Genomic DNA, 144,179 nt, shown 5'->3' with positions numbered 1-144,179 from the left:
TCTAATTCCAGCAGGGCTTCATGCCTGAAGAGAAGTCCAAGCATTGCAGTTGGCAGTGCTATAGAAAACAACCAGAGGGGAGGGGAGTCTGGGCAGCAATGCTCCCCCCACCTGTTGGTGCAAGCCAACAGGTTCCCCATGCCATGCCCCACAGATTTGCCACAACTTGTGGCAACTCCCCCCAGCAATGTGATGAAGTCCCTAGGTCAGATATTGTCAGTTCTTCTTGCTTTCTGGAGCCAGGTCAGTGGCAGTTGTGATGCAGGGAGGGTTTTTCATTTGCTTCCATTCACAGGCATTATGGAACTGTATCTCCTCCTTCTCCCTGTGAGGCCAGAGCAATTGCAGCTAGGATGGAGCGGAGCAGAGGATCTATGGTATTATCTGCTGTGGGGGGCTAAAGCATGATGAAGTTGAAAGCTCTATGCTTGGCTGTGCCTGTCTCTTCTTCTCCCATCTGGCGGTGGCAGTTGGGTAGTTCCCAAACTACAGTATTCTTAACTTTATCTTTCCTTTATTTTATACAATAATGTTGAAACAATGGCTAATTGAAAAACATTTCACAATGAGATTACTCTTCCTACCAGGAGCAACTCCTGAATATTGGATGACAAATCCCATAATCCTTTAACATTAATTGGACCTCTTGGAGTTAAAGAAAGTTGTAACTGGAAATCCTGCAGTGCATCAGTTTGACTGATGGAAAAAAGTACAAAATCTAAGAAAGTACACCAGCAAAAGATTACTTCATAAGAGTTTGGTCTTTTGTGGTTAATGATGCAGCCTCAAAACTTAACAAAGGAGGAACTGAAAAGATTGTCTGCTAAGTACTTCATACTGCTTTACAGCCTAAGCTGTAAAATGGAAATAAAAACAGAGCATTTTTATCAGATTTTTAAAATGTCATTAATGAACCAGTCTTTTGCAGAATGGTTGCAAAGAACTATTGGAAAATTAAAGAATAAATTATCTTTGTTCTTTGTCTTATCTTGAAGAGAAACTGGTCATTTCCTCTGGATTTTTTCAAAATAAAAGCCACTACAATCCAGTTCTATTCCCCACCTTGCAAAGTATCCTAGGAGTGATGAAGGTTTGAAAAAAACAGTCAAACAGGCAGGATAAACTTTCAGTTGGTGGACGGAATTACAGAAGATAAAATTATCACAAGGAGTGAACATACTCCATGTGATCAGTGGGACATTTCTCATTTTATTAAACTTTCAATTTCAATATATTTTAATTAATTATTTTACTATAATATTACTGTCCAATCTTTTAAATCTAAAAATTTCCCACATAAGTTTTGCTATAGGCTCTAAAATTAAAATGAATAAAGCAGACCCTTGTCAAGGGACTACATCACATTGAGAAATGTCCCCGTCATGGAATGCTTCAGCCTCTTTTCAAGCATGGAGAGGCACAGAGCTTATCACATAATGTTAAACTACTTCTGGGGTTGAAAAGAGGCAGAAATGTTCTGAAAGTAGGGAATTCTGAACATGGGCCAGCAATCCTACCTCCTATTGTGTTTTACTTCCATGTTTCCAGCTGAAAAGTGGTAAGGATGGGAATCTACCTACTTTTCAGCTTTTATTATATGGAGTTTTGGAGCAGGGGAATTTTATTCCATGGAAAGAAGATATTTTAAACTGGTGCACTGTCTCCTTTAATGTAAAGGGCTTCAGGCAGGACAAGGAATCTCTTGACTTTTGGATACTGTAGTTTTCCCTGATTAAAAAAAAAGTAATGCAGACCGTGTGATGAATATAAGATGAATATATTGCCAGCTCTTAGATTTCTACATGTGAGTGTGATGGGAATGCAGAACTCAAAATGGGATGGCTGATAATCTAGAGGGGCAATTCTCTATGCTAAAAGGATGATCACATGCACTTTCCCATCTCAATGTGATGAAGTCAAAGGTCATAATGAAATTAGAAGTAAACATGTTTTTGTTGAATTATTTATTTATTTATTTATTTATTTATTTATTTATTGTTCTTATACCCCGCTACCATCTCCCGCAGGACTTGGTGCGGCTTACAAGAGGCCAAACCCGACAACATCATAAAAACAACAACAGCAATGATAAATAACTCAAAAAGCAAAACAATACAATAATGACACAACACATTTTAAAAACCTAAGGCAGGGCCAAATATAAAAGTTTTAAAAGTTAAAAGCTGGGAAGTTTAAAGGGGGTGGAGGAACGTTTTGGGAAGGGTGGACGTGCAGACAGTGCTAAATCTCTCATAAAGTGCATTGAGCACATTTTGCCAGGATTCCTCATTCCGGGAAGGCACACTGGAACATCCACGTTTTCAAACTCCTTCTAAAGACTGCCAATGTTGGGGTCTGTCTGATGTCCCTGGGGACGGAGTTCCAGAGTTCAAGTGATGCGAAATACATTGCTTTACATCCTGATACTCTCAGACTTCACACGTCTCCTGTATTGCAAAATAAATAAGTAAATAAATAAACGGGTGCCATAATTTGGTTTCAAGATATTTTGAAATTTCCTCTTAGGTCAAGGCTACAACTACACTGCCCCTGAAGCAACTGCAGTGGCAGCTATATGCACTGAGCTGAACCTCTGCAGCACCACATTGGTGTTCAAACAATCCAGCTGGGCCAAAAGTGTATTGGTCCTGCTGATATGTGATTTCAGCTGTGCTATGACAGTGGGTCAGGGACACTGACATGTTAAGCTTTCCAGAATGCTAAATAAGGCAATATCAGAGGCTTTATTATCAATGGCCAGAGAGGATGTCAGCGGAGACAAAGAACTGACATACCACGATTGTGAAGACATATTTATTAGATTTTAACAGCTATTTAATAATTCCAGTGCCAGTTCCTAATTGGTTCAAAAAGTGTCTGGCTAGGATCAGCTCCCTGCTTGGTTCAGGGCTCCATCCAATGTGATTTTTAGTTGGTCTCAATTGTGGTGGGAAACTTTAGTTAACTGTCTCAGCTCCTCTTGACACAATGGTTTCAGTCAAGAGAGACAAAAAGGGAGCTTAGAGTGTTTGTCTTATCACTGTAAGCCTAGAGGGAAGTCCAGTTTGGTGATAAGGAAGTGTTCCCAGGAATAAATCAGATCATATCTGGGAGAAATAGGAAAAGACGTCTAGGGTCTTGCACAAACCCATTGTGTGATCCTTGAGTCTTCCCAGGAGATTATGAGGATAATAATTATGTCTGCAGTCTCAGGTTTGGTGGGGAACATTCCAAGGGAAATTCATGGAGGTTACTACAGGGCAAACAGAAAGGTTACACAGCTCACTATGGAACTATGGTTTATAATTCATAATTTTGAGAAGTCCAGTTTTCAACAACACTGCTGAAAGCTCAATCTTCGATACGACATTCTTTCAGATATTTTTAAAAAATGCTATCATGTCACATCTTAACCTTCCCCTCTCCAGGCAAGCATAACCAGCTCCCTATTCCACTCCTTATTCAATACATTTCAATACATTTTAATATTTTGGGTGCTCTTCTCTGGACACATTCCAACTTGTCAATCTCATTCTTAAAATTGTTGTGCCTAGAACTGGACACAGTATTCCAGATGAGGTCTAACCAAAGAAGAATAGAATGGCACGATGGCTTCCCTTGATCTAGTCACTACACTCATTCTGTGCTTTAGCCTTTCTACATTTTAGCTTTTAAATCTGCCTAAATAAATAGATTTTTGTCTGCATGCAGAAAGAGAGCAGAGAGGGGCCAACCAAATCTTTCATGGATTGGCATTTCACAGCCAAGGATCAGTCATAAAGAAGATTCTCTCCTTTGTCCTCACCAAACACTCTTGCGATGGTGGTCAGACCAAGAGAAAACCCTCCACTGAGCAGCTTAAACCCCAGGCATGCTCGTAGATGGACTTTCCAAAATTTAGAGTCCAGCCAAGTGAGACTTTAAGGTTGCAGCCAGCACTTTGAATTCTGTCAAGAAATGCTAGTGAAGATGTTTCAACAGAGAAGCTGTGTACCCTGTTACCTGTCATGGTAAGGCTCCTTTCTTGGTACTGCAAACCCATGAACCCCCCACCTCCAGACGTTGGCCTTGCTAAGTTGGGAATTTGGGGTATTGTAGTCCCCAGAGGTGTTTTTTCAAAGATCAGAATGCCTCATTATAGGAAGAGTAAAATATTCAGTCTGCTACCCTCTTCAAACAAAGGGTGAGTAGGTGCATTTCATAACCCTTGTCCATTAACTATTGCTTTGCTTAAATATTCTTTTTGATTAGTGACATTCCTTCTGATTTATGTATCACTTCTCTCAAGGACAGATTAATAAAGTTGTAGCAAATGTGTGCAGCATTTCCCGATATACCCAACCCATGTCTAATTACACTGTTCCATGAATAGAACATCCAGTCAAAGATTAGGGCTGAGAAGAAACCAGCTGTTCCCATTTGCCAGTTGGGCCATTCACCTATTAGTAAATATGACTTTTTAGGATTGGCAGGAAGTCTGGAGTGAATTAACTCAGCTGTTTTTATGGGTTAGCCAAACTTCTCATGGTTTGTTCTTAAATCAAAAGAGTTTAATTTAATTAGAAATCATTGAGTTCAGATCAAAGATTAAATTTTACTGACATAGATACATTTCAATCACTCTGATGAGCAATCATGGAGTTGCATGTGAGCCATTGAAAGCAATTGCAGCCATGATATGATCAGTGTAACAATTTAATAAAATGTCTCCATATATTATTTATCTCAATTCTTAGCCCAGGACTCATCTCTCACAGAAAAACACACAGGTAACAGGCATTTATTGAATAACATTTATTCAATGCATTGTTGCTTTTCTTTTTTCTTTATTTCTAATTTATTTTTAATTTAATATATACATACATACATTATATTCATTATTAACAGCTGTGGAAAACTAGAAGACACCCTTCCCCTCTATTTCATGAACCTCATAGGCATATTTGGTGGGGAATGTGGGATCCCAAACTCTGGTACTCTCTTCCAAGAATGTATCATTCTCTGCTGTCCTTCCAGCAGGTAGTGAAGGCTTTTGATTGACTTTGCCAAAGCCTCCAGAAACTAGAAAAAGGCTTCTAATAGTGTGTTGTGCTTTTCTTTTATGGATAATTTAAAATTTATCTAAATTCTATGCATAATTTAATTGTATTTTAACATTTTTTTTACTGATGTGAGTTTATATGTGCATCTATTTTATTTTCTATGAACTGTCCTGAATCTCAGAGCTGAGGAACAGACGCCTTGAACAAGCCAAATAAAACATCAGAAGAAAATGGAAGTTTTATCTTCTTTGTAGATTCATATCAAAAGCAATAGTAGATCTGTCTTTGAAAGACATCACATGAAATAAAAGTTACTCATGCAATTCATCAACTCCACTTTGCCATCTCCTTGATTATTGGGTATCAGTTCTAATCCAATTCAGCTCTGTATCAGTTGTTAGGAAAGTTGTTTTTTGTTGTTGTTTTTTTGCTTAAGTCAGGAGAAGGATAGAGACTTTGTCAGAGGAAAATATTTAGAGTTGCAAAGCACCCCATTGAGATTGCAGCTGGAATATGTTGATCTAAAGAGTCTCCTTTCCATTACCCCCAGTTAATGGGGAAAATGTCCTTCTATCCAGCTTTGCTTAATTCACATGTGCAAATTCACATGTGTAAATGAGACATGGTATCTATTTTGACCTAAAAGTAATTGTAATATAGTTCAATAGCAACATGACAAGGAGCTAATTTCTAGAAAACAACCAGGCTGGTGCAGCGTTGGTCTAAGATTCCAGGAGACCAGGGTTCAAATCCTTGCTAATCTCTATTGGGGGATTATTTATGTTCCTGTCATTCTCCTACCACAGCACTGGCTCACAATATAAGTTAAAACAAAAATACAGTTAAAACAATGGATAATATGAAAGCCAAAAACAACAATATAACCAATTTTAAGAGGCGGTTATTTCTGGTTTTCCACTGCCTGATGAACACAGGCACTTTCCACAAGCCAGTGTCACTTACACAGCAAAGTGATGTGACAACTAACACAGCAAGACCGTGCCCCATCAAGATTTTGACATCTCCAAAAATTTAAAACAGTAACTGCCATCTACCGAATCCAATGCAGAGTTGTTTTACATGCAGAATGATATTATGGCTGGCTATTCATTGAAAACCAGATCTAACACACTGGAGGACCTAGGAAAGACCCAGAGAGAACACTTCTGTAGTATTTCTAAGGGCCCTTTCACATAGCCATATAATCCAGAATATCAATGCAGAAAATCCCACAATATCTGCTTTGAACTGGGTTATCTGAGTCCACACTGCCATATATTCCAGTTCAAAGCAGATCATGTGGGATTTTATTTAGTTGTGTGGAAGGGGACCCAGTCATCCAGCACTTCTCAATGGTCAATGTTCAGCAGAAGCATACCACTAATTTGCACAAGAGGACAAGAAGATGCCTAGAGATTAAAAACAATTTCAGATGTGGGTAAGTGAAAGCATGGATAACAGTCCCACAGATATGGGCATTATATCATAATAGAATAGACTAAATATAAATACAGTACACATTTATAAAACATTTATTGATATGGTATAACCACATATGTAAAGATTAGCGTGCTTTAAACCCATATTTCATTGCTTCATTGTATTCTGCTTGTGAGTCACAAGGGCATGAGCTTCTAAGCAAACAGAGATGATGATTGCACTAGTCATGCTGCTGGTAAGAAGCTGCTCTATGAGATCTTAAATCTTATTTATCTTCTCTTAGTCATGGGGTACTGGGAAAGGAGAGGGAATCTACTCCCTTCTTGAACTTTTTAGTGTTATCTCAAAACTATTGGAAAACCAACCATGCCAAGGTATATAATTGCCATCTGGGAGGCATTTTCTTTCTCTTCATCTCAGAAAGAGGAAAGACATGCAATTCACCATGCCCAAGAGTTTGAAGGCTCAGCTGGGTTGAAGAGAGCAACACAATGTCTAGTAGTGCAGACTTGGAGAAAATACTGTTTGTGTACAAGTTGTAATTATTGGTGACTAATAGATGAAAATGGATACAGGAATAAAAATATCAACAAAGGGGGTATTCTCACCTCTTAATTACAACTTGTAATTACAACTTTATTGGTGACTAATAGATGAAAATGGATACAGGAATAAAAATATCAACAAAGGAGGTATTCTCACCTCTTAAAGCTGTAATTTGTACTGCTGATGACATTATTAAAGTGTATCCTTGAACCTAAACTGAACAGGATCTGAGCAGGTCAGATTCTCCAGATCAATATACAAGCAGACCCCAAGTTATGAACAAAATACGTTCCGTAGGTTTGTCCTTAAGTTGAATTTGTATGTTGGAACAGGTACATTTTTAAGTGTAACTCCAACCCCCCCCCCCCACACACACACACACACAAGCTTTGGATATTATAGGAGATGGTTAACATCCCTGTGGTGTTTATTTCGCTGTCTGTGATCCTGTTCAGAAGATTTCACCTCACTTTCTGTTCCTGTGAGAAGTGGTTTTGGGGGGGGGGGGATGGCTTGTTGTGGAAACAAAGATTGGTGATAAAGCTTCAGGGGAAGACACTTTATTTCCATGATATCTTTTTGAAGAGAGAATTTCCCTTCCTGGGGATAGGTTTCTCTTATTTTCTGTTGTCTCACTCCCATTCTTAACTATGAGTTGTTGTTAAGTCAGATGATTGTAACTTGGGGACAGCCTGTATTGGTAAAGTATTGAGACATTCAGAGGACCCCAGAGATTATCAGCACTGCCTTCATTTCAATCCTAGCTACAGAGACATAGCCAAATGATTCCCCAATCCTATTTGCTCCCCACAAAGCATGAATTGACTGGGCTTCACAGGCTGTTTAGCTGACTATTATGCTATTATGGAAAATAACATCTTGTGGTAATTTCTATTTCTGTACAAAAGTCCAGTTTAACTCCAGATAACTCTGTCTCACTATGGAATCCGCAGTTTTTCTTTTCACAACATTAGCATTCCTATTAGAATTGGGGAGGGAGGAGAGATGTATGTTAAAACAACATGCATCACATGACATAAGGAATTGCTTTATATGACTCCATTCGGTCATTATCAAAATCCTTGCCAATGCTCAACATGGAAGTGGGAGAGGGACTGAAGGGTTGAAAGAGAGATGATGGTGCCTCTAATACAGACAGATACACCATGCATGATAAATGGGAAGCATGGCTAGGAAATGCCCCCCCCCCCCCGATGAAAGAGAATTCAACACACTATTCTTAAGAAACACACATACCTGGCAATAATAACAATCACACTTTGAGGCTCTTTAATGTAGCAGTTAGTTGCAAAATCATACATCCACAGTCAGAGAAAATATTTTCTTCCTTGTGATAACAGGAATGATATAGCTGTCTAATGAGCTAAGAATTGCTTATACTATGCTTTCAAGTACAACAAAGAGAAACTGAGATTTGACAAGACTTTTCCCCCAGTGTTTTTCTAGCACTGGCTGACCCACTTTATTTTGAAAAGAGTGGGCAGTCTTCAAGAACTAGCACCTAGCCAAAGAATTTGGAAAGAGCTGTTGAAATGTTTAATTTGGCACAGCTTGTTAAATAATAATTACCAACAAACTAAAATAGCTGAAAAAATAAGAAAGCCAAACATTACATAGAAGGAAAACATTACTGTTTACTGAACCATTCACAGTGGTATTTGTCAGAGTTATGGATGAGAAATCTGGATGATACGCAATGAAATTAATATTTGATTGCCAAGGAAAGCTTTGAATGCTTTATCTTTCTGTGCTGTGAGCACTTAATCTTAAAGGAGTCAAAAGAACACACATAAATCCAATAGCTAGAGGTCCCGAATAAGTTACTGAATGGTAAGTCACTACTTAAGTAAATCCTACTGATTTAATAAGTCTAGTCTAATTGAATTGCTTCTAAGCTATGTAACTAAGGTAATTCCATAACTGATTAACTGATCTAGAATCACGACCAAGATTTTTTGAAAAAGTAATAATAATAATAATAATAATAATAATAATAATAACTTTATTTATAGACCATCCTTTCTCCCTAAAGGGACTCAGGGCAGTTTACACACACAAAAAGGCAAGCATTCAATACCTCAGGTGAGTACAAACATCAAAATAATACACAGTAAAGCAACAGTAATTCATTTGTGGATAAAATTTGACTATTAAATAAATGAGAAACACAAACACATTCACATCAAGAATTACTATGAATTTGTGATCCAGTAAGCAATATTGGCCACATCATGAGAAGACAGGAAAGCCCAAGCCTCCTGCAATGTTGTAACATCTTAATTATTGCTTCAATGCGATCTCAAAGCCATCTATATATGGGCCTTCCAGGAGATATTTTCCGTAAAAATAAATGCCCAAGTATTTAAATTGATGGCATTGTTCAATCTGATGACCACTGAAAATGTCCTTTCCCAAACACTATCACTTTTATTTTCATGTACAGTAGAGTCTCACTTATCCAACCTTCTCTCATCCAACTTTTTCTGTTGATTTGTTGTAAAACATGATTCCAGGCCAAATTCACTGCCCAGACTCTTTAAGGTGCTGTTGTCTGAAAATGGAATGGCTACTTTTCTTTAATTACTGGAGAATTTTAAAATATTCCCTAAGTCATGTTCTGAACAGCTGTCAAGCAGCATAGTTTGGAGGCCAAGATAGCAAAGGTTATATTCAAAAGAGAAGCTTTGTGAACACATTTTGAAACATGGTGCACAACTGGGCAGACAGAGCATGAACAGCTCTAATTTCTCAAAATTGTATAGACTCTTTAAATTTGGCCATCAAAGGGCTATTTACCTGGAGGGCTCACATTTCTGGGAGTCTTTTACAGCCCTTCGTCTTCAAAAATATGCCTACAGCTACGATCGATGGCAGATATGTTCATGTTCCTCTGGTCCTCTGTGTATTTTGTGGAGCTCTAGAAATGGAAGAGTTGGCACATTATTTGATCACCTGATCACTATATTCTGAACCAAAAATCAAATTCCTGGCATCTACTCTGTTTTATATACATTCCAATAATGTTTCAGAAAACATATTTGATACTGATTCGATGAGAACTTGCAACTTTTTTCACTTCACCTTGACAACAATGCGAATTTGGGCAAGATTTATTGCTGATATTGTAGTTGATTTAACTGAGGATATTCTTATCTAATCTAATTTTATCTAATCTAATTCTAGTGTTCTCACTTATACTTAATATGTTTTAATTGTATTGTAATTGTATTCATTTTAATATGCAAGATCTATAGGCTATTTTTATGCAGTACGTTTACATTGTTGCACTTTTGTACTGTATTTATTTATTTTGTATGTGAATGATCTATGTTATAAGCATTAAGAAACTGTGAGTACACTTAGCATAGTTGTTTTTTCAGTTGAAGTGTACCAAACAAAATTGCCTATAGCGTACTCAGAAAGTATACCTTTGGTGGACTGTAACTGTCTGTATCAATACAATACTCTCCCTCGCCCCTGTGCTGGCCTTCGGATTTTCATCTCACTGTGGGGCTGGTGTATGAATTAGGAGAGATGACAAGCATAAGAAAATGATTTATTTTCTTTCTCTAATAAGAGTTATGGCCCAGGTTGCTACTCCTGTTACCAACTGTGCCAATAAGCCACCTTTTCGATCACAGACATCCAGTTATTTCATTATCTTCAACATCTAGCCCCTACAGAACAAAGCTGGATTCTAGAATAAGATTAGGTTTTCAGCAAAGACACAGATATTTGAGGTTATCAAATATTTGAAACCAAAACTCCCAACTTTTAGTATATTAAAAAGTCTTCATAACAGGCTAGCTCCTTGTCTTCCTTGCTGTCATATTTTAAAGACGGTGTTTTGACAATAGGGATGTAGATCAGGAATTTTGAAAACACTCTTTAAAAGGAATGGGTAGAGGGCATATTTCAACTTGATGTAGAACTAGCCTGAAATCAGTTTCGTTCATGATATATAAATGCAACAACAGAGCCACTGAGGGAATGGTGGGAAGGGCCACCTTTCTGTAGGCCCCTGGGGGGAAGAATATACAAGCACATTCTACCTGTTTTCTTACAACAAAATTGCAGAAAGCTGTGGACTCTGGAAAGAGCAGTGATACCAATGCTGGAACAGAGACTAGCCAGAAAGTAAGGGTCCAATATGCACAGCTGGAAGGAAAGGAACAACATTAAAGAGGGAGAGGAAATCAATGGCAGATGTTCAGAGTATAGCCATCCAAGTGTGCAGATAGGAAAGTGCTACTTCCTAAAAGTTACTAAATGTATTTTATAGGCCTGAATCCTAAAGTGTAACCCCATTGAATTAAAAATATTGACCCATGTGTTCACTCACCATACAACAAATGAGTCAATAAATGTATTCAAGTTTGGATTCGCCAATAAGATTCAGGCCAGGTTGTTTGCTGTGTCCGAGGATGTGCAACCCTGCTTTGAAAAAACAGTATTAAAACATTTTAATACATAATATGAAAGGATAGACAGGCCAAGAGAAAGCAAAATAAGAGTACCTGGGGTTACTAGACTGCTTTCTGTCTCAGATAACTACCATCTCCTGTCATCAGAAAAAACAAAGCCAAATGACTAACCTGAGGCTATTGTACTTTAGGTATATTATGAGACAGCCAGATCACCAGAAAAGATGATGATGCCCAGGGAAATGGAAGGCAGTAGGCAAAGGAGAGGTCATGTTACAGGTGGAGAAACTCAACCAAGGAAGCCATGGCTCTGAGTCTGCAAGACCTGAGCAAGAATGTTCATGACAGCTCTTGCTACCAATCTCACTTTATCTGAAGAAATAGGAGACTTTTTGTCATAAGAAAACTGGCAAAGAATTTCCAAAGTATAAAGTGATATAGGTAATCATTAGCTAATGTTATGTCAGAGCCCCCGGTGGCACAGTGGGTTAAACCTCTATGCTGGCAGGACTGAAGACCGACAGGTCACAGGTTCGAATCCAGGGAGAGGTGGATGACCTCCCTCTATCAGCTCCAGCTCCTCATGCGGGGACATGAGAGAAGCCTCCCACAAGGATGATAAAAACATCAAATCATCCAGGCGTCCCCTGGGCAACGTCCTTGCAGACGGCCAATTCTCTCACACCAGGAGTCACTCCTGACACGACAAAAAAAATGTCAAAGTCAGACAGGATTATTTTCAACTTTTACAACAGTATAATTGTAGTGCCACAAAATACGATGTACTGTAGTATAGTATACAGCACATAGTACAGTTGCAGTGCCACAAAAAATTGTATGCTTGGGAATAAGATACTGCTTGAAGTCATACCCTACTGAATTCAAAATCAGCTTTAAGTACACGCAGGTTTGACACATTTTGAGGATTTTCATAAAGAGTGTAGGAACACAATTTAACCATTACTGATTTTTTAAAAGTTGTTTTGAGTTCTAGAAGCTGTTAAAAATAGAGGGGCTTAGTATTCCCTGGGATTTGATGTTATGGTCCTAATGGATACCAAAACCTATGAATGTTCAAGTTTCATCATATACAATAGCATAGAAGAATTATATAAAATAGCAAAATTAAGATTTGCTCTTTGGAGCTTTGGGGTGGAGTCATATTTTCAAGATATGAATAGTTGATAAAGAATCAATGTAAGTGCAAGGTAGACTGCCCATTCAGGAAGAATTGTGGGAGAATGGCCTTGAATTAGCATTGCTTGACCTCATGGATTTTATCAGGTTTCTGGTTGGTTGGGATCACCCATGCGATCAGTCAAAGAAGTCCTCGTCCCCATCTGGCCAGCCTTCCTCTATCTTCCATGATGTCAGCACATAACAAAATCTGTCGGGCTGCTTACTGTCATCACACTCACCGTCATTGCACCCAGCTTTCCAGACTTATAGTTGATCAGATTACAGAGCATGGGTACTTGTTAATCTTAAAAGCACAGAAGCTGTCAAGAGGAACATCATATCCTTTCCTCCTTAGCTGTCAGAACAAGGTGAACCTAAACCCAGTCCCAGTAATGCTATTAATGTTGCACCCTTAAAGCTACACACACACACACACACACAATCAATTTGGGATGTGAGCAAATCTTTTTGTTTTTGGTTTGGAACCTTAAGTGTATAACATATAGTTCAGGCCTGATTCCACTAACATAATTTGTGCCGTATGGTAAATACACCTGTTGATAAACTATAGTGTCATTAGGAAAATAGTGAGATCCCAGTGCAGAGAAAGGTTATGAAAACTAGGACAGATCCAGCCAAGCAAAATCAGAGTTTGGTCAAGATGGGTTAATGTTATTACTTAGGAAGTCATTTCGGAACCATTGGCAATAATCTTTGAGAGTTCTTGGAGAACGGGAGAAGTTCCAGCAGATTGGAGGAGGGCCAATGTGGTCCCAATCTTCAAGAAGGGAAAAAAGGATGACCCAAACAACTACCGTCCGGTCAGCCTCACGTCGATACCAGGCAAGATTCTGGAAAAGATTGTTAAGGAAGCGGTCTGCAAACACTTAGAAACAAATGCAGTCATCGCTAATAGTCAACATGGATTTATCAAAAACAAGTCATGCCAGACTAATCTGATCTCTTTTTTCGATAGAGTTACAAGCTGGATAGATGCAGGGAATGCCATGGATGTGGCATACCTGGATTTCAGTAAGGCCTTCGACAAGGTCCCCCATGACTTTCTGGCAAACAAACTAGTCCAATGTGGGCTAGGCAAAACTACGGTGAGGTGGATCTGTAATTGGTTAAATGGACGAACCCAGAGGGTGCTCACCAATGCTTCCTCTTCATCTTGGAAAGAAGTGACGAGCGGAGTGCCGCAGGGTTCCGTCCTGGGCCCGGTCCTGTTCAACATCTTTATTAATTACTTAGATGAAGGGTTAGAAGGCAGGATCATCAAGTTTGCAGACGACACCAAATTGGGAGGGATAGCCAATACTCCAGAGGACAGGAGCAGGACTCAAAACGATCTTGACAGATTAGAGAGATGGGCTAAAACTAACAAAATGAAGTTCAACAGTGACAAATGCAAGATACTCCACTTTGGCAAACAAAATGCAAAGATACAAAATGGGGGACGCGTGGCCCGAGAGCAGTTTGTGTGAAAAAGATCTTGGAGTCCTCGTGGACAACAAGTTAAACATGAGCCAACAATGTGATGTGGCGGCAAAAAAAGCCAATGGGATTTTGGCCTGCATCAATAGGAGCATAGTGTCTAGATCTAGGGAGGTAATGCTACCCCTCTATTCCGCTTTGGTTAGACCACACCTGGAATATTGTGTCCAATTCTGGGCACCACAATTCAAGAGAGATATTGACAAGCTGGAATGTGTCCAGAGAAGGGCGACTAAAATGATCAAGGGTCTGGAGAACAAGCCCTATGAGGAGCGGCTTAAGGAGCTGGGCATGCTTAGCCTGAAGAAGAGAAGGCTGAGAGGGGATATGATAGCTGTAAAGACGTATCAATGCCACCAATAAAAAGTAAAGTCGTTAATCCCACCAAATGGGATTACCAAAAATGTAAGAAAGTTCCTAGATTGCTATTAAATTAAACTGCCACCAATATGTTTAGAGACGCTGGTCTTAAAGTCTCTGTTTATCCCTATTTGCGTTGTGAGGTAACTTTAGTAGAGTGGAATGCACCGAACGTAAAATCAATGGAGGAGGCAGGTTTAAAATACAAAGAGAACAAGTTTATTGTTAAACAAAGCGTAATTGTTGCAATATTGAGATGTTGAGCTTGGCATATGCTTGATGGTTACAATATGGCTTGGTTGAGATACATTCAGGCTTTAGATGTTACAATCTTATAAACTCCTTCTACAGTGAAGTGCTTTATTATTTCAGTGTTCCTTGTTGTGAATATTCTCACTGTTTGTCCTATACCGGATCAAACCACTGATCTCCAGTCTTCCACTACTGGCGATCCTAAAACCCCCTCTGTTAGATTCTTTTTAACTCAAGCAATCTAACGAGGTTTCACCTTCAGCTCCCTTGCTGAAGAAATATTCACAAATACTAAGAACTAACTGAATTTACACTGCTTCACACCACAGAGCCCTAACTGACTCTGCCCTCTTCTCAGGGTCTCTTCCTCCTGACTAAACTACTTTTCCAGAGTCCTATCTGACTCTGCTCCTCCTCTCAGGGTCTCATCCTCCTGACTAAACTACTTTTCCAGAGTCCTTTCTGACTCTGCTCCTCCTCTCAGGGTCTCATCCTCCTGACTGAAAATTAACTGTCACTTTCAAACCTTTTTCTCCTTAAGCTCCGCCCACCTCCTCTTCTGCCTTGTCACCATGGCAACCTATCTCTCACAGCTAGGCCATGGCAACCAATGTAAAACATAAATACAGTTTAAACACAGTATAATAAACACTTTATAATAAACACATCTCTACAATAGCCATGTATCAATATGTGAGAGGAAGCCACAGGGAGGAGGGAGCAAGCTTCTTTTCTGCTTCCTTGGAGACTAGGATGCGGAACAATGGCTTCAAACTACAAGAGAGGAGATTCCATCTGAACACGAGGAAGAATTTCCTGACTGTGAGAGCTGTTCAGCAGTTGAACTCTCTGCCCCGGAGTGTGGTGGAGGTTCCTTCTTTGGAAGCTTTTAAGCAGAGGCTGGATGGCCATCTGTCAGGGGTGATTTAAATGCAATATTCCTGCTTCTTGGCAGAATGAGGTTGCACTGGATGGCCCATGAGGTCTCTTCCAACTCTTTGATTCTATGATTCTATGATTAGGAACAGACAATTTAGAGAGACTGCAGCTCTTTGCTTTTGCCTGAGCCAAGAAGGAAGGTGACGCTCCTTCCCTCCTCCTTCAATCCCTTGCTCAGGTAATTGACCTTGAAACCACTTTTGCACTTTGAACTTCGTAGGTTCTGGCAATGGATGTAAGCTGGGAACAAAGGGAGGAAGTGGGAAGAAGAGGGACATTAGAAACTGGCTGAAAAAGTGACATGCCAGAGGATAAATTGGGACTGTCTCTCACAAGTCAAGACAGTGCGATGAGCAAACACTAATACAGAATTCTTTAAAAGCCTTTCAGGATGAGGACCAAGCTGAAATATTCAGACTCGATTATTTTGAACAGAAAAAAACTTTTTGTATGGCTTTCATGTCCATGCTATAGTCTGGAGCTTATTTTAGGGTTCAGCCTGTCAGATAATTCCATTAAAAGTTCACTCTGAGGCCTAAAGCAGACTTCCTATAGCACTGACATAAAAAGTAACTGGAAGCTACTGGATTTTCACATTAAACCATGTGAAAAGGTTAAGGCAGCATACTCCACTTACAGATTTCACACTTTCTAGGCTGCATTGTAAGTGAGAACACTTAATGTATCATACAGCATAATGTAACAACATGAATAAGAACATGAATATTTAGGCTGTAGTTTAGAAGAAGGAAGGGAGGGAGGCTGCCTACAATTACCAAAAAATAAACAGAAAAGGCACAAGAAATATCTTAATTAATGAACATTTAACAGGCACCAAATAGTGTTTATTATATATTTTCAAGGGCAATTTGCTAAATAATGAACCAACATGTTCCATAACTGTCAGTGGTCAGGCTGTGATGGCCAATCTTTGGTCAGAAAACTAGTTGCAATGGGCCTACAATATGCAGAAAAAAGAGGTATATGTACCAGACACAAGAGTCAGTTCAGATTCAACTCTGACAGTTCAGACAACCATTAGATTTAGAAAGCTATGGAGATCATCTCAAGACTGAATCCAAAGTCAAATTCAGAAGCTCAGTCAGATATCTGTTTCCCAATGTGCAGATGAACAGAACATCTTAAAGGGATGAAATATGTCCACTTTTAGGGGGGGGGGGGGATGAAATAGAATTTTGGGCACTAACTTCCTTTAAGTTGAAAATATGGTTGCTCACTTACCAAACCAAGTAATGTTTGATTCTTGCAGCTATTTGTCTTAGCTGTGGTTTCTCTTCTAGCTTCCGTTTTCTAACTGGAAAAAGATCAGTGATGATCTCTAGTTTCCTGCCACTTTAAGCTTGTGATACAGGTGTAGCATTTTGTTTCTTAAGAGTTCAGCTCAGTTTAAGAAACACCCACGGAAAGCATGCAAGCAACAACAGCTTCAGAACAGTTGCACACCCACTCTCCTTCTCATATCTCAGCAACTGGGCCAAACCACCTTGGTTAGATCAAGAAAAGAAACTGATGCTTGACAGCTGACATTTACCTTACCTTCTAATTCAGGGTCATGCATGCTATTTCATTACAAAACAAGGACACTGGACTATAAGGCTGAGTTCCTTGGAGGTTCACTGAACTTGAGGTGTGCTTTTCTGTCACAAACCATACACATTTTACGCAACACATATCCACATATAGGCATATGTGCCACTTTCCTGGATTCCATGAGGCTGGGTATGAATGAATAATACAAACAAAATGACAGAACTTCAGGCAATTTGTAGAGTTATACTCTGTCGGCGGTTGAAATCCATGGACAGAGTGAGCTCCTGTTGTTAGCCCCAGCTTCTGCAGTTTGAAAACGGGAAGGTAACAGCACTCCATGCAGTCATGCCAGCCACATGGCCTTGATTTTGTCTGCCTTTGCTTCTTAAGTCAAGAGTTGATTTTTGTGTATGTGCTTTAATTGCATGCTGTTTTTAGTTTTAAATTGGTTTTACTCTGATTTTAAAGAATATTTTAATCTCTTGGGCTAAGAGGAAATAAACAACTACTTTGGATAAATAAAATATATATGTGCAACAAATCTGCCATTAGATAATCATCTCAAAATCCAATATACAGGCCAACAGCTGTGAAGCCTCAGCTATTCCTGCTGTGTTAGAAGTTCTAATTGCATCTTCAGAGAAATTGAAACTCAAATTGTAGTTTATAAATGTTTATTGGAAAAGACTAAATTTGATGTAAATTAAGTTAGTAGTGAGTGGAAGAGAGAGTTAGGTCATCCTGTAGAAAATAACCAATGGAAAATTGCCGTAGCATCAATATTTAAAATCTCTTCAGATTTTAAAGTAGTCGCAGTTCAGCAAAAATGGAAGTTTCTGGCACATTGGATACGACATCTCTTTTTAGGGGGGGAAATAGTACTTTAGCTAAATGTTGTAATTAATACAGATAATGCTCCTTTGAGATGTATGATATGGTGTGACTAGTGCTTGTTCCTTTCTGGCTAGGCATATGATGGCATCTAAGAGTACCTTGGACTGCAAGATCAAACCAGTCCATACCCCAGGAAATAAAGCCCGACTGCTCACTGGAGGGAAGGATATTAGAGGCAAAGATGAAGTACTTTGGCCACATCATGAGAAGACAGGAAAGATTGGAGAGGACAATGATGCTGGGAAAATTGAAGGAAAAAGGAAGAGGGACAAACCAAGGGCAAGATTGATGGATGATATCCTTGAAGTGACTGGCTTGACTTAGAAGGAGCGGGGGGTGGCCACGGCTGATAGGGAGCTCTGGTGTGGGCTGGTCCATGAGGTCACAATGAGTTGGAAGTGACTGAATGAATAAACAACAACATATGATAGCATATACATTTTATATTAGAAAAATATAAAAATAAGTACGCACATGTCTACATATGGAATTGATATGGTGGAGTGGCCTGAGTAAGTATTGTCAAGCTCTCCAGGAGACAAGAGTTCAAATCCCCATTCAGCCAGAGAAATCCACTTAATGACTTTAGGCAAGTCACTGTCTCCAGTGAGAAAAATAAACTGCATTCATGTTACTAGGAATATAAGGTATGTTCAGCATGGCTGCAGCTTGGATACTCTTATTGTTCTCAATAAGGTTACATGCTCCAAGGTTACAAAGAAATATTTAGCATCCATCTTAGAGTGCACATACACTGTAGAATTGGTGCAGTTTGGCACCAATTTAAATCAGGACTGAGTGCTATGGAATCACAGGAATTTTAATTTTACAAGGTCTTTAGCCTTCTCTGCCAAAGAGTACCAGTGCTGCCCCAAACTACAGATCCCATGATTCCATAGTAGTAACCCATAGCAGTTAAATGGTGCCAAACTGCATTAATTCTACATGAAACATATATTCTTGTGTAAATACCAAATTAATGTTTTAGGATATACAGCCAGATAATTTAAATATGTGACTTAGGCTATAACTACAGTGTTCTCATGCTACTCCACAGTTCGCTTTCCTTGGACTTGCTGTTTCACATTTTTTAAATAAAAATAGGAATTTAAAATATACAAGTAGCGAGGGAATACTGTACTGTATACCCGTTACCTGTGAGGACCCCCATGTGTGGTTAAAATCATCCCCTCCGATGCCATGTTTCCCAGCACAGCCACAGGAAGGTGAAGAAGCCACATGCGAGTGGGGAAGGAGGAGGAGAGGGGGAGCCAGGCATGAGAGGAGGAGCCAGTGGGAAGTGTGGTGTGCAAGGGGAGGGGGATGGAGGGAGGAAGGGAGGGAGGGGGAAAGAGAAGGTGAAGGGATTGAGTGAGTGAGAGAGGGGGAGGGGGAGAGAGGAGTGGGTGGAGCCACTCCTACGAGGGGACAGTCCTATGCCTCATGTGCGCTGAGGCAATACTGTACATATATAGCGTCCCTACTTTGTGGATTTTCACTTATCACAGGTGGTCCTGGAACGTAACACCCGCAATAAGTGAGGGAACACTGTATACCCTATGTGTCTCTTATTTTTCTTCCTATCTTTTTTTGCATGTTTTTAATCCAATACTTTACATTTGTTTTTGTTTTTTTGTTTTTTAATCAGAATATTTATTCAATCATCATCAGCATTTTCCTTTCCTAGCTTTTACCATTGGTGCATATAACATTATTTGTTTACATTTATTTCTCTCTCTTTGTTTATCCTGTTGTTTCGTTTTGATAATAAATTCTAAAATAATAATAAGGTATCAGTTCTACACTACTGGTAAATTGCTTTCTTTTTCTGAGTCTATGTGCATTCAACTCCCACCTATGATCTTGCCTCCATAAACAAACATTGTATTGCTTTTTATATACTAGACTTCTTTTTTCTTCTTTTTCTGTTTCTCCTCCAAGGGACTCAGTGCATATTTTAGCCAACCAACTGCTGTGTCTCAGACAGAGAAGCAGTACATTGCCTAAGGCTAACCAGTAAGCTTCACAGCCAAACCAGGATTCGATTCTGGGCTTTCAATATCTAGCTAGACTGTTGAGAGGAGATGATGATGATTATAATGATTCAGTCTCAAGGTTTTTTGCTATTCCTAAGTTTCCTCTCCTCTTTTATTCTCTTCCAGAAGCCAATGAAAATGATTAAACCAATATTATTTACTCCAAGAAAAACATTTAAGAAGTGCAATTTATAATTACTAAGGGCCAAACTAAACCAGGAAGGAGGGTTGCAACAAAAATACAATCTCTTATTGTGTTGTCTGTCTTTCATATTGTTATTGTATGGCTTCAAGGTCTTTGTGACTCATGGAAACCCAAGTTGGCCCAATTGCTGTCCTAAATCTCAGGTCCTCTGCGTGTATTACAGCTCCCAATTGGTTCAATGAAACACACAGGAGTTGAAAACAGGAACAGCATGGAGGGCAGGGGGTAGCAAGTTCCAAATCCAACATGTTTTCCAAGTAGAAACATGAATATTACATAGAGAATTTAGACATGTTTGAGAACATGAGAAAAAGAGATGATTGGTGCAGTTCCAGGATCCACAATCTCTTTGGTTCAAAAGTACATTCATTTACGGTTTCTAATTGGTGCAAATCAGGATCTGCAATCCCATTGGTTCAAAAGTACATTTATTTATAGTTTGTTATTGGTGCATAGTATGGAATAAACTGTCATTAGTTGCAGTTGAAGCTGTCCACTGTCTGCTAGTGTCCAACTCTGGGAGAGTAGAGGATTGGGGGAGAATGTGGGGCTGGTTTATAGAGAACAAAGTTGATGCACTTTCCCCTGGGGACATGGATCTCATAGGATTCCCAGATTGGGAAAAAAATGAATGAATTCCTATGCACATTGCACATATCTTATTTGTAGTGCAAAAGCCACTTAAAAACAATACAATAATTAAAATGAAGAACAATTTTAACAAATATAAATTTATTAGTATTTCAATGGGAAGTGTGGTCCTGCTTTTGGCTGATGAGATAGGATTGTTGTTGTTGTTGTTGTTGTTGTGTGCTTTTGAGTTGTTACAGACTTTGGTTGACCCTGAGCGAGGGCCAGGTAAATGACCTTTGAGGGCCGCATCCTGTCCCCGGGCCTTCGTTTGGTTCAGTTCAGTTTCTACCTATCTTCACAATCACATCTTCCCCTATGAACCTGCATGGGCTTTAAGATCAGCTGGGAAGGCCTTTCTGGTGATCATACCTCCATCACAAGCACGGTTGGTGGGAATGAGGGAGAGGGCCTTCTCAGTGGTGCTCCCCGGCTTTGGAACTCTCTCTCCAGGAGATTAGATTAGTGACAACCATGTCCACCTTCCATAAAGACCTGAAAACTTGTATGTTTCAATGTGCCTTTGATTTGGGAGGAGTCAGTCTTTTTTTGGAAACCACCCTGAGTCCTTTCAGGGAGAGAACGCATGTTATAAATAAAGTTTTATTATTATTTATTATTCTATTTGATTAATCAGTTCATCTATTGACTACTTCTCCCAACCCTAACTAATTGTCTGTCTCACTAGCACTTTATTACAGCCCAGCCCTTACAGCTGTATTGCACTAGCCCCACCCTCCTAGATCTGAACACGACCACTGTTCTCACCTACTGATTGGTGGTTATTGATGTTTTTATGATGTCTGTTGCATGGTTTATAAGAATAAAATTATTATTGATGGGTTTATGAGTTAGTCAAACTTAGGTCTTTTGTGAGACAAGAGAGCTGGCTATAATAATACTTTATTTATAGGCTGCCCTATCTCCCCGAGGGGACTAATTGCCATTCTCTTGTTTATTGTGAATGTGTGAGGCATGGGGAGGTATGATGCTTGTGTGTACTTACTGGATAAATGGGTAAGGCTCAGAAAAAAAAGACTTGGTGGTGTCCTTTGTGGAAATCCAGTAGGACAAGATCCCTAGGTCATCTATCCAGGCCCTGATGGTGATCCTGATTTGGGGGTGGGGGGGGGGGTGTTCAACAATACTATAATGATTGGTAAAGAATGAAGCCCAGTTTGCCATGATTGTGCCACAAGGGAATACTGCAAACATTGGTCCCAGTAAACACCTTTGGTGACTTCGGGAGTGCCCCAGCCCTACTGTCATGTGATTCTACATTTCTCTTCAACTTCCCTTTTTGTTTCATTTGACAGGAGTTTATGTCTGGCAGGTCTCCACACACACACACACCCATTCTGTGTTGCAAAAGAAGCATGTACAGGTTGAACATTGTAATCCAAAATGCTTGGGACCAGAAATGTTCTTATATATATGAACACTTCATATATTTGAAACATGGCTATACGTGAGATATCTTGGTGATGGGATCCAAGGACCTTATTTCATTAGGCTATACTCCAATTCTAAAATTCTTTGAACATGATTACAAATGGGTCCTGTCACAAGATGTTTTCCCATTCCATCAGTAATAGAATTTGTCTGCAAAAGTCACAGAAACAGAGTAATTGCACACAGGGTCCTAATAATGTTGCTGAGGCACTGTTTTATATGTTGCTGAGGCACTGTTTTGATATGTGATCAGAACATCAGTATGTATTCTTTCAGCTAAAATCTTATGAGAATGGAAGTTTGAGACTTACGTCAAGACACAATATTGTGGGGGGGGGGGAGAGAGAAAAGTGTCGTAAGGAGGCATTTGAATGGATTGGGAGGAGTCAGTCTTCTGTGATGAGTCAACATGCAGTATTTTCAAATCATGAGAAACATAATAACTGGGTGTGACTGGGGTATACATCTCGTCTCAACAGAATATGTATCCAGTCCTAAAAAAATATGGGATGCATGCTAATATAAACAGATCATAACCCGATCTGATAAGATCTCAAGTCTAAACATGGCATTCACCTCAGAAATAATGAGACATGAATGTGAGGGAAATTGGCACTGAAAGAAGAGATAGCACACTGTGGCCATTGCCTTTCCAATTTCTGGGCTTTGTTCTCTCTTCATTGAAAATTTCTTTCAGTTCCAAATTTTTATTATCATAGAGAGTGAGACACTAAAAGTGGTTTGTACCTAGAAGTTCTACATTTACTGTGTTTGCATTGTTGGTACTATCTACCCCTTTTCTTCAGCTACATAAACTATTTCTAAATGGTCAAATGATACTTTAAGGACTCGAGAAAAATTTCATAGGTGGGATTATTACATGGGGAAGGAAATGCTCACTATAACTACAATTCTGGCTGTGTTTGAGAAACATGTCAAGATGTAGAAACATCTTAAAGGGTCAGATCAGGTCATGATAAAGGGAGAAGAAGAGAGATTGTAAAGTAGGGCTATGTGATTATTTATCTTGAACCCAAGGAAGTCATTTGGAATTTCAGTGTTCACCTGAAGACAGGAACCTGTGGTTCAAGAAGGACATCAGCAAACAAAAGTGTCCAGAGAAGTATGATTAAAAGTTTGGAAGCCAAGGCTTATGAGGTGGTTATGTATAACTTGGAAAACAAAGGTGATATGATAGCTCTTTTCCCCAGACTGACCCAAACTCCTTGTTTTGAGTTGCTGACTCTGTAATCAATGGCATGAATTTTTATTTGTATACATAAATACTTTTGAAAACACAAGTGCACAGAAAACAAATTACAAAATCGGTTTATACAATTATCTTAATCTGAAGACTAAGTCTCAGTTAGATCAGATTTGTAAAAAAATGCTTAATATATGGTATTATTTACAAATTATATAAATAAATCCTTGATTACCCAAAAATGTTAATCATTCTAAACAATAAGAAAAGTTACCTTGCTGGGTGCATTAGAAATGTTGATTTATTGGTAACATCCCAGTTTGCAGTATAAAATATTTGTTCTAATACCTTAAAAAAGGAGGCCATAGAAAGAAATATGAAAAGTGTGGGGAAAAAGTAAAAAAACAAACAAATATATTTATATAGATAATATAAATACTTGATATTTGAAGTTTCAAAATTTCTTCTGCAATGGTTTCCAGAAGACTTTAGAAATGTACTCTATAGTATTTCTTCTAGTGAAAAAAATCATTTTAAAAAAGAACAGTATTACTGAAACAAATCCCATTGCATTGCTCATATAGCTCAGAGGAGACCATTGTTTTCTTGGAAAAAAACCTTAGAAGATAAGACAGAAAATAGCATGTCAGTGGCCAGCCACAAGCCTTGTACAACATTTAACTTAAAGGCAGCACTTCCGTAATTCACAGACTATACACATCCTTTACTTAAACAGCCATTGAGATGAACAAAAATACAGGGGACAAGGGAGCAGGAAATGGATTGTTTTCCAATTACCTATGCGCAAATTAATGCTTTCTCCTTTTCTTTTCCTTTCTTTTCTTTTTCCTTTACCATCAATATTAACAAAATCACCATTAACAACCATACCTACATATTCCATCTAACAAAGTATATACTGAACAATCAGTACTGCATGTGATGAATGTACAATTAAATGGGAGATAGTAAAAAAAAATCACTGAAACCCCCATACAGACATACAGAAATATAAAGCCATGTAGATTTTCAAAGTGCCATGAATAAAATGTTCAGGTAACTTCTTTTTTTCTCACAGATACAGTTTGAACTACATAAAAAGACGTTAGGAGTTACTGGAGTCTTCACTTGGATTCTGAGTCTCCCCTCTAGCTGCTTTGGTGAGAATATCCATCCATTTTGTTTGCAACTCTTCATCATCGGCACTGAAATACAAGGTCTGTTGAGACTGACAGAGTTTGAAAACATACTTGGATTCGAACTTCTCTCCAGAATGTGGGAAATCCACTTCATATCCTGGTAAAGGTATGCTGCGTGGGACACGTCCATCCTAAACAAACACAGAAAGAGGTGAAAGGCAGTCATGAGAACTCAACAAAAACATCTTAAAGTAAATGCACATCAACATGAAATTACAGAATAATAATTCATGTGGGAGACTGTCCCGAGTTTTTTTGTACTGAGTTCTACTAGTACTGGGTTTCTTAGTACTGTGTTGAGGGAAAAAACAGATTAAAAAAGATTTAGATGAATAAGTTGACACACATAGAGCAAGCTTGTTTTCTGCCACTCCAGAGACTAGAACAAAATTAATGGATTCAAGAAAAGAGAATCCAGCTAAAATTTGGAAGACCACCTTTAGAGCCGCCGCAAACTAGGCTCCTGCAGGAGCAAACTGTGCCAGCATGTCCCTGACGTCATGAGGCTGCGCCTCTCGCCCCGCCCCTTTCTCCGCCTCTTTCTCTGTGCCAGAGTGGTTTTTCCTTTGCTAGGGCAGCATTGCCAGCGTACTCTCTGTTGGCAGAATTCAACTGAGAGAATATGCTGGCAATGCTGCCCTAGCAAAGGAAAAACCACTCTGGCACGGAGAAAGAGGCTGAGAAAGGGGCGGGGCAAGAGGCGGAGTCTCATGACGTCAGGGACGTGCTGGCAAGGTTTGCTCCCGCAGGAGCCTAGTTTGCGACGGGTCTTACTGAGAGAGCTGACTGCTTCAGAGGGTAGTAGAGTCTGCTTCTTTGGAGGTCTTTAAACAGAGATTGGATGGGCATCTTTCAGGAGTGCTTTTGTTCCTGCATAGCAGGAGCTTGGACTGGATGACCCGTGGAATCTCTTGTAACTCTTTATGATTTGATAGACACATAGCTGATAGATAGAGAGATAGATAGATAGACAGACAGACACATGTATGTGTACATATCATTGATGCATTTAACTCATAATTATTCTGTTCCCATGGCTTAGGCCAGGATGCTTCTGCATCAAAGGAGTTCTGGTGCATAGAACTGTCTTAAGCAGCAACTCTGGTGAATCTTACCTTACACTAGGGAACACAAAGCCTGACAACCTCGGTCCATATGGAGCCCTCATCTTCTGCCCTATACACTCCCAAAGTTAGTGGCATTCTACCTATTTCCTCTGTAGCCTCAGTTCAAAGAAACAGTTTTAAGAAATAGAACACAAAGAGAAACAATCATCAGGGTGCCTGACTTATTTAGTATGTCCAATGTGTTTCAAGAAAGAACAAAAAAATTATACCTGGGTATTCCCCAATGCCTGACCAGGTCACCATTTCCATCTCAGCATATGTGATTGATCTAGGTTCATGTCTAACATTATAGGCTCCTAACACACACCACCCACCAAATGAACCTATCTTTCTGTGATGGTTGGATTGTATGCTCCTGAGAATGGAGACTGTAGTCAAGAAATCCAAAAATTACTAGGACTTGGAAGGACAGCTAAGAAGGAACTAGACATGACCCTGAAGTGTAAAGATACATCCTCGAGTACTAAAGTTGGGATTTTCCATGTCACTGTAATTACATTTTCCATGTATAGCTGTGAAAGCTGGGCTGTAAAGAAAGATGATTAGAAGATAGGCTTTTTAAAAAATATAGTGGTGGAGAAGAGTTTTATAGATACTGCGTTTTGCTAGAAATACCAAAATGGGTCTTAGAGCAAATCAAGTCTGCACTCTTCTTAGAAGCCAAGATGAGTAAATTGAGGTTTGGATATATCATGAAAAGATGTGACTCAGAAGAAAAGATAATCATGTTTGATAAAGTAGAAGGCAGTAATAAAAGAGGAAGACTGCATTACAGATAGATAGACTCAATGAAAAAAGCCACAGCGCAGAGTCTGCAAGACCTGAGCAGAGCTGCTGATAATCAGGGGGACCTGGAAGTCACTTATTCTTGAAGCCATCATAAATTGAATTCACGCAGCTATTGACTGCTGGATTAACAAATTATTTCCATAGCTTTGGCATTGAACAGGACAGCTCACTGTGTTGGGTATTATTTTCTGTAAGTGGATGTCATTTGGTTTTATTCTATGCTAGCAAAGCATACAAATTTGGAAATTTTTTTCCCTTTTGGGTTTGGATCTTTTCTTTAAGGATTAGGAAGACAGGGAGATCTACAATTACTGCTACATAGATGATACTCAGTAGAGACTATGATTTGGCCCAAAACAAATAAGAACTATGAGGCCCGGACTTCCTGCCTTCAGTGTTAATAGCTCCTACTAATCCCATATACATACTCTGCTAGCATTTGGCACAAGGCTAGGTCTCCAAGAAAGTGGGGGTATTTGAATAGCCAAAAGCATTAACAATGCTGGCCTGCTGTGACACTTTAAAGGTTGACATATTTATTGTACTATGGCAATTAGTGGGCTATACCCATGAAAGCTTATGTTATTATACATCTGTTAGCATTTAATGGGCACATGACTCTTTCTTGGTGTTTCGTTAAGTGTACTGCAAAAACATTCACTTTTATAATTGTACATTTATTTATAAGTGAAGTACTCTGCAGTTTCCCCATAAAACCATGTGGGATTTCATAAATCAATGGGGGGGAAAAACTATCACTCATTTGGCACCACGGGAGAGGCATACACAGAATTGAAGTAAGGCGTTACAAATCTTTTGTGACTCCTTTCTTGTAATACTAACTATAACTTCTCATAATTCTGCCTCCCTACTGTTATCCTGTAGTATTTGGAACTACAGAAAAGGAGTACAAAATAATTTTTCCATATATAAGGATTTTCATTACAAATTGTATAGGAAAGCAATTTTCTGCACATCCTGTCTGTCAACACACTGCTACTCTTTAACATTCCAGTTAGGTAGCAAGGAAAGACCTAATGACCTTCTTTAAGAATGAAAGACTTTCTTCTTAAAGAAACTAGTATATGGTGGGAACGCATGCTACTGAACACAGCAAGGTCACTCTGTTGTCAAAAGCAAGGCAAATCCTTTAAGCCCAGTGTTTCCCCATCTTCTGATATCAGACTTATCCCTGCAATTAAATGTGGAAGTAAACTGTGCTTTCACAAAAGATTTAAGAGTTACTATCCTTGGCAGAGTCCATCTCACTTCTTGGGTTTCTGTTTGAGTCACTGATATGGAAATGTCACCTGATTAGAAGGAAGGCTGTTCAGAGCATACAAGGCATACTGGACAGTAAATTCTCGGACATTTCCGACAACAGAAAATTCATAAGGAAACATGAATACAAGAGGGTGATTGAAGGATGAAAACTTAATATCAATGCATCATACAGAGATGTCACAGGCATTCTTTCAACTCAGGCCGGTGTGTCTTTAGGTCCATAAACCTGCCATGGAAGAGAAGCAATTCTCTCACCTTACACTTGCAACCCAAGCTAGTTTTGCGGATTATAATTTGTGCCTATTTCTTAGTATGGCATGTTTATGTTATACATCTAAGTACTCACTTATTTACATTACTGCTGTATAACATGAAAATATTTTTACCTGACTGCCTCCTTGTAGATATAATATGAGAGGTTCAGCCTTCGGAATGGTGACCCACACTTTACACCAGGTTTTTGCTTTCTCTTGGAAGAGGAGGTAGCCGCTGAAAATACTGTTTTCTGCTCCCAAAATGGTTTGTTTCTATTAAAAATAAAAAGCCAGTGTCAACTCACACTCTTCGGCTGAAGCCATTTACAGTTGATTATACACCTTCACAGCTTATGTTCAAATATTTGCTCATGCATAGTGAGTGTGCACAGATGTACAATTACCAAGGCATCAATCTTTAAATATACAGGGGTTTAGTCATCACTGGAGATAACCAGGACTAAAAGAAGCAGATGTAGGTGCTGAACTCCTGTTCTCAAAGAGTGTTAAGCTAAAGATTCCACTTCCACAGCAGAAGTTGAGAATAGCAATTAAGATGACACACTTACTTTCATGCTTAAAGTAGGTTGGCGGAGATTGAAAATTAATGAGGAAGCTGGCTCAGCACAAGTGAGAGGAGCCAAATACAGTGCAGCTGCAAGGATAAATGGAAACTCCAGGTGTTGGCAGTTGGGTGTATGTGCATGCATGCAGCTGGGAGAAATACGATCTCCCAGACCCATCTCCAATCAGAATAGCCCATTGCATATGTGTTTGGAAGAAAATCCCATTGTTTTCTATGGGACCACCAAGCAAGGGCACATACTGGACAGCAGTAAAGTACAATGCCACAGAAATCATGTCTGAAATGTTGACATTTTCATCAATGAATTCTTAATAAATATGTGAAGGCATACAAAAGCTAACATCCTCCAGTTCAGTTGCTATAAATTTTTCGGGCTGTATGGCCATGTTTCAGAAGCATTGTCTCCTGACATTTTGCCTGAATCTATGGCAGGCATCCTCAGAGGTTGTGAGATCTGAGGACGCCTGCCATAGATGCAGATGAAACATCAGGAGAGAATGCTTCAGGAACATGGCAATACAGCCCAAAAAAATTACAGCAACCCAGTGATTCCAGCCATGAAAGCTTTCGACAATACATTCTCCAGTTCTCTTTGGGGGCATCCACATTGCACAATCATAAGAGATTGATGATACTTTAAATGCCATGCTCCTGGTCCCAAATCCTGAGATTTGTTATCCGGTGAGGTACTGAGAAATCTCAACTGCATTCACTTGAACTTGGAGCAACCTGGAATAAAATTCTAGGATTTCAGATGATGTAGCCATGAAAATTAAAGTGGAATCATTGTGCTATAATTATGTAGTGTGGATAAAATCTTTAACTTCATATGGTTTTGATATGATTTTTGTAAGAAAATCTCATGACTGAGATTATTTATTTTATTTATTTACTTTGCTTCTATACCGCAGTTCTCAGCCCGAAGGCGACTCACCACGGTTCACAACACACAAAAATAGCAAAAATTCAATGCATCAATATAAAAACAGTTAACGACCTAATCTAATACACAGTTAATACACAACTACTATAATAACCATTCACTAGCGTCTCATCACTAAAAACACGATCCAGATTCGTCATCCATTGTTCCATTCCTATGTCATCACCGATCATTGTACTAATTATTCGAACGCCTGCGCAAATAACCAGGTCTTTACTTTTTTGCGGAATACCATTAGAGATGGTGCCAATCTAATGTCTGAAGGAAGGGCATTCTACAGCCGGGGAGCCACCACCGAGAAGGCCCTATTTCTCGTCCCCGCCAGCCGAGCTTGTGAGGCTGGCGGGATCGAGAGCAGGGCCTCCCCGGAAGATCTCAAAGTTCTGGTGGGTTCATAGGCTGAGATGCGGTCGGATAGGTAGCTTGGGCCGGAACTGTTTAGAGCTTTAAAGGTCAACGCCAGCACTTTGAATTGAGCCCGGTAGCAAGTCGGTAGCCAGTGGAGTTGGCACAACAGGAGGGTTGTATGCTCCCTGCGTTCCGCTCCTGTTAGAATCATGGCTGCCGAGCGTTGGACTAGTTGAAGCTTCCGAGCCGTCTTCAAAGGCAACCCCACGTAGAGAGTGTTGCAGTAATCTAGGCGGGATGTAACCAGAGCGTGGACTACCGTGGCCAAGTCAGACTTCCCAAGATACAGGCGCAGCTGGCACACAAGTTTTAACTGTGCAAATGCTCCCCTGGTCACCGCCGAAACCTGGGGTTCCAGGACCAGCGATGAATCCAGGATCACACCCAAGCTGCGAACCTGTGTCTTCAGGGGGTGTGCGACACCATCCAACACAGGCTGTAACCCTATACCTTGTTCGGCCTTGCGACTGACTAGGAGTACCTCTGTCTTGTCTGGATTCAATTTCAATTTGTTCGCCCTCATCCAGACCGTTACAGCGGCCAGGCACCAGTTCAGGACCTCGACAGCCCCCTTAGTAGCAGGTGGAAAGGAGTGGCAGAGTTGGACATCATCTGCGTACAGATGGCACCGTACCCCGAAAATCCGGATGATCTCTCCCAGCGGCTTCATGTAGATGCCATTAGTTCCAGGAGGTATTTTGCCTGAACAGTTCAAATCAGTTCAGGTTGCAACATCAAATAAGAACAGTTGGTGCTTAAACTTACAACACCAAGATGAACTGCATGATTTATTTTTCAAGTGTGTAGGCTGCAATTTATTCTATCTGTGACTGCGCTTGAACACACCATGTCTGAAAATATACCCTTACAAGTAAGAGATATACAACTGAACCGAAACAGAAGTATCAGTGTTCTGAGTAAAGAGTAAAGATTTCAATTCTTTTTTTCCAGGAAGTAGAAATGTTCTTCTTCAATACATAATAAAAAAGAAAGGTGAGGCAAGTGCAAATTAGATATGCCATTCTTTAAGAACCATGTTACAAAAATGAGGAAGAACATTTATGAATGACAACACCACACCTATTAGAGTATGTTTTTGTATAACAAATTCCAGAAGTCTTCTTTCTGTATCTAATAAATAATAGGGGCTGGGGGAAGGGTGGTTGCCAAACCAAAAAAGCCACTAAGTTAATGAATTATGAATTGGGAGAAAACACTTGAACCTCTAATCCTAGAAGCATTTGCCAGCATAACATACAAAGATGCCAATCAATTGTCTCCTGAGGGGAAAAACAGACCGGATCAGCTATATGCATTTTTGGCATTTCCTTTGTGAATTTCAAAGACTTAACGCAGAGATAAGCATCTAACCCTATTAAAGAGAAATATTCCTCTTTCTTGATGCCAAGGGGGCTTACTTCACACAGCAGGTCACACTTCAGCAGCTTTTAAGCATTTGCATGGCTTTTAGTATTACACAAAACCTGGATTTGGGGACAAATGTTTTCCCAGTACTGCATTATAGTTCTGCTACAGTAGCTTTCTAGAAGGGTAAGAAAACTTATTAATGCCGTTTGGTGGATCATGCAGTCCCTGTAACTTTTGTTCTTGAAATCACCAGGCCTTATGTTAATGGGTGCCTCACTTTGCTAAGACATCCAAGAGAAACGATGGAAAGTCTGGTGCTGTGAAAGCTATTGAAAATCCTAACAGCAGAATTTGAGACAGGGCTAAACAAACAGCAGTCAAGATAAGAATTGGTTAGAGAAGCAGTTTGGGACATGACTAGATGTAAAATTTGGCCACAGATTTAATTTTGGAGAAAAGAATATATGAAAATAAATTACATGAATTGTGTGTCAGCCTGATCAAATTCTGAAATCAGACTGATGAATCTTTTCCTTGCATCCTGTTGCTACAGATTCAAAGTTCCCTCTGATATTCCTCTAGTGTATTCCTCTTTGTTGTTCCCACAGTGCTAACAGGGAGGCTAAGATCGTCCGGGGAGGCCCTGCTATCGGTCCCACCATCCTCACAAGAGTGACCAGTGGGGATGAGGGACAGGCCTTCTCAGTGGTGGCTCCTCAGTTGTGGAACTCCCTCCACAATTACATCAAGTCAACCCCCTTCCCTCCTGTCCTTTCAGAAAAAAATACTTAAAACATGGTTATGGGACCAAGCATTCGAACATTAGATGCAGCAACTAGAATGAGAGTGATTTTATGTGACCGCAATGGACTGACTTTGGACTATGATTCTGAACAGGTGGAACTTTTAAATACATGTTTTAATAATTGATTTTTACTGTTGTTTTAACTGTAACTGTTTATTTATAATTGGTGTGTTGGCATTGAATGGTTGCCTGTTATGAAGCCGCCCTGGATCCTCCTTTGGGGGTGAGAAGGAAAGGGTACAAATGTGTGAAATAAATAAATAAACAATGGAGAAATAAAGGCAGTGGAAGTTTCTGCTCCTAGAACAGCATGGCCTCAGAGAGTTAGCCTCTTTCTATGGCCATAGACCTCCCTCTCAGTTTCCACAGGACCGCAGGATAAATTTTGAAATACTGTAGGGCAAGAGTTTTAACAAGGAAAATCATGTTTCTGCTGCAGCAGCTAGCCATTTCAGAATTGATTAACAAGATAAGTGTACCTCAGTGGCAATCTTTTTCTTTTGTTCTCCAGCACTTTCATTGCCTGAGATGCACGGCGTCACTGATGGCAGTTGAAAGCAATCTTTGCACACTCGGTTCTGGCGGCTGTTATCAGCAAGTGTTTTAAATTCAGAGCATTTTGCACAGATAACCTGGATTAAAACAAAAACAAAACCAGAGTACTTCATTCTTAAGTCATTACCAAAAACAAAATCCCCTTACAACTAGAATCACTTTGGTTTCCAGAAAATAATGATAGTGAGTGATAATGTTGAAAGGTTTCTAGGCCCAATGTCTAAGACATTATTGCTTCCCTGTACTTTCCCCACTGGCTCAGCATTGGGAAATTGATTTTGCTTCTCTATGCTATTTTATAAGACTATGCCTATAGAAAAATATGTGAGAGGGAGTGTAAAATCACAACTCTGTCGATTTGCACTTCTGTTCACTCTTCTAAAATGCTTTTCAGTTACAATGGATTAAATATTTATTAGATTTCCTGGAAGTTCATCCCAAAACAAATTGAAAAGAGCTCTGTTTATGAAAAGTTACTGACTTTCCTAACTATGATGTCTTCTTTGTAGCATTTTGAATCTTCTCCTCCTCACACTCTCACAATACACACAAAACACTTAACCAGCACATGTATAATTTAGTCATGCTGAACTTGATCCAATAAGTTCATCAACCTTTAGTTGCTGGATATATCAAAGAATAAATTGCTCGTGGCAATTTATTTTTTTCATGGCAAGAAACATTCAGAGAAGGCATATATTAAAAAGGATCTGCACCTATAAATTGATAGCTGAATAGCAAACTATTTTTTCTTTCTTTCTGACCTCACCCAGAAGGTGAAGGGCAGCGGCAGAAGAGGAAGCATCTCAGGGAGAGACTTCAGCTGTGGGTTTCTAAAGGTGTCTTTTAAAAAAATGTTTTCTGATTTTGCTATTTTGGGTTGAGTAACAGCATCCTGTGCTGAACACAGCTGTAAATGTGCATAAGCACCAAATAATCCTCTAAACACTTAATTGGATCACATATTGAAAAGTCATTAATTGATTAAACTGATTGAGTTTAAACAACAGTGGCTTTTCCAGTCCTGGATACAACCTTGACTCTAAGTCCAAATGTACTATTTGTGTTCAAGCTAAAAGATGGCTATAGCACACAAGATAAAATAATGTCAGTCCAAGGGAGAGTCTTCAATCGTAAAGTTAACAATAAAGGAAGTGGGACATAACTTGTGAAAGTTCACTATATCCCAATTGACCCTTGTAAGAAGAGGGGAAAAGAACTTTTCCAAAGCTTCTGATAAAAGAAAAGCTTTTTCTTTTATCAGAAGAATATCCAGAAGGCTTTTAAGCTAGTGCTATGAAAGAAATGAAAGGAAGACTTGGACATGACATCTAAACATAAAAATCTAACACATCAGCAAAATTTCACTTTCTTTTAAAAAAATGTTATGTAGCACTGGCTACCAAGCATAAAAAAGCTTACAGCCTTTGAACACTTCCTCGAGAATCGACTAAGAGAAACTGGTGGAGCTGCATTGCTCTATGCTGCTCCTAGTGCTGTTGCTGGTTGTTACAATTACTTATGAGACAGACCAATTAATCTGTATTTGAAGATCGGATTGAGGAAGGTCCTTAGTGCACTAAGTGCATGCCTTGCTTACAAAAAGTCCAAGATTCAATCTTTCTTGTGAGTTGTAAGCAAGCCATTCAAACAAATTTAGAGAATTCCTAACGAAAGACTTGCCTGTAGACTAAACATTCCTGAGTAAATGGAAGAAACGAGGCAGAAATAGCAGATATATACCCAGATTGGTAAAATTGACTACATTTAGCATGCTGGCTCGTTGTATTTATTGCTTGAAGCATATGCGACCATCCCTTTACTTCCTTGAAGGTCAAGGTGCATATTATCCAAGACCAGCCTTTTTTAAAGGTGTATGGAGTAGAAAACATCACTAGCCACTGTGTTGTCGAAGGCTTTCATGGCCAGAACCACTGGGTTGCTATGAGTTTTCTGGGCTGTATGGCCATGTTCTAGAAGCATTCTCTTCTGATGTTTCACCCACATCTATGGCAGGCATCCTCAGAGGTTGTGAGGTCTGTTGGAAACTAGGCAAGTGGGATTAATATATCTGTGGAACATCCAGGGGGGAAGAAAACACTGTCTGTTTGAGGCAAGTGTGAATGTTGGAATTGGTGATCTTGATTAGCATTGACCGCATAGGGAAGCTGATGAAGAAACACAACGTACAAATTATCTACAGACCAACTAAGGAAATCCAAGAAATGCTATGTTTAGCAAAGGACAAGAGGGATCCTCTCACTTCTGTAGGAGTCTACCGTATACCATGCAGCTGTGGACAAGTCTACATAGGGACCACCAAATTCAGCATTGCCCAAACACAAATCAAGGAATATGAAAGGCGCCAAAGACTAACTGGAGAAGTCAGCCATAGCAGAGAACTTGATGAATCAACCTGGATACAACATATTATTTGAGAACACAGAAATGCTGGACCATTCTAACAACCACCATGTCAGACTACACAGAGAAGTCATTGAAATCCACAAGCATGTGGACAATTTCAACAGAAAGGAGGAAACAATGAAAATGAACAATATCTGGCTAACGATATTTAAAAACTCAAAAATCAGGACAAAAAATAAAGAACTACACTTAGAAAACAGGGGAAGTCCAGACAAGAAAAAATCAGGGCCAGCTAATACCTTCCAACAATTCCCCCAGGCAGCAAGCAGCTCAGCTTTGAAGCTGCAAGGCTATTCAATGCTAATCAAACTCATCAATTGCAGCATTCACATCTGCCTCAAACAGACAAGAGTTATTTCTCCCACCCTGGATATTCCACAGATAAATAAACCCCACTTGCCCAGTTTCCAGCAGGTCCCTCAACCTCTGAGGATGCCTGCCATAGATGTGAGTGAAATGTCAGGAGAGAATGCTTCTGGAATATGGCCATACAGCCTGGAAAAGTCACAGCAACCCATCACTAACCACTCTCACTGAGAATAAAAATACATTGAAGTCTAACAATTTGCTGTCTTTTCAGTGTGTTCACATATTTGTGAATACGTTACATGGCACCAACCTGCAATTATTCAGAATAACATCAAGGACGATTAACACATACAAGCTTTGTTTGGCAATGGATGGTGATCCTGGGGAAATGCAGCTCATATGTCTTGGAAAAGCCATCTAACAACTCAAACAGCAGAATGCTGAATTGACAATGTTTCATTGAGCAATTAACTAAATGGTAGATGCAATAATGACAAACTTGTAATATGGAAACAAGAGAATGGTCATAAAAGTGGCTACAATCCAAAATGAGTGATACTAATGGGATTAGGAGAAATGTTTTCTTCAGGATAATGATCTGTTCTGCTGTAGATCATCGAACAGAATGAAATACTTCCTTCTGCTCAAAATCACTTGAGTATTGATGTCTTTCATTAAATAGATCATGAAGAAGTAAGATGAAAAATCATCTTTGTGAAAATTGAAGGATGCATTTTTCATATTTGACTGAAGTGCTTATCTGGATAGGGTTAAAAAAAAAAGGAGGGAAGTCAATCATCCTTACAGAAAATCCTACAGTGGAACTGATTGAAATTGACAAGGATTACAAACTATGGCTACATGGAGTCTGAGGATACTATGGGCCAGGCCCGTAGCCAGGATTTCAATTCGGGGGGGGGGGGGGGGTGTGACTTTTTTCAGGGGGGGTTTCAGGGGGGCTGAGTTTCGGGGGGGGCTGAGTCTGAGTGAAAGAGGGTCTACCCTAGCAAACCTTTTGTATCATTACCCCAATACCTCCATGCATATAGGATATATTGAGTATGGTGATCAGATCATGATATGAATAAACATAACAGTTTAAATAAGGCACCAGTAAGGCCTTTTCACGAACCACAATGAGAACTTCGGGGGGGGGGGGGGGCTGAAGCCCCTCAAGCCCCCCCCCCCCCCCCCCCGGCTACATGCCTGCTATGGGCAAAAGTGGAAAATGATGTGTCAGGTCTCCTTTTTTTCAGCTCATCAATAAGTCTGCCTAAGTATGCTATGTTTTATTGTAATTGTGTATTTGGTTTAATTGACTGTTTTGCTTTTTGTCTTGTGGACATTTTGTCTCATATGTAAGCTGCCCTGAGTCCTTTTGGGGAGATGGTGGAGGAGTATAAGAATAAAGGTGTTGTTGTTGTGTCTTAGCCATCCTTTGTAACCTGATAAGTGGGCACAAGATGGAAAGGTCTGTGATACATTCTAACTGAAGTTACAATGTTATTGTGTTTTTCCTGCATGGCACGGGGTTGGACTAGATGGACCATGTGGTCTCTTCCAACTCTATTATTTTATTGTTCTTTTGGGCTACAAGAAAATTTGCATTCTTTGTAAAGACCTGTTTTGTCAAACTGTTCATAAGACTGCTATACTACTTCTCAACAATGATGAAGACACAGAAAAAAAGGAAAGGGGCATGAAACCAGACAATTGTTGTGAAATGTTTCCTGGATTCACGTTCTGGTAATTGCTTGCACACATGCAAGCTTTTTTTTTTTTTTTTGTGGCTCTTACTGCACCACCCTTTTTAACTCAATCATTTGAAGTTGTTTTCTTTGAATTGTTCTTTATTTGTATTGTTGAAGGCTTTCATGGCTGGAATCATGGGGTTGCTGTAAGGTTTTTGGACTGTATGGCCATGTTCAAGAAGCATTACCTCCTGACATTTTGCCTACATCTATAGCTGGCATCTTCAGAGGTTGTGGGGTCTGACCCCACAACCTGTTGGAATGCCTGCCATAGATGAAGTGAAATGAGAACGCTTCTGGAACATGGCCCTACAGCCTGAAAAACTTACCGCAACCCTGTTCTTTATTTACTAAAATCATAAAAATATCCTAGCCTGCAAAAGTGTCTGTAAATTTCTGCTTCTTGGCAGGGGGTTGGACTGGATGGGCCATAAGGTCTCTCCCCACTCTATGATTCTATGAAATCCAGCTAGAGTAATCCATCAACCATTCAACTGATACTGAATTATTTAATGCTGTTAGAATAATACATACAAAATTATTCCACTCATGTTAGATATGGCAGGTTTACTGAGGGAGTATAGCAAAATCAAGTACATTTTAGAAATATGACTGTTATCTAATGTGAATATCCTGTCCCACTGGTTCTTTTAATTTTGTTTGGCAAGGAAAGTAATACAGATGTGCCTTGAGTATCTGTCAGGATTGGGATACAGGATCCCCTGTGATACCTGTGGATACCAACATCTATGGATGCTCAAGTCCTATTATATGCAGTGGTATTCCTTATACAAAAGGCAAATTAAGCCTTGCCTTTTGAAACCTTGAATGGTTGGATACAGAATCTACTGATATGTAAACATATTTCACTTCCCTAATTACAATAATCTAAATATGCTGTTATCTTAATCTCCACAAACTGCTTTTTTTCTTTTTACATCTGAAGTACTAGTTTATATCATATGGGATATGCAATCCAGTTCTTTAAAGAGTCTCAACCATGTATATGCATTTAAAAGTAAAGAAAATATTCCTTTTTCATAGTTGTGAGATATTTTTCCAGATTCATCTAGATTATTTTCCCTTTTTATCTCAATTTTTGCACCAGTAAGGAACAAGACATAACGGGCAAAAGTAAATATATTTGTAGGTATCTTTCTTCTCCTCCTCTTCCTCCTACCTCTCTTCTCTTCCTCTTCTTCCTTCCTTTTTATAAAAGACCTGTCAGAAATTTTAATTAAGGGTGGTAAAATAAATCAAAATTAAATTAAAAGGCAAAATCCCTTCCTTGGCAGAATATTATTTTAGAGCCTTGCTTCTTAATCTGTGGGGCCTGACCCTTTAGTTCAATTTTGGTTTCAACAGTAAAATGGCAACAGTAAAAGGTTTCTGTAACAACATTCATTTACACAAATCTGTTAGCAACAACATGCAGTCTCTGCAGAAAATGCTTCAACTGTACTCTACAAAAAGGAAAGTCAGCCTGTTTAGCAAGTCTTGGGGATGCTGATTTATTACCAGTAAATGTTTGATTTTCATATCTATTTCATACCTGAGGTCACATAAAAATTATCAGGTGGAAAGGGGTCATAGATGGGAAAAGTTTAAAAAGCCCTGTTTTAGAGAAAACAAAGCTTGCTTCGTACGACCAACAATTTATCACAAATTATTTGCTTTTCCTGATACTTACCATTCCACATTGCTTGCAATGGTGCCGTCTTTTTGTAATAGAATTAAAACTTTCCCCACAACTTTTGCAAGCATGCTTTTCCTTGTCTCTCTTCAATTTAGAAGATTTTCTACAGGAGTCAGGCTGGAATGACAAATAAAATGACAATGAAATTAAACAAGGTTACTGTAAGGAAGACTTAAAAAGGAAGGCTTGTATATCTGAGGCAGAGATTTAACTGATGCAAATAGTAAAGCTGCATTAGGAGTGACAGATATATCTTGACCCAAGCGCTGCCTGTAATCTGTGGCTGATAAAACTTTCATAGTCAAATGATCCCTGACATTCAGAAGGGATGCTAGACCAGCTATTAAAACAACCTACAACACTAGTTGGATTTGCAAAAACACTACTATAGATTTTCTTAAGTGTCTGTTTTACATGGTGAAGGTCTCCCTACCCTTCCTGATACGTGAGCTGCCTTCTTCCTCAGAATACACTTCCTGCTGTGTTAGCAAGATGTGGAAAACCTTGCAAATCCTTCAGCATCTCTAACTGGAGTTAGCTTTCTCTGGAGGAAGCACTTGAGACAAACGTACTCAAGTGTACGTCAAGTGTATGGTGTAAGGCTCTCCAGGGAGGCACAGAAAGTTGTGGTGGAGACCACAAACACCTTCCTGGCCTTTCGGTATCCTTACTGCATTTATCTTAGTGAGCTATTCTTTAGCAGACTCAAATTCTTCATGAGTGCCTTCAAGCTCCCTGTCAACATATGGTGACACCAGGCATGTAGCCGGGGGGGGGGGGGGGGCTTGAGGGGCTTCAGCGCCCCCCCCCTGAAATTCTCATGGTGGTTTGGAAAAAGGCCTTACTGGTGCATTATTTAAACTGTTATGTTTATTCATATCATGATCTGATCACCACACTCAATATATCCCATATGCATGGGGCTATTGGGGTAATGATACAAAAGGTTTGCTAGGGTAGACCCTCTTTCACTCAGACTCAGTCCCCCCCCCCCAAACAAACTCAGCCCCCCCCCCCCCGAATCGAAATCCTGGCTACAGGCCTGGGTGACACCATACATTTCACTTTTTTTTTTTCTGGAACACTGAGATTATTTTGTTACTGCCTTCCTCTGAAATATACTTACAGAATTTGGTACTCCTTGGTGGTCTCTCATTAAGTACTAACCAGGGTTAACACTGCTAAGCGTATAGGATCAATCAGGAACTGGAGCCTTTAAGGCATTTAGGTCCTGCACTTAAACTATAGCATGTCCTATTAACAGAGTTTGCTTCAGGAACAGTTAAGTTTCAATGGGGACCACAAATAATTTCCTAGCCTTTCAGCATCTTTATCGCAATAATCTTAGTGAGGTTTAGTGGAATATAAATTACAGAGACCTGAAAAGCAAGATATTTGCCTTTTTCGAGTCCAGATATGCCTTATAGATTTGAAAAGGCTTCTCTTCTCTCAATATAGATCATGAACCTAGAGACTGTTTTACTATGGCTCCTGGGTTATAATGAAGCATGCAGTTATTATAGCAAATAATCATTACAGATACCTGCTAATGACATTCATTCAGACTGTGTTGAAGCTGTAAAAACTATTTGCATTCCAATCAAGCATTTTTGGAGCATACAGAGTAACATCTTACCACCAATGTGTATCCTTGCTCTCTCTGCATTAAAGATTGAAGGTTATGAAACATGATTCTGTTAATTTCTCATTTTCCCATCTTAAGTTCCTACTACACGGTTTCTATTATAATCAATAACCCTTTAACAGTATGCACAATCATCTGCATATATTTTGTATAAATATACCAAGATATGTGCATTTTTATACAGGCTGAGCATCCCTCATTCAGAAATCTGAAATCCAAGGCCTTAAGTAAAATTACTGTCAACACAGACTACATCCAACCCTATATAACTAATGCAGTCTGACACCACTTACGCTGCCATGGCTCAAAGCTATGGAATCCTGGGATTTGTAGTTTGGCGAGACACCAGCTCTCTTTGGAAAGAAGGCTAAGACCTTGCAAATCTATAACTTCAGGATTCTATATACAGTTAAAGTGGTGTCAAAATGAAATAATTCTACAGTACAGATGCATCCATAGCTTTTTACGTTCCATTAATGGCAAAAGGCAGAGGCAAAATCTAGCATACACAAACATATTTAAAGGTACATTTTCCCCCTTTAAAAAAGTTTTTCAAAATTGGGGAACTGAGTTTAAGAATAGATCATTTATAACACAAACTCTATAAAGCTGTATTTTTTTAAAAAAAATTAGAAGGGAGAGACTTCTATAAGAACTGACATTAAAAAAACATATACTTGATAATTTTCACAGCAAGAGCTGTTGAGCTACAATGATCAATGGAAGTTTCCTGTGAGATTTATGTATCTTCTCCTCTTGTTCAGCAGGGCAGGTGACTGAGTCCTAAAAAATGATTGAACATCCAGACAGGCTGCCAGGCAACAACTTATTGAAGTGCTGTGATAGTTTGTGGAATTGTTGTAGCAACTCTGGGCCAGGAAGCAAGGTGCTTACGGTTCCTATGAGTAGCCACCAATGACACGGCTAGCTGAAGCACATTTCAAGTGGGTCACTAACAATGGAATCATGTCATTTTCCAGCATTAGGTTTGCACAACACAGAATTATGTAATCATATTCTAAAATGAACTGGAGGTCTGATGGGTGAAGAGTTTTAGCAACACAATCTCTTGCCTCCATAACCATTAGGAAATTAGCCTGGAAGCTATAAATGGCAGGTAATATGGCACATTACTTAATTCCAGTAGGGGTCTTTGGAGCATCCTTTGCATGCATATTTGAACAGAGTGCTTGTATTGCTGCTATTTTCAAGGTGAGTTAAAATGTAAATAAAAGCATATTACCACCACTGCAGGAAAGCAACAATAATGCAAGATATGGTCTGTGTACACCATGAACATTTCACTTTTAATGCTAAAATCAAGAGGAAGGACACTCCAGAAGTATCAATGGACAGGATTTCCATGGAAGGAGTGATATTAAGGTAAAGGTAAAGGTTTCCACTTGACATTAAGTCTAGTCATGTCCTGCTCTGGGAGGTTGTGCTCATCTCCCTTTCTGAGCCAAAGAGCCAACATTGTCCATAAATGCCTCCAAGGTCATGACTGTTACCTTCCCACCGAAGCAGTACCTATTGATCTACTCACATTTTCATGTTTTTGAACTGCTAGGTTGGCAAAAGCTGGGCTAACAGCAGAAGGTAACCCAGCTCCCTGAATTTGAACCACCAACCTTTTGGTCAGCAAGTTTAGCAGCTCAGCAGTTTAATCCACTGCGCCACCAGAGGCTCCTAGAGTGATATTAGTGCTTTGGAAATGCTGTTGCACTAGCAGTGCAACTGCATTGTTAACCTCAAGCACTCCAGAACCAAATTATCATCTAAACATAGCACTCAGGGATGACAACTGTGAAAAACCTGAGATCATCTTCTTACAGTGATGTCACTATTTTTTTAAAGAGGGGTAAAGGGTAACATGACTATGCAACATCTTACAGGGTTTTTTTTTAACCAGTTCTGACTGTAGGTATCAGCATCACCTTAAACAAAGCACTCTTCCTTCTGTTTCTCAAAGCTTACTGCAAAGTATATGTGCAACCTCTAGGGAAATGTACTCCCCCTTCCCTTCAAAAATACCACTTTGTTCATATGAAGATGGACAGATTTAATCAACTGATCAGTTCCTAAGCTGAAACTCATATGATTGACTGGGTACAATTTTTTTCTTCAGATGACAGCCCTAATTGTAAAGAACAGTAAAAATGCCACATGAAGCAGTTATGATTATAGCAGTGGGTTCTTTTTCCATGTGAGAACTAATATCCAAACAAATTAATGTTTGAACCAGCTCTACATCTCTGGTTTCTCAATGAAAGACATGTAGAACAGTTTGGACACAAATCATAAGAAGAACGGGGGCTTGTTATTTGCTGTAAATATGCTGACAACAATAATTAGGAAAGAAGTATTATGCATTACTCATCTATGAGAAATAAAATGTCTCTTTCAATGATTTGCAGTAGAAAAATGAAGAAATAGATAAAGTGCCTGAAAATGTTTTACCCTTGAACAATGGTAAAAAGGCAGTTTTCATGAATAAAACTCAGACAGAAAGTAAGCTATCCTGTATGGCTGGGGTTGAAATTGATTTCTCTCTCCCCCCCCCCCCCCCTCCTTCAGATAAAGCATTTTAACATTCACTTTAATGAGCATTAATTTCACCATTCCTTACCCCTCCAGATGTGCTGCTGCCATCTGTCCCTGGCATAGACTCCACAGAGCTTGTGCTTGCTATCTGGTGGAGAGAAAAACACAAGGAAGTGTTTCAGTACTGGGATTATATTCAAGATTTCTGGTATCAGTTCCAGGAAGAGGGGGTTTTCAAATGATGAACACACACACAAAAATGATTCTAACCAAAAAAAAATGCTCCAATCCCACTGATTCTGCCAAAATTGGGAATCTCATTGCTTACTGCAGCAACAATACAGAAGATAATGTATTTTAAATGAATTTGAAAGTATTGTATATAAGCAAAATCTAGAAAGCTAGAAATGTACACTACATATCAAAAAAGAAAAACTGTGAAAGTTTACATCAATTGCAGAGATGGTAAAAAAAACACTGTAGTAAAGAAATAGTGATCATTAAACACTTACTGATGAGTCTGGAAGATGCTCATCTTCTTGAGAAAAAGAGTTGTTAAAAGCCCTAAATGTTTCACTGTTCTGTTTATGTTTTTCAATCGTTGCCTGAATAACCTAGAACAAACATAAAAGAAAAAAGTTAATAACAAGAAAGTGCAAACTATAGCAAAACCTTGCTTTAAAAAGTTTGAAATCTTTATTGGTTATATGTAAGTAATTTGTAACATTGTTACAATTGCAAATATGCAACAATATATTATTTTTATTATTATTACCTCATATAACACATTTTGTTGATTACATTTTATATTTTACAGTTCAACATACCTATTACTTATACCTACCCATTTTCCACCTTCCTCTTCCTCCCAAACCACTCCCTCTGGGAACAGATGTAATTCTGTTCATTGGTTTATATTATTTGTTTGATCATGAAGATTTTTTGGTTCAGATCCTTATATTTCCCTTTCCCTTTTGCTCTGACTATAATTTCTTTCCATTTTAATTTCTAGTTCTCCTTTGAATGACAATTCATATATTTTGTTCTCCTTTCAGATATAAAGTCTTGGAGCATATACTCTGATAAATATTCAAGCCATTTTTAAAATTCCAGTTTCCCTTCATCTTTCCATCTTATGGCAGTTGTTGCTTGGGTGATTGCTATCCCTTATTTTGCAATTTCAGTTTAATCATTATTCCTCCCATTACCTTCAATTTGTTGAGTAAATAATTGTTTTTTGTTTAATTCAATTTTTCTCCCTAATAATTTTTCCATCTCATCCTTAATCTTTTTGTAGACATTTTGTAGCTTTTCACAGTCCCATCACATATGAATAAACTCTGCCATTCTCCCACATTTATGCCAACCAAGTTTTGATGGTTTCTTTTGTAATGTGGGCCAACTGGTGTGGGGTTTTGATACCATTTTGTCAATATCTTATGTTATGTTTCCCTAATCCTTAAGTGTTTGCTTTCCTTGCTTGCTTTTATCCAATTCTCAATCTCATTCTTCTTACAATTTAATGTGTCTTTCCATACCTCAATCAAAGTGAGTTGTATTTTTTCTGTATATGTATGTATTTATGTGTGTGTATGTACATGTGTATGTGTGTGTGTGTGTGTGTGTATCTCCCAATTTCCCTCTCCTTCTCAAATTTCCATTTTAAAATTTGGTCTAAGTCTGCTTCTGGCTTTATTTTCCATTCTGTTATCATTTTCTGGCTCATTCCATGCCAAAATAGTTTATTTCTCTGCACTTACTCTTTAACTCCTCCCATTTTGATTGCTCCATCAGAGGGTAATAACTCGCCAATTTTTGTTATTCCATTCTGTTTCATATTACTTATCAATTTCCCAAATAGCTGATCTTTTTTATTATCTATTAGATCAATTTTATTTATTGGAGATACACTTTGCCATTTTTCCAGCATTGCATTGTTGAAATCAGTGATCCACCTTTTATTTTCATTACTTCCTTATTATCTAACTTTTCCTTAATACATGAGCAATGTTCTCACCCACTGATGGATTTCTCCAATCTTATCCATCTTTTTGACTCATCCAATAGTCTCACTAATTGGAATGCCTCAAAATAGCTCATAAGGTTTGGGGCTCCCCAACCTTTGTTCTCTTCTGGAGAATATAATATTGAATTAGAGATTCTACTCTTGTTAACCCGTGCTACGCAACATTTAATTGAGTTGTCCTATTTATTTATTATCTTGGATGAAATGTTAAATGGTGGTGTTTGAAAAAGGAACAATTACTTGGGTAAAATCTTGATTTTGCAAACCTTTATCCTGGTAGCAATATCCCAATTCCATTTTTTCCATTTAGGTATTTGTTTACTTATTTTCCCCCCATAATTGGTTGTGGTTTAGTTGAACTATATTATTTATATTATTTGGGATATATACTCACAAATATTTCAATTTCTTTTTTTCCAATTTTACCCCAGAGGTGGTTTGCACCTCTTTTAATTCTTTCCAATGTCTATGGCTAATCTTGAAATGTTCTCAAATTTTTAAATTATTTTTGTTACTTCTTTTACATATTTTTCTGGTGAGCCGATTAATAACTTTGCATCATCTGCATATAAATTGACTTTTATTTCTTCCTTCCCAAATTTATTTTGTTTCTGTGTCTAATTAAATTAGCAAGGGGTTCTATCACTAACGTAAAAGGGATTGGTTTTGCTTCCCTTTTTATCTTAATGGTTCTTGTTTTTTAATTAATTAACTATTTCTTCTACCTGATTATCCCTGTTTTTCTCTGAATTAGTCCCTGATTACCTCAAAGATTTTCCCCCAATTTAAATTCCTCACAAAGTTGAAACAGGAACTGGTAGTTTATTGTGTTGAAAGCTTTATAGTTCAATATCTTCTTGAAAGAAATCAAGCATAGATATCATGGCATAACCACCACTTAAACAATTTCTAACCATATTTCAAGCAAGTTATACAAAAGCTGGGCCCAAAACTTTAGTGTGTTCCATTAAACCTGAGTAGGCAGAAACAGATGGCTATATTTTATTCTCCTAATTCATTTTAATATAGTAAAACCACATTTTGCTAACACTTTCAATGCCTGCTCTCTCTCCTCTGCTTTTATTCCTTATTCTCTGACTAACAACGTGAGCTGGAAAAGAGCAGAATTCCATTATTGCTGATATTACTGCAGTGGTTTCTGCCAGCCTACGGCAGCCAAGGTAACAGCAGCTTCCACCAGATCATCTTGTGGAATATGCATGAATAGCAGTAAAATAAAATATTGCAAAATAATATTATTCATTTAAACTCCACCTTTCCCACAATGATGGAACCAAAAAAAAATCTAAATGAATGAATGAATGAATGAAAAGGGGAAATAGGGTATAGCTGATAACCATGCCTTTTCAGCATGTTAAAAATACACATGTATAGATTTAGGGACCAAAATGGAAATGACAAGAAAAGCAGAGGCTGATGACAGAAAAGGTCATTCCTGGACACATGTTTTAAAAGCCTTAACCATTCTTCTTTCTGGGAGTGTAGAATCCTATCCCTATTATTTCCTCCGGGTGGCTGAGGGGTTTTTCATTGAATTCCTCTGAGGCTGAGAAAGTGGATTTCTGTGGCAAATTAGACATTCAAACCTTGGTCTGCAGAGTCCTAGTCCAACATGTAAACTACTATATCATGCTAGTTGTCTGCTGGCCTATTTCTTATTTTACTGCTTTTTAAACAGTGATTCTCAACGTTTGTCCTCTGCATATTTAGGACATAAGTTTGGAAGCTCCAGGGATTCTGGAGGCAGAAATCCAAAACAGCTGGAGGATAAAATGTTTAAAACCACTGATTTACAGTGTTCTATCTTTCTCTTTTTATTTTATACTTTTATTTCCAAAGGGATAGCCCAAAACAATGAATCCTATTGCTTTTAAGACCAAAGAATGAAATTTCATGGACTATACCACTTCATGAGGGTCATGAAGTGATCATGGTAGTTGTTTCAATTGCCTTATCTACTGCTAGGATGCATGTGTATTCAGTGACTATCTTCTGAATAACCAGTGTTAATAAAGTAATTCTCATTTTGAATTATGTCCCCTTCCAGTTATGAGTATTATTATTTACATTTGAAATCCTGGATAGCACCTCATGCATTGGATGAAGGGGGATATAGTTCATAGAAGACCTTACTATCACAAATACAATCAGCCCTCCACATTCACTGGAACCCCATAAAAGTGAAAAAACTGAAAAAAAATGTTTTTTGTTTACCCAAGAGAACATCTCTTGAGAAACCTCTAGGTGTTCCAGTATGACACTGTGGTTGACATCTGCTAGAAGATACCCACAGAACTGCACTGGAGGACATAGAGAATCCACAAAAATCAAAATCACAAACATGTAAGATCAACTGTACATAAGTCTTTAAGGTGATCCATGATTCTTTTTCCTTACACACCTGAATACCATAATATTATTTTTTTATTTATAATGTTTCTGCAGGCAAAATATGAATGTTGAAAACATCTCATATGTAGCCTAGTTTTCTCAATAAAATGAATACATACACTGGTAACAGGCATCTTTCAGCTGCCAAAACACAAGCACAACAAAACACAGTATTTTACGAATAGTAATATATTTACCTGGATCCATTCTTTCTTCTCTTCTTCTGTCCTATACAATGAAGAAAGAAACACATATTTTCTTTCCTTTTGACAATTTTGATAAATTGATGTGAACACATGAAGTGCTTCTTGCTAGTCTGCTAGACATTTCCAGTTCATTATATCCAGAAGGATTTTTAATATTTCAAATATCATGAGCAAATATCACTAAAATCATTGATCTCTATAATAAATGATTAAAAAATCATTATCTGTTCTAGGAATCTGATGTGTCATTTATTCTAAAGGAAGCAGTAAATAACTGAAAGGAAATCTGTCTTCTTTTTTTAAAAATTGCTGTTACTTATTTTAATTAATAGAATTTGCTGCAATGAATTGTTTCACCATGCCTTCCATGTGTTTTAGACCACAACTCACATCATTCCTAGCCACTGGCCATGACTCAGGATGACGTGAGCTGTAGTCCAAGAACAACTAAAAGGCATTATGACAGTAAAAACCAATTGCATTTGGTTCAATTTATATAAGCAGAACAAAATTTGTACCTAGCTTGTAGCTCCAAGGATCTCTTTTTTCCTGTTATTGAGAATGTATGAGCCACATTTTGCTTGACAATTTCCTGGACCTAGAAAAACCAAATCAGTATTTTGATATTTCTTTTTAAAAATAGTATCAGCCACCTTTTTTACTATGAATTAAATCTTCACAGCCTCCAAATAAACAGCAGCAAAAAAAACCCCTAAATCAATATTTTTAAAATTGGAAGAAGGAGACTTGATTTTATTCCAGTACTTTGCATGGGCCCCTACCAGTACTGCCAACCCCCCCCCCCCCCCCCACACACACACACACTTTTATTGATATTGCAAGGGTTCTGTGGAAAGGAAGAGATTCCATCAATTCCCAATGCAGCATGTTATGGATGGCCTGCTAACTATCTAAAACAGCATTGGGGCTGTTGCTGGGGATTATAGATAGAAAGAGGAATACCAATTTCCTCCATTGAACATCTGCTGAGAACAAGTTTGGATCCAAATCAGAATCTCAACTGAGAACAAAGAAGGATCTCCAATGAGGAGAGGCTTCAACTCTAACTTAATCTACATTTGTTGCTTCTGTGTGTGTGTGTGTGTGTGTGTGTGTGTGTGTGTGTTTAAGTCATCTATTGACTTATGACAACCCCATGAATTTCACAGGATTTTCTCTGGCATAGAATACTCATAGGTGGCTTTGCCTGAAATATAGTCAAACATCTGATATTCAATTGTGGTCTCTCACTAAAATAATAACTAGAGCTGACCCCGCTTAGCTTCCAAGATAAGACGGGATCTGATGTCAAAATGTAGAAAAATACATGGATCTGCTTTGACCTTATTTCAGCTCACTGATAATCCAAAAAGCTCAGCAGCTTTTCACCAGCACTAACAAAACTACCAAGTCAACGGAACAGTATTCTAAATTGTTTACAGGACTTTCAATCCCTGAAACCATGATCATCTCTGCACTTAGGCCTAAAAACAGTATGCTCCTACACCGGGAATTCTCCTCATGGAATAGCAAATGTGCTTATTTCTCAATTGAGAGACCTTATATGAAACATGACTGAAAAATCCTAGAGCACAAAAATGAAAGCAGAAAAGCAGGGAGGGAAAGACACCAACCTGTAATCCTGCAATGTCGATCTTTTCTCGGACACTGAATTTCTGGCCTATCAGCCTCAGTTTTGGCACACAGTACAACACCATGCTGTTAAACTGTAATTGACAGAAAACTCTCATTATAAAAGATATTTAGAAATTTACTAAATATTTGGCCACAATGTGAAATGGTTTCCTACCCACTTTAAAATTTACTGATGCTAAATATTTATAATTCATTTCTACAAATACTCTAGAACAGAAATAACTTGATACGTGCTGGAATCAGCTACTATGATTTGCTCCTATTGTGACAAGATCTGACTTTTCCTAATCAGCATTCAAAGAGAGATTTTTTTAAAATGGGCCTTAAATCCTCAGTACCCTATGAATTGAATCTTACTAAACTGAATATTCCCTTTTCCAACTGGGACAAGTCCATTGGATACCAATAGAAATAGGATTACTGTGTGTAATGTGTATGAAACCTATCAACCTATCCTTTGAAAAGATCTTGCTTTCACCTACTTCCCATTTGGGCACGACTTTACATCTAATTGAACATTATTCTTGTTTTAAAAGACATATTTCTTTAGTTTAAGACTGATGTTCTCAAATGTAAAAGTAATTTGACTCTATGGTCAACTTCCACCGGAAAATTTTGCCTTGTTTAAGAATCTCTAGGTCCTCCAGTGTGGCTCTGTGGGGAACTTCTAGTGGAAACTGACCACAATCAAATCTCTGAATAAACAAATCTGCAAACGAAAAATTCAAAAATATGGAGGGCCAACTATGGGGAAGGGGAACACGCCCCCCTTTTAAAAAAGTTGCTTGTGTAACAGTGAAGTGAAGGCTTGCCTGAATAGAATAGAAGGCCTGAACAACTTAATCAAAGGAGACAGTCTGTCTGCGAAGCAGAAGAAGGTTCTACTCCATGGAAACCTGCTCACTCACCAGAAACAGATACCTGTCCTGAGCGGTACCATTTTTTGCTGACAGTTTCTGAATGTGCCCCTCTTTAATCAATTCATTGGCTGGATTAACAATATCCTCTTCTCCTCCAAGTCGCTCATACACTTCTAACAGCTTGTGCATTTTTTCCTGGAAGACCAAAAAGAAATGCTAGCTCAGCTACAATCAATCCATCTATTAATTTATAATGAGCACAGTGGCAGAAACAATAGTTCAATTAATTAATGGGAGAAATTATTTGTTTATTAAATGTATATAACATGCTTCCATTAAAATAGTATTCAAGGGGAATAACAATAATAAAATACAGAATTATAAGTGAACAACAACAACATTAAAACCATATTGATACAGGAGAATTTTTGCTGAACCAAGCAAAAGGAAGTACATGTAAAATGTAATTGCAACATGCAAATTTAAAATAGCACCCACCCATTAGAGAAAATTTAATGATAACTACTGAATAATATTTTTTTGTATAATACTTATATCGCACTCTACTACTAGCATTTAAAATGGCATCGGAGTCCTCTAGATGTTCCAAATGTGCTGGTAGATTTGAGTATAAAGACAGTCCCCGTGTTACAAAACAAATAGGTTCTGTAGGTTTGTTCTTATGTTGTATTCGTTTGTAAGTTGTAACAGGTACATTTTAAGTGCAACTCTAGCTAAATATACACATAGGCTTTGGATAGCCAGTGTGTGTGTGTGTTTGTTCTGCCAACTGTGCCCCTATTCAAAATATTTCACCTGGACAACTGGATTTTGAAAATTTGGAGTTGTCATGGAAACAAGCATTGGTGCTAAAGCTTCAGTGGAGACACCTTTTCCCCATGATAATTCTGTCAGGAGTTAATTTTCCTTCTGTGGGGTAGATTTCTGTCACTTCCTATCATCTCACTCCAGTTTGTAACAAGGAGTTTGTAACAAGGAGTTGGATGTTTGTACCTTGGGGACTGCCTGTATTAGTTGTTAAAATGCCCATGCCATTGCTACTTTCATTCCATACTGTCCCCTGGCAATTCAAGCACCCGGTACAATGTTTTATTCAAAGCCCAAGTGATTTCTTTTTAAATTCTGAGACATGGAAGAAGTACACATGGAAGAAACAAGCCAAAAAACAGTATTGTGAGAATTTACACTTCTTCAAGCCAAACTAAAGAAAAACTTTCCCAATAACTAATTTTAGCAGAAAAATTCAATAAAATAATTTCATCTTCAACTTATTTTTAAAAAATCAAAAAAAGAGAAGAAAGATATACAATAGGAAGAGCAAAGATTTTATCAACATTCATGACTTTTTTAAAACCTGGTCTTAGTACAGGTTTTATTATTCAGCACTAACATAGTGTCCAGAAATAGCTCTTCTTAACAAATTAGTTACCAGCTTGATTCTGCAGCATCTAAACATAGATTACAGGTTTCTAGTCCTAACAGCTACAGTGATAACAGTTGAATGGGGATCAGATGTGGGCTAAGGGCATAGATTTTTCTTTACCCATCCATGCTACAGTAAAAAAACCTCAGTTACATGCATGACACTCCCATAATGGTGTGTACATGTGGGCTTTTGGTGGGCTGTTTAGTTTTTAACTATAACTTTAATTGTATTTTAATTTTTAAACTCAGGACACAAAGATTTTATTTTTTATAATTTTTAAATTTATATGTATATGCATTCTCTTTGTTTTGAATTTTTTATTGTATTTAGTCACATCACTGTTAGCCATCTTGAATTCTTATGGGGAGAAAGGCACATAAAAATAAAGTAAATAAATATAAATAAATAAATACATGTCTGCACAGAGCTGAAGAATAAGGAAAAGTGCTTCTGAATAATCTAGCATCTCACTAAATAATAGGAAACAAGATGTTTCACAGAAACTTTCTCAGGGATGAATTGAAAGTGATGTTCATGTAGTAGCTGCTGCCAAGACCAGCAATTATATATCCAGTCTGTCAACTGCTCCAGGTAACATTTCATATTTTAGAAGATAAATTGATTTACATCATCAGGTCATGCCTGTACCTACCCAAATATGGTATTATTGGCTGCTGGTCAGGAAAATATGACATCAAAACATCATGTCATACATTTATCTCATTAAATATTAGGAATGGAGAACTGAACAGAGGGCTTTAAAAAAAGCAGCCCCATTATCCCCATCTTTCATTAGGATACAGGCATGTAGCCAGGGGGGAGGGGGTTGAGAGGCTTCACCCCCCCCCCCCCCAATTCTCATGGTGGTTCGCGAAAAGGCCTTACTGGTGCATTATTTAAACTGTTATGTTTATTCATATCATGATCTGATCACCATGCTCAATATATCCCATATGCATGGGGGTATTGGGATAACGATACAAAAAGTTTGCTAGGGTAGACCCTTTTTCACTCAGACTCAGCCCCCCCCCCCCCCAAAACTCACCCCCCCAACCCCCCCCGAAAAAAACTCAGCCCCCCCCCCCAAATCGAAATCCTGGCTACGGGCCTGTTAGGATATAACTCAATACATTTTGCCTGTAAATGAGTGTAATTTGAATCAATAAAGGCTGCTTCTGACTAACTATGTAAAGATTTGTACTGTAATTCTTCTACTCTTCCTGCCAAAAGAAAAAGAATAAAAAACAGAACTGCTAGTACTCATATTTTCAAAGGGAAAACAGAAATCGTTTCTCTCATCCAGCAGGCCTTAGAGTAGCCGGAAATCTATTTTATACTTCACCATGTTTTTTCAAAGTCACTCTCTGAAACTAGCCCGGGCACTCATACCTGGCAGGAACAGGACCACCAGAACTCCGTGAGCCCATTCAAACAGTTCAGAAAGACATTACACTGGATGCCAAGAGAATGAATAAAAGCAATAAATTATCACTTCCCTTGTTTCTAGCTCAAACGTGTTAATTTATTTGAATGGCTATTTCTCATTCATTCTCAAAAGTGGGCTGAAACCCCATTTTTATCTGAAACCAAGACTACAGTGACTGCAAGTTGTAGTCCAAAATTAACTATCAAAAGCACTCTGTTTCCACTAATATACTCTATTAAGAACCCCACTGTACCTTGCCTGAAAAGGTGTAACCAGCTCCCTATTGACACAAAACACAATTAAAAGAAAAGTGGTGGTTTCTGGAATAAGACTTCATAAAAACATTAAGAGATCTTCTAGTTATCCGCTCATATCTAAAATATCAAGCAAGAAGAAAAAGCTACATGGTGTCTTCAATAGGGAAGGCAAAACAGTGTTATGTTCCCTTCTAATTCTAAGATTCCATGTTTCTCCTACAGATAAACGGAAACATGACTTCATGGGTCTTGCTGCTTCAGCATGTTATAGTTCTCATTCTTCTTAGACATATTTTTCAAAGTCCTGCATTTCAGCTGCTTCCTTGATAAAAATGCCTGCACAATACTTCCCAAACAGTGTCATGTCCAGTTGACTATTACTAATTCAGTAATGATACAGAGATATAGATGCTGTTCAACTTGGCCCTAAAGTTAACCAATGTTGCCTTTAAAATGTAGGCTGTTCTGCTGGATCGGTCTTTAAGATTTAACACAGCTATCTGCTTTTCACTACAACCCAACCTCCTTGCTTCATTTACATGCTTATTCGCCCATTAATTCTCACTGACTTCCTTCTGAGCAGCCAAGCATAGCATTGTGATGTCAATTTATAAAACCAATGGCTAATATTTCAAATATATTCAATGTCATGTTTAGAACATACAGAAAGGAAATGACACAAGAAGAGAAGGATTTCTGAGTCTATTCACATAAATCATTGGTAATTAGTAGACAACACTGAGAAGAAAGAAGCCCTCCCCACCTAAAACACAGTAATTATAGAAAGGCACTGATTTATATTTGAGCTTGATCTATAGCAGATAGTGTCCATCAGTATGAAAACCATCATTAAGGGACTCTGGGGCAATGAGAAAATGCATTGTTCAAATAGGCATCTCAGTTAATGGCTCAGCTGATGATCCTGCAACACAGTTTCTACTCACCATTTTTCGGATGGCTGCATTTGAATGGTTTGCTGCAGTAGAAATGAGCTCCAGTGATTCTGAAAGAGAGGCGGGAGACGATATACATTCTTAAGATTGCTATCAGTTAATATGCAGTTTTTATTTCCCTGGTGTGCACAACTCAGCTTCAAAATAGCTGATACACACAAATAGCTAATTTGTCAAGAACACACTGCATCACATTCCCAGCCTTGTTAGGGTCAAATGTGCAACTAAAAACATTATGTTTAAAACCACAGATTTTTTTATAAACCAGATAGGTAGTACATAATGGGCAATGATGTCAAAGAGCAGTATTTTTTCATGAACTCAGTGATGAGGATCAAATAAATTACTGAGAACAAGATATATGCTTCTAAAGATTGTTTTTCTCTGCTGTGCAACCTCTCAGTGGATTGAGAAGGGATAAACACTTTAGTGTATACATTGTTCATGTGGCAGATTGTACCCTTGAACATCTTCCAAGTTATGGTTGTGGGACTGAGAATTTCTGTTCCTAAGCCTTTGGTTGGAATTAATATAAAATAATCAATGTACAATCTGAAATTCATCCTCTTTGTAATTTGATATTTCACTTCTGACACTGAATGTTTCCTTTGGTCACTTTTATCCCACCAGCACAAACTTATTAAATTTGTTTCAACTGTAACACTTAACATGACTTAATGCTTACATAGATGAAGATTTAGGTTTCTGTGGCCAAGTGGGAAATCCAACCCTGGTTTCCAGAATTGTGGTTCAGCGCACGCGCACATACACACACAAAACACCATACTGCCTCTTTTTGTACCATAAGCAGTTGAAATACTGCTGCTGGTCAATTCAATCAATTGTTATTAATAGCTTCCTTTTAGAAATACTATCAAGACAGATGCAAGAATTACCATGATCACATAGTATGTATATGTAATTGTATATATATTACAAGTCCTTGATGCAAATCTATCAAGACAGATGCAAGAATTACCATGATCACATAGTATGTATATGTAATTGTATATATATTACAAGTCCTTGGTTTTATAAGTGTATAGTCCAAACTGATTGATATCATCATATAACTAAATTTAAAAAACCAACAAAAAAACAACACACAACCTACTACTTCATCACACTAAAGAATGAATCCACTTTAAAATCTGGTTAATGCCTCCTACAGAATTCTAGGGTTTGTAGTTTAGTGAGGCTGTTAAAGGCTCCTCCCTAAACTACAAACCCCAGAATTCTGCAGGAGGCAGAAACCAGATTTTAAATGGATTCATTCTCTAGTGTGATGAGGTCTTTAGAGAATGCATTCAAATCGTGTAACTATAAGCAGGGGGGACAGCTGAATTTGCCCATAAATAAGATTGCTTCCCCTCCATATAAAATTTTCAGTCCTCTAATTTCTAGTATTGTAAAGAATGAAACACTGAACATAGTTTGAACATAAAATTCTTATATTTGTAATGTTTGTAATTCCTTTATAATATTCTTGTGCCCCTCTTCTTGGATACCTTAATTGGATTTTTAACTGCTAAACAGAAACTTTAAGCTGCTGAATTGCTAGAAACTTGAGGAGGGAAGGAAATGTTTATTTGGGAAGAGCAATATTTTTTATAGTTTATATGCTAAAACATGATGCCCCCACCACTTATAGGAGTTTTAACACCTGAAATACTTAGTTGGTCACCTTGAATTCTGATTCTGGGAAAGAAATATGATATAAACAAAAAGAACAATAGAAGCATACAACAACTTTACAGAACAAACAGATTGTTCCCAACAAAATTGAAGAAAATTGTACTTACTTTCAGCATCTTTTCTATCAAGTGACTCTCCAGGAAGTTTTTTAAGATAATCCTTGAGTAGAAGCTCATAGCGTGGAATTCTCTGTACAGGTTCCAGCATGTGATGCTGTAATGTGAGGTTCCCACAAACATCCTGTTTCTGAAATCAAACAAAAACAAAAAATGTTGTTCTGGGCATTTTTTAAAAATACTTGGCATATTCATATAACCAAATAATTAAAAGAAGTAGAAACTCAGAAAAATTGATTATGATTGTAGACAGATGTTCCCTGAGGACCATGCAATAATCACTAGAATGAAATAAAAGAATGGAAATTCATTGCTTTTATTCATACTGAAAGTAGAGCATCTTCCTTAATGATACCCTAATTTCAAATCTATAATTCTGCTATACTTTTCTTAGCCATGTTATATTCTTTTCCTTTTTCCTAGATCAATAAAAGTAGAAGCAGCTACTTAAATATTAATCACATATCAAATCTTTCCCAAAGATCTACAAGTTAATTAAGATGACAGGCATCAATCAATGCAATAGATATGCCTAAGCAGAAACCCAGACTTAAACATCTTGTGGTATATGACATAAAGATATGAGAAAATGAACCCCTCGTTGTTTTGTATTAAATTTAACCAAGGTTACCAAGGTGTAATGGTTTATATTCTTCTTCTTCCTCCCCAAAAAGGAATTTAGAGCATTTGACAACCACTAGGAAGATTTGACAATATGAGCAGTAAACAAAAATGCACATATTTGCTGCAGTGTTCCTTCAAGTCATTTCTAATTTATGACTAAGGGAAGCCTATCATAGTGTTTTCTTTGCCATCCTCTGAAATTGAGAGTGTGTGACTTGCTTAAGGTCATCAAGTGGGTTTCCAAGGCAGAGTGTGGGATCAAAGCTTGGTCTCCCAGTGTCCTAGTCCAACACTCAAATCTCTACCCAACGCTGGCTATGCATATTACATTAATCAATACTTTTTTATTTGTGATGCATTTTTCATGAACTGCTTCAGTCTTAAGAGTAATTACCAGTGCTTTCTCTACAAATAGAGATACCACAGCATGCATCTCCAGCACGAAATCTCATACATTAGCAATAAATAATGAGTTATTGTTCCTTTGTGGATGAATGCATAATTGTTAGAAATATTCTGTACGATAGGGTCAAAGGTCAAAATTATTTTTCTTTCAGGAAATGAGTTTCCTATTAATGAAGGTGCATGGATTCCTACACAATTTGTGACTAAGCCATGAAAAGTTCATGGATCTTGGTTGTATCCAGCAAGCCAGAAATAATTGGAAAACTTTTCATTTTGACTCAGGTTTAGAAAAACCCATATTTTACACACAGCCTTTTGAACTGTTGTTTAGCAAATAAGCAGATGAATTCTCATAAAGCCCAGTTTGCTCTGGGCTCGTCAGCCAGATTTCAGTGAATTGGAAATAGATTTTTGTAACTGCAAAATGTGTCTCAGTAAGCTTTTGAGATCAACGTTTAGATGTATTCTAGGTTATGAGAGTGGGAACCAATGTATTTTAAAAGCATTTGCTGGCATATATACACTGTCTGCCAAGAAATATTAACATAGTGCAAATGATTTTTTTTCTTTTGAAAAACAATGTCTTTCTGTCTTTTGTTTTCCAATGAAGTCTGTCAAGATGTGATGGTTGAGCTTTTCCTAGTTAGTGAAGGTTTTGATTCCTCATGTGTAATAGTAACATGATATATAGACTATGAAACATTGCAAATGAATGATATTTCTTTTTACACATGAACCTGACCCTAAGTTACAATCATCTTCTGAATCCTGTTGTATTGTTCCACAACTAGCAGAGAGGTAGTCTTTCCTGTGGAAGCATCTTCTTTCCTATATATGTCATTCCATTCCCAAAGTGGTTAGACAAACCTCATTTCTTCTAGGGAAGCTATAAATACACTTTATCCACTTAGGGTTTTAACTGGATTACATTTTTTGTTTAATTTTGCAACTCCTTTCATTTGTTGCATTTTGTTTCATAAACTTTGGACTCTTGTTAGGTTCAAAAGGTGATACAGAAATGATTTTATAACTCAATATACCTGTATGTTTTGAATGACGTCTTTAAAAGGAGATGATCTCTGCATCCACGTGTTAACCATGTCCATTGCTCTGTCAAAATTCTTTACATATTCTCCATACATCTTCAGAAATGGAGCAAGTTTTTGAAAGATATCTCCTAGCCTTGGATTTGTATTCCTGTAAAACAAACAATTGAAAAAATAGAAATTGGAAGATAACATTAATTGCACACCCAACTGTATATATGTATGTCAGGATTCAAATTCCACCTTCTATAATATAAAGGGTTTCTTCAACACATATAGATCTACCTGGTTAGAAGAGTGGTAAGATGAATTTGCTCTTCCCCTGAATTTCCCTGCACCACCTTCAACACTGTCCCAAAATGCATACTTACAAAAAAAAATTATAGACAGCAATATAGTGTATTCAGAAAGAAAATGAGGATGTTCATTTTTTTATGATCACCTTTCTAGTGAGAGAGCTTTCTTGGTGGCCGCTCCAAACTCTGGAACTCCCTCCCTAGATAGTGAAGGATGGTGCCTTCCTTGGTCTCTTTTCAAAACTATCCACTAAATGGCTGTCAGCCTCCTCCCAGTAGACTTAGATCAAGGAAAAGTTTCATGAGAACCACCACTCCTCTAAATGTTCCTCTGACAACAGCAAGAACATCCTTGCGGATAGCAAAATCAGGCATTTCCAACTGTATGCGCCCCCTCCCCCACCATAAGGGTCTTCCTCCAGGGGTAAACCAAGAATGGGCAACTTGGAAGTCCCTGAATAGATCCAGAAGCAGAGTTTGCAGATCAAAAGACAACCTGGCAAAATGGCACTACCTAGAAGATTTCTCCACCTTGTGTGACTGTGGAGCAGAACAAACAACTCAGCATCTATATGCTTGCCCACAATGCCCTGCCTCGTGCACAGAGGAAGAATTGTTTAAAGCTACAGACAATGCAGTTGCAGCTTGTGATCCCTTTATTTTATCAGTTTTAGATAAACTATTTTATGGAATGCTTTTGATATGAAATAAATAAATAACTGTCAAGAGAAAACTATCTTATTCCATCGAGTTTAAATTAATTTATTGTGATGATGTGCTATTATTTTGACTTATAATATTATACCTTTTAATGAATTTTAAAAAGCTTTAGCACACTCTCTGTTTTACATCTATGGTGTTTTTAATCTGTATGGATTTTAATAGTTTGTAAACTTCCTTGAGTACCGTTGGGGAAAATGTGAGATGAAAATGAATGAAATTATTATTATTATCATCATCATGATCACAAGAAAAATCAGCATACTTAAATTACATAATGCTTTTCATACAAATGCATTTCTGTTATTTACTAAATAAAGTTGTGTTTTTGAACTGCTATCATACTCCTATCCATCTACACTGCTCAGGTTGTTTGTGAACAGACACAATGGGATGGACGGCAGGCATTGCTTGATTGTGCATATATACCAAGGTATTACTTCTCAGGACTAGTTTACTTATCCCAATGATGTATAACTTTTTTTTGTCTCCAAGGACTGCATATTGTGTCAACTGGGGTCACATATACTCCTCAGAGTTATGTTCTCTTAGGATCTTTTATAAATGAAATTTGAACAAAGCTTTTAAACAAAGTATATATCTTAAAACAAGTGAAGTATAATTTGCTCAGTAATAGAAAGTTAGTTTGACCTCTGCCCCTCTGAATGTTAAAAGACAGTGGGTTAAAACTGTCACTGATTTTCATATTGAAATTTCCTGTGCTTTGATTTTAAACTTTTTAGAATATTTATGGTTATGAAATGCACACAAAACTGAGAAGATGGGTATTTCTATGAATGAGTTCCTAGTATAGCTTATTCTATCAGCTTTCATACATTTCTGTGTATATTCAGCCACATCCATGGGCTAGCTATGGGTGCAAATGAAAGTTGTGTATTAGCTAGAATGGGCAATTGAGTTATCACAGAGGTGGGCTAGCTCTATGTATGTAGTAGAGAGATAAAACCACAGAATAGTGTCTGGCAACAACAAAGACGATATTTCTGCACCAGCAACTTCTTTCCTCTTAAAGGAGAGATAAAACTGATTTAAAACATGTTTTCAATTGTGCGTCGGGGACAAGGTTTACCACAAGTTATTGCTTCTGATCTACCAATTGGTTTGAAGCTATCTCAGACATAATGGTGGCATCTCTACTGGAGTATAACTAGGAACATCCAAAAAGATGTTTATGGTAACATCGGGATATTAGCTCGTTCCCTGAAGTGCACTCCAACACTGAAAACATGCTACAGAGGATTTTCTACCCCTTCGAAGCAGGAGTTTTGTGGAGGGGATGGGGTCCTGTTTCTGCAGCAGAAGAGTTAAGATTCCCCAACTATACATCAGCTTTCACTCTTGTGTAAAAGCTCAGCTGGAAATGCAGCACACAATTAGATCTTACAAAGTACTACAAAATAATGAAATGCAAGGTTCACAGAACTCTTAAACAGGTAGATTTTACTATTACGGAAGTTGACATTTCCGTTATTAGAAAACAGTAACATAAAATGAAAACATTGTACTCACCACTCATCAGTAATTCTTGTTTTGAGCTCAGGTAGGAGAAACTGTTCATGGAAACGATAGATGGAAGAAATATTTGAAAAGATCCCTGTTACCACATCAGGTGGAATCCCTGCTTCATACAATTTAGTGCAAAAAACCTGTATCAGAAAACCACAACAATACAATAAACATCAGAATCAAACATTTATTATCCATGTGAATGTCATCCATCTGGAGTTTGACATATGATTCATTGTTTTCCACAGAATATGTATTTTTGAACTATTTTCCCAAGACACATTGTACTGTCATTTGTTAAAAGGCTCCTCTGCATCAATATATTGCAATAAATCTTCGACCTGCTTATTTTGATAGCCACTCGCTGGCTGATTAGAGTGAGACATGGTGTAAATTATCACATTACTAAATAGGAATTAAATATAGTATTTCAAAAACAAATGAAATAAGATGTTTTACCTATATAACTTCAAGTAACCATCTTAGATACAAAAGTGATATGTCCTAAATTGTTTAAAAATCTTTACAGTGAGGATCAATTGTATTTTTCCTTTTTCTACACTAGACATTGCTCAACTGGTTAAAGGGCAACAGACATCTGAGTCAGCTATTACAAAAAAAAACCTGAATAAGGAGGAAGTTAAATGTCCAAAATAACTACCATTAGTCCTGTTGATATATTTGGCTCAAAACACAGCAATCTAGTGGGACATTGCAATTAAACAAATCCATTAGGACACATTTTTGGTTTTTACAGGATTATCGAGGCTGATATCTTTTCTATCCATCATCATGAATAACAAAACTTATTATTTCCACAATGTTTCTGATCTTCAGATCATTTATCTCAAGAATCTTCACAGCGATCCTGTAGCCTCCCCAAACCGTTGCAAATACATGTTCTTCTAAAGAGATCAGACCAATAGCCAAATTAATACAAGCATATGCACAAGCAAATACACGTGAATATATGGCCACCTTTTATTATGTTTGGGTGCAGATCAAATGACATGAAAGCTCCTTGGTTTCAAAAAAAGTATTCCTATATCACATTTGTGCATTATTGCAGCTTGCAATTGTAATTAACTAGGTTATCAATATGCATGGGTGAATTCACCCTATTGGCCTAATGGTCAGCATTCCCAGTTATTTGCTTCTCTATTCTACTTTCTTTGTAATACTCAGAAATGAAGAACAGGAGATGGAAACTTTGATTTTCCATAACAGAAAACACTGTCTACTTTTGACAACTTTAACATCATGTGATTTATTATCTAATTTATTATCTAATTCATGTAGAAATGAAGAGGTATTTGGTTGTATATGCACCACAGCAGAGGGCATGTACACTTCCTTAAAAGAGGAAGAGAAAATGTCTCAATTTTGTTTGTGTTTCTAGTGGCATTGCTACTGCTGAAAATTTCAGAACCATACAGCAGGATGAAAAGGGAAATATCACTGTAAAGAATGGTTTATTTTATGCCAGTGTCTGTGACCACATATCCAGAATTATGTATGATTTCTTTTACCATGTTGGTTCTTTCAGCATCTTGGAGTAATAGTCCACTGAAATGAATTCAAGTGAAAAAGAAAGGCAACTCAGGTTGTTAATTTATGTGAATCTGCCCTACTGCAGAAACAATAGCACTTGGTTTTCTAGAGTATGGGAAATGCCTCAGTGAAAATATCAAATGAAGTAGTAAAAATGATGCCCTACTCAAACAAAGAATACTTGTAATGCTTTCAAGATAATCTGGTGAGAATATTGGTCAGGAAGTGTGCAGACAGGTGGATTATTAAAATGGAACAACAGAGGAGTAATCTAACTTAAAAATTATACTTTTTATCATAGTATAAAAATATGAAATTCTTACAATATTCCAACTGTCAGTATTTTCAGAAAATCATTTGTATCTGGCCATCCTTGAAAGACAAAGATTCCTGCTGAAGATGAGCAAACCACTGGTAGTTTCAGAGATAGGTAATTCATGTTGGTGGGTGTGGGAGATGGGAGGGGGAGGGGAAACTGCATCAAAGTCCTCTATTGTTATCACATGCTATCACTCTGGAAATGCCACAACTGCCAGAACAGTGCACACAGATCACCAAATGCAAGTTTTAGAATAAGGCAGAATGTAAACAAAGGAATTATACATCTCAGAAAATTAAAATACCATAGAAGACGTACCTGATCTAGCAGATGAAGCCTTTTCACATATGCTTCTTCCGTATGGAGAAGTTCATTTGCAATGTTAAACAGCTTTTGTGGCTCCGAACACTGCAACAATATGAAAAATGCAAAGCCAATTTTAAATATATATTCCAAGGACAAACTAAATAAAGAATAATTTTCACATAAATCCTAGTTACTGAATGTACTCTACAGTGACAGGAGTTCTTCCATTTGGATGATTTATGCATCTAATTATAGTGTGATTGTTTTCTTTTTCTAAAAACAAATTATTGCAGTGCAATGGCTTAACAGTTGCCTTATAGCCAGGTAATCTTTAGCTCATTGTCAGATAATTCCATGTATAGCATTCCCACCAAGGTGCTCTTTGATACAACGTGGAGCTTTCCACATCCAACAAGTTGGAGAAAAGGAAGACACCTAATGCTGTTTAGTTAGTCTATTTTTGACCAAAGGTTTCAAACATAATTATCAAACTTAATACACAAGGTTTAAGGCTTGCTGAGGTTGCTTCAGAAACAACAACAAAACCATAAGGAAAGGAAATGGGCTTAGGGACCAAAACTAATCAGGTAAACATGGTACAATCTTTCTTAAGCAACATTTCATTAAATGTTTCATTAAATTAACAAAGTTAATGCCATCTCCTTGGCTCATTTTGTGCCTCTCTCTGAAGTTCACCTGATGGCACAATAAATGTGTGTGTGTACGTATGTGTAGGTGGGTGTTCTTTCTGCTGTAATGAACTGAGAAGTCGTCATCTTTGAAATGGATTGCTAAAGGAGAATTCTATGGAACCACCAACAAAAACCAAATAAATGAGTCAGAGCGGAAGTCATGCCTGCACTCTCACTAGTAACTAAAACAACTAGGCTGAGATTCTTATGCACTGGATATATCATGAGTTACCCTCACTTCACTAGAGAAGATTTCGCAAAGTACATTACAGATTGATGGATTCAGTAAAAAAAAACTCCCGTCATTGGGTAACTATATATTGAAGCCAGTTTGATGCACATAACAACATTTACACATTTGGCTTCCTCCTTCCTGGTTTTCAAGCAATTCTACTTCCTCTTGATGCAAAAAAAAGACCATACTGCCCATCTTAGAAGCATTCACTTTTCAGAGTTATTAATAAAATGATGCTGACAAGACATCATAACCACTATTTTTAACAACTGCAATCAAAGGAAAAATACTACTAAAACACTGACAAAGCTACTATACCTATCAGAAGAAAACTGATGTTCCTGTGGAAATATTATCTTACTAAAGAAAAATAGGCCACATTCCATGTTAGTCTGTGCTACTGTGAAACTGGCATCAAAAGGCAAGACAGATAATAAAAGGGAATAATACAGGTCTGAGACACCCTCAAGTACCTAGCCCATAGCACCATCTCTGTCCATCATAGTTCAGATTCTATACAATCATATTCTTGATTATTATTCTATGCTACTTTCTAAGATGGAATGCTGGTTTCAGGCTGCTAGTAAAAAACAACAAAGGAGCAAAAAAAAAATCCTTCACTGTCATGGTGCATTTTCTTAGAATCGTAGAATTATAGAATCAAAGAGTTGGAAGAGACCTCATGGGCCATCCAGTCCAACCCCCTGCCAAGAAGCAGGAATATTGCATTCAAATCACCCCTGACAAATGGCCATCCAGCCTCTGCTTAAAAGCTTCCAAAGAAGGAGCCTCCACCACACTCCGGGGCAGAGAGTTCCACTGCTGAACGGCTCTCACAGTCAGGAAGTTCTTCCTCATGTTCAGATGGAATCTCCTCTCTTGTAGTTTGAAGCCATTGTTCCGCGTCCTAGTCTCCAAGGAAGCAGAAAACAAGCTTGCTCCCTCCTCCCTGTGGCTTCCTCTCACATATTTATACATGGCTATCATATCTCCTCTCAGCCTTCTCTTCTTCAGGCTAAATATGCCCAGTTCCCTAAGCCGCTCCTCATAGGGCTTGTTCTCCAGACCCTTGATCATTTTAGTCGCCCTCCTCTGGACACATTCCAGCTTGTCAATATCTCTCTTGAATTGTGGTGCCCAGAATTGGACACAATATTCCAGATGTGGTCTAACCAAAGCAGAATAGAGGGGTAGCATTACTTCCTTAGATCTAGACACTATGCTCCTCTTGATGCAGGCCAAAATCCCATTGGCTTTTTTTGCCGCCACATCACATTGTTGGCTCATGTTTAACTTGTTGTCCATGAGGACTCCAAGATCTTTTTCACACGTACTGCTCTCGGGCCACGTGTCCCCCATTTTGTATCTTTGCATTTCGTTTTTCCTGCCAAAGTGGAGTATCTTGCATTTGTCACTGTTGAACTTCATTTTGTTAGTTTTGGCCCATCTCTCTAATCTGTCAAGATCGTTTTGAATTCTGCTCCTGTCCTCTGGACTATTGGCTATGCCTCCCAAATTGGTGTCGTCTGCAAACTTGATGATCATGCCTTCTAGCCCTTCATCTAAGTCATTAATAAAGATGTTGAACAGGACCGGGCCCAGGACGGAACCCTGCGGCACTCCACTTGTCACTTCTTTTTACGCACTGGCTACAATTAAAACATAGTAGTCTGATCATTTCATGTTTTTCTCAGATGGCAACTCACTACTAGATGGCTTTTCAATTTCTAAGAACCCCAATATTTCAATAAGAAGTAAATTATCCTATGATGAGATTATGTATCTTTCTGTAATAGATGAATGGGCCTCTCTCATATTGCTTGGTACTCATTGAGAATATTTCCATCTCTCTTCTCACCACCCAGAGCTTGTGTATCTTTTTTGTTATCCATTTAGTTAATGAAATAAAAGAGCATGATAGAATTGTGCTCAGGCACATTGAATTACTGCCTTGTAAAATTGCTAATATGAATTATACTAACCTAACTTTAATGCCCTTTCACTTTTTTGAAGTATAAAGGCTAACATTTCTACTAATTGTTAGATGCTGATGAACAGAAAAGATGGAGAGAGATATTAGAAGGTAGAGAAGGTGGAATGGGGTTGAAAGAGAGAGAAATTATCAAAATTAATAAACTCCCTCTTGGCGCTTTTCATTGACAGAAGACAGATAAGACCTCCAATTATTCAGTCACATGCTCCCATTCTAGCAAATGCACAATGACAATGATAAGCTATGCCATGAAAGAGGAATCCCAGCAGAGAAAGACATGTCATTTTAAACATATTAAGCAATCTGCTGTAAGGAAAAACCTGCTCATGACCATTTTTTCAGAAGGTATTAAAGCTAGGACCGAAAAAACCCCCTGAAAGATTGACTTATTCCAGTCTTACTTCATTGTTAGTTTTGGAGCAGTTTTAAGAACCACCAGTCCCCTTTTGATTCAACTCAGCTTTTGTCTTAAAGTTTTTACAGAAATGGGCCAATCAGTCTGGCTTTGGCTTAAAGGAAATTTTGAGAGCAGAACCAATAACCCCTCCTTTCAGGAACTTTACCAGCGATCAGGAGCAACTTTTCAGCCTGACCAGCAGTTTAAAAACTGCCCATCCAAAACTCAGGAGACATAGATAAAATACTAGATACATTGCTGACCTCCTTAATATTTACAGTCCTTTTTGGCAAAGTGGTTTTAATTTTTTCATGCGATGCTTGGAGGTTTTAAAACAGGGAATTGTGCCATATATGGCTTATGAGCTGCATTTTGCCCACTCTTGTACATTGCATTCTGATTTTGAATGCTTTTATAGTTACTATTTTGTTGCAAATTATGCATCTATGACTATTTAGATATGTTTTGTAAGCCAAACTTCCCATGTCTTTATTTGGTGAAGAGCTAAATTCTATTCTTGATGATGTAGATAAAGACACTTCATTTTGAAAAGCTAGAATTGTTTGAGAAAGCCTATGTTGGGATATATTGTGTTGAATCCAGATTTAGGCACACTTAAGTCATGCCACTGAAATTAATAGAACTCACTTGAGTTTCAGTGCTTTAAGTATGACCAAATCTGGGTCAAAATCACTGGATTTACATTACTTTTGAGTATATTATTATTATATTATTTCACAGTTTTGTTAAATAAATAAATAAATAAATAAATATTAAACATAACTTATTAATTATTAATATTTTAGGTGGGCGAAAGAAGAAAACAAACCACAATGTTTTCTTTTCTTTTTAAAACTTAATTATTTATTTTTCAATTACTTCATTTGACATACTTAATTGCTTTGCAATATATTCTGACAACAAATTAAAAAATAATGAGAATATGGACAGTAATAAGCTTCCAGAGGGATACCTACATGTGTGAAAAGGAGAAAGGAAATACAGATTAGTCTTGCTCACAAGAAACTATTCCTGAAACCAAGAACATTTCATATAACTTTTTTCTTGGTGCTTACCATTTATGTGGTTATTTTAACCACTCAGGGCCCTTCCACATATCCATATAACCCAGAATAACGAGGCAGATAATCCACAGTATCTGCTTTGAAGTGGGTTATCTGAGTACACACTGCCATATAACCCAGTTCAAACCAGATAATGTGGGGTTTTATATAGCTGTGTGGAAGGGGCCTCAGATGTACTTCTTCATGAGAATACTTTTTCGATGGAAGAGTAGTCTATGATGGGGAGATGACTGTTTATGGCTACTTATTTCTTCTGTGAAAGATATGCAAACCTTCTTGGATCCATTCTGTCACAACTTTAGTAGTATCATTATCATTATGAAAAGTGTTTATTAATTATTATTCTTCCCACCAGGGCTCACAAAGCAGTGTTTAATATGATACACAAAAACAACATTTAAAAAAACATATTTAAAAATTTAAGACTACATGGAATAATACACTTTTGACTGCTCACTGGAAGCTCAGCAAGTTTAGAGACAGCCTGATTTCTCTTTGGAGAAGTTCCACAATCAAGGAGCAGCTACTTATCTCTGAATTCAAGACTAGGGAAATTTTAGATGGTACGAACATCTGGCAAGAAAATACAGGGGTTTTTTTCAACTTGTGTGCAGAAAAAATGCACACAGAGAACTACAGAACAACTCTGAATTCAGGCTAAGAATTTGCAGTGAGCACTAGAAATGAATTGACTTTTAGTCCATGTGCACAAAACTCAATTCTTTTTTAGCCTAAGCTCTTGGTATTTTGGCAAGCTGATTTACATAGTAAAAAAAATGTTGCGGCCTTTGTTAACCACTTGGGAATAACAAGCCCTTGCTGAATTTCTGCAAATTTCCTAGAGATCTACCCACACGTTCAGATCCATCATCAGATCACCCTCAAAATTGTGTTTGTAAACTCCCCAAATACTTTGCAACTCTGCTATGCTGTCTAGTTATTAGGAGTGTGCGAAACAGCAGGAATCAGTTCTGTTTCATTCTGTTTTCATTTCAAATTTCTAGACTTTCTCTTCCACATCCTGAAATGGAAACAGAACTCCAGATCATGAATTATGAACCTGAATGCCCCCCCCCCCTCCTAATCTCCCAGAATTTTTCCAAAAACAGAATATGGGGGGGGGGGGGGGGGAGAGAGAGAGAGAGAGACTTGAAAACATAACAGATTTCTGCCATTTCAAACACCCCTACTAATTATGCTGAGATCCACTTCAACAATTTCTGCAGAGCTGCATGTTTCCTACTTCTATGAGAAAATCCCTAACAAACTGATAGTGTCTTGAACTGGCTGGGATCATGCAACTCCTACTATTGCAATGCCTGCAAAGACAAGCATATTGTGAACAGACTGCAGAATAAGAAGGGCACATGTCCCATGACACAACAGAAATTAATTTTCAAATGTAACTGACAAACCACTATTATAGACAGAAAAAGAAACTAATTTAGGAGATGAAAAGCTTTGATTAGAGAAAATGAAAAACTGAACAGCATTTTCAAGAGGCTCTGGTTCTGATAGTTCAGTCCCTCAAGTGGCCTCATCAATTCTGTAACAATGTACCACTCTGTATTATCTTTCTCTAAATCATACTATCAAGTGCACAAGAACAGAGTCGCTTAAGAGCTGAGTTTTTCCCACACACACACACACACACAAGTGTGTGTGTGTGGGGGGGGGAGGTAATGGAGTCAGGATTAGATACAGCAAGATCTCTAAATCCACAGGGAAAAGATTCCCAGCCAGATTGCAGTTATCTGAAACCATGGATACAACTAAAACTAAGGCCAGATGTGGCCCTTCAATGTCATTTTTTCATCCTTATCCCTAAACTTTAGACTTGAGGTCACCCTAAGTCTGAAACAACTTGAAGGCACACAATAACAGCAATCTTAATTCACTTGACTATCTCCTCAGCCAAAAGCAGGCCCATTGAAATACTGGCAAACTTATGTTGGTTAAAATTGTTCTTCATTTTAAATATTGTATTGTTCTTTCAATGTTTGGGGTGCTCCAAATAAGATATGTGCAGTGTTCATTTTTTCCCCAAACTATAGTCCAGCTTCCCAACAGTCTGAGGGACTGTGAACTGGCCTTCTGGTTAAAAAGTGTGAGGACCTCTGTTATAGAATGACCCGGAGAACCTAGCAAATTCCTAGAGACCATTTCCACTGGACATGGGTAAGTAAAACTGCAAATATAGATCCCACAGTTACTGGGATCTTACTGTTCTTAAATCTCACCTTTTTGTATGAGAATGTTGACTTCCTTTTCTTTCCTAAGGCAATTCACATTACTTCAATTGCAAGCCCTTCAACCATAGCAGTGTACCTGTCATAGGGAGTAAATTATATCACTAGTGAATGCCTCCAGTGTCAGTGGGACAGTGAATCTTTCCCAGGTTTGAGTCAGAAGATTAAAAACAGCATTGGACCTACCAGTGGCAGTGTTCATCAGAATGCGCTTTTTTTGAAGGAGTTTTTGTTTTGTTTGGTTGCATAAACAGCTGTGAGGTTTTGCCTTTCTATTTTCTTTACCTATGAATATTGACATTTCCCTGCTCACATGGAAAAAAATATATTCTGCAGCTTCACACTTGTTAGTGACGTGGGTGTAAGCAACTAGCAGATTCTATGCTAATGACTATGAGGTCTGCAGACATCACGTGTACTCAGTTACCCTCTAATACAAAGTATAATAAAGAAAAACTTGTACATGCCTCTCTCTTTTTTTGCAAGCTGACTTTTAGGATACCTCCAAGCACTGCAAAATAACTCATTAACTAACTAGTTGTACAAGTATGGATAGACAAGTCACTAACATATCTTAAATTTACATACAAGACAAAAGAAGTGAGGATCATGAAGAGCAAGACATGTGATGGAACCGATCTGGTCAACAGAAGCTATTCCTCCCAGTTTTCATACTACTTTAGATGGAAGTATGAGCAGATCTACTCAAACTAGCAGAGATTCCCCAGAGTTCAAGATATCAGTAATTTTGCAGTATCAAGTTTTATTTTATATGAAATTTGCTTTCAACCACCTTATTCTCATAATTCCACTTTGTCTGTAATATTTATAATCATTACCTCCTTGGCAATAGTAGGTTGCTTTCAATTGTTATATACATTCATTGGTTGTATGTATGAGCAGAACACAGCTAATACAAACAATCTCAGCCTCTCCCATTTCCCCTTTATGCCCCTCCAAAACTCCAGAACAGTATAGGCTATCACAGAAATGCAGAGGGAGGGAGGAATTTTTAAAACTAGGTGGAGGAATCTTACATATACCACTGTCTGTATAATGTATGTTATATAGGAATATAATATAGTTTGCAATAAATGTGCTCATAGTTAATAACACCTATCAAAACTGATCCTAAAGATATTGATGTGGTCTTAAAGATCAATTCGTTACTGCTGTAATGCAATATGGACTCCCACTAGACAGACATAACTAACTCTATATTTATACATTAGAGATTTGCCACTGTGGATTTTATAATATCATAGATAGAATTCATACATCAGATAATACTGAAGATTAAGTAAAGCAGAAACATACATTTCAGAGGCTGCATACTTCAGAATATACTTCCAGGTTTTCCCTTAGTGTCCACTATTATTCTACCATTAATGTTTGCAGTGACACTAAAATCAATGTTTCTTGCCCTTTCTTCTGGATTGGCTCATATTAATAAACTGGCTTGTCTCAGACATAGGAGACACTGATGACTATGCTTTTATGGCTTTGTATGGTTTTAGATTATATGCTAAATGTCTTAATTGTATTTACATCTGTTTTTAATTGTATTTTATAATTGTGGAGGCATCAAATTGTTGCCGACTGTGAACTGCCCTGAGTCACCTACGGGCTGAAAAAGGCAGTATATAAATGTGGTAAATAAATGAATAAGGCTCATGAATATGGATACATGAGATCTACTATTTCAAAGCATATAAACCAGTTGTAATACTATATCTCTGATGGGAGTAGGGCAAGCGATGTCTTCACATGTAACACTTATGATATAAATGTTACTAAATATGGCCATCTTGTATAAACAGCCATGAACCTTTCATACCAGAAACCTTATAAATTACGTATCCTGCAAAAGTACTATGAGACTTACCTATCAAACACTGGAGGACTAAGACACGTGTCAGCTTTGACAGGCCAACTACTGATACGGATCATTAGGAAGAATACTACAAGCTCTGGAAATCAGTGTTTAGGGACATTTTCCATAATAATATCTCAGATATATCTGCATGCTGTTATTGTTGTGTCTGCCCAACTTGTTTCTGACATACAGAGATCCAAAAGCAAACCTATCATGGGGCTTTCTTAGCAATATTTGTTTGGAGGGTTTTTTCTATGATTTGAGGCTTGGAATGTGAGTTGCACAATGTCACCAAGTGGATTTCCAGGGCTGAAAATCCTTGTGTTCCAGAGTTGTTATATAATACTCAAACCACTACACTACACTGTCCCTTTTATCACCACATACAGATCTGTTTATATGCTTTTCTCCTAAATTACCTCAGTGGGACAGTCAGGAGAATCACTGTTGGGAAGCTGAAAGCAAAGGGAACACCTTTGACCACTCAAATAGCAGACACACACCCAGATTCTGCAGGAAATGCATACAACAGACAATCAAAACTGATGTTTCCCAGAAAGAACAGTAATAAGCAGGTTCACATGGAGAGTTAAAAGCAGCTTCTTATACCACCAGCTGAAACACCAATCTGCTCAATCTGCATGCTCACTCCACTTTTTTCATCTTTCCAATATCAACTGCCTATTCTGCAGAATTCAAAACTAGGCACAGCAGTTATGTTTCACCAACACAGCTGATTGTAAAGGCCTACAACAGCTGCCAGAAAACAAAACAAAAAAGATATACTGAGAAGACATTGGATCCATTGGGGGACTGGCAACTAACTGGAACTCACACAGAACTAATTTCAGGGCCACAACAGATTAGATCTGGATTACAGAAGACAATGCATCTCCTCCCCCTCTCCCCCAAAAAAAACTAAGGAAAAGGAAAAAATTACAGATGACAAATCTAGAGGACCAGATAGAAGAAAAACAAAGGGAGCATGGGAGATGTGAGAGGCAGAGTACCCCAAATAGTTGGGGAAAGAAGCTAAACAACCCTTTTGGTTAAATGTCAGACCACACTTCCAATATCTGGAAGGCAACTGGGAAATATGGTTACATGGAGGAGCTTTGCAGATTAAAGCCACAGAGAAGAACATAAGGTAGAACAGTGGCATTCAATCTTTGATCCTTTTCAAGAATTCTTGACAACTTGTCAAGTCAATGAGGAGTTCTGAGAACTGAAAATCAAAACACTTGAAGGAGCAAAGTTTGAGAATCATTGAAGTACCCAATAGTGGAAGACAGAAGGGCTAAGTAAGCACTCGGGTTAAGGCAAATGGTAGCCTTAAGTACTTATCCCATTCCCAAAACAGCCACCAGCCCATGAAACCACATCTGATTGTATATACATCTGTTTGGTATAATAATTTTAGTAATAATGTGCAACCAAGGGTTTCAAAAAGTATAAGCTTAGCTCTCTAGGACTGAATGATGCAACTACTGTAAATATGCATAAGGTGTTGTTAAATAGCTGTGTAAATCTGTTTCAGTATGAAAAGGAAATTGAAGAGGAAGGAATCCAACAGCTCCTTTAAGACCAGGCCATCTATTTCAATCCACTTTTTAGGACATACTAATGAAGAAGCATGACTGCTCATATTAAGATATGTCAGCCTTGAAGGTACTGATAGAGTCTTTCCTCCTCCATTTCTTTTTTGTGATAAACAAGGTGAGGCTTCACTTAATAGTATTCGTATGTTGGTATTAAAAATAGGTAACACATGAACAGGTTCATTACATTTTTTGTTTAAGCAGCTCGTCTAAAACCTAAACATCACTGTTGCATATGACCACTTTAAAAACATGCCATTTGGGAAAAGGAATAATAAAGAGTGAATAAGAATCACAGTTGATTGTGTTAGCTAACAAAACATAATTTTTAAATGACTTTTATACAGAGGACTACAAAACACTGCATGATAAAAAGAACAGAGAAGGAAGGCTATAGGTCAGTAGCTGAACAATGCTCTGTACACAAAAGACAGATCTCTGCTTGACAGTTATGGAGAACTACTGCCAGGCAGTACTAAGGAACTAGCTGAGCTTGGAAATGTTACTTTTTTTGTTTGAGAACACGCTGGAGGTTCTGGGACCTGTATTCTAGAATGTAACTTTTCCAAGCTGTGGTTTACGGATTAAGTGCATACAATTGCTTCTCAACAAGTGACAAGAAGACTATGAAAGCAAACTTCCATAGTATCATGAAAAGGAGACAGAGTGTTCATATTTTACCTTATTAATGTCTACACATTCCAGCTTTGATACTTCTGCTGTTTCTTGCTCTTCACTGCTTCCTTCATCGATGTCACTGTCTTCATCCTGAGCAGAGTCCCTCTTCTGCCCCCCTCCAGAAACCCTGATGCCCTTTTTGTCACTTTCCATTTCTGCTGCTGGGCTCCCGGTCACAGTGGCTTTTCTCTGCTCTGCACCATCTTCATTCAGGAATGTCTCTCCCGCCACACTGCAAGAAGGGCTGTCAATCCCACTGTCCCTATTGGGAATTTTGCCATTTCCATTCAGCTCAGCTAAAGAGTCCTTATGGGCTAGTTCTTCCATAGGCACTTTGCTGACACTCCCATCAGTACAGTCTTCAGTGCTTGTGGTATCATCTATATTTAGTTCTTTAATTTTCATTATGTCGGTATTAGACATCTCTGTGCTGCACAAGATGCCAGACTCATTCTCATCTCGTTCTTTACTTTCACTCGTAGAAGCAGCACTGGAAGTTTCCACATCAGAGGCATTTGGGCAGCTTTCAGAGTTTCTAGAAGGGTCCACTCCAGGTTCCATCTTAAAAGCTAAATTATACTGGTTTCTTTGAACAACATGGGTAGGCTGTCTGCAAATGAAAATAAAAACTGTGTTAATAGCCTCATGTGACAAATTCCAGAGCTACTGCCTGAACCATATATTTTGCAAATGGCACTGCTAGTTAAATCACTAAAGCATTTCAGATCACAATCTCTGAGTGGTAAACTCCCAGGAGAAGTTCTTTGAGGCTGAGTAAGGTATCTCAGAAGTTTGTTTTATAGCAAATCTTCCAATTTGTTTCTAATATATGCATTTCACCACCATGAGGGCTCCCATCTACATTTTCTTACTGAAGCCTCAAAATATCTTTGGCTATGTCTTTTAGCATGGGATAAGAGGAGCAAATGATCACTGAAGTTATCTTTTAAGAAGTTCTGCAAATATAATCAGTCAGAATGGCTGCTACAAATATTCATCACACAATTACATTCAAACAAAATCCTATGCATATTATAATTCAGTTTTTAAGGGAAATGGAACAAATTAAAGTCATACATTTGTGATTTTAACCATTTTGGGGAACTATATTGAGGAAGTAGCTGTATTCATTGGAATTAACCTTAAATAGTAATTTACAGACTGTTAAAAGACAACGCAAGTATATTTGTCCTCATAAAAAAACCCACAACATCCAATGAGATTGGAGTCATAAAAACATTATATTTATTGAAAAAATGATACTAAAAATAGATTCATAAGTTTGTTGGTTTCTGACACATTTTAACCCCTGCCATTTTTACAGGAAAAAATGTCAAAGTTTAATTAAATAAATTGTTGTCTAAGCAAACTACAGGCATGCACACATGTTTTAGTGTAGTGATTGTCTTCTTCAGTTCCTAGTTGCCATTATGTTATGTGTAATGAAATTCAGAATATGAAAACCCATACATTTTAACTGATATGTGAACAAACCCTCTCCCAAACAAAAGATTCCCCCAGGCAGGAAGCAGACAGGCTTTGAAACTGCAAGGCTATTCAATGCTAATCAAGGTGGCCAATTGCAAGATTCACACTTCTTCAAATGGACAAGACTTCTTTCTCCCACCCTGGACATTCCACAGGTATATAAATCTCACTACCTAGTTTCCAACAGATCTCACAACCTCTGAGGATGTCTGCCATAGATGTGGGTGAAACGTCAGGAGAGAATGTTTTTAGAATATGGCCATATAGCCTGGAAAACTCATGGCAACACAATATATTTATCAAGTCATTCACCAATAAACCATCATCCATTATTAGTCAAATTTTCAAAACTCTCCACAAAGTTTAACATAATATTTGCTTCTATTAGCGGTCTATATTATAACAAACCTATACACGATTTGATGTACTTCAACACTGTGTATCAACAGCTGTTCAAATGCGATTTACCTTTAAGCTATTGTTTAAAGAAGAGATGATGATGATGATGATGATGATACCAAAAGTTCTTACCTAATGCTTTCAAACTTTTCAATGAGTCTGTTAATGTCTCCTGAGGTCTGTGTTATTTCTTCTTCAGGCACTAAATTTCTTGAGGACTTGGGATTTGCTGGCAAAGGCCTAGATGGTGCCGGAGGAATCTTCTCCTGTAAAGCAGGCTGGAGATGAACTGGCTTAGGAGGTACTAAAAAAGAAAAACAAAACCAAGTACTGCTCCATCTTGAACAAGAGCAAACCTATTTGCTCCAATAAAAATTTGAAATGATTACTGCTTTACTACAGAGAAAGCAATGTAACATAACATTACCTTTATAGATGAAAACCTTTCTGAGGCAAAAACGTACCAGCCTTCTTCTTTACATTTTGTTAAGTTGTTCAAAAACTTGAAGAATGTAACCACTTCCTTGTTGCTAAACAGGATGCACAGTGTATTCACAGAGACAGTATATTTTGCAAAAACTCCACCACAACCCTCAGTACTGAACTGAAGACTTTTGAACACTGGTGGCTCAATTTTTTGAGTTCTGTTTGATTAATATACGGAGCAAAATCTATAGAGGTAGTCTAGATTTTATCTTCTCCAAGGTTTTGCTTGTCGAAATTCAGAAAGGTAATTATAAGCAGTCCAGTTTTTGCTTCTTTTACCCTCCCATACCTCTTTATGGTACAATCTGCATTAATTTCCTTCCTCTTTTACTGTTGAACTGAAACAAAGTACTTACACATGTGTTCCTGTCTAATATCTAAGAGAAAAGGAACACAACACCTTTGGTCATACAATAGTACCCTTTGGATACTGCAGATCGTATGAGTTCCTCAAACTGTTTGTGTGTAAATTGCCCCCTCCCCACACACACACACATGAACATGCAAGCAGTACTCCATAGCAACACATGTGTGTGAGACATTCATTTACTACAGTAAAGGCAACTTAATATAACTGGCCCTTTAATGAGATACTGACAAATTGACTTTGGATATTTAATCCCAGCTGTTCATGCCCTTCAGCCATTGCAAGTAAAATCCACTCATGTTCAAAGTGCTTACTGAGGAAAAGTCTGCAAGTGAAAATTTTTTGAACTCACTCTATTGCATCAGGTACAACAGTGTATTGAGTACAATATAATCTTTTTGCAAAAGGACATAAAAAATCCAAAACCCTTGAATTAAGTGTTTCCTATATTGAAAAGAGAGGTTTCTTAAGAACTTGTAGATCTGTTCTTCACTAAAAGCACATGAAGTGTATGTTCACATGCCATGTAAGAGTCTCATCCAAAGAGAAGAACAAGAAATTAAGGCATGGTTTGTAACATTCGTAAAGAGAACTATCACAGTAAAATGGAAAGTTTGTGACTTGCCCAAGGTCACCTAGCACGTTTCCATGTCTCCATGGCTTAGTGAAGGTTTTTTTATTTATCGTGTCAGAAGCAAATTGAGGGTACAGTTATAATATATTTAAAAACACAAACAATGTTAAAAATTTGGCATTAAGCTAAATGTCCTTTGACTAGAAGCTGGCCACTTGAAGTGCCTCTGGTGTTGCTGTAAGAAGGTCCTCCATTGTGCCTGTGGCATGGCTCAGGTTGCATTGTAATTGGTGGTACATGGTTTGCTCTTCTCTGCACTTGAATGTTGTGGACTCCACTTTGTAACAAAATTTCTTAAGGTTAGTTCTGCATCTTTTGGTGCCAGAAAGCACCAAAAGATGCAGCACCTTCCAGGTCGCCCAGTCTTCTGTGTGCCCAGGAGGGAGTTTCTCATTTTGTATCAGTCACTGATTGAGGTTCTGGGTTTTAACCTGCCACTTTTGGCCTCTTGCTTGCTGAGGTGTTACTGTGAGTATCTCTGTAGGTCTTAGGAAGCTATTTCTTGATTTAAGGCATTGGCTTGCTGGCTGATAGCTGAACAGAGATCACGTTGGAGATGTCAATGCCCTGGTCCTTTCATTACAGGCTGCTATTTCCCAATGGATGTTAGGTGGTGTAATACTGGCTAAGCAGTATAATTTCTCCAGTGGTGTTGGGCGTAGACATCCTGTGATAATGTGGCATATCTCATTAAGAGCCACATCCACTGTTTTAACATGATGAGATGTATCCACACTGGGCATGGGCAAGGGTTCAAATCCTGGTTTCCTACAGTCCAGCACATTGACTCTTACTACTATAAAGCCTCCTACACATAACTGCATTAGTATGAATATACCATAGTAAGGAAAAGTACTGTATTAGGAAGAAGCAAAATAAAAGCATAACAACAGTTGCCTCAAATTATCATTTTTCATTGCAATTAGAGAAATCATCATTCCAGGGCCTTGACAAGACAGAGTGGATCAACAGTCTCTGCCTAAAAGACCCTATTCCAGCAGATGAGCCTACAGTCAGGCAACTCATCCTGTTGAAGTTCATCAAGCATGATTTATTCCCTGGTAATCTGAGGTCAAGTCCAAAAATGCCAACCAAGCAGATAAGAGGCAAAACTAGGCAATATGAGTTCCTGAAACAGCAGCATGAAGAAAAAAAGAAGACGTGCAAAAATAGTGAATTGGATAGGATTTCTGTAATATGTTTGTAGGTTACTGATTTAAATTACTATATTTTTTTGCACTTTAACTGAAAGCACACCTTTTCAAGAATTTGAATGTCCTGCCTACAATGTTAGCTTTTCATAGATAACGAGTTTAAGGGGGGAGTTATTTTTATCATAGAATAATTTAAAAATATGACAATCAGTGTTAGAAAAACTATATGCAAACTAATATCTCCACCTTATATATGAAGATCTTTTGTCTGAACAGTAAGAGCAACTATGGGGTGATGCATTGTCTAAAACAGTGGTTCTCAACCTATGGTCCATGGATCATCAGTGGGCCACAAGAATTAAAATATGCTCCGTAGCCTCACCATTACTACACCCTTGCAACAATAGCGACTGGTCTTGTGAAACCTTCTTATAGTGCTGAGACTTATTAAATATGATTTTCTGTGGGTGAGCAGATGGTGACTACTGGATGGCATATGTTCTGTATCAGAAACTAGAGTCGATGTGGTTTATCCAATGCAATTGTCTGAAATCAGCACCCCAAATAACCAAACCAAATCTTAAATTGACCAAAAACAGATTTGCAACCCTTTTGGTACTAATGTTGGAGAGTGGTCCCTGGTCAAAAACAGGTTGGGAACCACTGATCTAAAATTACTACAACAAAACCTTAGCATTAATATTGAAAGAGATAAATTACAAACCTTGGGGTTTTGACAGAGGGTTTTTCTTGGCCAGATGCGATTTAGTTTTAGGCTTTCTTCCAGCTTGAAGAGTACATTGCACAGGATCAACACACTGCAATTCACATGTTTCATGCACTGTCCTTGACTCAATGTGGCCTTTGATTTCCAGAGAAGGGTGAGGGCAACCTGGAATAAAGGAATGAGTTCATGTTATTCTTTCCTTTTGCTGGAATACAAGGAGAAGAGATCCTTGCACTAACTATGCTGATAAGAACCATGTGTTTCAAAGTCATCAATTTAAATATACATGTATCCCTGTTATCACCAAACACAATGCAAGGCCCTATCCTAATGTCCTTTCATGATTAATTTCTTCAAGCAGTCTATTATGTGCTCTAACTCTAAATGACTATGTGTATAACCATATTATTTTAAAAACATTCAGAGGACTGTTGAAAGGTTCAGCATGGAGACAGTGAGACAAAGGAACATGTGCTCTACTCGAGTGAATAGGAAAGTACTAGCTCGGATGAGATACTCAAGGTTGTTAATCTGCCAGACTAAAAAGATGTACAAGTGACAGTAGACTGCTTCATACACACACACTCCACTATATATGTGGAAAGAGAAACACATAATATTCAAATTCGTGTTCTAACTCCAATAACAGTTTGCTTTTGGTACTCTTTTACAATATTGTCTCTATCAAGCAGATACTATCAGAAGCTAACACCTAGGCATATCAAATCTATTTAGGTTAAAGGCACATGGTTTAAAGTACTATGAAATCATCATTACCCCAGAGGACATTTTGGAGCAATCTTTAATTCCAGAGGGTGTGTGTATGGGGGGGGGGGTGTTCTGGGAGGCACAAAACCATAAATAAGTAAACAAAGGAATTTTTAAAGGGAAATTGTTGCTCAGGAACAGAGAAAAGTAGCAAAAGTTCTAGGACATAAGATACCTTTCCTTTCAAAAGTTTGGTATTGCTATAAATTCCACCAAAGGTTATGGGTGGAACCACATGGGAAGCTGCCTTATAGTGTCACATCATTAGTTGCTCTACTCAGTATTTGTAAATCAGCAGCAGGAATACACAATTTATATCAGTCATCTTTCCCAAGCTATCTAGAAATACCAAGAACATGGGACCTTTCTCAAGCAGGTCATGTGTTATGCTACTGAGCAACTAGCCCTGGGCAAAGAATATGCTGATCACAGTAATGTAGTGTAAACTAAACTCCATGTTATTTTTAATAAAAGGCTAGCTGTATAACACAAGGGGTTTAAAAAAATGCAAAGGAACCTGATCCAAATTCCAACCCTAACACAGGAATAATAATTGGAAGTTAACTCTTTGCCCCTTGGTTTGAATTCAGATTGGAACTCTTGCATCTGTTATTAATTTGCCCAATGAGGAGAGGAGGCAGATTAACTTCAATTTAAAAAAAATCCCCCATCCTCCAAAAATAGCAAGGGTTGGAAGGAAAGCTCCCCTCTCTCATGCTTCAGGGTCAACATCCAGGTTGAGTTTAAAAATCAATTAATGTACTTGATTGCTACACATTCAATACAAGACACTGTGATATAGGCAGAGAGAAAAAACAGGAAATTAACTCCCAAACGGCTGTGGATTCCATTATTTTAATTCTAATGATATGTTATTGAGGTTGAGAAAAAAGTCAGGTGTATTAAAGCAGCCTGCAGCTACAAACACTTTTAATCCTGAGAGAGGCAAAACCAATACAAGCAGTCCCCAAGTTACAAACAAGATAGGTTATGTAGATTTGTTCTTCAGTTGAATTTGTATGTAAGCTGGAACAGATACATTCTTTAAGTGTAACTCCAGTCACAGACACACTCACACATTTTTGTGTGTGTGCATGCATGTGTGCGTGCATGTGTGTGTGTGTGTGTGTATATATATATATATATATATATATCCTTGAAGTGACTGGCTTGATCTCGAAGGAGCTGGGTGTGGCAATGACCAACAGGGAACTCTGGCATGGGCTGGTCCATGAGGTCACGAAGAGTCAGAAATTACAGAACGAATAAACAACAACAACATACACACACACACACACGTTTTGGACAGCCCAGTGAAGCGTTAAGGCCCCTGTTGTATTTGTTTTGCTGTCTGTGCCCCTGTTCAGAAGATTTCACCTCACTTTATGTCCCTGTGAGAATAGTATTCTGAAAAAATTGGACTGCTGTGCAAACAAGGAGTGGTGATAAAGCTTCAGTTAAGACCCCTTTTCCCCATGATAGCAATTCCAGGAGTAAATTTCCCCTTGTATTCATAGATTTCCCTCTCCCCCATTCTTAACTATGAATCATTTGTAAGTCAGATGTTTGTAACTCAGGTACTGCCTGTACTTAGGTCTTCTTAAGTTGTTTGCAGAAATAAAATGCACACTAAAAAGTATAGTTTCTACTTCTGCCTTCTTTTACATACAGCCTTGTATGTACCAGGAACTGAGTTTTTTCCTTTAAAAATAAATAAAACTAAGGCTGGTAGGAATATATCAAAATTTAAGATCCTTGAAGTACTTTTTAAAATAAGGAGCCAGCATGACATAGCGGTTTGAGCGCTGGACTATGGCTCTGGAGACGAGGGTTCAAATTCCCCATCAGGCTTGGAAACCCACTGGGCAGCTTTGGTAAGCTAAGGCAATACTTTTCTGAACAAATCTTGCAAAGAAAACATACGTTGGAAATGACTTGAAAGGACATAACAAAAACAACAGTTTATTAAGCATTGTCCTACAGATGTTACTCTATCCCAACTTCTTCTAGCTGAATTATTGTGCCAGTATTTATGTCGTTCACCCACTCTAGGGATCAACTGTAGTTCATCCCTGGAGTATTTACTACAGGTTCCCTAGACTTGGTTCCCTTTTGCTAGAAAAACTATTGGCTTAATGGTCAAGCAATGCAATACATTAACATGAAATGGCCATTTTGGTCTAGGAGACACCAGGATGACCACACAATACCTAGTTCATGAAAGGAGGCTGACCTTTCTTTCCTCATCTAAAGTGAAGCAATCTAGGTCTGAATGGTGCCAGGAGTGAAATTTGCAGGTCTGTAGTCCATGGATGCCTTTCCAGGATGACTCCTAATGGAGTTCTGTTGTGCAACTGTGCAGTTTTATTTTGTAGGGTTGAAGCCATTTCAAAACAGGATCCTATAACACTAAATTGGTCCGACCCAGCCCCCCACTCCCAATGTGATGTGTTTCCACCAATATGTGTGTAAACTCAAATATAAAATGAACGGTCTCTGCCACCTTTTTCCCCCCAAAGGAAACTAAGCTAGTGAACTGTTATGTCCATGAAACTTTCTCCCAATTTGATGAAATGGACAGTCCTAACAATGGGTTTTTATATCCTAAAGATGAACTGCTTATTCATATGTGACATCAATTTAAATAACCACCACCATAGCTTTTATCTCAATTTTGAGAAATAATCTGTTTGTAGCACACATGCTCTTCAATAGTAATTTCCTGTCATCATGATTTGGGTTCCTCTGACTAATTTAAAAGCTGTTCTGCCCTTCAAAAATTGTTTACATACCACTTCTCTGACTGCAAAAATTGGCTGCTGTGAGATTAACTAAACCATCCAGAGCTTGAGCACACTGTAAGTTAGCTGAGGCACTTTGAAATCAAATAAATACGTGCAATAGTTTTTTGTATGAAAATGCAAATCCAGTTTTATGAAATCATCAAATTCAATTGCAATAATTTGACAAAAGCATCCAAGAAACCTCTAATGTCAGTTCTTTAAACATCAGTACATTCATCACCATATTTTGAAGGTATTTTTCACTAGAAATCGCAATTGTGTGCATCCTTATTGTATTATACAACTCACTGTATCCAATGAAACTGACTTCAATCTATATTTGTATACACAGCCTTAGGACTTCTATAAAGTGGTAATAAGGCGCCCAAAGGACAAAAAAAAATCCATTATCTCAGCCTCTCGTCTATCCAAAAGCATCACAGGGTACCTGTGTGAAGTACAAAGGAAACCAGATTTTCTCCTGATTTCTCCTTTCTGTAAAAAGGTTGTTTGGTGAATATGGGGGGGGGGGGGGGGAGAGAGAGAATGATAATTCCTTTCATTGCAAGTAATGGGAAGGAATTCATTTAGACCTATCTGATCATGGATCTCAATGTTCCTGAAAAAGGTTTTTGGACATAGCAAACTGAGGTGTCGTCCTGAAACATGTGTGGTTTGGTCTTTCTGCCTCTTTTGACTGAAGGGATGAGGGTCTCCTGTAACCTAAATGGTGATGAATTGTGATTTCATTTGATGACTTGGCCTTATGTATTTATATGATTGCTTTTAATGTATTTTATGTATTAGCGTATTATGGGGTATGATGTTTTAACTATTGTTTATGAATCTTTGTTGTAAACCGGCCTGAGTCCCTCTCTGGAGGTCGAGAAGACCGGTATATAAAAGTTCTAAATAAATAAATAAATAAATAAGTATTTGTTTCAAACTCCCTCTTATCACTTCTGGTTGCCTAGGCTGCCAACTATTGATTAACAAGCATGATCCAAACAGACAGAATTATTTTCAAGACTCCATATCAACACTCTTAGAGACTGGAATCTCAGTTCACCCCTGAAGTACTGCAGGTCCTCTAAAATTGGCTCCCTTTTGTAAGGAAAAATATTGAGTAAATAACCATACAATGCAATGCAATAACACAAAATGGCAATTTTGTCTAGAAATATATAGGAATATTCAGGGAACCACATCAGAAGACTTCACTCTCTCTGGGAGGGGAAAGGAACAGATCTCCTTATCCAAGTCCAGAGTTTCTTCTACAACTTCAGAGAGGGAACTGCAATTGAATAATATGCCCCAGAATCACATACACAGGATTATAGATTTACAGACTTAGCAAATAAAATGAGTGAAATATGGAACCACATTCATCCTTTGGCCTAGACTATCTGCAATTTAATAAACTCCTTGTTACTCTATAAGTCAATGAAGTTTCTAGACTGAAATCACTAGCATAACACTATTCTACTAAATATATAGAAATTACTGAGACAAAAGATAATAGCCTGAAGTTAAAATAGTTGCAAGAAATAACCAATGGCTAATGCCATGTCCAAAAGAGACATGGCATTAGCTTGAGCAACTGTATGTTTCTATATATAAAAAAGCACTAAACCATAGACAATACCTTTTTTTAAAAAAAAAAAGCATTAAAACACATCTTTGAAGTCTGACAAAGCTTCACTTTGTTGCTTTCAGGCCAACAACACTGTGAAGCAATTACTTCTTCCCAATAATTAATTGTAAATAATGTTAATAAAAGAGTCCTATTTATTGTGGCAAAAACTTCAATGGTTAAGCCTGCTTGATCAAATGCACAAAGCGTTAGCTGCAAAATGCACTATGCATCAATTTGATGCCACACAGTGACAGAAGGAAGGTAATTTTTAAATAATGAGGCCATGTGGCATGGAATTACAAGACATCAGTGTGTGCCATTTCCTACAAAACTCTAAAGCACTCTGAATTAACAACAATACAAATAGTATTTTATACAAACATTACATGAGCTAATAAAAATACCTTGAAAGTCAGACCAGCTTCTGACATAATAAAGTTATGGTCTCTTTGCTCACTGACCCTGACTTTTGCTGCCGAACAATAATAGTGCATATATGTCAGTTGGCAAGTCTGAAATCTCCAGATTTGTTGGACTACAACCTCCAATTATCCTGATTTGGGTTTATAGTCCAAAATATCTACAGTGCACCAAATTGCTTGCTCCTGCCTACACAGGCAATCTAATTCGATTTATTTCATCTCAATGCAATTCTACTTTACTAACCTGCACAATAGAAAAATAGAAGGTGCCATAGGCATATAGTGTATTGTAGAGCCAGTCTTGTTTATGGACTCAGGAAATTACCACGTTCCTGGCAGATGTTTCTGAAAAGAGAAACCTTAATCTCTACTCGCATCTCCTTTCTGCTTTCACAGCTCCATTCTTTTCTTCTGATTAGAGAGATGGTGGCTTATAGGGGAAAGACAATCATTCCTATTCCCATTTACAAGACTTACTAAACATTTTTAGAAAAGTTAAAAGACTCCTAAACTATTTTAATACAGGCTTTCCACTAACTTTAATCTGTGATCCAAGGCAGTAAAGTAACAGATATATTCTGGATAGACATGTAAAACTGGCAGTTAACATGGAACGATATGGTGTATTTAAGACACCCAATTCTGGGCTTGAGCTATGAATATTTGTGTCTATACCATCTTATTGATAAAAATGAATCCATTCCCTCTGTCGATGTATGTTAACTTTGCACATAGAATAAAACAAAAGTATGTATATGTTAAAGCAGTCTTGTTCTGACCATAGATCTGCTCTCATAAGGGATGTGAGCACTGAGCAGCCAAGGAGTCAAAGTGACATTGCTATGATAAAACTAAAGGTGTTGGGGTTAAAAGACATGCCCAGGCGCTGGTTTAGCTGCCACAGCACCGTTTGATGGATGAGTGCATTGCCTCTTTATTAACCCAGGCAGCCAATAGGTCACCCTACCTCACAGTGTCTGCATCTTTTCTCAGTTTCTCATTTACTCTGGCTGCCAATCAATGTCAAATGCAAATAGCCAGTGCTGGGATGCAAAGTTCCTATAGGGCTTTCAGCATGGGCTGTGAATGGGTGGTCTGTAGTCCGCAGGCAATCCCTGGGGCCCCTACTCCCATTAGTTAAAAAATAAATAAAAGAGTGTTTCCCCTCCCAAATCCCCCAAACATACCCAAAGTGTCATGGGGAAGATTCTTCCACGTTTTCAATATTTTTAACCATGGGCTGACGTTTAACAAAAAAAAAAGATAGTAAATTGAATTTTCACTGAAAATGATCCAGAAGGGCATGGAAATATGATAAAATTGATCCCATGGCCATTTGGGTGTGAAAATTGATTTCTAGCTAAAGGCCATAGGGAACAGACTTTCAAGATTCCCAGTGTGGTCCAACCCTTGACTGTTGCACTCATGATAAAGCACACCAATGGTGACTGCATTAAACCTATGAAGAAGATAGTCTTATTGTTTATTATAGTTGATTTTCAGTGAAAAAATATCAAATTGTCCTAGCATATGTATATCTCATTCTTTGAGCTTCCAAAAAAAGAAACCTTGTATGATAAATCTTGATCTGCATTAAATGTTAAGTTGATGTTCTTTCCATTTCTACCAATGTGAACAGTGGCTGGAATCCTGTATCAGCTTATATTTAACTAAGGAACTTTTCTTGGCCTGACCCTTCCAAACCAGATGGAATATCTATCTATCTACCTATCTTATATATCTATTTAACATCATTCAACTGTGGTCTGATGGTTAGAAGAATGGACTTTTTTCTCCTCTTATAGCCAATGCCTGAACTAGGTTGGAGGGAGTTACAGTGGCAGTGTCAAAATCTTGTAGTAGTTGTTGTTGTTCATTCGTTCAGTCATCTCCGACTCTTCGTGACCTCATGGACCAGCCCACACCAGAGCTCCCTTTCAGCCGTCACCACCCCCAGCTCCTTCAAGGTCAGTCCAGTCACTTCAAGGATGCCATCCATCCATCTTGCCCTTGGTCGGCCCTTCTTCCTTTTGCCTTCCACTTTCCCCAGCATAATTGTCTTCTCTAGGCTTTGCTGTCTCCTCATGATGTGGCCAAAGTACTTCAACTTTGTCTCTAGTATCCTTCCCTCCAGTGAGCACCTGGGCTTTATTTCCTGGAGGATGGACTGGTTGGATCTTCTCACAATCCAAGGCACTCTCAGAACTTTCCTCCAACACCACAGCTCAAAAGCATCTATCTTCCTTCGCTCAGCCTTCCCTAAGGTCCAGCTCTCACATCCGTAGGTTACTACAGGGAATACCATGGCTTTGACTAGGCGGATCTTTGTTGCCAGTCTGATTTCTCTACTCTTTACTATTTTATCGAGATTGGACATTGCTCTCCTCCCAAGAAGTAAGCGTCTTCTGATTTCCTGGCCACAGTCTGCATCAGCAGTAATCTTTGCACCTAGAAATACAAAGTCTGTCACGGCCTCCACATTTTCTCCCTCTATTTTCCAGTTGTCAATCATTCTTGTTGCCATAATCTTGGTTTTTTTGATGTTTAGCTGCAACCCGGCTTTTGCGCTTTCTTCTTTCACCTTGCTTTCTTCTTTCACCTTCTTTCACCTTAGCTCCTCAGATCCTCCTCGCTTTCGGCCATCAGAGTGGTGTCATCTGCATATCTGAGGTTGTTAATGTTTCTTCCAGCAATTTTTACCCCAGCTTTGCATTCATCAAGCCCCACACATCACATGATGTGTTCTGCATACAAGTTAAAAAGGTTGGGTGAGAGTATGCAGCCTTGCCGTACGCCTTTCCCAATCTTGAACCAGTCTTTTGTTCCGTGGTCAGTTCTGACTGTTGCTACTTGGTCCTTGTACAGATTCCTCAGGAGAGAGACAAGGTGGCTTGGGATGCCCATCCCACCAAGAACTTGCCACAATTTATTATGATCCACACAGTCAAAGGCTTTAGAATAGTCAATGAAGCAGAAATAGATGTTTTTCTGAAACTCCCTGCCTTTCTCCATTATCCAGCGGATATTGGCAATCTGGTCTCTCGTTCCTCTGCCTTTTCTAAACCCAGCTTGAACATCTGGCAACTCTCACTCCATGTATTGCTGGAGTCTTCCTTGTAGGATCTTGAGCATTACCTTACTGACATGAGAAATAAGGGCCACTTCTTGTAGTAGTGATTGTAAATACGAAATAACAATTGTTCCATATTCAAAATCACTACTTAATCATGATTTTGATGCTATTTACCCAGTTGGTAACTTGAACTCAAGAGAAGAAAATCAGTCAAAGCCAATTTTGTTCCCAGCAAACAACAAAAAATTTAAATAATAATGATGATGATGAAGAATTTATTACCCACCTCTTGAGGCAGGATACATCATTAAAACAAGAGGTCTCAGCTAAATAGGTGATGTGCTCCCAGAATGTCTGGAAAGTGTTCTCATGTCACTACCAGACTTGTTCCAATCTAAGAGAAATGTGGAGAACTAGACATGACTTGCTGCTGTTATGTATCAATCAGTCTCCAATACATTCTTCTCTTAAGGTATTTTAATTCTCAAAGCAAAAGGGAGACCAATAGGACAAACATCATGTGAAAACTTGTTACAAACAACATGTGAAAACCCTGAGTGATAAGTGATCTTTGTTAAAACCAGAGAGCAAATCACTTTTCTCAGTGATTGTCCACAGCATATAGAAGCTCCCTTACAGACATAACTGTCCTAATGTCATATTACATGGGACATGTGGTGTGTGTGTGTGTGTGTGTAAAGCCATTTAATCACACTAAACAGGGAAGTAGGTGGTTTTTGATGAAAATGATGTTTTCCCTACCCTCTATCACACTGTTAAGTATCTCTCAGTTTCCTTTCAGTAAGTATTCTTTCACTGCAGTTGCCTTCATGGGGCAGAGATTTGGCCCTCCTCACCATCCCTCTCCCTGCTCATTGTTGAAAACTGGGAGGGAGGGAAAGCAGCGATGCTATGCTCAGTTATCTCCCTTCCTTCCTCCCTCTCCCTCTCTCTCTCTCTCTTGGATGCCCCAAAGAGGAGGGTGTGGACCTGGGAAAACTATAACTCCCAGGACTGCATAGTATGGAGCTATGGTATTTAAAGTGGCATCCAAAAGTATTAATTCCATCGTGTAAATGCATCAAGAGAAGGATATGGATCTTGGGAAACTATGACTTCAAGGAGGACTTCATGACATGGAGCTATAGCTTTTAAAGTGGAGTGCAAGGGCATTCATTCCATGCTGTAAATGCACCAAGAGAAGGGTATGGACCTTGGGAAACTATGTTTCCCAGCATTGCACAACATGGAGACATGGAATAATAATAATAATAATAATAATAATAATAATAATAATAATAATAATAGCATTTAAAATGGGTCACAACTGCATTTATTCTCCAATGCTGATGCAAGTGAAGGGTATGGACCTTGGGAAACTATGACTCCCAGGACCGCATAGTATGGCGCTATGGTATTTAAAGTGGGGCCCAAGAGCATTCATTCCATAGTATAAATGCACCAAGAGAAGGGTGTGGACTTTGGGAAACTATAACTCCCAGAACTGCACAGCATGGAGACATGGTATCATCATCTTTCTCTTACTGCTTTCCCATGCAACACAAGGTACAGACATATCACGGAAGCAAGGGAAGGGAAGAAAAGGATGTGGAAAGGCAATTTTTAAAAAGAAATTGTTATGGCAAAGTAAAACCTCAGTGAGCAAAAGTTAATGTTTTCCCTAATAATGGTACTTTTGGCTCCTCCCACAATATCCGCTCTCACAAATTGGGGAAACATTTCATTGTAAAGCTGGGAGCAACTCATGCCATCACCTTACAGAAATATCCAAACATCCAGATGATTTCAAAAAATCCACTTCCCCACCACCTCATGAAACATTTTTAAAGAATGCTGGCCTTCAAGCTTAAAATACACAAAGAATGCTCTATTCTGCACTTGAAGCCAAACTAATGTGATGACAAGAGTGGCTTCCCAGATTTGACTATTCCTGGGTAAATCAAACTCTCTCAACCTTAGAAGAAAGCAATAGAAAATACCCTCTAAACCAGTAGTTCTCAGCCTGTGGCTCCCCAGGTGTTTTGACCTACAACTCCCAGAAATCCCAGCCAGTTTACCAGCTGTTAGCATTTCTGGGAGTTGAAGGCCAAAACATCTGGGGAACTACAGGTTAAGGACCACTGCTTTAAATGAATCTGGCTGAGGAAACTTTGTAAGGGGTTCACCTTAGGGTCATAATAAATCAGAAACAATGTGCACATGCACAACAATGTATGTGTGACAACAGTGCACACAGTTCTCATCTCCATCTACCTCATACTTTTTATTGTCCATTTAGTCATTCATTCGACTGTTTACAAAGCTGTTATAATTTCATTCACCAAAGGTTTGCAAAAGGTTTCCCAATAAATTGAATCAAAGCAATCAAGTTAGATTCAAAACAAAAGCAAAATTAAGTGAGCAGGGGAAAAAAAACCTGCTAATAACTGGAGAACACTTACAGCCTGCTAATGGCAGCCTTTCAAGGCAAATAAATAACACATCTGCACATCCTAGTATTTGTTTGCTGCTATAAAATTGAATTAAACACTATAGTACAGCTTAAGCAATTCACATTTTTAAAAACAGTCTCACAAACTGTACCAAAGTCCTTTGGGGAATAATACCTGTAAAATCTGAGTAAGTGAAACTCTTGATGTAATAAATCTGAGCCGGAATAGATACATTTTCTCCAAACTTTTCCAACCAAAAATGTCCCCTTTGAGTTGAAGCATCTGAGTGAGACTCCTTGTCTTCCCATGCTGGAAGGGCCAATGAACTCAGCTTGAATGCTGTGCAGGATGACTGGGATCGTTGCCCAGTCGCTTCAGAAATATAGGGAAATGAACACGAACAAGTGCTTTAAGCTGCAAGTGTGAAAACTTTGACCCTCATTAGTGCAGTAGCGTGCAAGCAGAAGTGGAACATCTTCTGGGTTGACTGATCAAAAAGGAAAGCCAGGGAGTTCATTTTTAAAAATAGCATCATAAAATAAGGGTAAATAATGGATTCATTCCAACCATTCTGAAGAAGCAAAATCATAATGGATTCATTCAGGTCTTTCTAAACTGGGTTACTTCAAATCTAAAGCTGGTTTACTTTCAAGAGTCTCCTCTTGCTCAACTGCCTGTTGTACAAATGTCTGTGAAAATCAATGCTTGGGTAAGTCACAATAATAAAAATCTTATTAAACTCTCAAAAAGAAGGTACTGTCCCTATTCATGGGTTTTATTTAGTAAGACTGTATAAAATTCTATCATTTTCTTGCAGATTTCAAGTGCTGTCACTTGGGGCAAGAGGTAAAACTGACTGTTTGCTCCCCTTTCTCCTGCCTCTTCACCACTGCTTTCTTTTACCTCTCTACATTTCCAGTCAAGCAAGGGTCACATTGGGAACACCACATTACAGAACTAAATAGTCAATCTAATGACTTATTTCACTGCTGGATGCTGAAATGTTTGTATACCTGACTCTTTTCATAGGTTCTCCTGCTCCTCCTCAGGAGTGCTGAATAATTCCTGTTGTGTTTGCTGAACCAGCCAGCCAAGTCATAGCTGAGCAAGGATCCCTGTTTCCATTTCTAATCATCCAAGCATTAAAACTCAGCCACATGGTAGCCACAGCAATCTAAATGACAATGAATGAAGGTGAAAGATAGGCAGAGAACGAGATATCAGAAGTCCTGAAGAGTCTCTCAAATCATGTGAGGTCAAATTTCAAAATATAACTATTTAAAGCTGCTCTTGAAACTTCCTACTGAAGCCAGAAAGTAAATAATTAACTGATTAATAGAGTCAACAGCAAAAAAAAAAAAAAGTTCAGTGAGATACCTATATCTCCAATCTCGGGTTAAAAAGTAAAGGTAAAAGTAGTCCCCTGACATTAAGTCCAGTCATGTCTGACTCTGGGGTGTGGTGCTCATCTCCATTTCTACGCCAAAGAGCCAGCGTTGTCCGTAGACACTTCCAAGGTCATGTGGCCGGCATGACTGCATGGAGCGCTGTTACCTTCCCGCCAGAGCGGTACCTATTGATCTACTCACATTTGCAAGTTTTCGAACTGCTAGGTTGGCAGAAGCTAGGGCTGACAGCGGAAGCTCACGCCGCTCCCCGGAATCGAACCTGCGACCTTTCGATCAACAAGCTCAGCAGCTCAGTGCTTTAACCCACTGCGCCACCGGGGGGTCGGGTTACAGCACCTTAATTTTCGGTTTGTGCTTACTCTGAAGAGTCAGCCTCAGTCTAGCTGTGGGAAACTCCATCAGTAACCAAGTTGTGGAGGAATCTCCTGCTGAGATGCTGCAGAGAGTTTAGAAAAAGTGTTTGCAGGGCAGTAATGGCCTCATGTGAGCATTACAGAAGCCAAATATGTTGACCCAGCCCTATTGTAATATCAATTATATTTGGTGAGGTGAGGTATGGGCTTATTTGGTGAGAAGGCAGCTCATATACAGAGCTCTCTTCTAGCCATGGAATATTAGGATTCAATGCTTTGTTATGCTTTTAGAAATGTGTAAGTTTTTGCCTTCTATATTTGACAACTGTAAACAAGATGCAACATACAACAGCATGGTGTTGAACATTTATCTCTCAAACTTTCCCATCTGGAAAGATTTCTGAAACCCAATTGTCATTCAGGCCATCTGCCTAGGATGTTATAACAGCTCCACTGTAATACCATCAAATCCCATGCCTTTCCAATCACTCACGAATACAGCTGTTGCTGCATCTTTAACCTAAGCACTGTTGTGCAAGTCCTGGAATTTCTTATGCCACCAATGATAAATCAGTATTTTTATCACTTTAACTTTTTTAATATTGAGTATTCCTTATTCAAAATGCATGGGACCAAAAGTATTTTGGATTTTTTTTAAAAAAAAATGCAATATTTAGGATGAGATGTATTTTTCATATCCACATACCTGATGGTAATTGTATATTTGGACCATTTTAAGATTTAAAAGCATTCTGGATTTTGGATTTCTGAATAAGGGATGTTGAACCTGTACATATTGTTGAGTTCTTTTGTTTTTAAAACTGCATACCTACTAAACAGATATATTTTTACAACTGTTCTAATACCATCTTGGAAGGCCATGGTGTATGGATATAGAGAATACAGAGTAGAAGAGATCACTTGACTAGAGGCTTGCACAGGTATAGAGTGAACACAGCTATTCATCTTCCCAGCACACACTCACACACTCTCACAAAAACACACATCTCTCCAAGCAGCACTAGCAAGTTTTAGTGTTCTGAACATGATACTTCACTTCTAGCTGCCATTTTGGCTTATTTTAAACATATGTTTTTTTAAGGACTACTTTAGTCAGGGAAGCAAACATATATGACCTGTTTTTAATAGATTTTGTCAGTGTGCACATGCAGGTCAGCAGGAATTTTTGAAAATAAACATTAATAAGGGTGGTTGCCTTTTGAAGCCACCAAGATAATTTCACAGATCACTAAAGTGGATCTCAGTGGCCCCAAACTACTATGCCCACCCTTGCTCTGCAAAGATGGAGTGCAGATGAAGCAAATTAAGATTTTTATCATATCCAGAGGGAAATGACATGCACTTTGGTTACAGGGATCAAGACAAACCACAACAACTAATTGGAATATCTTGAGGATATCCACTCAAGCATAGTCTTGCAGCATCTCTGTACAAGTTGGCTGGAACTCTTCCTAATAAAGTTATTTTACATGATGTATGCCTATTTGCATACAGAAAAAATATCACTTAATTGTCAAAATACACACAAATCAAGAATTGTGGTCTTTCCTCCTTTCCCTCAGAAAATATATTCACATACATGCTATTCTTTTTTAATAGTGGCCAATGAATGTGAAGATTAAAAAACAATCAAACTATACAAAAGGGGAAATGACAAGAGCAGGACATGCAGAAGACTATGTATGGGGACAATACAGCTTAAGATGCAACAATGACTGTATAAGAGTTATCTATGCTAAGAACAAAATAGCATCTCTACATTATGAAGTGATACACTGTCATGATTTAACTCTATACAAAGGTTTGTAAAAACATGAGGGTTTTCATAGCATAGTAAGAAAACGTGAAATGGGAGCCATGTTGTCATGGTGATTTCTCCAATCATTATGCACTTCAGTATTTTTTATTCCCAAACACAGGTCAAACATACACTCTTGCAAATGTATGTATCAATCCCCCACTAACACCTTTCCACTGATAAACCACCATTCATAAATTCCATTTAAGCCAATTTGTGCATTTATTCAAACAAAGCTACAGAATTGTATAAAAAGTTACTGGCACATCAGTTTGTTCTATGGAAAAGCTTCACCTTAACAAGCAACCAAATATATTTCACACACGAGAAAACACAATGTATAATGCCCTCTCATTTGTACAGCTGATAAAAATATAACTGTAAACTAGGCAGGTGTTTAAAATAAACCTTCCGTACCTATGTGAGCTTTGAAAAAAATAGTAATAGTAAAGTCAATCCAGGTCATTAGAGCAATAAAGCAGCAGAGATACTCAGCATCAAATGCCTTACATCCATATAATCAGAGATACACAATGAATGAATCTTTTTTTCAAATGTTAAGCAAAATATTCATGAAATAAATGTATGTGACATTTATGCAAGCACCATTTTCTTACTGATCTCTGAATATACATTAAAGAAATGTACAAGGGGAAAAAATAAAGAGAGAGAGATTTGCCATAGATCACAGCACGAGAGCTTACCCGCAATTCACCAGCAAAGCTCAGCCAGCCATCTGCCCATTTTTCCCTTGAAGTGGATTCAGCGAATTGCCCTGTTGACTTCATGGAACAATCATTCTGATAAAACCCTATCCGCAAAGTTAATCAATTGATCAATTAATGAAGATTGCTTTTCCTTCGCAAGCAGTGTGCTGACAGTAGGTCATGTGAAGGTTGCCTACAAGCTCCTTTGTGAGAGTCTATTTTTTTAATATAAAAAAGCAAAAAGGAGGAAAGCAAACTGCCCACCCAGAAATTGCTGGTTATTTCGATATTCATTCAGAAGCAGCAGAAATACATCAAGCCCTTCACAATGCCAGCTTGCATGATGAAAGAGCAAAAGTAGTTTTCAGGCTGCAGAATGCCTTAAAAGGGTTACCATGGAAATAAATGTGGAAAAGGGGAGGGGGCTCCTTCGATGACAAATGCTGCTTCTGAACAGAGACAGGCTTTGAAGGGCGGCTGAATGGGAGAGAGGGGAAGGAAATGTGCTTTACTATTACTACTAGGATCAGGCCTGCCTTTGCTTTCCATGTCAGTTGTTCTGCTATGAAGATAAACCCGAATTATTTGTAATGCTGATACAAGATCTTCATGGATGCATATAAGGAAGGTCTTTAAAGCAACGCCTGCCACTATGATCTCATGCCATCAAGAACTGGGACACCCAAAAAAAGTGCTTTATTTGCATTTCCACAGAGAGTTCTTTGTGCCAGTTATCACACATTTAAAATAACAGAGAGGACAGACATGTTGCCCTTATATCAAGGGCTCTAAACAAGAACTGAAAATGCTGTTTGTAACAATTGAAAATGCACACTTTACCAAAGAAGAAATTGGTAAAAATCAAGCAATTAGTGGACCTCTTAAATAATTTTAAAGGAAAAATGCAGATTTGTGAATAAACAACATCTCACCCCACATTTGGCTTCTAATACTACATAGAGTTTCCATTCAGAACAGTCAACTTCATTAGGCAAGGCTGCATCTAAGCAGCACTCAGTGTTTCCATTAAAAGCCAACTGAAGCCATTCATTTTAGATTGAAAACTTTGCATTCACCATCTCCCCTATCCTTTGGAAACAAACAAATCAGTTCTTGTGCTTTGCAGGCACTGGCTAAATGCTTGTGAGTATGTCGACAGAGAATGTGATACACAGAATGTCCTAAGTTTCAGAATAAATTTAAATACATATGTTGCTATTATCTACAAAACATGTTATTTTTTTTTAAAAAAAATGCAGATATCCTGACAGTAAATATCTGCTATATGTGAGGTACACCTCAAGAAGGTGTAAAATTTCCAGAAGAAGCAATTTCTGAGAATGCCTTTGAAGGTTTCTGTTCCTTATTACTGAGGTATAGAAAGCACTACATAAAGCTGCTCTGGAGTGATTCATTTAAGGCAGGCCTGCACAACATATGACCCATGGGCCAGACACGGCCCGCAAATGGCTTCCCTGCGGCCTGCAGAAGGAGCTGGACTCCCCCTTCATGATTGGCCCTTCCCCTGCTTGCCTTCCTGGTCGGCCACAAAGGAAAAGCCCAGCTCCTTCGCCAGGCTTGCACAATTCCCATGCAAACAGTGCCAACCTGGTGAATATGTGGAGTCTGGGCTGGCCAGAAAGGACAGATAGGGAAAGGCTGACCCATAAATATGTATTTATTTATTTGCTGTATTTATATACCACGTTTCCCACCTCTGGGGGGATTCAAGGTAGTTTACAACATATTAATGGCAAAAATTCAGTGCCAACATACAGTAAGACAAAGAAATCATAACTAATTACTACATATAACTTTGACTTAAAATCATTAAAGCATTAAACATAAGACATAAACAAAAATTAAACATTCAGACAAAGCATTAAAATTATCTTAGTATAAGTATTAAAATCACAAAAAATCAAATAGGCAGCCCAGGTTGTGGGCCTGGCGAACATGAGAGGAGACAAGAAGGTAGGGAGGTAGAAAAAGAAAGGAAGGTAGGAAAAAGAGAGAGAGAGAGGGAAAAAAGAAAGAAAGGAAAAGAGAGAGAGAAGAGAGGAAGGGTTGAAGAAAATGAAAAAGGGAGAAGGGAAAAGAGAAGGAGGGAGCAAGACAAAAAGGGAAGGAGGGAGGGAAAGAAAAGAAGAGGATGAAAGAAAGATAGGAAAAAGAGGCAAGGAGGAAGAGAAGGAGAAAGAGAGAGGAAGGAAGGAAGGAAGGGAAAAAAGAGGGAAGGAATTCACAGAGCATGGTTTGGTGGTTTGAACCTTGGACTGTGGCTCTGAACCCACTGGGTGACTTTAGACAAGTCACACATTCTCAGCCTCAGAAGAAGACAAAAGTAAATCCCCTTTGAATGAATCTTGACAAGAAAACTCTGTGATAGGATCACCTTAAACTATCCCTAAGTCTGAAATGATTTGAAGACACACAACAACCCTAATTAATCATTAATTATATCTTACCTGGAAAGTGAGGTGATAAAACCTATTTGTGGCCCCAGACGGCTTAGCCTGTTTAATTTTGGGCCTTTACTACTCCCAAGTTGTGCAGGCCCTATGTGAGCCCATGGAACTTTAAAACAAAATAAGAATTTCCTTACAGCAAATTAGGCCATCTTAATATTGATCTATTTTATGTATTTGCTTTACAGTTTGTATCTCATTTTTTTCAAAAATGAATTCAGGCTGACTTTGAGATTGAATCATTGTGCAATACATTAATATATACATCGCAACCCATAACTCCTAAAATAAGAAACGCCATGACAAGCTTTACTTAGCCACTCCAAGGAATAGCTCAAATATTACTTCCCTCAAATAAGAACTACTGTGGCAGAACTGCAAGTTGAAGAGGAAGTATCTAAAGATCTTATTGCAGACTGCATCAAATCCATGCAAGTCAGAGTTTGAAGAGAAATAAGATCCTGCCATAGGCCAATGATTGTGTCTGAGCTAATAAAATTTCCATGAAGAATACAGCCACAGAGAAGAGATTTTCTACAGTGTTTATCAAAATGCAAAGTAACTCCAAACATCCCAGTATATTACTTCTCCCAAAGAAAAGGCAAAAGAGCAGAGCATTGTACCTTACAAATGTAAATTCAAATTAGGTGGAGCAGATGTATCCCACTAGCCTACTGCCCTACACAATCCTAAGTGGCAATCCTTTCCCCATATCCTTTGACAAAACTTAAATAAGGTTGTCATATCAATGACATCCTATGGGACTGAACTGGATTGATTATTTCACTAAAAGGGTATTGGAATACCAGTGCCATTACTGCTTAAAGCTGTGACACTACAGTACACAGGGGGAGACATGATGGCTGACAGCTTTTCAGAGAGGAAGAGATGGCATTACAGAGCTGCCTTTCCACATAAAAACACATTTTGGGATTTAAGGCCCTAACGGGTTGTTGTAGGTCTTTTCGGGCTATATGGCCATGTTCTAGAGGCATTTTCTCCTGACGTTTTGCCTGCATCTATGGTAAGCATCCTCAGAGGCCCTATTGTTTATTGTTCTTGGTCAAACCAATCTTTTAGGTTCCGTAGCCAGTTTAAACAATACTTAGAAAGAGCTGATTTTAACCTCCAGCACCACCATTGTAGCATGACTGTGTGATGATGAGTCAGGCTCTTTTATTTTCCACACAACTCTGAAAATGCTTTGAGATTTTTCTGTAAAGGGCTGAAATAGTGCTTTAAAAGAAGCAAAAGACATCTAGTCTTTGAAAAGACATCCAGTTGATCAAACATCCATTCTTTGAAAAGAAAATAACCACTTCTCTGCTATCTCTCCTTCTTAGCCCTGTTCTATCACTACAGAGTTTCTAAAGGTTTACTCAGGAAAGAACCACCAAGCCAGTGGAGGTAACCGTCAGGCTCTGTTCCCTCCCATCAGGGTTCGTGGTCTTTCATTCCATTTAGTTTCCCCATCTGTCCCTGCTTCCTCCTCAACTCCTATTCCCTTCTTTGATGAGGACCTTATCAGGCACAGAGAGAGAATTGTCTTCTCCCCACTTTTGTCCTCTGCCAGAGAGATGTAGCTCAATTTCTCTGGGCTCCGCTTCTCTCCACTGCCACAAGAGAGGCCACAGAGTCCCACCAGAAGTAACCTTGCATCATGTGATGGGCTCCATGGGACTCTGTTCCAGCAGTGGAGAGAAATGGGGGGAACATGCTCCTCTTTCTGTGTTTGATAACGTTCTTAGTCTCAGAGGAAGGCAGTGACACACCTCCATAGAATAAATCTTGCCCCTTCCCATCACCCAAAAAACTTGGATAGAATCATCATAAGGGTACATAAGTGTACATAATGAATCATTTGTATGAGTCACAGAGAACATGAGGACTTTCTCTATTACTGAAATAGGAAGCATGCATATAAGATAACATGGGGTACATTATATTCATAGCCAATGTTTTTGTCCATGTAGTAAAATACAACCAAATAAAAAGGGGGATGCTTTTATTTACCAAGCAAAACGTACAAAATGTGCCATGCAAGCTTTCAAAGCATCACTGACTTCTTCAGCAGGCAAAAATGTTAAAAATCATATAAGGGAAGAAAATTGATGTTAGAATCATAGGCCTACATTTTGTCTCAAGTGATACTTTCATTGTCCATTAAGATGCTCTAGAGCAGTGGCTCCCAAACTCTGGTCTTCCAACTATTTTGGTCTTCAGAAGCCCCAGCCAGCCACGCCAATAGTCAGGATTTGTGGGAGATAAAGTCTAAAACATTTGGAAGACCAAAGTTTAGGAGACACTAATCTAGAGGCATATCAAGGCAGGCAGAGGCCACTTCCCTTCTTGGCCACAAGGATATCAGGGATAAATGGCATTAAAAGATAAGTTTAAAAAATTCAACTCCATCAGCAACAGAAAATTAAGTGAAATATTTAAAATAGTTGTTTTTACACATCTATATCAGCAGTACATCTGAAACCAGTCTTGTCTAAAACAGATACATTGTGGCACATTCACAATACACAATTATTTCACTGTGATTTCTTTTTACCTAAGAATCCTAAAATTTGCAATTTAGGGAAGGGCTTTAATATTTTCAGCTATTTTTTTTCTACAAAGGGATTTTATAACACTCCAGTGTTTCACCAACTACAAACCCTAGGATGCAGCTATGGCAGTTAGAGTGGAACCATAGCAGTGTAGTTAAATAGTATACAATGCCACATTGCCACTTCTCTCCTCAAAACTATCTCTTAATTCTTATCTTTTTCATGCACTCCTTACTCTAGTGACCACATAGTCTGAGAGGACTAAGAGAACTTTATTGTTCCTAATAATAATCTCACCCACAAACAGAAAGACTAGTTGGTTGGAAGGGTGAATCAAACCATACCCTCTTGGTTTTGCCATTAAAAAAAACCCAAAAGTTAGAATCTTTTAGAAGTGGAGGTTAAATTTCATGATTTCATGAGCTTGTTCTTAAAAATAATGAAAAGATTCCACAGAATGTTTTATACAATATTCCAGTGCTACTCTGGACTTTCAAGGAGGACTGATTTTAGAAGATGGTACTAGGACTTACTGTTTTAGCCTTCTGCCAGGAAGACATTGAAACTCTTCAGTGGGCATCTGCCTATGGTTTTTCAATGTAAACAAGATGACACAAATGGCAGACAAAAGAAAGCTGGTTGATCTGGAGAGAGGGAGAGACATCCAATCCTGAATTGAGAGCTCCAAATAGTTAATTTTATAGCTTGGAGGTTCTTTTGGATTCTATCTTTAGTTGACATCTCTCTCTTGTATGGGTCTTTGACCAGCTTCAGCGATCCAACCTTTCATGCAGCCAACTGAGCCCACAGAAAAAGTCAACAAAAAAGATAAGTTGCTGAATTTCAGTTTGCCAATAAACTATACTACAGTGTTGATAACTGAGCAGATAACCTGCACCAGTAAAATTCTGGGTCACTTTAGATATGAATAATGCTTACTGTGTGTATCTGTATAGAAAAGCCTTTACTCAACATGACAAACTTCTCTACTAGCAACACATTCAAATTCTTCTTCATTACAGGTATGTAAAACAGCTGAAATTCAATTAGTAGTTCATTTAGGAGATTCAGATGGTCCTGGCTTTGATTAGTAGAGATTCAGAGATGTTCCATTCCAATTCTTAATCTGAATCTCTGAAGCTTCGTAATTGCTTTATTAAAATTCCCTCCAAATCAACAATTTTTTTTACAAATCTCACTGAAAGTTTCAAAATCTTGTGTTTCAATTCATAAATGCTTTTGAGGGGCCCTTTCCAATTAGTAATGCAGAGATTCATATTTCTGAATGGCCTGAATTTCCAAATTATGGCAGATAATTATGGCAGCACACCCCTACTGTTCATCTTCTAGTCATCTCAAGCTGATGCTGGCATATATGTGTCTAGGTAGGCTCCGAGAGTGTAAAAACCTTTACATTTAATGGCATGCTTGTAGTGCTTTTAAGCAGCAAGGGCTTTTTGCACAGCCACCATCGCCTCTCAAACAACACAAGAGGAAAGTACCCATAGGGAGCAGTCGCAAATCCCCATACAGAGAAAATATGAATCCGTGCAAGTCAACCAGATTTTAAGAATAGCTTTTTCAGGACTGTTCCAGCTAAAATTTAAGCCTGTTACAATTCTACCCAGCTCCAGCAAAGCCACTGATGCACAAAAGTGAATCTGGAAATTTCATTTCATTTCCATTTCCATTTCAATTTCCTTTCTTTTATATATATATACACAAGTCATTTTTATTCATGAAAGAAAACATTAAAATTAAACAGTGATGATAGAACAAACAATCACATTTTGGAGTTGTATAATATTAAAAACTACATAACTACATATTTACTGCTAAAGAACAACTAAAAATCTATTTAAAATAACAGAACATCAACACAAGAACAAAACTATAATAAACAAACAAAAAGACAGAACTACAAACCTCCCACTCACTATCTGATGGCTTTATTACTGTACTCCTTTTAAATGATATTATATAATCACACTTCTACTTTTGATCACACTCTACTAATTCATAAATCTACCTCTTGAAGTCATTGCAGAAATTTTCAAAATGAGCAGGAAATAGATGGTTTATAACCAATGCACTAGTAGAACAGGCACCTCGGGTAAATAGGACTCCCCTTTCCTTCTGCTGAGACTGGGCATTGGAAATATATATTAGTTCTTAAAGGATGCCATTATCTGTTGGTCAATTTCTGAGCAAAATTTTAAGTGATAGCACATGCTTTTAAAACTCTATACAGTTTTGGACCAACCTACTCATGAACCAATGTCATTTTTGGAAGCCTTCCTTCAAGTATTACTGCAGTCTGGAATAACAAAGAAGCCACAGAGAAAACCTTCCTTGTTTTGGCCCCATGCCTTTAAACTGCTTTTCCTAAAGAGGTTTGATGGGAAACTCCAATGATTACACATTGTGAGGAATCTTTCTTTTTTTAGTTTCTTACATATGGAGGCTAATCAAGTAGGTGACATTAAAAGAGGCTGAAGCTGAAATTATGCCCTTTAAGATGCGATCCCCTGAAGATGCCACAGAATCTGCAGCTGGTTGCTTCCTGCTGCTGAATACTGTCATTTGTTTCTTGGCAGATACTGAGTGATAAAAACACATTCAATTTAGTTCTGCAGTCATTGCCTGGCAACTTCTGGGCTCCATTCGGGATACTTTCAAGCTATTCTCCTGAACCAACCACTTGCACCATCCATTTTCTGAAGTTCAGGGCACCTTTACTGAATGAAATAAGAAAAATGAGCCCTAAAGGGACTGCCTGTATTAGAATTATGATTTTAAATTATTGTGGTAAACCATTTTAATCTATGGAATTTATTCCCAGACATAGTTATCCATTTATCCAGTACATTTTTAATCTGGATTATTTCAAACAGAGATATACGATGCTTTCTTTAACAGCATCCTGGAAACTGCAGTCAATCTAGAGTGCAGTAGTTAGACTGTTAACAGACTACTGAAATAGGAGCACATTACATCTACTTTGAAAGAACTTCACTAGGGGACTCTAGATTTGGTTTAGGGTGCTCTACAGCCCTTTATCACTTGGTCTTCCAACATCAAAAGGAATTCAATTCAGAATCTTCACAGTGTTGGTTCCTACCTTTGTAATGCCTTTCCAGGGGCATTTGCCTGGTATCCACATAGTTATCATATTGGCACAGTTAAACCTAATGTACCACCTGCACTCATTCTTGGAGGTGTCAGATCAGGCTACAATAACATATCCCATCATTACATCTCTGCTGTTGCAGATAAACCTCTGGCTTGAGAAATGTATAGCTCTCTTCTTAAAACAGCTTCATAGAATCCCTGGGCACCATTCAAAGTGCTGATTATTATCTATAACATCCTATATGGCTTAAGTCAGGACCATCTAAAAGACTATATCTCTATGAACCTGCCCAAATCTTATGATCTTTGGAGGAGGCCTTTCTCTTAGTCCCATCACCTTCATGGATCCATATGGTGAGTTCATGAGACGTGCTCTGGAAATCCCTCCCACAGGAGGCTCAGTTGGTCCCATCCCTGCTGTCTTTTTTCCTAGTATTTCCTAACATAAATACAGTTTTATTTAAGTCATTGTTTTTTAATTGATGAAGGCAGAAATATTGTTTAATGTTTTATGCTATGTGTTTATTGTGTTTTGAATACATTTTGATTGTTTAAATGTTGCAATTGGACTTCTTTTACAACTTTTGTGTAATATATTGCTTTAGCCATATGCTGTTTTAACTTATACTGTAAGCTGCTCTGGGTCCATATCAGAAGATACAAATTAAACAAATAAACAAAACAGGTGGATAGTATTCTATGCACAATGGGCAACATGGACATATAATGCTGCAAAGTGGCTAAATGTAAGATTTTAGTTCAGACTTCTTTTCAAATATAGATGTATGGACTGCCTTCTCTAGCAGGTTCAGCAACTCCATTATTATGGTGATAATGCACTGACATACTTTCTCACAGTATTACTGAAAAGGTGTATTTGATTCTGAACAATCTGCAGTCTATAAATAGTAGTAGCTGTTTTAAAAAGCCAATGAAAAGAGGATATTACATTAAACTTTAAAATGCCTTTCTTCAGATCCCATTTAGTTAGCCTGGGCTAAATGACCTATACAAGATAGCAAGGGAGCTAGGGATTTAAAAAAAACAGAGAAAATGAGAGTCACATTTTGTGCAAATCCACCAGAGATCATACTGAAACGTCTGATTTGCCATTTAATTTATGAACATAGCAAATGCGAGCTTAGGGAAAGAAAAATATATATCCATAAATATTTGATGAGCAAGGAAAATGGGAAAAGGAAAAGAAGATGATGACATGACCATTTCCTGAAGTTTAGCTTCACCACATCTTTTTATCTATTCTAAAATATTTGGCCTGGTTTCCTTTGGTTTTTTAATGACTCATCACAATAGCATCTTTGTCGCTTCTGTTATGACTTCTTCACACCAATCTCCTTCAGAAAGGAAAGAGGAAATTAGAAAGTGTATTCACTGGACATGGCCACAAGATCCCTAATGGAAAGAGCTTGAGACAGCCTGCAATTTAAGCAACTAAATTTTCATTGTCCTGCGTTAAGATACATATGAGAATTACTGAGTCTATCAATTTAGTTCCTGCATTAAACCAATCTTTGCTTGTGTTGCTTCGACAATCCATCTCTGTGGAATAAACCACTAGAGGGCTCCACATCATATGCACATGAATAGTCTTACAATAGCTAACCACTGCCACAATATACAAGCTTGCCTGAAGGGTAAATACTATCTTAACATAATATTAAGGGTACTAAGTGATAACATCTACAGCACATACTTAGCTCATCAAATTCAGTGTCATTCTGTGTTGTATGTGCCTTCAAGTCACCTGTCAACTTATGGTGACCCCATTACTTTCACTTGGTTTTCTTAGGCATTGAACACTTAGAAATGGTTGTGCCATCCCCTTCCACTGAAATAGAGCCTACAGTACCTAGTATTCATTGGAAGTCCCCTATCCAAGCATTAACCAATGCAGAACCTGCTTACATTTCAAGACTAGAAAGGATCTCCTATCTAGGGGGCATTTAGGCCCTTCAACTGAACCAAGAGACTTCAAAGAAAAAAATCATATTATAAGTAAAAAAAAAGTGTGTATTTTGAATCACTACTTCTTAAACTCGATCTCAAATGTGGTCCCCTTAGCTCAATGTTGGGGTAGCAAAAAAAAATGTCAATAGTAAAAGGTTTCTGAACTTAATTTATGAACATAGCAAATGTGAGCTTAGGTAAAGAAAAAAATTATCCATAAATATTTGATGAGCAAAGAAAATGGGGAAAGGCTGTTGTAAATAATTATATGAATCGTCAAAGGCTTTCATGGCCAGAATCACTGGGTTGTTGTAGGTTTTTTTGGGCTATATGGCCACGTTCTAGAGGCATTCTCTCCTGACGTTTTGCCTGCATCTGTGGCAAGCATCCTCAGAGGTAGTGAGGTCTGGTACTGGTAGCCAAATTTTGTTCATTTTCATGGTTTCCTCCTTTCTGTTGAAATTGTCCACATGAATGACTTCTCTGTGTAGTCTGACAGGGTGGTTGTTAGAGTGGTCCAGCATTTCTGTGTTCTCAAATAATATGCTGTGTCCAGGTTGGTTCATCAGGTGCTCTGCTATGGCTGACTTCTCTGGTTGAAGTAGTCTGCAGTGCCTTCCATGTTCCTTGATTCATTCAATAATCTGACACTATACACAATCTTTCATAAGCACCTTCCTCTTAAAATAGCATGTATTTCAAATTAATGTACATAGTATTTGATAACATGCTCTTAAATATTTTATCATTCCAAAATATATTTCATAATTCATTATTTCTGATTTTCCCTTTAAAAAAGGCTTTGGAAAAAATATTTTTAAATATTTCCACCCCACCTTTCAGGCTTTCACATCTCTAGGTTGGCCAATTGTCAGAAGAGAAAGCACTAAGGCCAGGATGCATATTGTTGGGTTCCCCCAGCATGACCATGTTTATATGCTCTACTTTCATGTCAAAAATTCTAAAAGTACAAAGTCCTATGCAAAAACAAGAATCTATCTAACTGGGTTTTTGAAAGGGTAGACAAAATATCCCAATGAGAAACTCAATTTTTTGTCAGAGCTGCTATAATCAAACTCATGTAAGCATCACATTTACACTTGTTCAGCCTCATCCTACTGATTAGGCACATCAATTTCTCTACTGAGCTTAATGGAAAATGCTGGGAAAACCTAGAAAATCAACAAGACGTCTAAAGCATTTTTGTCACACCAGCTGAATTTATAAATACTGAAGCACCTCTGGAAGGTTTAGGTAAATTTTGATGTTACAGTAAGTCCACTTGGCTATGCAAATTTCTGATTTCTGAGAAATTATCTCTAAGCAGTGCTAGATATTTGCAGGGTGAAGAGAGAAGGGGAGTAAAATCAGCTCACTTGCATGATAGACTATGTATAAATTCTCAAGCCACGGGACATCTTCTGTGAATTCTTCTCTTCCTGCTCTTTAGCCAGAAAAAGCAGCTTTTTGCTTTACTCACATGTGAAATTGCACCAGGCAGTATCTGCTGCTGTCTTGCAGTTTACAAAAGGCTCCTTGCCTCAACGGATGTTTCCATTCATGGAGTGGTGATAATTCTCACCTGAGCTCTGAGCTGTTGCATCTTTCTTGATAGAAAATCTCACACACTGCTTCTCTCACACACTTGGAGATCGTTCAATACCAATTGCAGAGAAATCTTGACAATTTCAGCTTCCTTCACTGAGCATTCTAACTAAATAGCAAGCAGTAAACATGGAACAGATTCTCATTTGTAAATTAGTGGCATGTAGGAAAAATTAAAATGCAAAACACGTGCATCTTCTAAAGCATATGTTTAGAACTGCAATGGTAATTTGGAAATGTTGGGAAGGGGGAGGGCTGTAATTGTCAGTGGAAATTTATGAGTTTCAACCATAATCACCAAGTGTCATCTGGTGGATCGATGTAGAACTGCAATGGCAAAAAACATTTTTTACAGCACAGTTCGAGTACTGAACATATAAACTAATGTAATTTAAGCATTTAAATTTGATGGGATCCTTGCCAGATTCAGATTCCACGCCGATACAAATAATTATGTTCCTGGTAAATTTTAACATCACCACCAACAAACTGCTTAATTGCAGTAAGTGTAAGAATATTTGGGCCCCAAGCGGGGATACATACAATCACCCCCCTTGCTTTCAAGTTCTTAACAGCAATTAAGAAGATATCTGTCAGTGCAGACTGTAAGAAGAGACTGTTAAATTCAAATTATATTTGCAGTCCAAATCCAAAGCCATAATTTGCATTGCCCTTCAGCTGGAAATGCTTGTACACCTGTGGATTCCACAGACCTTGACACTTGTAAGGACAAATGAAATGGAATGCTGATATTGAACAATTCAGGAAGAGTCACTCATAGGCCTTTGACCTAGTAATAGAATAGCTTCAAGATGGTTCAGTAATGTTTGGAATATTATAACGGTACTGCAGGCCTTGTTAGGATCTTCCAGAATGTTTACTGCTCAGCTCTGCTATATGATATTCTAACAATACATCACCAATAAAAGTTGCATTGATTGTCAAATGGTAGTTTGGATCACCAATATATAAAATAACTAAAAATAGCAAGCAATGAATTTAAGCAAGGGCTTCATACAGTAGACTCACCTACTATGTGAGCTTGTTGAACATGATTTCAAGTATAAAGGAAGAGCTTTGAATAACACAGAACCATTCTGGAGGATTCCTAGCCTTGTCCAGAGAAGTGTTCTCTCCAGAGCTATTCTATGGTCAATTTCCAGTGGAACTTCTGGCTGAAGCTGAAGCACAGAATTGCACAATTCTTCTCTAAGTACCTCGAGTGCAATTCGGTGGTATGCTTTGGCCAGACTCCCAAAACATCAACAATTTCAGGTAAGAAAAATACTACTTCAGATTACATGTGAGAATCCTACTACACAAAGAGTTGTGGAATGGATCCCTAACATAATACATGGGCCTAATGTTCTAGGATACTACAGCACCGTGGAAAGCTAGGGGATGTAGCAATACATACAAATTCAGTTTCCAGGAAATATATTAGCTATTATTAAATTTAAAAAGAAGGATTGTAACCCACATGGCTTCTAATATTAACTTAGAATTGAATTTAAAATTTCTAATAAAAACCAAGCAGCAGCTAATCAGGTAGTTGAAATGGTTTCCTAGTTATTAAAGTTTTGCACCTCAGTATCTTTCATGTTCTGTGCCCCTCTTCATAATAAGCAAAAGCATAATGAAAATTATTGTAAATAGTAGAATAAGAGCAATCACATTATTTTGTATATAATTTGGATTTTTTGATGTAGAACTGGAAAAACGTGTTGTCTAGATGGCATCCCAGTTCAGCAATCAAGCTGCTGTATTTTGCACTAGCTGTCATTTCGGAATTGTCTTCAAGGGCAGCCCAACATAGAGCATACTGTAGTTGTCTAAGGATAGAAATAACATACTATGTCTATTTAATCTCAATCCAAGAAAGGCCACAGCAGGTACAGCAATAAAAAATTGTTATCCAACTCTCCAAGTCACACAACCTTCTTCATCTTCCAGTGACAGGAACAAATCTAGGAATACGTGTTCAGAGGAAGAGTAACCCCACTGACTGCAGGCTGTTAACCCAATTCCCAAATCCAAGAACCATAAGCTTCCAGCTTATAATGATTTAGCTTCAGCTGATTGGTCCCTATCCAGCCCTTTAGCACTTCCAGACACTGTTCCTGCACATGCACAATCCCACCTGACGAGTTTTATCACCATACTGAGAGCATTTCACCCCTAATCTCCTTATGACACCCAATGACTTTATATGATTATTGGATAGCATAGAGCATAAGACAGAACCCTGTGGCACTCCAGAGCTTAGCAGCCAAGTGGACAAACAGGAATCCCCTCAGGCCTCTGGAACTGGCCCACTGAAGAACAGTGCTTCCTACTAAAATATCACAATCCAGTCAGATACCATAATTAATGGTATCAAAAGGTGCTGAGAGATTCAGGAAGATCAGTGGGGCAGTATTCTTCTGTTTTTCCAAGATTAGCATAGGACATTAATCAAAACAAATAATGAAAGGAACAAGGCAGTGACATCTCTGGCTCATCCTCCATTTGGATATCAGCCAGCACACCAAAGCCTTAAATCAAGAAATAATTTTCTAAGATCTACAAAGATATTTGTAGGAACACCTCAGCAAGCAAGAGTCCAAAAGTGACAGGCAAAAACCCAGAACCTCAAGCCATGGCTAATACCAAATGAGAGACTCCCCCCTGCATACCCAGAAGACTGGGAAACTTGGGAGGCACTGAACAGACAATGCTTTGGTACCATGAGATGCAGAACCAACCTGAAGACATGGGGTTACAAAGTGGAGTCCACGACATTCGAGTGTGGAGAAGAGCAAACCACAGACCACCTATTATAATGCAGGCTGAGCCCTGTCACATGCATAATTGAGGACCTTCTTACAGCAACACCAGAGGAGCTCCAAGTGGTCAGGTACTGGTCAAAGGACATTTAATGAATGGCAAGTTTTTAAACTTCGTGTTTTTTAAATACATTACAGCTGTACCGTTGGTTCACTTCTGATACAATAAATAAATAAATAAATAAAACAACTAAGGCCACACCAAACTATTTTGAGCATCACGCCCACATCATCAGACCTCTGTAGCTGAAACTGATCCCATGAAAACTGGCCTGATAAGGCACTGGACAACTCCCTAGGCTTTGTAATAAGCAAGCTGTCAAGTTCTGAGTGAATATGAGGATGTTTCTGCTGAGAGCAATTTTTTTCAAAGCAGACTATTCTGATTTTCATGCCCAATCTCTCTCACCCATACTCAAAAAGCTCTATACCATTTGAAATAATCCTGATGGGTAGGAAGTTGAGTAGGAACAAGAGTGTTCTTCAAAAAAATTTTAGTGCAACAGGAGTTAAACCACTGACTAAATCAAGTGCAGATTAAAAAATAAATTGGTGTAATTAAATTAATGTCTTTAACAACATATTGCAGTAAAGTATGGATATCCCACATCACTGAAAATGCAGTAATTCTTCCCATTCCAGTCTTTGACAGAAGCCAAGAGATTCTCAAGGAAGTCATATGGAAAGCACTGAACCAGATGTCACAGAAAGGCTGGTGTACTATTTTAAGTTTAAAAATAAATGCCACTTTCCATAAACTATTTCGACATGTAAAGCAGTACAACATTGATATGCTTGTGGAAAGTCATTTCTTACAATGTACTGTTTTTTCAGTGTTTTATACCTTGGACGAAGAATCGTTCACTTTAATTGGAAGTAGATTTTGACTTTTCAGACCACAGAAATTATGACAAATTACTTCACCTAAATGACTTGTAGTTTTCTTACAAGCTCATTTTCAAGTTCCTTCATATTTCAAAAACAATGGAACCCCTATATTATCCACCAAAAGTACATACTGTTAGGAAGAATTCTTGTTTTCAGATTAATATAATATATGCATTCATATGGAACTTTTACATAGTTAAATATAAAAGGAAAATAATTTACTGACAACCCTTCAGAAAACAATGTATGAAGTGCTTCCATGGCACCTCTGAAGCCAACATTTGTGCTATGTGAGGAGACCTTGGCTCAAATGCCACTTCAACAGATGACTTCTGGTTGCACATATGCACTCGTATAACAATATTCCTGTCTGCACAATATAAACTTCTACCATGTAGAAATTGGAATCAAATAACATTACTTGAATATTACAGCACTTGTACTGAGTCTCTACATATTTTTGAGCAAATTTTCAGAGTTGGTAGTCACCATTAAAACGTGAACCCTAACCAGAGCCGAAGTCAGGACATCTATGGAGCTGTCTGCTCCCATGTGGGTTTCAGTTCATGATCCCACGTTTTTATGACAATAATACCAAAATGGTGATTGTTATTCATGATCAATCCTTTTAGTTGTAGACCATCACTATGGCATTCCTTCTTTCTAGAAAACTTAAAGGCACTACATCCTGTCTGATCATGGTATTTAAGCAGTACCAGTCCCCATTAGTACTTAGATGGGAGACTACAACAAATACCAGGTGTTATATTTCAGAGGAAGGAAATGACAAAACCACTTCTGAGTATTCCTTGCGTTAAAAATCCCTATGAAATTCTTGAGATACATACAAAAACATACAATGAGAAATATCCATAGTGTTGCACTCCAAGGCTGGGAACCACCTCTGTATTTAACACACATTCCAGTCCAAAGTAAAATAGCATCCTCCTGCTGACTTACAATAGTTATTGAAGAATATATATGAAAAGCAATTCAGCAAAATAATATAAAAAACCAAAGTCGAAATATCAGGAATAATCCACAGAAATCAAAGTACAGGAGTAGAATAAAAAACCAGGAATACAAAAGCAGAATAAATCCAAAACATGACATTCAGGAACAGTCCTCAAAACTTGGAATCATGAGACATGAACAAAAGATAACATGGAACTAGAAATCCCATGACTTGACAACAGATATATACACAAAACTCAATGTTGCTTGGCCTGCCAGACCCATCTGCTGGGCTAGCTAACAGAGAAAATCATGCCTTCTCCCCTAGGAAGCTGATAAGGATTTCTTGGCTAATAGGCATCTCAACCTTCATAAACACCTGAGAAACTCTATGTTGACAGAACGTAAATCTCCCATCTATCTGCTCATTAGTCTGTCCACCTGGACTTTCAGCAAACTGCCTGTCAGGAATGTGGCCTTCAGACACAGACCACTCATTTTCAGAGCTTAAAATCTCTTGCTGGCTCTCCTGCTGACTTGCCGATCCAGAATCCCCAGTTTCATCAGAATGGCTAACAAGCCCAGAATGCCCAGAGTCTAGGTGCAGGCACAATCAAAGACTGAACTATAACACATAGGACTGTTCTCTATTCACAATTCCTGTGTTCCCTGAAAAATAATTTACCTCAACCATTCTTTGGTTCTTGAACTTTTATCAGCCGTAGCAGACAAGCCAAAAGATAGTATTTTTCTCTCTCTCAGGCATCAAATGTAAAAATAATTCATCTACATTTACATTGACCTTGAACATATGTAGCAAAGAACCCAAAAGATCCAACACATGCTATTCATTTGACGTTTCCTTCATGCTGATATCAGACACCACTTCTTGTTTGGTCATGGAAGCTAAACAGGATCAGACCTGGTTAATCTTTGGATGGAAGATCACAACAAATAATGTACTTATGCTATATTTCAGAGGAAAGAACTGACAAAACCAGCTCTGAGCAGCCCTTGCCTAATGAAATTATTAGGGTTACATAACTCAACAGGCAGCTTGAAGACTTGCATCAGGATATTAATACTGTCCCCCTGAAGCCACTACATTTATTAGGGGGGGGAGACAAGAAAAGAGATCCTCCATCTTCCCATATCCAAGTCCCAAAAGGGGCAATACCAGAGTAAATGTTGGAAAATTCAGAAGCATTGTTTAGGCATCAACAAAAGAGCCAATAATTTGTAGTTACATAGACATTTCCAACTGTAATACAAATCCGTTCTCAATTGCTTTTTTCACTCTTATGACATGAGAAATGCAAAGTCTGAAAAATAAATTCGAAAGGAAGTAAAATGAAATCAAGGCAACATGCTTTGAAAGCAGAAATCTCTCTCTATTCTCACTGATGGCTTAATCCTCTACTTCGGTTTCATTGGCTGTCGCAATGTCTATGGCAATGATTGCCAGCCCTAGAGTAAGTCAAGCTGGCAGTGAGTAAAACAAAAATATCTCAAACAACATTAACAATTAGGAGCTTCCTGCAGAGCACCAGCTGGTGGAAGATGATTATCGAGGATGACAGACACATTTTTTTCATTTAGTGGGCTAACCCAACCATTTCAAGAATCAAAGCAAACCTCACCACAACCTTGCCTTTCTAAAAGACAGCAGCAAATATACCTGGCAAATGTAGAAGGGACTAGATTTCAAAATGAGCCTGGTTTAATAGCAATGCCTTTTAAAGTAGTGAAGAAAAACAGCAATTGTCTTATTTCTCTAGCCCAGTTTCTATACCCAGATCTCTTTCCAACACATTATTCTTACCAGCCAGAATCCTTTAGATCGGGAGACACAAATAAAAAAGATGGTATCTACATCCTGGATTGCAGAGATACACATCACCGCTTCAGACCTCCATTGAGAGAGTCTGATGACACATAACTAAGTTATATTTCCATGCTGCTGAACATCAGTTCTTCCAGACCCGCCACTGTTACTCATTAGCAAAACTGCATTCTCTTATTAACTCAGCTCTGGGGGACAATGAATCTGTGATCTTCACAAAAAAGGAGGATTTCTTGATTTAAAGTATGCTACTATCTTGTTCCAAGTGGAATACTGGGGCGTAGGCTGACAAAAAACACAACTCGTTATCATTTCCTGTTTTTTTAAATAAAAAAACACACAGCTAACCCCACTATACCATCTAAACTGCAAGGTACATAGCAAGTCTATAATTACAGACCAAGTGGAAAAAAGGACTGAAAAACAGGTTGCCCTATCCTGTTTTTCCTACAAGCGATTAAAAAAAATTAACTCTTCTTTACCCTATGAAGAAAGAAATACAAAGCTTCTTAAGCCATGATCCATAGCCTTTTCAGCCTACTCTTAGAAGTCTATTCAGTCCCATTTGGAATTTGTGTATTCATATTAACACACTTTCAAAATAAAACTGGACTATTTTGTATGGACCTGTCTCCCACCTGCTGTCCCACTGTATAGACAGACAGATAAATAGATATTTTAAATGTGCCACATAAAAAAAAACCTGTATAGCCTGGAGGATAATTTAAACAAGCAGTTTGGTGTATCTTTATATAGATTAATGTTGTCAAATGAAAGCATTCCTCTCTGAATCATTAATCACTGCTATCACTAACCAATCATTGAAAACAATATTATTTGTAGCAGATAGCAACCATATCCTACATAGGGTCTACAGAGACATATTAATGCAGGCTGTTCCAGAAATGGATACCAGGTATCCTTTTAGAAGTGTTTCCTTCCATATGATGTTACCCACATAATTATGTCACCCACATAATGATGTGATTCTATACAGCTTAGACCCAGACTATCAGAATGACTGAATTCTTCCATATGTACCTGCCCAGATTTCAAAATATTAGAAGGCAGCCCCTCACAGGCACATCTCTCTGGTATCGTTACAGGTGCATCAAGTGAGAATGTGGAAAAAACCTTCCTGCTGGTTGCTCCCACTCTCTTCAACTTCCCTTACAATGGAGGCTGGAGTGGCTTCCATTTCAACCTCCATCAGCCAGTGCATATCTTTATTTGGGCCATCTTTTGTTCATTAAAAATGGTAAATGAGTATATTTCATTTATTAAATTCTATGAATAGTATAGTGAGCTTTTTTCCTATAATTTCTCTTATATGTGTCATGTATTTGAATCTATTTCAATTGTGTAAGTTACCTGTAGTTCTAGTTTGGGTGGTGGGGGATGCAGAATATAAGTAACTGATAGAAAAATAGCAATCCTCAGATATCCAATGTCATGTTGGGTAGAAAGATCAAAAAGTATATATGCCATTGAATTGGGCTCATTTTGCTGTGCCTCAGTCTATGAGACAGGCACATCATGGACAGTATTGTCTATCCCAGTCGTTCAAGGCTTTATCTCCCTCTGGCTTACCTATTCAAGTATGAGCTTTCCTTGATATCTAGCACTAGCAGAGCAAGCAAGCAAGAGAAAGAGTAGGTATTAATACTATAGGAGTTAAAATTGTTCATACCCCAAGTATGAACATGAAAGAAAGAAAAAACAGAATTCTATGCACATTTTGTTTCATCTAATTCTGAAATAAATGGGAAACCAGATCATATTCTTGTAAACTATGCACAGAATATAAATCAAAATGGATGTGTCACTTGAAAAGGCATTTTACTATGAGATTTTTGCTACATGAGAAAGACTACTGGTCACATTCCAACACACTGAATTTGAAAACAACAAAGGTGTCTTGTGGCACCTTAAAGACAAATAAATACATTACAAGCCTCAGCCGGCTCTCTTGATGCATAGAAATTATGCGCCAGAGAGCGGGGGGAGGAGGGAGGAAAATCGCTCTCAACCCCCCCCCCCCCCAACTCTCCTGGCACATCATTTCTACACGCTGGGAGAGCCCACCGAGGCTTGTAATGGAGGCGGTAAGTTTTTATTACTTTTCTAAGGGGTCTGGGGGCTTGGGGAGAGGGTTGTAGGGCCTCCAGACATTTTCAAGTCCCAAGAGAACATCTGGACACCCACCCCAGATAGCATGTGTTTTCTGGGGTTGGGGTGGACGGGCCCCCAGGAAAATCCACATTTTTAAAAGGTGGATTCTCCTGGAATAAAGGCCTGTCTGGATCCGGCCCCAGTTTACATGTTTCTGGTTTTCAACAGTTTTTTATAATACCTAAAAATAATAATAAGCCCAAGACAGCAACACACTGAAAAATAACTAACAAAGCAACAAAATGCATCAACGTTTCAAACATATGTTTTTTAAAACAATTCTTAGCATTGTTACTTGTGTCTCAAGATCAAGGGAAAAACAACATATCCTTCTTCTGGTGTGTTCTGAATTTTTTTTACCACATTTGTATACCGCCTTTCTCAGGCAGAGTCGACTGTGGATTATGGATGAAACAGGTGGCTTTTCCGCCACTCAGCACTATCATCCATCATCAAGGCCAAACATGTGCCTCATTCTATACAGAAGTTGGAGCCTGATGACTGATTCAAGTCATGCCAAGCAAAGGGATTCATATATCAGAAGGAACATCTGTGCACTGTTTTTGCTGCTCATATGGTGCACTTCATCACTTTTTCAGTGCAGCATATGCCTGTTATATGCAGAATCCCTACTTCCGAAATCTGAACAATGAGGCCCTGACTTCCAAAGCAAAAGATATTTTCTGATAAGAATATATGCATTGGCTTTGATGGGATGTGTTAATACTTGTACATTATTTTGAGGATTACAGAATACACTGGAGAGGGTGTTATACTTTACTGTTTGCCTTTTAAAGGATCAGACATCTGAACAAATAACTAAAGGAATATATTTGTAATTGAGTCTCCTTTTAAAATAGAGTTTAAAAATCTAAGCTTGGATGTCTTCTTTCCAAGAGCACAACTTTGCTCATAGGAGACTTTTGCTGGTGAATGGAGGATAGGCTATCAATCCTGCTTCCTGCCCACAACGCCTTCTGAAAACCTCCAGAGGGTGGGAGAGGCTCTTCATAACACTTTGAGAGCTGGAGCCATGAGCTGCTCCGAGATAGAAAAAAACTGGCAAAAATTAGTACCCACATTTACCACCAGTGGGACCTGCTACTAGATTCAGATGCCATATCCTTCAGTGAAGGGAATAAATCCTCTTCAAAGAAACACAGGTTCCAACAATGATCAAACCCACACATAATACAAGAAAAACAATAATTAAGGTGAGGGAGGAAACCCACTGCACTCCTTAAACAAGCTTCTGGAACAATTAAAGCAGCTATACACTACTTGGGATGTTGTCCAATTGCAATTAGAGATAAAACACAGTAGAAAAGGGACAGTGTCTATAGCTGATTGTTAATAAGATTTTTTAAAAATCCTATTCAGGTAATTTTATATTTAAAGGGGAACATTTAATATGGTTGTGTACAATTTCTATTATCTTTAAGTTCAAAGCTTGCTCTGAAAGCTGGAAAATGTCATTCATGATTTTTTTCTCCTTACCCAAGGTGTCCCTGTTTTGCATTTGGAAGAGAAAGAAATTGCTGTATTTTTTAAAGCCCATTTCTACCCACATTGTCAAAAATAATTCTCTTGCTTTTGCTTTCTTGTGATTTCAACTCTTTAACTTGCCCATTTTTTTCAGTGTACTATTTTCCACTTGGATACCATCAGAAGAAATATGGTTGACAGCAGAAGAGAAAATCAGGAAATGCTCCAGATGTTGTTCAACTGTGAAGCATTCCTCTCCACTAGTTATTCTTGCTAGGGGTGTGCTGGGATTTAGAGTCCAACATCATGTGGTAATTATATTCTAAGGTGTTTGTGACACTTATATGATGCATTTCTTGCAGAATGAGATTCAGAGCAACTTCCAAACATATTCCATTTTTTCATTTGGATTTCAAGTGTTTTACACATTTTGGGAGTGCTTCAGATGTTATAAAGAAATACCTGGTTTCACTAATATGAACTTTTAAAAATGAAATAAATGAAGTGAGAAGCATTGGTTATTCAGACTGCTTATTACAAAAACTCTTAACACAATGTATCCTTCTGGAACTAATTTTGCATAAAATTGTTTGAATCTTGTGATCTAAGTACTTTAATTCGTCAACGCCGAGAAACTAACAAAATTCAAGAAATAGTTTTCCAAATACTGAAAAGAATTAGGTTTTACGAGGACCAGATGGAAAATGCCCGATTTGCTAGTTCTTCTGTAGTGTCTCTGATTTAATTAAGTAATAATTTAAATTTCAGAATTTATTATTATCCAATTGAAAATCCTCACTTTAGTTAAAAAATAAATTTAATTAAATTGTCATGTTTATTGGACCAAAGCTTACTTGTTCCTATCTGAGAGCAATTCTCAGCAACACCAGCCAGTATTGCCAATGGTGAGAAATGTTAGGACAGTGCTCCTCAGGTTATCTGATCTGGGGGAACCTGTTGTTATTATTTTCCCCAGGGACCACTGCCATATTTGTGTCCACTGGCTATGACTATTTTTATTCTTCCTAGAAACTCTTCAGAGACCTATAGCAATGGCTCAGAAAATGGCATGGATCCAGGACCACCACTTTGAGTAACACAGTGTTCCAATTCAACAACATCTGGAGGAGTATTCAATCCTCACTTCTGAATTAAAACTGGCTAAAAATTAATCCACTAGTCATTGAAAGAGCCTGGATGTATAGGTTATGTAACTGAAGCAGAGTTGAAAAACATATATAACTGTACTTCACTGGAATAGGATTGAAGGGCCTCTGCAGAGGAGTTAATTGTAAGCTTTTCCTCCCTGAATTTTTTTTATGGGTAGGATTTCTGACTTTTATCACTTGCTAGTTAATTTTTTAGGTTATGTTGAATTTGCCTTTCCATCTGATGTCAACCATATCCTGTAGCAATTATTCCACTGTTTTCCCATAAATGGTTTTTGTTCTTATTTCTTCTGGGTAAACCAATGTTTCCCAAACTCTGGTGATCCAGGTGTTTTGAACTCAAATTCCCAGAATTCTTGACTATTGTCCAAGCTGGTATGGGCTTCTAGGAGTTAAAGTTCAAAACAGTCGGATTACCAAAATTTCATAAATACTGGTGTAAAATATCTATTTAGACTACTCAAGCACTGCTTCCCATGGTCCTGGGCTCAATGTAATGTAAAGAGAAACAAAAGCTGGTCAGCATTTGTTTTCCATCAGAAAATACAAAAGATAGTTCTCCCCAACATTAAACCTATGGCTGGGACACTAACTCACAACAGAATTTGTAGAAAGTCAGGAATGATCCCCAAGTAGCCTCTATGGCAAGTGTATATGTATGACTAAACTTCCCCCCAGGTGTTAAAAAATGGGAAAAAATGTTTTTGCCTTCAGATATCCTGTAGAGCAGTGATTCTCAACCTGTGGGTCCCCGGGTGTTTTGGCCTACAATTTCCAGAAATCCCAGCCAGTTTATCAGCTGTTAGGATTTCTGGGAGTTAAAGGCCAAAACATCTGGAGACCCACAAGCTGAGAACCATTCCGTGTAGAGGATGTGAAGGCCTTCTTGTCCCAAACCATTTTAGAACCAGCAGAGCCATTTTTAAAACGGCAATGAACAAGAGATCACTCTACTGCAAAAAAAAGAAGAGGAGGAGGAGAAAGAAAGAAAGAAAGAAAGAAAGAAAGAGGCTTCTCTTGAGCATAAAATAGCTCAGAGGATCCCAAAATGTCCTGAAGATGCCCCTCATGACCCTAGCAGCCATTTATTATTATTTTTATTTATTTACAATATTTATATCCTACCATTCTCACCCCAAAGGAGACTCAGAGTGGCTTACAGAACACATATATGGCAAACATTCATTGCTGATTATACAATTAACAAGAACACACTGCACAGACAGAAGTGAAGGGACTTTTCCCATTTTCTTTCTAGCATCTTGGAGGCTGTGCTCAACTCTGACTATGGGGGGGAGGGGTGCTGTCACTCCATCTTCTAGGCCAAGGAGCTTTTCTCCGATTGATGTCCTTAAGGGTGCCTACATTACCTCCCCACTAAAAGCAGTACCTCTTTTATCTACTCACATTTCTGCTTTCAACCTGCTAGGTGGGCAAGTGAGCTGGGGAAGCATCTGAGGTATCGGGAGCAAAAAGGTCAGGATTTTTGTGAGGTGCAGAACTTCAGAGTCTCCCTGAGGGGCCCCATGTTCTACACTATCAGGACTAGAGATAAATTGAGGTGCTGATCAAGATAAATTCAACAGAAGCCAATCTCGGCAAGTTTATCTTTCCTTGGATAGAATAATCCACCAGAAAACAAAGTCCAGTTTCAATCTGCATGGTATAAATTCTTCATTGTAGGCACCCATTGCTGACAGTCATGATTCTTCAAGTCATTCATATGCAGGGGGTAGCCTTGATGACCATACAACAAATGTCAAAAGCCATAATGCAGTAAAACCTTGGTTGAGCCAACTGAAAAGGCATGAAAATCTTGGGGTTGGCTTTTTGAAACCAAAGTTTCTTCATCCAAGAAAGACATTTTAAAGGCTGCTACTAAGAGATTTAAAACAGGGAGGGAAGAGAAGAAAATGCTCTCTGAAGTAGTGCAGCTAATGATTTCCTGTGGCAATAAATAAGACAAAGCCAGAAAATAGGAGGCCTTTGGGTATATTGGGAATGAACCCAAGCAGCACTATGTATAATTCAGCTAATAACTTTGACATCTACTGCTGTTTAGGGACTAAATTACAAGATAAATTAAACATATATTGAAGAACTAAATATACTTTTTAAACTCTAAAGTTGGTTCCTGATTGGGTCAGGAGGTTTAAACTTTACCTCACATCTGTTTTTTTAATTATTCTTTCAAAATTCACATGCCACACATGTAGATTCAAAATTAAACCCTTTCATTAGCATCAACTTTTCTCTAAACTGGCAAAATAGGACTATAATTTGAAATGAAAAACTATCTAAAGCATATTTAAACTTTTCCCACTTGCACAAAATGGATCCTACATGATTCTTCAAGTCAAAAGTACCATAAGGATGCCATACAGAGAACTCCAGAATTCACTGTTGTGGCTACACACAGAGAGACACCATGGCTGGTCAGTTGCTGGTGAAGGGTATAAGGGTCAGAGAAGCATTTGGCTACTGGCCCATAGCTAGATGTTAATATGGACCTCTTCTGCCAAGACCTAATGGGGCACTATGGGTTATTCAAAGGATGCTGCCATAAATTTGCATATCGCTATGGGAATACAACCAGACTCTTCTCTGGTCTGCTTTTGTCCCTGCTAGCAACAGAATGGACATTGAGGTGCAATGGTTAGTCTGGGGGGGGGGGGGGTTGGATGTTGCAGAGGATAGAGGAGTATACTAATCCCTTCAATGAAAAGAACACACAGAGAAGTATAAAGTGAATTGCATTAGCATATATGAAGCCAGTATGGTGTAGACCAGACATGGGCAAAGTTCATCCCTCCAAATGTTTTGGCTTTCAACTCCCACAATTCCTAACAGCCTCCATATGAAAGGAGTTCCAGAGCCCTCTCCGACATTCCCATCCTATACATTTATGAGAGAAGCAAGACCAAGAACAAGAAAAAAACAACTAGGATCTTATCTAGAGCTGAGGCATCAAACTATACTTAGTGTTAAACATGAGTAACAGTTATTTCGGCACTGGGTATCTAATTTATTTATTTATTTATTTATTTCATTTACTTATACCCCGCCCTTCTCACCCCGGGGGGGACTCAGGGCGGCTTACAGTGGGGGCACAATTAGATGCCCAAGGCAATTCACAAGTAGTACAAATACAAACAATTCAACAATTAATTAAAAACATCAGTACATAATAAAATCATAAAACAATCTCATGCTCAGAGAATAGAATAGAAGATAATGATGATGATGATGATGATGAAGATAACAACTTTATTTTTGTACTCCCCCTCCATCTCATGGAGTTGGAAGACTAGGGTCATCCAGCCCAGCCCCCTGACATGCAGTACAAGCCTAGTGCTTTCCTAAATATCATGAGTGAGTGTGCTAAACCTGATTGTTTCTGAAGTCAAGCTCACTGCCCTAGCACTTTACAACTTTTCTGAAGTGGTGAAGAAGGTGACCCTCTTCAATAAATTGTCTTCAAGAAATAAGTCAACAAATACCAGGACTTGGAAAAGGTACTTATTTTGATTACAACATCCAGAACCCCTCAGTGACCATGATAGTTGGGGGACTCCCAAGTTCTTGCATCAAATAAGGTACCATCATCTCATTATAATAAAAACTCAAGGCGGTCATGAAACTACAGTTGTATCTTGTGCCTGTGGTCACAATAAAGCCAGCAGTAAATGAAATCGGCAAGAGGAATTCTGAGACAGCAGAATTACAAGTGCTGCATTCATTCATGCTTCAGTAAAACATAAAAATACTTTCTGTAACTGAAGAGTCATGTGTTTAAAGTGAGGCCATCAAGGCATACTGAGTATCCTACAGTGGAATGAAGTGGGTTTTTTTAAATAAAAAACATGAACTTATAAAGTAATTTATATTCCCACTTTTTTAAAAAAAACACAAGGACCTAAAATATTTGGTGGTACATTATTACAATAGGGCCTCCTCTTGCCATTTTAGTTAAAGAAACTGAGTGCTTTGAAGATTGTGTCATCAGAAGAAAAGTCTTTTCCTGTCCATAAAAGAACTCAAGTTGAACAGAATATTTTTCCCATCTACTTTTCCATATACAGAAATCAGTTTAGAATAGAAGATAGAACTTACAGTCCTGTGTTCTTCTATAAGCTGAATAAAAAATGTGTCTGAAAAGCTTTATAGCATTTTAATAAGTTTTTCAAAACATGAAATACCAAATCCTGCTGTAATTTCCCCCAGCAAAATTTAACAGCTTGCAAAACTGCTTCTGAGTAGTCCTTGCCTAAGAAAACCCTATGAAGTTCATGGGGTCACCTTAAGTCAAAAGGCAAGTTAAAGGCCCATACATATACACACAGTTATCTTCTGTTCAAAAGTAAAGAATGAATGGTTGTCTACATGCCACAGCATGGTACAACAATCTTTGTTACAATAGCTATTGTTTAAGAACTGCATGGGGTTCCCTGAGCAATTCATGGGCTTACAAACACTGTTTTAGTGTATATATTTTGACCAAAAGTTCTCCCTTGGTTATACATTCTGATATCATCATAATGCACACAGCAAAATACCACCTGGTGACAGATAGACCATTAAGAACAAACAAAAGCTAAGAGAGGGAATCTATAACCAGACAAATACATTTTGAAAGCAAGAATCCTTCCCAAATTAAAATATTTTGAAGTAGCAGATCTGTTGCATTAAAACTCTTAGCACTGTCCGCAGAATACTAACTTAATACTGACAAGTGTTCCAGTTATCGGATCATATGCAACATTATGTGAGCAGACAGTGGATGTAGCAAAACTGGAATTACTGTAACTATAATATTTGGATTGTTTTTCCCATGTTATGTTTCTGCAAAATAGCCTCCCCTTCCTCCTCCTCCTGCACCATCACCTTTTACTTCAGAGGACTAAGGACTTCTGCTTAAACAATAAGACTTTCTCTTTGTCTTCTCCCCCAAACAGCCCCCCCCTCCCAAACCCTCGTGAAATCACACAAAATCCAGGTCAATTTGTATTTTTTCAACAGTGCCATTTAGGTTCTGGCACCAAAAGTAGACTCCAGAGTTCATACTTTCACATGTTATTACTGCAAAAGGTCTTCAAAAGCAAAAGGGTTGGAAAGGCAGTAGGGGTCTTCATGATGCTTTCACTGGTTTTGGAAAAGCATTATGGTAATTTGCATGTAAGAAAGTTGTGTGCCATCTATAATATGACAAATATGTATATATAAGATTTGGTACTATGATTCTTTAGCAGTAGTTCCCAACCTGTGGTCTGTGGACCACCAGTGTTCCCCGAGAACTAAGATATGGTCTGCCGACTCACTGGTACTACACTATTGCAACAAGAGTGACTGGTCTTGTGAAACCCTCTTATAGTGTCGAGGGAACAGGGATGTTGGGAGGGGAGAGACTAACTACCTATGAAAGGCACGACAACAAGCCTCCTGACTGCTGCTTCTCCTCCTCCCTCCCTTTAAGTAGAGCCGTCCCATGTGGTGCCTGGAAGCAGAGGCGCCTTGGTGTCTTCATTTTTAGGCCTGTTTCTGGGGTTATTTGGGGTGCTGATTCAGAAAATTGCATTGGATAGATCACATCAGCTCTTGATTATTAAATATGGTTTTCTGTGGGTAAGCAGATGGCAACTATTAGATGGCGTATGTTCTGTATCAGAAACTAGAGCTGATGTGATCTAGCCAATGAAATTTTCTGAATCAGCACCCTAAATACTCAAACCGGATCTAAAGTTGACCAAAAACTGATTTGTAACCCTTTTGGTACTAAAGTGGTCCTTGGTCATAAAAAGGTTGTGAACCACTGTTCTACAGAGTATGTACCAGGATATGAATCTGCGGCCTGATCCTTCAGATGTTGTTGAAACTGCAACTCCCAGGAGTCCTAGTTAGCATAGGATCATGAAGGACCATGTCCAAAACTTATCTACTCTTGTTCTGTATTGCCATGTTGCATCACATGAAGTCAATTCTCTCTGACAAAGCAGGAGTAGGAAACTGTGATAAGTCCAGGAGCCAATTTTTGCTCCAGAATTTTCTGGAGATCACAGACTGCCTCCCTCCCCAATACAGAAATGGCCAAAAAACCATTTCTATTTTTTGAAAAAGGGACATTTAGGTTAAACAATCAAAAATACAGCAGCTGAGGATGTTGTGAACTATACATGTATTATGTAGGAGAAAGATGGACAGAGATCTAATTGAAAAGTGAATTGTTGCTACTGGAAACTTAAAATAACCAATTCATCTATATTGAATTCAGGGGGAAAGGGGGCAGTCCCAAGAGATTTGGCTACATGCAATCCAACTATCAGACTTTATCCACCCAAGAAATAAACGTTACTGTAATTCAGCCACAGGATTGTCATGGGTTTTGCTCTGCTGAGTTTCTGCTTCTAATGTTTCCAAACCAACCTGAAAGCAAAGATCTTCAAGCTTAATTCACCAGTCTTCCTTGAAGATTACAGTGGCAAATCTGAGGAACATTTTCACCTTAAGCAACAATAAAAACACTGCTCAGACCTGATTTGAAATTTCTATATATCTCTGCAATCATGAACCACCCATGAATAAAACTCGTGCTGCTTGAAAGGGTGGGAAATGAAGTTTACATTATTACTGCTGGATACCTCTTGCAGCACTCAAACAACCCCTAGTCTCAGCCATTCACAAGATGGCAACCCCACAACATAAGGCCTAATGAGATAGTTTCCACTTGCTGAGTTACTTTTTAAACTTGTCTGTGGCCCAAAATGGTTTGTAAAACTTGATAACTGAATAAAGCATTTGTAAGGTTTTGTGTAATTGTAACACATTACCATAGTGAAATACATATATTGATTTGAAACTGACTCCATTATTTTGAAGCACCCTATGTATTCCTTGTGTCTTCTTTTCCCATAATATATCTCCTTGGATGAATATATACTGACAGTTGCCAACCTAGGGTGCATCTATACTGTAGAAATAATACAGTTTGACACAACTTTAACTGCCATGGCTCAATGCTATGAAATCATGTGAATTCAAGTTTCACAAAGATATTAGCCTTTTCTGCTAAATACTTTGCCAAATACCTTCACCAAACTACAGCGCTCATCATTCCATAGCATTGAGCTGCTACAGTTAAAATGTTGTCAAGCTGCATTAAGTCTACATTATAGATGCAACTCTAGGTCTAGGAATCCTGCTTGTTTTTCATTGGAAAGTAATGCAAGAGAGTATTTGAAAACAGAAAATTGACAGACCACCAGGGAAGCTAACCCTTCCACTGCTCACAGTACAGTCATTCTACTGCGATTTTCTAAGTTATTTTTCCCCACCTAAAGAAAAAAATACACAATAGCAAGCAGGCTAGAAAGAGGAAATGTAGAGAGACAGTAGCAGACAAAGTACCTAATAGACAACCCTCTGGAGTATTTAACTGAAAATCATTGTATGCTCTGCAGCAACTGGATTTCATCTACATTTTCCAGACCTGCATTTTGTTACTGACTCTGTAATTTCTTGCTTTGATAGGAGAGTGGCTACAAAAATAGCTGTTGAAAAAAACACACACTTCCAAACTGCAATGGAATTCTTTAAAACTACCAATTTTCAGCCCATAGCCTGAAAACAAAGACCTCACGTCTCACCTTTATTTGACCATATTTTAAGTGCTATTCCCTCAAGTAACATAATTTTAAAATATTTAAAGATTTTCATAATGGAAAATACTATGAGCATAGCAGAGCAACCATAATGATTAGCTTCATAATAACATGCCCACATAACTACCACCCCAGTGGAACACTACTTTCCACATTAAAGCTAAATGAAAATAAAACCAGTTATTAATAGAAATTGTTCATAGGCAATCAAAACTTGTTTAATCAGCTTGACAAAATGCAAAAGAAAATGAGATGTTAGAAACTTTTTAGAAGATTGCAAAAAGTCACATTGACAAACTATTTCTGCTTCCTACCCTCAAACCAAAGTTTTAGCCTAGCGCTGTAAGTATAGATAACTGTCTGCTTAGTCCATGTAATACTTATATAAACTGTCTTTTCTGTTTAAAAGTTCAGATAAATGTAATGTCTTATAGCTTGCCTATTTTCTTGACTGGAAAACATTAAGCTTGTTGTGATGCAATAAAAAAGTGATGGGTACAAGTCTGTTGGCACCACAAAGTTACAGGAATCTGTATCACTTTCAATACCATGGTTCCAGCCTGCAGAATTTTGTGAATTGTAGTCTGACAACTATTTCTGGCTGAGTCCATCAGAACTGCCTTTTAGAGAATTTTATTGCCTCATAAAACTGCAAAAACTATGATCTTGTGGGAAGTGTCCAACACATTTAAACTGTCAAAACACTATAAAGGTGCAGTCTTGATATATTCTATGACTGAGGGCCAAAGACAGGATATCTGTTTCATCAGCAATGCAAGAGGGATAGATCCAAACAAAAAGGTTACGCATGAAAAATTGTATCTTCCCACATGAGCCTCTAAGATCCTCAGGGAAGTATTTCTTTCCAACCCATCACCTCCATAGGCATGTTTGGTAGGAATGCCTTCCCTGGGGCTGAACTCCTTCCATAGGAATGTCATGATGTATCCACTCTTGTTCCCTTTTTGACAGTAGTTAAGACATTTTATCCCATCAAGACTTTGCAAATTGATTGTTGGTAAGAGAAGGATTTTTAAGACGCTGTGCTAGTCTTAGCATTTGTTTCAAATATTACAGTTTGAGTGTCCCTTTTCCGGAATTCTAAAATCCAAAATTGTTCACCTGCATGGCTGAAATAGTGACACTTTTGCTGTATGATGGTTCAATGTATACAAACTTTGTTTCATGCACAAAACTATTACGTTATTGTTTACAAAATTACCTTCAGGCTATGTGTATAAGATATGTGAAACATAAATAAACTTCATGTTAAGTCCCAACTCCATGACATTTCCTTACAGTATGTATATGCAAGCATTAAAAGAAAACTGAAATATGGAACATTTCTGGTACCAAACATTTTGGATAAAGGATACTCAACCTGTACTACTAGTAGCTTAATACTATTTGTTCTCAGCTTTTGTATTTTAAAGCTATTTGTGTTTTTATTGTAATTTTTTAAAGTGACTTTGAATCAAAACTGATAAGAAAAGCATGATATAAATAATGTGGTGGCGCTAATAATGATAACACAGATTAAAATCACATTGAAGGATATATGTGATTTTCACAGCTTCAATTGTAGCACAAAAATCCATGGATAGAAACAATGTATTTGATGGTGGCGGAGAAGAGGAAGGAGGAGATATATAAACCTCACTTGCCTAGTTTCCAACAGACCTCATAACCTCCAAGGATACCTGCCATAGATGAGGGCGAAATGTCAGGAGAGACTATTTCTGGAACATGGCCATACAGCCTGGAAAACTCACAGCAACCTATTGGTGTGCTGTTGTCTCTTGGGTGTTTACAACAATTCAACAGACCAAGCAAAAGGCTTAGTTTTAAATGTCTGCTTTGAAACCCATTCCAATATCAGTGACTACCTAAGAAGCAAGTTCTGTGAAAATCAATGAGCGTCATATCCAAATGTTAGGTTTCAGATCTGAAAAACCTGGAAAATGTTTTTAAAATTATTTTTAAATAAAACAAGAAAACCCACCCTTATTAAAGTTACAGCACCATGCAGCCCAAGAGTCACAAGGAAGAAGATATCTCCCCTTCTGAAGTCTTCCACAATGCTATGATTTCAGAAAGGAAAGTTCAAGATTAACTTCTCCCTGTCTCAGCAACTACAAAGGCTTTCAAATGTTGATGTGACTCAAGCACAGTTTACTCTATTCCTTCCCATTGCTTTCAATGAGAAGTTAAAAAAAATCTGAAGGTGTATCAAAAACTGATTCAGCCAATGCATACATCTTTCCAGTGAGTCTTGTATTCTGGACAGAATGCATCTTCAGAGATCACAGGGCTCAATCTGACCATTTCCTGGCTCTTAAGATTCCACCATAAGGCTGTAGTCTCTTTTTTTCTGAAAACATTGCTCCTAAAATTCTATTATAAGACAATAGTTGTATTACCTCAAATCTTTCCAAACTGAAAAAATATGTCATCTTTGGATCATAAAGTCAATATTCAAAGTGATGTGTTCAGGTAACTTATGGTCTATCTGGGCCTTTACTTCAAACCAAACTTTGTTTCTCCCCTTGCAACAAACCTAATGACCATGATACTATTTCCTCTTTTGTGTTCATTCTATTAATACTAATTACAAGGCTTGATTTCAAAGGATGTACAGCTATTGTGTTTTTTTTAAAGTATTACATATGGAAATGGTGCCTTTTATATTAGCAGTTGTGTTCTGGATATCATATTATTACTACTATCAACTTTTATTATATAAAAAATGGATCCTAAAAATACAAATTGCTATTATATGCATATGGAATTTTAATCTATTTGCCAGGAATACTGTATAATTCTGGTTTAAGATATAAACTGCATCCTAAAATCCTACCAGAAACAAAGCCTCGGGTTTCATCTTTCTTTAAGGAAAATATTTCATCGCATACCATTTTAGGGATAGTATTAAACTGATTTGTCAGATAAAAAGGTCACACAGGAAAGCAGCAACAATGGCAAGTTATCATATTTCATAATCCTAAAAGGCTGCCAAAATAATTTCAAAAGCAGACGCAGAGCATCTTGTGCATGTTTTAACACATAAGTCCACATGCTATGCAAATGCAGATAGCCCATCATCTTCCTGACTGATATAATATCATGATGGACACTTCCAGCAAAACTCAGAGCCAAATCTCCAACCCATCATATTGAGCAAAAGAAAGAGAGAAATTGAAATCAGTGTTTGTTTTGCAATTGGTAGGTTTCACAATTTTGAGATCATCACCATTCAACAATCATAAAAACCACCACTCATAGAGATTTTCAGGAACTTTAAAAAATCACCCCACACTCCCAATGTTTTCCCCATTGCTAAGGGGCTAGCATGAGCCATCAGATATGTATGTAGGTAGACAGACAGACAGACAGACAGATAGATAGGATTGTGTGTGTGTGGTTGTGTGTGTGTGCAGCTCATAACAGCCCCTTAGCACTGTGGAACTTGGGAGTACACAGTAAGTTTTTAAATCTATCTTTCCATTTATTTATTTATCTATCTATCCATCTATCCATCATACCCTGTCCAGCTATGTAATATCATATTAATATTATATCTGGGAGAGTTACAAAAATTCAAACCTTTCACAAAGGTTTCTGGTGCTGGCATCTCTTGTTCACACTCTTCTCATACACAGAAGGTGACAAAAGTATAATTTTTAAAAGTGTAATCACTATGAAGAAAACAGACGCATAACTATTTTTAACATCAGTTAAAATTTTGGGGAAAAAATCAATCCTATTTATTCTCAGCTTCCAAATGCCAAGCCAATCAAATGAATCTCTGAAAGACACTACTTCCCAGACTTTCCCAGAATTCTGCAAGAGACAGAAAACACTATAAAATGCTAGTCTGCTAAAGCCCTAAGTCAACCTCATATATAAGTCAAGGACATGTTTGGGGATCAAAATTATGGATTTTGATTGGGGAAATTTCCATCTTTCTGGATTCAGCTATATTCCCCTCCCCGCACCCTCCACACACACAACCACACACACACACAATTGTGTACACATGCTTGAACTCCTGAGGCCTGACTATTACCTAGTACTGCACCTGAAGAAGTGGGTTCATGTCCATGAAAGCCCGTGCCATAAACAGTGGGATTTAAAAGTGTTGCTACATTCCTTCCTTTTCTCCCTCCCTTCCTCTCCTCATTTTCTCCCTGGAAGCATTGTAATTTAGCAATCTTGGGAACAACAAATACATTTCAATCTGAAACTACCCTGGAGATGGGGAGAAAATTTGCATGTTGTTCTAACTTCATAATGATGATACTCTGCAATTGCGCTATTTTAATACGACACTATGAACCTGCACAAACCCTGAGAGCAACAGGAGAGGCCCTTTTCTCCACTGTCGCAAACACAATTGGTGGGAACGAGAGAGAGGGCCTTCTTGGTGGTTTCTCTGCAACTCTGGAACTCCCTTCTGAAAGACATCAGAATGGCCACCTTCCTACTAACTTTCAGGCATCAGATAAAAAATCTTTTCTCTGGAATCAGGCCTTTAATGAAGTTTAATACAAGAGCAATAGGCGCCATAGTAACATTTGGGGCTAAACTTTTCTGTGCAATATCTTATAGACAAGTGGACATGGGAAAGATAATGGCTTTGGTTTATTATTTATTTATTTGCCACATTCATATCCCGCCCTTCTCACTCCAAAGGAGACTCAGAGCAGCACACATAAAGGCACAATTCAATGCCATATAACACATATCCAGCAAATAAAACATATATATTAAAACAACCACTGAAAATGTAAACATTAAAATTATTAAAATCACATAACCCAGTATCATAGTCTAGGCCGTTCCAATTATCATTGCACCATTCCACATTCACATATTGCACTGACACTGATGTCACTAGGGAGGGACTTCCACAACCAAGGAGCCACCACTGAGAAGCCCCTGTTTCTCATAGGTTTATGTTTATTTAGTTTTTAATAATACCTTAAGGGTTGGTTGTATTTTAATCTGTAATGTGCTCTATTATGGTTTAATTGTCTTATTATGTTTTAATTTTTTTGTTATTGACTAAGTCTATTTCCTTTTTGTCCTAATGTACCTGTATGTTTTATACTTTGTTGTTAGCTCCTTTGAATCCCCAATGGGGGCAAAAAGTGGGATATAAATTTAATAATAATAATAATAATAATAGAGGAGGGATTGAGCTTGTTTTCTGCAGCCCCAGAGACTAGAACATGTACCAATAGATTCAAATTACAGGAGAAGAGATTCTACCTAACCATTTAGGAGAAGTTTATGATAGGATGTTTGGCATTGAACATACTGCCTTGGAAAGTAATAGACTCTCCTTTTTGGTGTTGGATACCCCCTTGGTTCACATTTCAACTCTGTTGTTGTTGTTGTTGTTGTTGTTAGTTTTATTTTTTATCCCCACATTTACCCCAAGACTGGGACTCAAGGCAGATCACACATAAAAAGATGCAATTAAAACATACAAGAAGTAAACATTAAAACTGAATTAAACCATGAGCCATATTAAAGACATGTACTCTACATGATTTTAAAAGTTAAATACAATTAAAATAATACAGAAAATACACCCCATTATTAAAAGCCTATAATTCCAGAAACCCCTCTGAATTATTTATATCTCCAGATTGAAGTCCACAAACACAAGGAGGGGACCATTCTAGCCTTCCTAGGCAGGGACTTCAAAGTGTAGGGGCAACCACTGAAAAGGCCATCTCTTGTGTTGCCATCCCATCAGCTATAGCTGTGAAGGTGACAGGACTGAGAAAAGTGCCTCTCCATGGATCTTGGGGCCCAGGCAAGCTCCTATTGAGAGATACAGCCTGGACATTAGTTTTATATTGCCTTATTTACTTATTTATTTATTTAAAGCATTTATATTCCACCCTTCTCACCCTGAAGGGAACTCAGTGCAGAGCACAACATATATATGGCAAACATTCAATGCCGGAATAAAACAAACTATAAATTTACACAAACATTAAAATCAGTTGTATCCACTTTAAAATCAAATTGTTGAAACCATCTTAAACCAGACTTATAAATCATACAGGACTTTATAGGTCATAACTAAAACTTCACAGTTGTGATTTTACTTGCAGGTCAACAAATGCAAGGCTTTGGCTGGAAATATGTTCCAATCCCAAAGTGTTTGTAACCACCAGACAATTCAGGGAACTTAGATATCAGCCAGCCATTCCTTTAAATGGGCCTTTATTTTGTATTTCACAACATACTGTAGAACAGGGGTCCTCAAACTAAGGCCCGGGAGCCAGATACGGCCCTCCAAGGTCATTTACCCGGCCCTCGCTCAGGGTCAACCTAAGGCTGAAACGACTTGAAAGCACACAACAACAACAACAATCCTATCTTGTCAGCCGAAAGCAGGCCCACACTTCCCACTGAAGTACTAATATTTGTTGAAATTGTTCTTTGTTTTAATTATTGTATTTTTTTTTGCACTACAAATATGTGCAGTGTGCATAGGAATTCATTCATGGTTTGTTTGTTTTTTCAAATTATAATCCGGTCCTCCAACAGTTTGAGGGACTGTGACCTGGCCCTCTCTTTAAAAAGTTTGAGGACCCCTGCTGTAGAACAAGCTAAGTTTAATTCAAAGAGTAAAGAATTTCTCCAAGGTTTTCCTTTCACTCTCCACAGTCAATCCATTGTTCTCTTTGTTCTGCTTCACCTGAGTGCAGCTTCAGAACCAATAGGTCCTTGGTATTTCTGTTGTTTATATGTGCCTTCAAATTAACTACAACTTATTGCAGGCCTATTTTTTTTACCTCCATCGAATTTGGAGCATTCACCTAAATTGTAAGATTCACCAGAAGCTCATTTCATTGCCAAGATCCTGTGATCCTTTCTTAGCCTTATCCCTAATCTGCTGTAGTACCTAACCCATGTTTCCAGTGCCAACACCCTTTGTTCTTTTTCTGAAGGCACTCTGTTGCCCTTTTTTATATACTTACATGTTTGGTAGCTGAGAGGAATGCTGCAGATATATGGCTGAATTCTAGGACTCTCTAGGTACTCCAGTGCAACTATGTGTTGAGCATAGAGTTGCAGGAGGATTTAGAGATTCCTCAAAAGAATATATAAATTCAATATGTAAATAATCAAATCCACAAAAGTGAAACCCACAAATGTGGAGGTGCAGAAGTCAATAATAGTTAGGGGGTGGGTATCTTTAGCCTGGAGAAAAGAAGACTAAGAATGTGATCCAATAACCATTATCAATTTTTGAATTTTGGACCTAATTCTGTGTGATTTCCTCAGCACAGCAGCTCAGAATCTAACTGAATGACGGGACTTTATCCAGTTGTTCTAAATAATATGTTCTAAAAATGAAATGTCAATCTTTTCTTTAAAAAAAAGATATTATTTTCAAAAACAGATAATGCTACAAATGATAGTCGGTGGGTAATTACCAACAGGAAAGGTGAAGTGGTGTGACATCTGGTCCGTTAAAAGTGCAGGTGCAGTTTTTAGTAGCTTGTGAAATATGTTGTTACCGTAATTCACATAGCAAAAGTATTGAGTTGTACAGAAGTTTAATGTCAAACTCACATAATAAACTTCAGGCTTAATGTTAGGTAAGATTGTCAAGACATTCTCCGCTGTTTTTATTTAAAACAAAAGAACAGGGAGAGAGAAAATCAACATTATGGCTGATGCTTAACCTACTGGTCCAAATCCATACCTTTCATATTTTTATCCTCAGCCCAAAACTAACAGGACACAAGAGCAGCGTCATTGTGTGTTTTCACTGTTAACATTTGGTTGGTGCCTGCCTATTAACCAAACTAACTGTTATGTTCATGAAAACTAAGAAGGCAGCTGGGGGGGGGGGGGGGGGGTTGGGGGGCAGGTGGAAGGGTCCTGTTTCATACTAAGCACTTATGATCTTTCTAAGAGAATAATAAGTGCTTGGTCTTTAATGTAACTTTAACCCTACAGGTCTGACGAAATCTTTAGAAGCTGGTTCAGGCTTCAAACACTCGTGAGATGCTTCAAAGAAAAAGATGCAATAGCCACTTGGTGTACATTCCCACTGTACAATAATTGAGAGCAGCAGCTGCATTCGTCTGCCAAATCCACCACAGAATGGAACTGGCAAGGTTTCAGCAGGACTCAGAGGTCTTCTGTTGTTAACAAGGACTCACCTACAGGCCATTACCAATGAACCTAGGACACGTGTTGTAAAGTGGAAATGGAAAGGAGGAATGTATGTAACTAAATTTGGAAAATGTTCTGTTCCTGGTTTGAAAGTGTTATTTCCTGGGTTGTTGTAGGTTTTTTTGGGCTGTATGGCCATGTACTAGAAGCATTATCTCCTGATGTTTCGCCTGCATTTGTGGCAAGCCTCCTCAGAGCTGAGGACCTCAAAACTCTGAGAATGCTTGCCACAGATGCAGGTGAAACATCAGGAGAGAATGCTTCTAGAACATGGCCATACAAGCCCAAAAACCCTAGAACAACCCAGTGATTCCAGGCATTAAGGCCTTTGACAATACAGTGTTATTTCCTGTTTAATTGTGCAGTACGTACTTTGAAAGTGGTTGTTATACTCCAGAAGCTTCATTTTTGTGGCTGCCACAAATTACGTTGAATCGGTTGTGACACTGAGATATTTACTGAAAACCTATAGCAAAATGTGCTGCAGCATGTCCCACAAAAACAAAGTTTTGCAGTTTAATAATTTTTCTCCTGTTTTTTATGATAGAACTAATTAGGAAATTACATTTATAATCCAGGAACAAAAATCACATTACATAGTGTTTATTAGCCTCCAACAAATATTTGGCACCAGTCACAAACCCACAGCAGGGAGAGCCAGTGTGGTCTGAAAGCCAGCATTGGACTATGTTGCTGGGGACCAGAATTCAAATCTCCGTTTAGCCATGAAAATTGATGGAATGACCTTGGGCATCATATTCTCTAAGCCTCAGAGGAAAGCAAAAGCAACCCAACTCTGAACAAACTTTGCCAGAAAAACCCCATGATAGGGTCCCATAAGGGTTGCCATAAGGCTTGAAGGCACACAGTAACAATACTGTCTCTGTCCAAGAAAGCACTGGAAGCTTGAAAAAAGGAAACTATAAAGAATTCGAGCAAGAAAGAAAATTATGATTTTTTATTTTAAAAAATACATTTAAACTAGTTTTCACTAGTTTTCTCTAACTGTGCATAACTTTCACTATTCATACCTAAATGTGTCAAGAGGAAAGCATGTCTAGGTAACCTTTGTCAGGACTGCCTTCCATCTGGAAATCGATGTCCTCATTGCGAAAGAACATATGGATCCAGAATAGGTCTTGAACCCACCACCAAGACCCTACATTTGTCGCTGCCTCATCACACTAGAGCATGGATCCACTTTAAATCCGGTTTCTGCCTTCTGCAGAATGCTGGGGTTTGTAGTTTAGTGAGGCCCAGGACCTGTCTGGCTGAGCAGTATAAAGGCCCCTCCCTAAACTACAAACCCCAGAATTCTGCAGGAGGCAGAAACTGGATTTAAAGTGGATCCATGCTCTAAGTGCAGTGGTCCCCAACCTATGGTCTGTGGACCACCAGTGGTCCCCAAGAACTAAAATATGGTTTGCGGCCTAACTTTTACTACCCCATTGCAACAAGAGCAATCCTCTTATAGTGCTGAGGCAACAGGAATATTGGGAAGGGAAAAGCTGACTACCCACAAAAGGTGTGACCACTGCTTCTCCTCCTCCTCCTTCCTCTTGCGCAGAGCCAGTCCATGTGGTGCCTGGAAGCAGGGGCACCTTGGTATCTTTGTTTTTAGGCCTGTTCCAGGGGTTATTTGGGGTGCAGATTCAAAAACTTGCATTGGATAAACCACATTAGCTCTACATTATTAAGTACGGTTTTCTGTGAGCAAGCAGATGGTGACTACTGGATGGCACGTGTTCTGTATCAGAACTGAGAGCTGATGTGGTCTATCCAATGCAATTTTCTGAATCAGCACCCCAAATAACCAAACCAAATCTAAAGTTGACCAAAACCTGATTCATAACCCTTTTTGGTACTAATGTTGGAGAGTGGTCCCTGGTCAAAAAAAAGGTTGGGGACTACTGCTCAAGTGTGATGAGGTCCATAAAAGGCAATCATACTTAGCCATGAGTGAGTGATAGCCTATGATGATGATGAAGACATATAACTCTTCATGTGTAGATTGGGTTCGCTACTAAAATCTGAAGTCATGCAGTAGAGGAGCAACACATAAAGCTGTCCTTTACACAATACACCAGACTTTTGAATTTTGCTACCACAATATAGTATGTATTGTCGAAGGCTTTCCAGAATCACTGGGTTGTTGTAGGTTTTTTGGGGATGTATGGCCATGTTCCAGAAGCATTCTCTCCTGACATTACGCCTGCATCTATGGCAGGTTGTGAGGATGCCTGCCATAGATGCAGGCAAAACATCAGGAGAGAATGCTTCTGGAACATGGCCATACAGCCCAAAAAACCTACAACACCACAATATATATATTGTTCAGAAGTAATATATACCCATTATCTAAAGGCAATTTCTGATCAGGGAAGCTAAACAGGATCAGCCCTGGTTAGTATTTGGATGGAAGCCCACCAATGAATACCAGGGGCTTGGGACTGTATTTCAGAGGAAGGAATTGGCAAAACCATCTCTGAATATTTCTTGCCTAAGAAAATCAATGGGTGACTTGAAGACATATATGCACACTACAAATAACAAAAAGTAAGCATGAAGTGCCATCCTGCCTTGTTAACTTTTCCACACACCTGGCAGGGCATGGTTGGAAGCAGAGCACCAGTTTGTTTGCTTAAGAAACCTAGCAAACCTATTCTGAACTCCTGGACAAGAGGCAGGGATGAGGCAGGGACGGGGTCTTCTCCCAAGACCACCTTTTCCGAAAGGTAAAATATCAGTGAGACGGCGAATCTGCCCCAGCCCTCCTTCGCAGGCCGGCCAATCCAGGGGTTTCCAACCGCAGGAAGAATGCAGCACCTGGCGTTGCCAAATTCCCCCCAAGAGAAATCCCTGCCCGCTCTTCTTTGAAACGTCCAACATTTTCAAGCAAGCAAGGTGTTTCCATCCCAGGCTGAGCCAGAATAAACCATTTGGCCTCCATTAAGTGAAATACGGGGTCTCTGGATTTATGAGCGCGACAAGCCAGGGGCTGCTCTCAAAAGTCTGAAACCCTCTGCAGAGGGAGAGAGAGAATGAAAGAAAGAAAGAAAGAAAGAAAGAAAGAAAGAAAGAAAGAAAGAAAGAAAGAAAGAAAAGCAAGCCACGGCAGCACACTCCTCCTCCCCAAGCGACACTTCCCCGCTCCCCAATCTTTTCGGAAAGCATAAGGAGGAGGGGGAGGGGGGGGAGACCATGAGGGGCTTTGGCTTCCGCGCAGCCCGAGCTGGCAGTGTGCAACTTCCAAGGAAAAGTTCCTTCCCCGAGGCGCCAGCCGATGAGAAGCACATGCAGAAAAGCCTCCTTGGAAGCAGACAAGGAGGAGAAGGAGGGGGAGGGGAGGGGAGGGAAGGGAAGGGAAGGCAAGGAAGGGGGATCATGGGGGAACTTGAGCCCAGGACGGGGTCTGCCGCTCTTCCCTTCCCTTTCCTTTTCCTCCGCTGAAAAAGCCTTCTCCCCCTTCCTGGAATCGCCTTTTTCAGACTCACCCTCCGAGTCCATCTCCGTCTGACTCTGCCTGCAGGAGCCTCACAGCTGGAGCGGGACAGAGGCGCAAGAGGAGGAGAGGAGGAGGAGGAGGGGGAGGAGGGCGCCCCGGCTCTCCCGCGCTTGCTTGCTTGCTTCCCGGCGCCTACATCTCTCCCCGAGGAAACACCAGGGAGGGGGCAATGCCTCCTCTACCCTCCCCCCCCCCCCCCCCCAACAGCAGCCCTGGAGCCACTGACGCGGTTGCGCGGGGAAGGGGAAGGGGAAGGGGCGGGAGGGGCGTGCCTAGCCTGCCACGGAGCCAGGTGCAGCTGCGGGTTCAGGGGGAGCCTCCGCTTCAGGTTTCTTCCCCAGCACCGCGGCCAAGAGGCACCTCTGGGCAGGGCAAGGGCACTGGGGGTTAAAAAAAAGAAAAGAAAGAGGGGCTCTGGATTGCACTAAGGGGAGGAGGAGGAGGAGGAGGAAGACTGTGTGGGGAAAGGGTTCTCCCACCCACCTTGAAAGCAACCCCACAGCCATAGCTGGGATAGACACACTTGGGTGGCCGGCTGGAAGAAGGACCAGGCTGAGCTTGGTAGGCTTCATGCCCCAGTGGGGATTCAAAGCCCCGGCACTCAAAGCACTACCCCAAGCTGGCTTTCACCACCTTTCTTGAGATCTAGTCAATTCAAAGTGCAGGCTATTTCAAGTGAATTGCATGGCCAAGCAGGGATTGGAACTACAGTCTCCAAAGTGCTAGTCCATCGCTCAAACCCCTTCAATTCAAAGTACAGGTATTTCCTATTAAGCCCTAATCCGTTGGAGCCCTGTCTATCTTCATGACCTCATCCCCCTCTATGTACCTGTGCAAGCGTTAAGATCTGCTGGGGAGGCCCTTCTCTCAGTCCCACCACCATCACAAGTGTGGTTTGTGGGGACGAGGGAGAAGACCTCTTTGGTAGTGCCCCCCCCCCCGGTTTTGAAACTCCCTCCCAAAGGAGATTTGGCAGACACCCCCCCCCCCCCCCCCAACTGTCCTCCTTCCATACGGATCTGAAGACTTGGATGTTTAAACAAGCCTTTGAGAATGTCTACCCCCAATGGTCCACATAGCACTGCACTTTCATCCCATGCCCTTGTTCCTTAGCTGCAGTTTGCACTATCCCATTCCCTTGTCTTGTCTACAGACTGGCCATGTTTTATGATAGTTGTCCCCATAGGTTATTAGGCATTGTTCTGCATTTTAAATTGTTTTTATTTTCTATATGTTTTACTTTATTGTATTGTACTGTGTGTTTACTTTGTGCCATATGTAAGCCTCCCCGAAGTCTCTTCAGGGAGATGGAAGCAGGGTACAAGAATAAAGTTGTTGTTGTTGTTATCTAAAAAAGCATCTGCCTCACCTCTTCTGGGGTGTTCCCAGGACCAGCCTTAGGTAAGGTAGACACACTTGCATGGCCAGCGGGAAGAAAAACCAGGCTGAACTTGGGTTTCCAGCCCAAGAGGGGATTTCAACACTGGGCTCCAGAGTGCTAGTCCAATACTCAAACACTTGGCTGGTTCTCCCACTTAATTTGAGATCTAACCACTACCACCCCAAAAAATGTTTGCCTTAGTCTCTCCAGGAGCGTTCATGGAGCCAGTCACAGGTAACTTTGCAGATGGAAGAAGGCCAGACTGAAATTAGTGTTTGCCTTCAGTAATTTTTTGTTGTTGTTGTGTGCCTTCAAGTGGTTTCTGAGCTATAGCAACCCGACAGTGAATTTATTGAGAAGTTTCATTTGACAAGGATTGTAAAGAAGAAATTTGCCATGGCCTTCCTGAGAAGATAAGAGAGTGTCACTTAGCCAGGGTCATCAACTGAATTGCATGGTCAAGCAGGGATTGGAATTACAGTCTCCAAAGTGCTAGCCCAACGCTCAAACCCCTTATCGTGAAAACTACCCAAAACATTACTTTGCCTCTTCTGGAATGTTCCTAAGGCCAGCCATAGGTGAGATGGACACATTTGTTTGGTCAGATGGAAGAAGGACCAGGTTGAGATGGTGTTTGTCTGCAGTGAGTTTAATGTTGTAATTGTGTTCCTTCAAATTATTTCCAAGCTATAGTGACTCCAGGATGAATCTGTCATAAGATTTGTTTGGCAAGATGCTCCAGAAGAGGCTTGCCATTGCTTTCCTCTAAGGATAAGACAGTGTGGCTTGGCCAAGATTACTAGTTAGGTTTCATTACAAAGCAGGGATTTGAACCCTGGTCTCCAGCATCCTAGACCAACATTCAAACCACTGAACTATGCTGGCTCTCTCTACCTATCTTGAAGCCAACCAATAAAAAAAGCTTAACATGGGCTCTTCTGGAATTTCCAAGGACCAGCCCTATAGGTGAATTGGTATGTCCTGCTAAAGGGAGGAGGAGGCTGAACTCGATGTTTGCTTATTTGTCCCTCAAAAAAATAATTCTCCCTTTTCCCCATCCATTCATTTCCATGTTTTTTGTGCCTGTGCTATATTTTTTAATATTGATTTATTGAGTATGATGCTAACCACAAAAAGCATGTTGTCTTTCTTGGTGTAATGCCATCCTAAGATAAAGATAAGAACACTACTTTGTTTTGAACACATTTTATCAATGCTGTATTTTTTTAAACAAACAAACAAACAAACAAACCAGAAACGTAAATTCCAAAGTTATGGGGAAAAAAAACACCTCTGGGCAAACAGGATACTCTGCACATCAGTGTATAGCACAGATGAGGAAAATGTAGTCATGTTGTTAGATGGCAGTTTCTATTCCTGACTTTTACATATGCTGACTTGGGGGCTCTGGCTAATTCACATTCCCACCTATATCAAGTCAGACAAATCTTAGTATGGTGGAGAGCCAGGCTCCATGACTATGTGACACTTCCCCTAAATATTTCTCAGTACCTTGTTTACTCCCCCATTTTCAGTCCCTGTATGGCCTCATACAAAGTATGACAAGTGAGTTAACTTCACAATACATGGTGAGATTATAAACATTGCCCTTGTGTAAAGTATTCCATCACACCCACTTGTTTGTTTGTTGTGATTTCTGCTTGCTTCTCTCTAGTTTGTCTCCCAACAAACCAAGGAATGAATCTAGGGTTTGATTTAGTTTTGGCTTACTGCAAGACAACAGAAAAGGAAATGTGCCCATATTTTGTCGACACAATAAACAAGCCACATAATAAATGCAAATGGGAATAGCAGTAGTCTGCTATTCTCACTTGACAGGTTTAATGTTCCTTGGCTTCTTATGTCATGTCATCCAGACTCACTCTATATGATAAGGTCCCAGTCGGATGAAGCATAATTAGTTCCTGCTTGTCCCCAATAATCTGTCCCATAAAGCATAGTTAGTCTGTGCTTGCCCCCAATAATCTGTTTTGTCATCCATTGACTTTCCCAAATTACCTTTTCTTCCATGATCTGTTTCCATAGATCATCACACAGTCTGCTCTATAGACAATAGAGCAATCCTTTCTGGCATTCCTACTGCACACATGCTAAATGAATACTCTCCTACTGTCCCAATTTGACAAGAAGACTCCCAGTTAATCTTCTAGCATCCTACTTTGTCAACTGTTTAAAAAATGCCCAGTTTCTCTTTACTCCCCCTTTCATCCTTGGCCCTTCATTTAGGACCTCATCACATTGACAAGGTACCCTTGTCACAAATCTCTGTGGCAGATTGGTGGGACAGCGGAGCAATCCTGGCACCCCGCACTTCACTGGCTTCCATATCACACACAGGGAAGCGTTGCTGTGTGGCTTTTCCCCACATTGGCTCTGTGATTCCTTATGGAACATGGGAAGCCTTCCATGTTTTTGGCCAAGTGTCCTAGGATACTTGTGCCCCAGTTTATTTGCACAGCTGCACCAGAAGTCAGCCTGCATCATGTAATAGGTGGCATGGGGCTCTGTTAATCAACTGTGCTGCAACTAACCTAAGATGCTTGCAGCCCATTTTGTGATGAGTTTGTTACTTTCATTGCTCAAACTGAGCTAAATGTGAAGGATTTATACTCAACTCTGCGAGTAGCTGGGTCTTTCCCTTCTCTGTAGTAGGCTCAGACTAAAGCAAACTGCTGCAGTCTCTCTTAGTCTATGTGTTCTTTCCCATTAACAACATATGCCATCTTAACCATACTCCAATGTTGCTTGTCTGTATGTATCCCTGTTTTCATCTGTGAAATGTTAAAGGCTGTAAAAGAGCTGTCCTTGGCTAACATTCTCTATCACACCAATTACATCAGAATTTGCAGCCAAAATCTTTTACTGACGTATGGTGCCATAAGCCTCCTTTGGCCATTCTCCACTTTCTTGTGGACAGCAGCAGAGCAAACTCCACACTCACAATCTCATGCTCCAATTGGCTTTACATCTATTTCAATATAGCCTGACATCTTTGCAGCTCTTATCCATAGACTAAAGAGGCAGCAATGAGGAAAAGAAGGTGATGGTTCTGGCCATTTCCTCTGCAGTGATGAACCTGCTTCCTCTCTTCAGGAACACCTAATGTTTTTAAAGAAACATTGGAACAGGGCACCACAGGAAGAAATGATTCCATGGTTGTGGTAGTGGAGATATTTCCCCATGCACCTTGTCATGTTTACTTGAGAATGAGATATGTCAGTCATCAACGATCAGAGTATGGTAGAGTCTTCTTATTTGGAGTCTTTTAAACAGAAGTTGAATGACCATCAGTCAGTAATGCTTTGATTGTGTATTCCTGCATGGCAGAATGGGGTTGGACCAAACGGCCCTTATGGTCCCTTCCAACTCTGTGCTTTCAATGCTTCTTTAATAACACTTGTTCAAAAAAGTTTTTCCCCACCACTGGCTGAGCCTTGCAATCTGTAATATTACTGTGTTTTTGGTGGAAAGTATATTAGGATTTAGAAATATTGTGAATATTAATGATCCTTAAAAAAAAGTTAAATTGCCAATTTTAGAAATTTTGCAACCTTGACTCTCATTATCTAAATCTGTTGGTTACAAATCTGTAATTCCAATAGAGACTACTAATTAGTATTTTTGTCAAGGAAAAAATACTTCCACACATCGAAACAGAGTGATTTTACAAACTAATCCCAAAAGTGCTTTCCCTGTGTTTGCTTTGATACAAAATATGCTAAGCAGTGTAATGCTGCTATTAATTGCATAGAAGCACTGTGGAATTAAAGTAAGTGTTATGTTGCTCTTGATAAAATGAAAGGTTTAGAGATCATGTGGTTCTTGTGGTTTTCTCCAAGCTGCTACAAGAAACACTGCAAAAACTAGAATGGAAGGAATGGAAGTGTAACGAACTGCAATGATCCTTGGCTTACACTGGAAAAGTTGAGACTTATGTCAACATTAAGTACTCGTTGAATATTTGGGAAAGCAATGGCAGTACTTGCTCATCCAATGCTTTCCCCCAGTAGTGCAAAGGCAGCTAGGTGGTGCTGGGAGGGCAACTAAAATGATATATTTGAGGAGGGCAACTAAAATGACCAAGGGTCTGGAGACCATGCCCTATGGGGAGCAGCTTAAAAAACTGGATGATTAGCCTTCAAAAGAGAAGGTTGAGAGAAGACATGATAGCCATGTAAAAATATGTGAGGGGAAGTCATAGGGAGGAGAGAGAAAGCTTGTTTTCTGCTACCCTGGAAACTAGGACTCAGAGCAATGGGTTCAAATTCAAATTCGACCTGAACATCAGGACAAACCTCCTGATTGTAGGAGCTGTTCAGCAGTGGAACTCTCTGCCTCGAAGTGTGGTTGAAGATCCTTCCTTGGAGACTTTTAAACAGAGGCTGGAGGGCCAACTGTCTGGAGCACTTTGATTGTGCTTTTCCTGCATGGCAGGGGGTTGGTCTAGATGGCCAATTTTGCCTCTTCCAACTCTATGATTCTTTGAATCCATGGATGAACAATAGATGGATACAAAAGACTGACCGCATTTTGATATTAAATGGCATTTGAGAGAAGTGACATATGGTATCATTCTTGTTTGTTTCATTGTTTGCTATTAACTTGCCTTCGATTTTTGGTGACCCTTTTATTGAAAGGTCTCCAAGATGATCAACAGACTTGCTCAGGTCAACCAAACTCAGGGCTGTGACTTCATTTGATGAGCCAATTTATCTTTAATAATGTTGTTCTCTATTCCCAGAATTCTTGTCTTTTCTTAAAAAAAAAATCAGATCATCTCATCATTTACCACTTGCTACTTGTTTTTTCAACAAACTTTGAAAAGGTTTACAGTTTTGGGGTACTCCTGAATCCATTAGTGATCCACCACTGGCCAAAGTGTCCAACACTGGCCTAAGTGTCCATTGAGGTAAGGAAAATCTATTGCCAGCTGAATCTCATATGCAAAAGGTACCAGGCCTTGATGAAGAATAGTCAAATGATTGGAATATAAACATTAGTAATCTTGAAACTGCATTAAGTAATCTGGATTATGTGAGACAGGATTAGGTACTCTGTTGGACTGCTCCTAAATCTGACTTGGAAACTGTAGCTAGTACAGAATGCATTGTCTATTATTACTGACTTTGATGTTAAGGTAAGGCCTGACCTATGTTAAGGTAATGCCTTACCTGTGCAAAGCTATATTCTGTTCAGAGCCAGGTGACCTCAAGAAGTATGACAAAGTTCAGTCCAATTCCTGTTATATCAAAACAGGACATTTCTTGATATGCATATACTGAAAATTAGAAACAGATGGGATAAACTGTGATGTAGGATACTAAATGTGTAGTTGCCATTATGATTCTAGTTTTCCAGCAAATACTGGAAGTTTAATCTCAGTACAGTTTTAAATACATTTTTTTCATTTTTCAGGTATGCAGTAGCATTTTTTCCAGTGTAAAATGAAATATGCAGCATGGAACTTGAGTTCACTGACTCCTCCTAACTCTCCAACAGTAATACACAGTGGGTCAAGTAAGATTTATTCCTTTCCCTTTTATATAATAATTCATCCCAGCTGACCATAATGCATTAAAATCATTCAGAAGGAAAGCATTTTATGTACACTTCCATTCTTTTTGGTGCTATTATCCTTTTTACATTATAAAGAT

General features: G+C 38.5%; 1 protein-coding gene and 1 long non-coding RNA gene across 2 annotated transcripts; both read right to left on the bottom strand.

Annotated features, from left to right (window-relative positions):
- Positions 1-9,853: 9,853 nt before the first annotated feature.
- On the bottom strand, positions 9,854-17,003 carry LOC132766690 (uncharacterized). The gene is made up of 3 exons (XR_009630546.2): positions 16,943-17,003; positions 11,392-11,483; positions 9,854-9,966 (listed from the first exon to the last, which is right to left on the bottom strand). It is a non-coding gene; the product is annotated as an uncharacterized lncRNA (long non-coding RNA).
- Positions 17,004-23,719: 6,716 nt separating this feature from the next.
- Positions 23,720-137,316, bottom strand: FGD3 (FYVE, RhoGEF and PH domain containing 3). The gene is made up of 19 exons (XM_060766026.2): positions 137,113-137,316; positions 79,266-79,433; positions 76,033-76,204; positions 74,017-74,623; positions 63,223-63,312; positions 61,038-61,174; positions 58,486-58,642; positions 56,408-56,546; positions 54,597-54,655; positions 50,571-50,717; positions 49,641-49,733; positions 48,525-48,604; positions 47,998-48,028; positions 43,875-43,976; positions 43,448-43,510; positions 39,168-39,290; positions 32,915-33,067; positions 28,458-28,598; positions 23,720-25,002 (listed from the first exon to the last, which is right to left on the bottom strand). The coding sequence occupies exons 1-19, from the start codon at positions 137,123-137,125 to the stop codon at positions 24,778-24,780; spliced, it is 2,700 nt and encodes an 899-aa protein (XP_060622009.2). The 5' UTR covers positions 137,126-137,316; the 3' UTR covers positions 23,720-24,777.
- Between the last annotated feature and the right edge of the window lie 6,863 nt (positions 137,317-144,179).

This window comes from Anolis sagrei, chromosome 2, assembly GCF_037176765.1.
Source record: "Anolis sagrei isolate rAnoSag1 chromosome 2, rAnoSag1.mat, whole genome shotgun sequence".
Lineage (NCBI taxonomy): Eukaryota > Metazoa > Chordata > Lepidosauria > Squamata > Dactyloidae > Anolis > Anolis sagrei.
This window is presented reverse-complemented; position numbering and strand designations above follow the sequence as displayed.

Bases quoted from the DNA above. Each gene is read 5' to 3' on its own strand.
- FGD3 (XM_060766026.2), bottom strand. The intron at 74,624-76,032 runs GTAAGAACTTTT...TTTCATTTGCAG, and splicing joins GAAAAGTTTGAAAGCATTAG to ACAGCCTACCCATGTTGTTC. The intron at 50,718-54,596 runs GTGAGTAGAAAC...TTGGTCTTCCAG, and splicing joins ATGCAGCCATCCGAAAAATG to GAAAAAATGCACAAGCTGTT.